Genomic DNA, 116,418 nt, shown 5'->3' on the forward strand with positions numbered 1-116,418 from the left:
GGCCCTACTGGTCTCTGAGCTCTCAGAGCCGTTTCTTCATTGTACTCATTTTAGCCTTTTTCTACACATACTCATGTGGTTCGTGCCTTATCTCCCTAATTAGGTTGTCTGATTCTAGAGGGTGGGAGCTTTTCCACAACTTTAGAGCTGGAAGGAATTGTAATGTTTATCCCTTAGTACATCCTCTCACTAACGCCTGTGTCACTTTATGACATCTCTGACAACTTCTGCTTTGGTCTCTTGAGGACCTCTGGTGCTGGGGCCTTCCTTACCTGAAGATGTCTGGCTCAGTGTAGGAATATAGGAAGGTGTTAAATACGGAGCACCTGGGGGGTTCTGTCAGAAGAGCCTGCAACTCTTGATCTCAGGGTTGTGAGTTCAAGCCCCACATTGAGTGTGGAGCCCACTTAAAATAAATAAATATACTTTTTAAAAAGAGATGTTAAATACAGTGTTGTTGAATTCAAGCTACTTCTCCCTTAAGGCTGAGTCAGACCTTGGCTGGGTGTGGGATGCAGAAGAGAGAGAACATTGAGGAATGAACAATGTTTTGGCTAAAAATGTTGGGGAATGTTTCCAACAATCTTATGTCCAGGCTATAATTCATGTGCTGTGATTCAGCTCTTGCCCAGTGTTATTTAGGGTAAGTGAATTATAAAACATCAACTCAAATACCTCTTTCTTTCTCCCTTAGGAGAGGCTCTGAGGGTAATTGTTCCGGATGACTTTCAACAAGGGGCTGGATGAGCATCTTATCCATACAGCTAGCACTTGTCAGGAGCTGGGCAGCTTACCAAGCCCTTTCCAAGACTTCAGCTCATTAGAAAAAAAAAATTTTTTTTTTAAGTTTTAAAAGTTTTATTTATTTAAGTTATCTCTACAACCAAAGTGGGGCTCGAACTCACGACCCCCAGATCAAGGGTCGCATAGCTCTTCTAATGAAGCCAGCCAGGTGCCCCTCAATAGAACTTTTGGATTGGGGCAGCATTACCCTAACTTTATAAAGGAGGAAACTGAGATCTGAATTCAGTTCTGAGGATGGCAGAGCCGGTGCTCAAACCCTAGTCTTCAAGGTCTGAAGTCCAGTGCTTTGTTTTCACTAAGGTAGACAGTCATTCATCTAAAAAACAAAACAAAACAAAAAAAAACCACTGACACTTTATTTATTTTAAAGATTTTATTTATTTATTCATGAGAGACACACAGAGAGGTAGAGACACAGGCAGAGGGAGAAGCAGGCTCCCTGTGGGGATCCTGATATAAGACTCGATCCCAGGGGGATCCCTGGGTGGCTCAGCGGTTTAGCGCCTGCCTTTGGCCCAGGGCGTGATCCTGGGGACCCGGGATCGAGTCCCACGTTGGGATCCTTGCATGGAGCCTGCTTCTCCCTCTGCCTGTGTCACTGCCTCTCTCTGTCTCTCATGAATGAATAAATAAAATCTTAAAAAAAAAAAAAAAAAAAAAAAACTCGATCCCAGGACTCCAGGACCATGCCCTGGGCCAGTGGCAGGTGCTAAACCACTGAGCCACCCAGGTGTCCCCCCAGTGACACTTTAAATAGAGTGGGGATCCTTGGGTGGATCAGCGGTTTAGCGCCTACCTTTGGCCCAGGGCGCGATCCTGGAGTTCTAGGATCGAGTCCCGCGTCGGGCTCCCGGCATGGAGCCTGCTTCTCCCTCTTCCTGTGTCTCTGCCTCTCTCTCTCTCTCTCTCTCTCTCTCTCTCTCTATGTCTATCATAAATAAATAAATTAATTAAAAAAAATAGAGTTCATTCTGTCTTACAAAGGCTGCATTTGGCCCTGGAGAAAGGATCAGGGTCAGCGACTAGGTATGGATGCAGATTCCTCCAATACCAGAAATCCCAGATAAATGGCAGGGGCCAGCCAAATACTTCTCTAGTCTTCCTGTCTCCAATCTCCCCCTCTGTCTACTTGAGAAGTAAGCAAATTCCTCAAATTCCGCCTGCCCCATTTCTGTGAAATGCTTACCTGTGTGCTAGGATTGGCCTATGTGTCCAATGGGGGCTGCTTTCCCAGGAGGCATGACTTCAGGGGCTCCTGGACACTGCTACTGGCTGCCTCCCCCATCGCACCCCACTCAACAGCTAGCTCAGCTGAAATGTCACTGCTAGAGCTTCTCTCCTTTTGCTTGAAGTGTGATCCCTGTTAAATTCAGAAACATGTTGGGAGTGGTGTCATTTTAACACCATTAGCAATCATGAATCTGGGTGAATGAATTTCAGAGTCTTTCCTAAGAGTACTAGGTTGTTTTTTTTTTCCCCCATGGAAAAATTAAACAAATCACACGAGTCATAAATATTAATTGCAGAAAAGGAAGCCTACCAGTAAGATCAGGAAAGAGTCCCTCCCAGGGCAGACCCACAACCTGAAAGGGTGGCAGCACCAACGTGCACAAAGACAGACTGGTGAGTGAATGGTACTGGGATCATCTGTAGCCCGTTTGGAAAGAAACACAATGGAGCTTATCTCACTACAGGAATACAAAAATCAATCCAGATATTAAGTACGAAAGCAAAACCTTTAAAACTCTCAGAAAAATATAGGATGATTGTTATGAGCTCAGGGTAAAAAGAAGGGTCTCTTTTTTTTTTTTTTAAAGATTTTATTTATTTATGAGAGAGTGAGCAGGAGCTGGGGGAGGGGTAGAGGGAGAAAAAGACTCCTGCTGAGTGGGGAGCCCAATAAGGGGCTTGATTCCAGGATCCCGGGATCATGAACCGAGATGCAGGCAGATGCTTAGCCAACTGAGCCACCCAGGTGCCTCATAATGATAGGTTTCTAAAGATTAAACAAATAAACATACAACAAGACACAGACCATAAAGGAAAGAATACATTAGCTCCATCAAAACTAATCAAAGGCTATCTTAAAACAGAGCATCTCAACTCTGGCTGCACGTAAGAATCAGCTGAGGAGCTTTTAAAAAATCCTAGTATCCCATCCCTTCTGGGAGTAGGCCCTAGATACAACCTCACCTCAAACATTTGCAAGGTCTAGAACAAGAGTACCAGTGTGTGAGGGGGCGCCTGGGTGTTCCAGTTGGTTGAGCATCTGCCTTCAGCTCAGGTGGTGATCTCAGGGTCCAGGGATAGAGGCCCACATCGGGCTCTCTGCTCAGGGAGGGGCCTGCTTCGCACTACTCTCCTCACTTGTGATCACACTCTCACATGCTCTGTCTCAAATAAATAAAATCTTAAAAACAACAACAATTTGGGTACCTGGAGCCAGGTGAAGGAATGAGACTATAGGCTTTGCAGGTGGGTGGGGGGCATATCCCTCTGGCTGTGTGGACTTGCTACTGAGCAGGGTCTTTTATTTTTTATTTTATTTTTTTTTAATTTTTATTTATTTATGATAGTCACACAGAGAGAGAGAGAGAGAGAGAGGCAGAGACACAGGCAGAGGGAGAAGCAGGCTCCATGCACTGGGAGCCCGACATGGGACTCGATCCCGGGTCTCCAGGATCGTGCCCTGGGCCAAAGGCAGGCGCCAAACTGCTGCACCACCCAGGGATCCCGAGCAGGGTCTTTTAAAGTAGAACCCAGGGCAGGGGTCCTTCCTACCTTGGTTTTAGGATGGAACTGCTTGAGCACCTGTACTCTTTTTTGTTAACTCTTTACTGATTTTTATTTCTTATTTTATTTATTCATTTTTTTCTTTACTGATGTTTAAATATACAGATACACATATAGAAAAGTACAAAAATCATAGGTATACAGCTTGATGAATTTTCACAAATATATTAATTAAGGATATATGTATTTATGTGCCCCTCCCATCACGGCGTTCACTCTTTCTCTCTGCACTTGCTCACTCTCTTTCTAAAATAAATAAATAAATCTTTTTAAAAAATCAATTCAATGTAAAGAGGTTAATGTCTTAACTATTAAAAAACTGGTTACAAATAAAATGCATTCAACATACAATTTGAGTGCTATATAAGTCCAAAGCACGAGAAGGGACAGCTCCCTAAAATGTCCCTCTGGGATGGGACACAACAGTGTGCTGTGTACTCTTCAACCTTTTCTATAGGTAGTAGTATGATTATGGATTTTTGCTAAAATGAGATTGTTCTAGATAAACCCTTCTGAACCTTGTTTTTTTTTTCCACCTAGCAATGATCTCTTAAATAGATTTTCCCCTCATAATGCCATGCTTCAGAGAGAAGAGCAGTTGGAGATGGAGAACACCTTCCCCTTTCCTCCCCACACACTCATCTCTGAAAATCCAGCCCACGTATCACCTCTGTGAATCCATAGGATGCCAGGGTTAGGGAGACCCCAGAGATTTGCCAATCTGTCCCTCCCCCCATGTTACGAATAGGGAAACTGAGCCTTGGGAAAGAGTTGCATTTGGCCCAAGGTTACTTGGCAGCAGCTGAGCGAGGACCGGAGCCCTGGAGCAGGGCTCTGCACTTCCTTCATACAAGCTGCTTCTCTGGGAACCATCATGCACTATTTCTTATCACGAAATCCCATTGTATATGCGTATGCACCTGCTGTCACATCCACGAGGATATCCTGTGTCTACTCATTGAACCAAAATGTATGGAGCACCTACCATGTGCCAGAAAGCAGTGACATGGACGGAGGAGGCTCCCATCTTGTGGCACTTAAATTCTAAAGGGGACAGTTGGCCAATAAAGAAACAAGGCGATTTCTGGCAGAGATAAATGTGGAGGAGAAAACAAAATAGGTGTGTGGTGTGAGAGAGAACGAGCAGACAGGATTGGGCCCCAACCATCGCACACTGTGGCTTGCAGTCCCAGGTCGGAGTGAGAGAAGACACCCACCAGCCAACCCTAAATTTGTGTCTGCTTACCACACAGCCTGCGATCTGCTGTGCACGAATATTTTTATAATTCCCATCACCGTCCAACTAGCATAATCGCATCGTGACTGGTGTGTGTCTTAAAAGGGTCAATTTGTTTAATGTAAACATTTAAAATGTATTGTGATTTTGGTAAAGCCACGTTAGCATTTCTTCATTTGGTAACGTATTGGGAGCACCCCTCACCCCTACCCCTGAATGGAAGGATTCCAGGGTTCTCTTGGGACCCTAACTTGGAGGTACATGTGCTTTCTGGACTTGTAATTGTACATTGTCAACTCCCTGCAGGCAGGAGGAAGTCTTAATGTTCTGCCCACAGCTGCATTAATATTTTTTTGGGGAAAAAAAAAATATTTGTTGGGGGAGATCATTATCAAAGAGAAGGTCAGGGATCCCTGGGTGGCGCAGTGGTTTAGCGCCTGCCTTTGGCCCAGGGCGCGATCCTAGAGACCCGGGATCGAATCCCACGTCGGGCTCCCGGTGCATGGAGCCTGCTTCTCCCTCTGCCTGTGTCTCTGCTTCTCTCTCTCACTGTGTGCCTATCATAAATAAATAAAATTTAAAAAAAAAAAAAAAAAGAGAAGGTCACCACTGTGCCCTGTAGCCTGTGTGGGATAAAGAGGCAGGTACATTACCCAACAGACACAGCTAGACTGGGGACTTCTTTCCCCAGAATGCTCAGAGAACATACCCAGCTGTCCCCCTGCAGGGGTTTTGTTTACTCTGTCCTGAGTGTACAGCCAGGACAGAGTGGGAGCCCACGAAGTCGGAGCCATGGAGAGAGACCCCAGTTTCCCAGAGACAAGCCTATAAGTTGAGAGGTGACAGGCTGATCGCGGGGACAAGCCCCTGGTATCGGCAGGGCTTCTCACTTGTTCCTAAGGAGACAGTATAGAGTCGAGGCATTTGGTTTCTGAAGCAGATTACCTATTTTCCACCGCTAGTCCCTGGTGTCAGACACTGTTTCCACTGTGCGTGTGGGAGAAGAAAATACGAAATAGGCTTGGCCAGGTGCAGTGGCACCTGGCCCGTGGGCCAGAGGGGGCCTGTGGCTGGCTGCTCTGTTACAAGCCAGCTAGCCCACACATCGCCCTCTTATTTGTTTTCTATTTTCAGTTTCTACGAATACATGTTTGTCTGAATCTGTCCAGGTTGCTGTAACAAAATACCATAGACTGGATCGCTTATAAGCAACAGAAATTTATTTTCTATGGTTCTGGACACTGGGTAGTCTAAGATCAAGGCACCAGCAGATTTGGTGTCTGCTGAGGACCTGCTTCCTAGTTCATAGACAAGTATTTTTTTTTTTAAAGATTTATTTATTTATTTATGATAGAGAGAGAGAGAGAGAAAGAGAGAGAGAGGCAGAGACACAGGAGGAGGGAGAAGCAGGCTCCATGCAGGGAGCCCGACGTGGGACTCGATCCCGGGACTTCAGGATTGCGCCCTGGGCCAAGGGCAGGCGCCAAACCGCTGAGCCACCCAGGGATCCCTAGACAAGTATTTTTTTTGCTATATCCTCACATGGAAGAAGGGGTGAGGAATCTCTCTGGGGCCTCTTCTTAAACGGGCACTCATCCCCTCATCCCATCAGCCTTTGTGATCTGATCACCTTTAAAATGCCCCATGTCCACACGCCATCACATTGGGGTTGGGATTTCAACACATACATTTGGTGGGGGTGGAGGGGGGGTCATGAACATTCAGTCCATTGCAATGTTCATTGTGAAAAATCAAAACAATATGTATTTTAAAGTAGGAAAATTATAATCTCTAATTTTTTGCTATGATAAATAATGCTGAAATAAATGTCCATATATATCTGTCCATCTGTATATACATAATAGGAGTCTGGATGATGTTTTTTTAAGTTTTTTGTTTGTTTTGTTTTAGAGAGAGGACCAGTGCAGGGGCATGTGGGGAAGGCAGAGGGAGAGGGAGAGGAAGAGCAAGAGAATCCCAAGAAGGCTCCAAGTTCAGCAGAGCCCAAAGTGGGGCTCAATTCCTTGACCTTGAGATCATGACCTGAGCAGAAACCAAAAGACATATGCTTAATCAAATGAGGCCCCCAGGTGCCCCAAGATTTTTTTTTATTTTTATGCAATCTCTACACCCAACATCGGACTTGAACCCACAACTCCAAGATTAAGAGTCCCATGCTCCATGAGCTGAGCCAGCCAGGTGCTCCCTGGATGATTATTCTTTTAAAAACACTTACTTTTGGGTGATGAACATTATTTATTTACTTATTTATAGATTTATTTTTATTTATTTATGATAGACATAGAGAGAGAGAGAGAGAGGCAGAGACACAGGCAAGGGAGAAGCAGGCTCCATGCCAGGAGCCCGATGTGGGACTCGATCCCAGGACCCCAGGATTGCGCCCTGGGCCAAAGGCAGGCGCGAAACCGCTGAGCCACCCAGGGATCCCCGAATTTATTTATTTTTAAAAGATTTTATTTATTTATTCATTAGAGTCATAGAGAGAGAAGCAGAGACACAGGCAGAGGGAGAAGCAGACTCTTCCACTTCAGACTCATTGGTTCAACATTTGCGTATTAACAAGATCTCCAGGATTTTGTAGGCACATTTTAGTCTGAGAAATGTTGAGAAGTGGAAGACTGAGGCACCTGGATGGCTCGGTCAGTAAAGTATCTGCCTTTGATTCAGGTCATGATCTCAGGGTCCTGGGATCGAGCCCTGCATGGGGCTCCCTGCTCAGTGGGGAGTCTGCTTCTCCCTCTCCCTGCTGCTCCCCTTGCTTGTACTCTCTCTCTCTGTGTCAATGAATGAATAAAAATATTTTTTAAAAAATTAAGTGGAAGATTAAGAGGCAGATAGAGTTATCTCTCTGCTCACCTCTCAGAGATTGGAGAGGGTGTGACCTAAAACATTCTTCTGGATTGAGTCTGGTCTTGTTGTCTAAACTATCAATTTTAGGATACTCATCCTCTTAGGGAGAGAACTCACAAGACCAGATCATTTCCCTCGTGTGTTTTTCTTTTTCTTTTTTTTTAAGATTTTATTTATTTATTCATGAGAGACACAGAGAGAGAGAGGCAGAGACACAGGCAGAGGGAGAAAGCAGGCTTCATTCAGGGAGCCTGATTCGGGAATATGATCCTGGGACTCCAGGATCACGCCCTGGGCAGAAAGCGGGTGCTAAACCACTGAGCACCCCAGGGATCCCCCTCCCTGGTGTGTTTTTCCAACCAGGTGTGGAAACCTAGGCTGCCTTAGGATCTTGAGCTGTCAGGGCTGGGAAAGGCCAGAGATGTCTTCAATCCAGCTCAGCTGCTGCCCTGCCCACCCTTGCCCCTCCCCCATATCACTGGTGAGGCCCTGAGAAGGATGATAATTTGCTTAGTTTCCTGCCCACGTACTGGTGGCCTTGGTTCTGACTCCCAGCCCATCATTCCCTGTTTCAAAGTTTGGGCCACTACCTTTTTTCTATAGATTCAGCTCATCTTTTCAGAAAAAATTATTATTATTTTTTAAATTATTTATTTATTTATGATAGTCACACAGAGACAGAGAGAGAGAGAGGCAGAGACACAGGCAGAGGGAGAAGCAGGCTCCATGCACCGGGAGCCCAACGTGGGATTCGATTCCGGGTCTCCAGGATCGCGCCCTGGGCCAAAGGCAGGCGCTAAACTGCTGCGCCACCCAGGGATCCCCAGAAAAAATTATTTTTAAAATATTGGTTTATTATAAACGAAGTATGTGCCTACTGGAAAGAATTCAAATGACATAAAAATTTCCCCAACAACTCTGTTCTAAGGTATCTATCCAAGAGAAAGGAAAACAGGTCACACGAAATACCTGTACGTGAATGTCCACAGCAGCACTATTTGTAAGAGCCAAAAATGGAAATAACCCAAGCGCCCACCAGCTGATGAATGAAGAAACAAAATGTTGTATTCATACAATGGAATATTTGACAATACAAAAGGACAAAGCACTGATATACGCTACCACATGTGTGTGCCTTGAACACATGCTGAGTGTAAGAGGCCAGTCCTAAAAGACCACGTATGATTCCACTTATAGAAATGACCAGATTAAGGCAAACCCAATGAAACAGAAAGTAGATTAGTGGTTGCCAGGGGCTGGTGGGTGGGGGAAATGGGAAGTGACTACTCGGGGGTGTGGGGTTTCCTTTTGAGGGGGGGTGTTGGGTTTCCTTTTGGGGTGATTAAGATGTTCTGAAATTAGACACTGGTCATAGCTGTACAACTCTGTGAATACACCAAAAACTACTTGTGAAAAAAACCCTTTAAAAGGGTGATTTTTTTGGGGGGGGGGAATAAAAGGGTGAATTTTATGGTTGGTCAGTAAAGCTATTCTTGGGCAGCCCCCGTGGCTCAGCGGTTTAGTGCTGCCTTCAGCCCAGGGCGTGATCCTGGAGACCTGGGATCGAGTTCCATGTCGGGCTCCTTGCATGGAGCCTGCTTCTCCCTCTCCCTGTGTCTCTGTCTCTGTGTCTCTGTCTCTGTCATGAATGAATAAATAAAATCTTTAAAAAAATGGGGATCCCTGGGTGGCTCAGTGGTTTAGCACCTGCCTTTGGCCCAGGGTGTGATCCTGGAGTCCTGGGATCGAGTCCCACATCAGGCTCCCTGTAGGGGAGCTTCTCCCTCTGCCTGTGTCTCTGCCCCTCCCCCCCCCCGTCTCTCATGAATAAATAAAATATTTTTTAAAAAAGCTATTCTTAAAAGAAAAAAAAAAACGGTAGAAGGAAGAAAGTAAAATAATCTTTAAGTCACCCTGCCCCAAGTTGCTAACTCATTCCTGCCATAAATAATCAGCCTGCGGGCTGAGGACTCAACATGAAACAAACCTTGTCCTAAGAGCAATGTCACCCCCGTATCCGGAGCCCCAGGGCCAGCGCCCACCGGCTGCAGAGTTTCCACCACTGATGCCAGAGCCCGTCCCCCCTCGCTCTCTGCCACCCCAGCGCCCGCCAGCCACTGCGCCCCCCTGGTGACAGCCACCTCCACCCCCACCTCCCCAGGCAGCTGCACGTGGCACGAGAAGGACCCGCCGCCTTGCCAGCAGGCTCGCCCTACATTCACGACACGAGGCCCCAGTGGCGCTTCGTGCTGCCGGGTGCCACCGTCATTCACTCCACATGAGTGTCGCACGGCCTCTGTAACACGGGGACAGCGATATTTCTGCCTCTCGGGTGTTGGCTCCCTGAGCACCAGGCAGCGGGCTCCGGTTGGGGGCGGCCCTCGGCTTAAGGTCTCTGGTCTGCAGTCTGAGGTCCCCGGGGACCTGGCCTCTGGGCAGCCACCGGGTCTTGGCGGCCACGGATCATCCTCCCGAGGCTGGAGGGGACGAGGCTCAGGGCAGGGAGCTGGGCCGTAGGAGAGGGAAGGTCACAACTTCCTGCAGCCAACGACGTCCCACGTGGTGCGTCAAGCCTGAGTCAGACCACGGAGCCCAAATGGAAACTTACCAGGGCCTCAGAGCGGGCGTGTGCCGAGTCGGGGTGCAGGCCGCGACACCCCAGCCTGGAGAGAGGAGGCCGGCTGCCCCAGGAATCCGGGCTGTGCCTCCCTCCAGGGAGCTGGATCGAAGCCCAGGGGAAGGAGGAAGTGTGAACACGGCTCCCCAGTGACTCACTTCGCCCATCTGGGGCAAGTCAACTCTCAGCCCTGCCGGAAGCCCGCTCGCCTCCCACCCAGGGGATCATCGCCCCGGGTCAGCGCATTCGAAACACTCCCCCCAGTCCACCTGCACCCTGCCGTCCTCCACCTGGGTGTGGGGGTGTTGAGATGCTTGCAGGTGCCTGCCCGGGCCTAGAAGTAGGTCTTAGCAGAGACAACAGAGGGGGTGGGAGCAGCGGGAAAAGCCCTGTTCTGGAAGTCAGGACACCTGGGGCTCTGCCCTGGGCCTGTGAGGTCTTACAGCCTCTCCGGGCTCCCATCTCCACTTCTTTGAGAATGAGAATGGGAAGCTGGACTCCATGTCCTACCGGCCCCATCGGCTCTGGAATCTGCCAGGGCTTGGGGTTCCTCTGTCTTCAAGGGAAAAAACCCACCCTCTCCCCCAGGGCGAGAGGCCCTTGCTGATTTGGTCCTGCCTCTAGGGACCTCCTCCTCCCTCCTCTCATACCCCCAGCAACATTCAGCTGTGCCTAGCTAAGAGAGCAAGCACCCAGAATGCCCTCAGCACAGCGCCTTCGCTGGCTGACACCAGCTCATCCCTTGGGCCCCCCCTCGGACGCTACTCTTTCTTCGGCCTTCCTCTCTAGGCCCTCCAGCCGCGGCATCCTCCAGCAGGGGCTGTTCTCTTCTCTCTCTTCCATTAAATTGACCTCCCTGTGAGGGTAAGGACCCACATAGAGAGGACTCAAAGAATATTTTATGAATGAATGAATGAATGAATGAACTAATGAATGAAGTGGAAGCTCCAGGCAAGTGGAGCTATGGTTTGCTTCCTCCACACGGGGCCTATGTGAGGCTACCCCAGAGCTCTTCCCTGCCAAGGAGGGGGTGCTGATTGGAGGGGGTGCAGATTTTCAAGGGAGGTTCCAGCTGGCTTCTGGCCATGCCACAGCCCCAGGCTGCCTGACCCATGACTCACGGGCCCCAGAGTTTTCTCAGCCCTCTCCAGCCTTCTTCTTTTCTTCTTCTTCTTCTTCTTTTTAAAGATTTTATTTATTTACTCATGAGACACACAGAGGCAGAGACACAGGCAGAGGGAGAAGCAGTCTCCCTGCAGGGAGCCCAAAGCGGGTTTCCATCCCAAGATCCTGGATCACGACCTGAGCCAAAGGGCCTAACCATCTGAACAACCCAGGTGCCCCCTAAGGAGAAACTTTTAACCTGGGAACAGTTTCAGATAAACAGAAATGCTCAAAGATCACACAGTTTCTTTACACCCTTCCCAGTTTCCCTTCTGTTAACGTCTTACACAACCACGGCACATTGGCTAAAGGGAGGAAACCAGCGCTGGTAAGATGCTACTCACTCAACTCAGACTTCATTCGATTTCACCATTTTTTCCACTAACGTCCTTTTTCCATCTCGGGATCCCATCCAGGGAGCCCCACTGCATGTAGTCACATGCTATTTAATCCCCTTAAATGTGATGATGAAAGTGGAGTTATCTTCATCCAACAGATGAAGGAAGAAGAGACTGGGGGGCGCCTGGGTGGCTCGGTCGGTTAATCATCCGACTCTTGATTTCAGCTCAGGCCATGATCTCAGGGTCATGGGATCAAGCCTTGCGTGGGGCTCTGCACTCAGCATGGAGTCTGCTTATCCCTTTCCCTCTGCTCCCCACCCTGCCCCCCTGAAATAAAATCTTAAAGCAAACAAAAACCCCAAATATACAACAAGGTATTGTTTAATAAAAGGAAGCGACTGGGGGAGGTGAGTGACCCGCCCAGTCACAGCCCGAAGGCCAGGGCAGGGGCAGACAGGGACTCAGAGCCAGAAGCCACCGGTAGTGCGGCCCACCCTGGCCCCTCGTCTGGAGGATGGGTAGTCAGTCACTTGGAGGCAAGAGCGAGGACGGAATGAGATCACGTCTGCAGGCGTCTTCCTGCCCACAAAACGGGAGCTGTTGTTATTATGACCGTCAGCACCATCATTACGGAGGGGCCCAGACCTCCTCAGGACTCCAGGTTCTTTGTTAAGGATTCTGTTTAGACGAGCCCCTGACAATCCTTGGGCGCTTTTCCTGGGGAAGAAGATAGGCCTTCCAGAACTCGCTTTTTTTTTTTTTTTTTTTTTTAATTCCTGAGAGACACAGAAAGGCAGAGGGAGAAGCAGGCTCCCTGTGGGGAGCACGATGCAGGACTCGATCCCAGGACCCCGGGATCACGACCTGAGCCAAAGGCAGATGCTCAACCGCTGAGCCCCCCAGGGGCCCCCCAGACTGTGCTTTGACTCGGCCCTTGAGATGAACAAAATCCTAGGGTGCAGTCCCACCGTGGCCACTGGCTGTGTGTCCTTGGGCAAATCATGGCATCCCCTGGGTCTCTGTTTCCTGGCCTGGCCTGCACGATGGGGACCGCAGAGACGTTGGGAGGACTCCGTGGGACAGTAGCCGGGAAGCTGGTCATCCGGGCAGACCTCTGGCCCCCGAGGGTGAGGGGCCGCCAGCCAGGCCGGCGTGGTTCTGGTTCTGGTCCACCCTGTGTGACCCTAGGCAGGCTACATGACCCTGCCAAGACCCAGCTTCTTGTCAGGGATAATCAATCATCCCCAACCTCCCCAGCCTCACCCCAAGCAGCCACTCAGGAAATCAGCTTCCACTCTGCCTCTTACCCTCCGGCCTAAAGAGGTCGTGTCTCAAGGTCAAGTAGCGATGAGAGGCTTAGGCAGGGAGAGAGGCTAGGTCTTATCCCATCCACCTGAGCACAGCCCTCCTCCCCGACTCACTTGGAGGCTCCTGGGCAGCCGCCAGCTGCTTGCTGCATCTGAACTTGCCAAAGAGATGCCCCGCCAGGGAGCCCCCCAGCCCCCCAACTTAACACACCATCTGGGAACACCCGACGAAGGAAGTGCTACAGATAATTTTCCAAAAATGGTAAAATCACGACTCCTATGAAGATATAAAATGAACACGGGTCAGATGTGGTAACTGGCTCCAAGAGGCAACAGACCATTCACGTTTATAGGCCAGAAAATGGAAATAAATGGGCACATGGAGGGAAAACCAGTTTTCCACAAGGGGAGGTGAAGGGGCCTTTACCAGACAAGACAAAATTGGTCAGTTACCTACAATTTACAGTTGTAAAATAATAATGCAAGGCCTGGCTGGCTCAGTTGGTAGAGCAAGCTCCTCTCAGGGTGTGAGTTCGAGCCCCCTGGTTGGGCGTGGAGCCTACTTCAAATTTAAAAAAAGAAAATAAAAGCAAGCAAGAAGCAAGAAAGGAAGGCTAGAATATGATACTCCGGAAGGGTGTGCTGGAGGCAGACATAGTTTTCCACTGAACTATGTGTTTTTTTTCCGCAGAAGGAAGGCCATGAACAGGGTGCACTCCGTGGTCTCTAATCTGATGATCATTCACCAGATGAGTATGACTCATGCACTGTGAATACAAGGTCCTTTCTTTATCTTTTTTTTTTTTTTTAGAAGGTCCTTTCTGAATGAGTTGGGGACATCACTTCTCACTTGCAAGCCAGAGGCCTACAGCCTAAAAGAGGAGTGGCCCAAGACGTTTACGGATTTTTTCAGCAGGATTTTTTCTTTTTTTTTTTCTTTTTAAAGTATAACTGATATACAATATTTCCGCTGGATTTTGGCATCTGTGTTACACAATGGGTTCTAGAACATTCTAGAATGTGGGTGTTTGTGATGTGGATCTGTGACCTGTAATTTACACTGGACCTGGTCTGGTACTGACTCTGCTACGCAGCCCTGGGCAGTTACACCATCTCTCTGATGTGCAGCTTCCTTGTCTTTGAACTGGGATTTTTAAAAAAAGATTTTATTTTATTTATTTTTTTTTTTTTAAATTTTTATTTATTTATGATAGTCACAGAGAGAGAGAGAGAGGCAGAGACACAGGCAGAGGGAGAAGCAGGCTCCATGCACCGGGAGCCTGACGTGGGATTCGATCCCGGGTCTCCAGGATCGCGCCCTGGGCCAAAGGCAGGCGCCAAACCGCTGCGCCACCCAGGGATCCCAAAAAAAGATTTTATATATTTATTCATGAGAGAGAGAGAGAGACAGAGACATAGGCAGAGGGAGAAGCAGGCTCCATGCAGGAAGCCCGATGTGGGACTCCATCCCAGGTCTCCAGGGTCATGCCCTGGGCTGAAGGCAGCGCTAAACCACTGAGCCACCTGGGCTGCCCTGAACCGGGATATTAACAGTACCTACTTCATAGATCATTAATTTTTAAAAAATATTTTATTTTTTTATTCATGAGAGACACAGAGAGAGACTGGTGCCCCGGGAACTGTATTTTAAATTATTTTTTTAAAGTGGACTCCATGCCCAAAGTGGGGCTTGAACTCAGGACCCTGAGATCAAGAGTCACATGCTCTACTGACTGGGCCAGCCAGGTATTCCTGAGAACTGTATTTTATTTTATTTTTTAAAAAGATGTACTGATCTATCCGAGAGAGAGAGAGAGAGAGAGAGAGAGAGAGCGAGAGAGCACACGCATGTGAGTGTGGGAGGGGCAGAGAGAACCTTCAAGCAGCCTCCCTGCTGAGTGAGGAGCCCAAAGAGGTGCTGGATCCCAACACGCTTATCACATGACCCTGAGCCAAACCAAGAGTCAGAAGGTTGGCCGACTGAGCCGCCCAGGTGCCCAGACAACTATATTTTAAGTTGATAAAACCATTCGCTGCCAACGTCCTGTGGTCACTGGGGTTCTTTCCCTAACAGCCCAGCCTTCTGTCTCCCGCATCCTGACCCCCTTCTCCTCTCCATTAACCCCTATTTCCACCATTTGTGCCCCTAGCAGAGTAAGGGGCAGCATTCAGCTGCCTGGAGGGGGCTGGGCACCCCTGGGCACCTCGCTATGGCCTTGGGCAAGGGCGACAGGCAGGAAGGCTCCGTGTTACTGCAGCGTCCTGCTCTCCTTTGTCCTCGCGATGTGCTTGCAGAGTCCAGGCTGCCGGCATCGGCTCGGGGGTGCAGCGTGAGCGCTCCGGGGTGGGAGCGTCCGCGCAGGTGGGAGCTGGGGCGCAGGAGGAGCTGTCTCCCAGCGCCGTCTCCCGCCAAGAGGGTGTGTGCCAGCTGCGCGCCACGCACCTCTCCACCTGTCCCATCCCGCGAGGGGCCGCAGGGATCCTTCCCATCTCGCGTGGGAGAAGCTGAGGACCCCACGGGGCGTGAGAACCTCGGTGCCCCGGGCTGAGCGCCCAGCTCGCTGGCCCATGCTGCCCCCTAGTGGCTGGGCACCGCACCTGCCTTCCCGAGGTCCCGGTCACCCAGGGACCCGCCTTCGGGCGCCGGGGCGCGGGGCGACCTCTAGGACTCCCACATCGCTTTAGCAGCCCCTCTCCCCGTCCCTGAGCATTAAATATGCTTATGCACATGCTTAACTGTAAAATATACATAACACGGGGCAGCCCGGGGGGCCCAGCGGTTTAGAGCCGCCTTCCGCCCAGGGCGTGACCCTGGGGTCCCGGGATCGAGTCCCACGTCCGGCATGGACCCTGCTTCTCCCTCTGCCTGTGTCTCTGCTTCTTTCTCTCTCTCTGTGTGTATGTCTCGTGAGTAGATAAATAAAATCTTTAAAAATATATGTACATAACACAAAATGAATCATAACCATTCGAAAGTGTGTCCAGTTTAGTGGCTTTTTTTTAAAGCACCATCGCACTGTGGTTGCACCACTTCCTCCAATGGTTTCCAGAACACTTTGTCCTGCAGACTGAACGTCCGTACTCCTCAAGCAGCTCCCCATCCCCGCCTTCCCCTAGCCCCTAACCAACCGCCCTTCTACTTTGTCTCTCCCAACTGGGCTCCACGGAGGACCTCTCAGAAATGGAATCATTCGGGGCAGCCCAGGTGGCTCAAGCCGTTTAGCACTGCCTTTGGCCCAGGGCCTGATCCTGGAGACCCAGGATCGAGTCCCAAGTCAGGCTCCTTGCATGGCGCCTGCTTCTTCCTCTGCCTGTGTCTCTGCTTCTCTCTCTCCTCTCTGTGTATTCTCAGAAATAAATAAATATTAAAAAAAAAAAAAAAAAAGAAATGGAATCATTCGGTAACGGTCTTTTTGTCACTGGCTCGTCTCACCTTGCAGAAAGCTCCCCAGAAGTGTCCCCGGATGGAATGATTTCTAAACCTGCTGCCTGGAAGACAAGAGCATCCCCAGAATTTCATGCAACACCAGCCCCCCAAACACAACCAGCCAGGATTAGGCCGGAACGCGAGGCATCATAGTGCAAGGTGACCTATCAATGATAGGAAAAACCCAAAACAAGCCGAACGTGGTGACTAAGAGGACAAAGTGGTCCCTGGCAGCCAGGAACCTGCCAGGCCAAGTGGCTCTGGGCCAACTGCAAAAACGGCCAGCACCTGCCCTGAGCCTCTGCCACCTGCCCACCAACCCCTGCTGTCGTGCCACCTCCTGGATATAAATGCATCAGACCTGCTTCTTGATGGCACACGGGGCAAATCCTCACCTCCCTAAATCCTCCCCCAAATCCCTCGGAGTCCCAGAGTCCCAGGAGTCCCTCTAACACTCGTGTCCTGAGAAGCCCGTTTCCCATGCCCTGTGGCCTCCAGTGCTGCAGCGGGCACGGGAACCCCGGCTCCGTCGCTGCGGGCATGTCCCCCCGGGTCTCCGACGTGCATTGCAGGACCAGCGAGGAACACTAAGGGCCGCCAGCCAGCCCTGGGCCAGAACCCTCACCACCCCCACTTCTTTCTTCCGGCCACAGCAAGCCTCTGTGACAGATGTCAGCATCGTTCCCATTTTACAAAGGGGAAGGTCAAGGCTCAGGACTGACCGCTTGTCCGCACGACGTAGCAGGGGCAGGTCTAGCACCGCCAAGGCCAGCGCTCCTTCCTGCCACCGCCCTCTCCGGAGCTGGCCAAGCAAGCCCGGGTGTCGGCGTCCTGTTCGCGCGCAGACAGCACATCCCGAGGGCGGGTGTTGACTCCCCGAAAGGGTCTAGTGGGCCCGGAGGGCCTCGCACTGCAGAGGCTTCCCCCGGGGCCCCGCGGCCCACCCAGCCTCGCTCCCGCGGCCTGTGGCCAGGGCCAGTGCCCGGCTCGCCTGGGGTCGGCCGCAGCAAGTCTTCATCGCTGGGCATGAGGAGGGACCCGAGTCCGTCCACCTGCTGAGCCGAGCCCCAGTTTGGGGGAAGGAGGTAGAGGCACCGTCTGGACACCGACATGCCACAGTGAGCGGACACCCAACAGAAATTTCCCCGCTACCGCCAAAGGCCAGCGCGCGCCTGGGTGAGATCTTAGTCGGAACAGATGGAGTTCTAGTGGGTATGCGTTTATTTTCACGTGTAATAGGAAAAAACATAACTAGCACATAAGACGTGGCTGCAGGATACATCATTCAGCATAACTAAAGTTCGAAATAAGTAAAAAGTATGTTGAGTCAAAGAAAATATGAAGGAATAAGCGAACAGGAGGTCCTCGGTTACGACAAATATTGTGGAGGTGCTTTGTGAATGCCTGGAGCTTGGGACTCACTGTCCAAGCTCTGCGCCAGAAACGGGGCTCAACAGGGAGACTCTCCCGGTGCTCAGAGCCCAGGGCCTCCCCACAGGGGTGCGTGGTGCATCCAGACCACCCTAGGGAGGAAGGCACATTTAATTTGTTTATGCCTTACAAAATGTCTTAGAAGTTACAAAGCAACAAAAGTGATTTTCCTTAAAAGGGAAGAAGAATCTTCTAGGTACAGCCTTGAGGGAGCAGTGGTCACAGGGTGGCCTGGGTTGGAGGGTCGAGGGAGACACAGGGGGATAAACAGGGAGGCTGAGGGGACACCCCAGCACTGTCCTGGAAGATGTTTGTGCATGTGTGGGGTTTGTGTGCACAGCCCCAGTCAAGGCTGTAGGAGGAACATGCACAGCTCCTGTACCCTGTTCCCCAGCATACAACTGGCACTTAATCAATGCTGAGTCACCGTCGCACCGGAGGAGCGCCAGATGGCAGAGCAGAGTGGGTCACTGATGTCCCTGGGTATCAGCATGTACCACCCTCTCCTCCTGCTCCTGTCTGTCGTTCAGGTGCATACCTCGGTCTGGTCCCCATGTCAGCATGACATGTCCTCCTGGACATGGGTGGGTGAGAAGTCCACGGCTGCCACCACGAGGTCACATTCTTGTACATTTATGAAACGTCCTATTAAGATCCCCACCTTGCCCCAAATCCAAAGAATATTGCTCATCATTTAAACCTCAAATTTTTAAAAAAGGCTTTTTAAGGGACCTTGGAGTTTTACTCAAACAGCTCGGTCCACAGGCCAGGGCTGGTCTTAGTATCCCCTAGGGGACAGCTAAAGTGTCATTGCTAGGGACACAGGGTGTCATCTAGAGAACTCACTCTAACTCACCCATGAAATGGGGGTCAGGGCCAGTGCTCAAGCGGGGCTGGAGCCTTGGAGATGGGAACCCTGGGCATGAGGCTGATGGTATGGAAGACTTCCGGACGTAGAGGCCAGCAGGAGGAGCGGCTACCAGCCACCCACCCGTGAGCTGGGAGGGGGCTGGGGTGGCTCAGCCCCTGCGTCCCAGACATAGTGGGCAGAGCTGCAGGCTGGTCCCCATCCTGGCTCAGAAGGAAAGTGTGCAAGAGTGGGTCAGAAAGGCAAACTGAATCAGGAAAGCTCCCCCCCACCCCCCTCGAGTCCAGGGCTAGTGGGCGGCTCACAGCCCCAGGGTCCGGAAGGCACCCTCAGCAGCACCCTGCAGCGCTCCGCTTCACGTGGCACGGCTTGCAGAAGAGACGGTTGTTCAGGGGGTAGCAGCCTTGGTCCGTGGGCTCCACAGACAGGAGGATCCTGCAGTCCTGCGGGAAACAGGGCACAAGTGGATGGACCCTAGGCCTGAGCACGGCAGCTTGGAGCCCACTGGGGCAGGGGGGACCCCAGCATTTGCTGATGAAATTCATCAAATAAATGTACTCCCGACGGGTGGGGAACGTGGCCCCCACTCCCATTCTCCCAACACACCTGGGCCAGGTCTCGGTCAGGGAAGACAAGACACGTGGGGGCTCTCATCCACACGGAGGTGTGAGTGATGAGGGCAGAGTCAGCCGAGGGGGACAGCTGAGGACGCTCAGAGGATCGTGGAAGGAGCTAGAAGGGCCTCACCAACCACTCAGCGGCCCTTTTAGAACGTGAGCTCTGCGAGGCGGTAACCCCATTTACCACTAGACCCCACCTAGACCAGGGACTGGTCCACCACGAGCAAACGATAAACATCTGCTTGGTGAATAACTGAATCTGGTCCAGTCCCTCCATTCCACCGATGGGGAAACTGAGGTCTGGGGAGACATGGGCTTGCCCCAGGCCATACAGCTGATTCCGGAGCTGGGACAGGACAGGTCTCCAGGGGTCTTTTCTGCAGCGGTTGAAGCTCCCCCATCTGCACAGCTTCGGCACTGGCACAAACTTTAATGTTTCCAATTTTTCCAATCACCCAAGGACTTCGGACCAAGGAGGACGGGGATTCGGGGCCCAAACTTTGCCCACACCCCATCAGGGCCTCACCTGGGCACACGCTGGACAGCAACGATGGGAACAATTAATGTCCAGGTCTGGACCTGGTACAGGGCGCGGCTGGCAGCCTCTGGAAGCCGCATGGATCAGACCAGAGGGGCTGCTCCCCACGGGGACAACTTTGGGGTCAGGCCGCCCTCTGGACCCGGCACAGCGGGGGAGAAGGGCGCCCTCGTGTGTCTGTTCCCTGCAACTGCACCCCAAGTCCCGCAGGGTGCCCGGATCCTAAAGGCCACTTGCGAGGCGTTCCCAGAGTATCAGGTGCCAAGCCTGAGATCCCAGAGGGGGACATGTGACCTCTCCAAAATTAGAATCGAGGGAGTAAACACCGCCACCATGACCGAGTCGCCGTCCGGAGGCAGCTGTGGGGGGGCCCAAAGCTGGCTAGCCCCGGGTCAGACCCACAAGGCTTAGAGCCACTTTTCTCGGGCTCAGCCTTTTCCCCTGTTCCTCATCTGAGATGGCAACCTCAAAGCCCATTTCCTTGTCCAGGGAAACAGCACCCCGAGTCAGTTCCAGGCCCCGGCTCAAGCCTTACCCTCTGAAATGTAACAGCTCGGGTCCTAAAAGCCCTGACCTATGGGAGCAGCGCGGGTGACGCTCACGGCCGCCTTGGCCGAGCCCACCAGGGGCAGGCAGGCAGGCAGGGTCTGTTGGCTCAGCAGCCGGCCTCAGGGAGAAGCTAGTCGCCACCAGCCTGGGGAAGTCGAGGTGGTGATAACAGCACTTGAAGGACATCATTGTTCTTTCAAGATGTGTTATCAGCTGGACCTCGAACCAGGAGCAACGCACCACGTCAACTTCTCCACCGAGCGCCCTGGTCACTGTGCAAACAGCCTCTTGGCTCCAGGCAGGTCTAAGTAAGTGCAAAGTAACATCGACGCTTGGAATTACTCACCGGCTGACTAAGAGATTTCCTCTGGACACCCCACTTCGGTGGCACCCCTAAAAGTTGCTACCTTTGTCACCATCACCAAGAAGACACATCAGCAACATGGGGTGTGACAGGGGAAGAGGATGGGCAGGACTCAGAGCCTTCGCAGCAGGACTGACTATAATTGCAGAGTCCGGGGCAAAGTGCAAAGTACAGCCTCTTGTTCAAAGAGGAAGGATTTCAAGGGCGGTGACAGCAGAGCTTGGAAGCAAGCATGGGACCCTGCTGAGCGGGGGCCCCTCTGCTGGGCATTTCTGGCTGGGGCTACTGCACCCAGTTAAGCGGCCTCCCCATCTCAGCCTCCCTCCACCCGGTAGCCTGAGGTCCAGACTCCTTGGCTTGGTACTAAGGCCCTCTCCTTCTCTCCGGCCTCATTGCTACCACACCCTTTGGCACACGACACTACAGACAAACCTAAAACTTCCCCTCTGATTCTCCAGGCTTGCTTGTGTCCCGGTGGGTTTTCAAAGGCCTGTGCCTCCGTCTGGACTTCCCTTCTTCCCCCGAATGCCTGGTAAGCTCCTGCTCACCTGCGGGACCCAGGTGAGGCACTGCCTCCTCCACCAGAGAGCCTTTGATGGCACCGCCCTGCTTGGACCTGATCACCGCCCCCTTTGTCCCAAAGCTGATTTATACACGCTCGTTCCCAGCACCTGGACAGGACGCCTGTGCTGCGGCTCTGCCCCACACCCCCTCTGCGCCAACGAGGGTTCAGCGTCCCTGACCCCGGGGGGTTGTCAATCAGAACTCCCAGGCAGTGACTGGCTCAGAATAGCCATGTGACCCAAGCTGGGTCAATCAGAAGCCTTCTTGAGCCTGAACCGGTCCCCAGATGGGGTTCCTCAGTGGGAAGGGTGACCATGCCCGTATCCCTCTCCTCACCCAGGATGCTAGCCCCCAGGAAGTGAAGACGAAGCCAGCACGCAAAACAGGGAGAACCAAGAGATGGAGGGAGACCTCACCGACCTCACCGACGGCCTTCCCATGAGATTCCCTTTCTTGAGAAAAGCAGGATGAGCTTGGTTTTTACCATTAACTCGGAGCTCGGGTCAATAGACCGTGTCTGTAACTGTCTCCATTCTTACGTGTCTGCTACTGGGCGGTGAGCACGTGGGAGCTGGGCCCCCACCCTGACTCGTCCCTGGGCCCCGGCGCCCAGCGTAGGCCTGGCACCTGCAGGGCTCTCCGCACGGCTCGGGGCGCCCCCACCAGCCCCCCCTGACACCCCCCCTGCAGCACGATCCTAGCTCCTCACCGCCCCACTCACCTCGCACCTGTAGCAATTCTCATGGAAGTTCCGCCCCATGCACTCGATTTTGAAGGCGTCCTTCCCGTCTCGAGGGATGATGGGGTTCTCACAGATGCTGCACACCGGGGCGAATTTCCTAGAGGGAAGGGAAGCCACGCTCGAGGCGCTGAGGCCAGGCCCGCAGAAATCAGCTGCGGGAGCCGGGGCGGCGCTGGTTGCCTCCCCCCACCCCCCACGGCCCCCACATCCCCCACCGCCCGGAGCTATTTCAGACGTGTTGCCGTGTGACTGCACCTGCAGCCACAGCCACAGCCGCCTCCTTCTTCCGGGCAGGAGCGGATGGAGAGACTGTGTAATCAGCGCCCGCTTCCCAGGGTATAATTAGCTCGAGGCAAGGAAGTGACCGGGCAACGTTTGAATTTGAGAAAGTGGGGAAATCTCCTGTGTGTTCCGTGGGGCTGACCCCCATTTCGTTTATCTTGTAATGTAGGTCACTGCTGCTGCTGCTTCTCTTCCTTTCGAACAGAGACATGTGTCTCCCCTTGGGCAGTGGGCAACCCAGGGCAGGGGCTGAGCCTGACCCCGAGCTTGGGGCTACTGCTTCCTAAGGCCCTAGCTCCACGGGGAGCTCCTGGGGTCTGGGGGTTTGCATGGTAACTTCCATACTTATCAGCCAGGCACTTGTCTGTTGCCTGCCTCAGTTTCCACATTTGGTAAAGCAGAATGCCTAACAGAACGTGCCTGACAGGCCAGTCTTGGGGATCAAAGGGCCCAACCCATGTGGGGTGGCTGGCACAGCGCAGGTACCCAGAGTTTCAGCTACAAGCAGGTGCGCAGTCAAATACAGGGTGTGTGGAATAGGTCAACTGGTTTCTGAGTGCGGGGAGTGCAGGAAAGCTCTGCTCCAGCCCCGGGAGCTGGGGCCGGGCACCTCGGTTGTGGCCGAGTCCCACCCAGTGCGCGGACCCCTCTCGCACCTATAGAAGTCGTCCAGGCAGTACACTTCATCCTGACTGTCCAAGGCAAAGCTCTCGTCCCCGATGCACCGGGCACAGGTAACGCACGTGAAGCAGGTGGGGTGGAAGGCCCGGCCCAGGGCCCTGATGATGTGCTCCTGGACCACCTTGCCGCATTTGCCGCACTTCTCCAGGGTGTCCTGGGACAGAGGGACATTGCTTCAGAGCCATCCCATGGTTTTGCCCACTCCAAGCCGAAAGGGGTTTCTGGCTGGCTACCCACATGGCTATGGGAGAAGGGCTCATATTCATGCAACCAGCCTGTAACCCCCCTGCCCCCCAAAACCTGCATCGTTGCTTAAAGTGAATCAAGCTTGGCATTGTATCCTTGGCCGACAGTTAGCAATCCTGCCAAGAAACTATTACTGCATTTTTTTGTCACTAGGACATGCTTAAGGCCAGTGGCCACTAGGGGCCCACAGGACAGATTAAGAGATTTCTCTTAAACCTCAGAGTCAGAAAAAGAAATTCCTGGAAGAACTGGTGTGCTTTTTATCTTGTAGACAATACACCTTGAAACTCTTTCCCTTTTCCATTTGGCCACTTGGAAGCCCAGAACCAAATTCCAGGTTCCACTTTTAGGACTGACTGTAGGGAGTCCTTTATTCATATATTTTGGGGTACGAACTTGCCCTCTGGTCTCATCTCACTTTCTACTTTGATTTTCCTCTCTTCTGATTTCTTGATCTATCTTTGAAGTTTCATTGTGGTAAGAACAGTTAGCATGAGATCTACACTCTTGACAACATTCTGAACACTCTTGACAAATATTGTTTACTATAGGTATTTGTACATTCTTATAAGCTGCCTCAAATCCCTTCTGGAATGAGAAGGATTAGAGGGGGTAGGGAAGAGGGAGAGGGAGAAAGATAGAGAGAGAGAGAGAGAGAGAGACGCAGGGTAAAGACCTTGCAGCCTGTCCACCTTCTCTTCTAGACAGTTCTCTCCCCTTCCTGGCTGTGCTCCTGTTCACCTACCTGACTTCATCGCTATGCTGGTCTCCACTGCCTGTATATCTGCTCCCATTTGGTGGGGACATTTCCCTCTCTCCTTGTCCGGGGGCAGCTCTTCTCTCCCTAGAACACCCCAAGTCTTCTTCCCGATGCTTCCAGCTGTCAGCCCTCCCTCGCCCCCACTTCCCCTCAGTGCCTCACCCCTGCCTGGCTTTAAGCTGAGGGAAGAGGATAAGGCTATCCCCTGCTGTCATCTGATGGGGTCAGAGGGATGGGGTGGGGACGGCCTGGCTCCTTGCTGTTCCCATGGTGCCTCACTGGCTGTGGTGATGTCTTGAGACTGTCATCAGATTGCTTGGCTTCTACCCGTTAGTCCTCCAAATCTAACCCTTCAAATCAGTAGTTTTGAAACTGGAGTGTGGATCAGAATCACCCGAGAAACTCGCTAAAAACGCAGATTCCTGGGTGCTACCAACTTACAAGGACGACGTGAGGCCTGTACACACCCGGGTGATGCGTCTGTGAGTGGTCAGTATACCACACGCCGTCAGAGGGTTAGCAATTCTTTTTTTTTTTTTAAGATTTTATTTATTTATTCATGAGAGACATAGAGAGAGAGGCAGAGACACAGGCAGAGGGAGAAGCAGGCTCCATGCAGGGAGCCTGACTTGGGACTCGATCCCGAGACCCCAGGGTCACACCCTGAGCTGAAGGCAGGTGCTCAACCCCTGAGCCACCAGGCGCCCCGAGGTTAGCAATTCTAACATCAATGCATCCAATCTGGCTCTCTCTCCCAGACTGCATTTGGCACTCAGAGGTGACACAGATTCCGTGAGACCTTGCATCGGAACGTGTGGCTTTAGGTGAGAGAGGTGAGAGCACAGGCAGGGTCTGGGGGGAATCCCAGCTCCACTCCCTTCCGGAGTGTGACTTGTGTGACAGGCCGGGTAAACGCCCCCAGGACATGCAGGGCCTAATCCCTGGAACCTTCCCTGGAAAGGGGCCTGCAGATATGATCGAGTGAAGTGTCCTGACATGGGGAGACGCTCCTGAGGGGGCCCTAAGTGCCATCCCAAGTGTCCCTGCAAGAGGGAGGCAGAGGGAGTTTTGACACAGAAGAAGTAGGACACTGCAGCAAGATGCCACCCTGCGAAGGAACCAAAGGATGCAAGGGGTGCAGGTTCGGGAGCCGGAAAAGTTAAGGAAACAGATTCTCCCCAAGAGCCCCTGGAGGGAGCGCAAACCTGCCCGTGGACTTCCGAGAATAAACGTGTGTTGTTGGAAGCCACCTTGTGTGTGGTACTTTGCTATAGCAGCCACATAAAACGAAAACACCGTGGCTGAGCTCCTTCCCCTCTCTGAGCCTCAACTTTCTCACCTGTGAAATGGCTCAAGAACGCCTGCCCCCCAGGGTTCCTGTGGGGAATGAAATAATGGGACAGCTTCCAAGTGCCCAGCCCAGTGCCTGGCGCCCGGAGGCCAGCCTCGGTGGGGTGGCGGTGGCGGTGGTTACCTGGTAGCAGGCTTCGCAGAGGGGCCGCCCATCCTTCTGGTAGAAGCTCTGCCCGGCCAGCTGGCGGCGACAGGTGCGGCACGTGAAACACTGGGCGTGGTACTGCCTCTTCATGGCTTCCACGGCCAGCTCTCGGGGGGACACGGTCTTGTGGCAGAAGCCGCAGACGTCTGTAGGAGAGGAGAGAGACATGGGTTGGAAGCCACTCGGCCTGGGAGTACTGCACCCAGGCACCCCCAGAACTCTAGAAGCCCAGAGTGCTGGGTCTCTGCCTCGAGCCCCGGGGGTTGTGTGTGTGGCCTCATTTCTGGAGGAGCAGTAACAAGGAATGTGAACAGCCTCCGAAAGCCTACATCAGGGCCGCCTGGCTGCCTTGCTCAGTGGAGCCTGTGACTCTTGACTCGGGGTCATGTTCGAGTCCCATGTTGGGTGTAGAGATTACTTAAAAAAATAAAATCTTAAGAAAAAAAAAAAGCCTAAATCAAAGGACACAGCATCAAAGGACTAAGCATAGGAACAAGTGGGTTGCCATGTGTAAAAATTTAAAGGAGGCTCCATTGTGACACCTTTATACCCAGATAATCCCAAATGTATCCAAGACCCAAGCGTGAAAAATGAAACCATAAGACTAGAAGACACCAGAGAATTAGATTATAACCTTGGAGTAGAGAGGGCTTGTGGTGCCTGCTAAGCACTTACTAGCTACTAAGTAAACGGATAACACACGGGGCTGGGGGAGCTGCGGGCAGTGGTGCCCTCAGACACTGCTGGTGGGGGTGCAGGTCCGGAGGAGCACAAAGGACAATATGGCAAAAAGATCAGAGTTAGAAATGCACCTACCCTTTGGCCACAGTATTTCCTCTTCTAGAAATTTCTCTCAGAAATTTGCACACAGGCAAAATGACCTACGTGCAAGGCAACCCGTCTCAGCCTTGTTATTACAGCAAGAAACCACCTACGTGCCCGTCCACAGGCGACTGGCTAAATGCATACGGCAGGGCCCGACAGGGAATACTATGCAGCCGTGAAAACAAAAGAGCCATTTATGCTCTGATGTGGGACGGGCTGTAAGATGATTGAAGGAAAGAAAGTAAAGTACAGAAGAGCACGGTTTGCTACAGTTTGTGAGCTGAGGGGGGTGTTGGGGGGAGGCACGTATTTGCATTTGCTTGCATATGGGTCAGATATCTCTGGAAGGGGGGCGCCTGGGGGGCTCAATGGCTGGGAGTCTGCCTTCAGCTCAGGTCGTGATTCCGGGGTCCTGGAATCGAGGCCCGCATCGGGCTCCCTGCGTGGAGCCTGCTTCTCCCTCTGCCTGTGTCTCTGCCTCTCTCTCTCCTCTCTGTGTCTCTCATGGATAAATAAATAAAACCTTAAGGAAAAAAAGATATCTCTGGAAGGATACGTTAACAACAGAGACATTAACAACAGAGGCTGCCCATCTGGCAGGAAAGCGGGGGACACAGGGATGCTGCAAAGGGGAGACTTTTCCCCGTATGCCTTTCCATCCTTTTTATCTTGTGTGCGTGAGAACATTGTGCGTTCAAAAAATTAAATAGTGAAAAGATTCAAGGCATCTTGCTATCATAGCACATTTTGCTGATCAATATTTAAATGGATTTCAGTTAGAGGCGCCCGGGAGGTGCCGTCAGCTGAGCACTTGACTCCTGATTTAGGCTCAGGTTGTGACCTCAGGGTCATGAGACCAAGCCTTGCATCAGGCTCCGCACCCAGCAAGGAGTTTGCTTAGGACTCTCTCTCCCTCTGCCCCTCCCCCACCCTCCCTTGCTGTCAAATAAAAAAAATCTTAAAAAAAAAAACAAAAACACCCCTAGCATCAAAAAATGGATTTCAGCTATAAAAGAAAAAGATGAAGGCAAGACACATAAAACTGATGTACGATTCTACAGCCCATCACGGAACAGTGAGTGAGGACAGAGGCTGGAGTCTCTGCTCTCCTAGTTCCCACCTGGAAGCTCATGCTTGTCCAGTGAGGGCCCCTGGGGAGCACCCAGAATCCTTCAGCCCCGAGCCCCTACCTGTGGATGCCTCTCTCTCGTGGAAACCAGCAGGCTCTTCTGGGGCAGGTGGCAGCTCCTCCTCCGTGGGCCTGGGAAGACTGGGCCGAGGCTGGAGTGGAGGCCCCTCCACCAGGGGCTGTGGGAGACACAGGGGGAGGGCAGGACAGGTGTCATCCAGTGGGGACCCCACAGCCCTTGGAGCTCCGCTCCTCCTTTGATGGCACCGGGCACAGTCAGCCCCACTGTACAGAGGAGGAAACCAAGGCATGGAGAAGCAGGTGACCTAAGGTCACTCGGCAGGATGGTTACAGCGGTGGCTGGGCCCAAAGCTGCTGCCTTCGACTCCTGGGGAATCTCCTGGAATCCTCCCGTGGCTGGAAATCCCTCCCGTTTCTACAATGGGCTCTGCTAAGGGCAGAGGATTAGAAACCTCTTCTCAGAGCTGAAGGGGGCACCTGAGGGGGAGGAGTTACGGCAGCCTTCCTCCAGGGACCTTGAAAACCATGACCACCTTTAACAGGCTTTGGGGTCTCCAAGAGGGACAGCCCCCAAGCAGAAGCAAGCTCCAGGCTTAAATCCCCGCAGGCCCTAGGGCTCCGTTGGGGGGACCAAGGGGCTAGCAGTACCTGTGGCGGAGGCGGGGGCGGGGGCAGGTGCAGCTGCTCGAAGTCTGAAATGAGCGATGCCCCCACAGAGGCAGGAGGCTCCTCATCGGGGGAGGGTGGCGGAGGTGGGAGGAGGTCCAGGTCGGGGAGCGCGTCCTCGCCATCCAGGGTAGGAGGAGGCGGAGAACATCCTGCAACCAGAAGGGGAGAGAGGGTTGGCCTGAGCCTCTGCAGGTGGACAGAAAAGGTGCCCACTTACCAGGAGGCCATATGGTGGGGGCGCCAGGAGCTCAGGTCCAGGGTCACCCACACCTGGTTCCATCTCAGGCTCCTTAGGTTCCTTAGGCAAGAGACTTAATCACTCTGGGTCTGTTTGCTCAGTTGAAAGGTGGGAATCAATCTTTCCAGGCCGTCGTGAGGATGGGACGGGCTGGACTCAGAAAACAGGCATCAGAGCCCTGCATCACAGCACGCCCTTCCTGGGTGCTCGAGGGCCCCGATTCCCTGCGAGAAGGCTCCCAACAAACTCAACCCCTAAGGCCGTGGCTCTCGGAGTGTGGCTCCTGGCTCTGCAGCAGCCAGCAGTGCCTGGGACTGGGTCAAAGATGCACCTTCTGGGTCTGCCCCAGATCTGGAGAATCAGAACCTGCAGCGGGGAGGCCCAGCCATATAGAGCATAAGCAGCCCTCCCAGGGACTGTCACCCAAGCATGGGAACCACCACCCTGGTTAAATAATCGATCTTGATATCAAGTGTTGAAAGCATCAAGCTAAAGGTTGATGTAGAACTTTCCAGAGGAGGGGTCAGGCTGTCACCATGTGAATGCACTGATTAACCCCAGCAGGCACCAGGGGTCTTCGGGCTCATGTTACTCTGTAGGCAGGTACAGGCACACCTAAGAGATGTTCTTCCAAAGCAAATCCCAAGACACAAACAAGAGCCAAACTCAATCTAATCAGGTCTCTAGAATTAACTCCACTTAGGATAAATTTGGAAAAGCAGGTGAGTTGAACGAGGCCTCAAGGAAGCAAAGGGAAAAATCAGAAACTGACCCTACTTTCTTCAAAAAGGCAATGGCATGCAAAAAAAAAAAAAAAAAGAATGGGGAATTAAAAGACTGGAATTAAAAGACTTTAGAGAAAAACAACCATACAGAGTTCATATATTTGTTCTAATAAAGCAGCCACCAATCCCATGTGGCTATTTATTAAGCACTTGGAATGTGGTTGGTCCACATCAAGATGTGCTGGAAGACCCAGGACTGAAAAAAAATATATAAGATATCTCATTGATAATTTTCATTACTGCTGATATGATCATTTTACTATCTCATATGGCATAATAGACATTATTAAAATTATTATTTTTTAAGATTTTATTTATTCGTTTATTCAGTCAACCCAGGCATCCAGACATTATTTTTTTTTTTTTTATTTTTATTTTTTTTTTTTAATTTTTTTTTTTTATTTATTTATGATAGTCACAGAGAGAGAGAGAGAGAGAGGCAGAGACATAGGCAGAGGGAGAAGCAGGCTCCATGCACCGGGAGCCTGATGTGGGATTCGATCCCGGGTCTCCAGGATCACGCCCTGGGCCAAAGGCAAGCGCCAAACCACTGCGCCACCCAGGGATCCCGACATTATTTTTTTTAAATATTTTATTTATTTATTCATGAGAGACACACAGAGAGAGGCAGAGGCACAGGCAGAGGGAGAAGCAGGCTCCATGCAGGGAGCGCGACGTGGGACTTGATCCCGGGTCTCCAAGATCACACCCTGGACCAAAGGCAGGCACTTAACCGCTGAGCCACCCAGGGATCCCCCTCCAGACATTATTAAGATTAATATCACTTGGGGAGCTGGGTGGCTCAGTCAGTTCAGTGTTTGCCTTTGGCTCGGGTCACAATCTTGGGGTCCTGGGATTGAGCCCCGAGTTGGGATCCCTGCTCAGCGGGCAGTCTGCCCCACTCCCATGCTCTTTCCCTTTCAAATAAATAAATAAAATCTTTAAAAAATTAGTATTACTTATTCCTTTTTACTTTTTTTCCCATGTGGTTACTGGAAATTTTTGTTTTATTTTTTTAAAGATTTATTTCTTTGAAGAGGAAGGGGCAGAGGGAGAAAGAGAGAGAGACTCTCAAGTAGACTCCTTACTGGGCACGGAGCCCGCCTTGAGGCTCGATCCCAGGACCCTGAGATCATGATCTGCACCAAAATCAAGAGTTGGATGCTTAACCAGCTGAGCCACTCAGGCGCCCCTAGAAAAATTTTAAATTCCATTCCATGGGACTTGCGTTGGTGACTCATTTTTTATTTTCATGGGCCAGCTGACATAGGCTTTTTTTTGGATGCTGATTCCAAGGATTGATCATCTCATGGATTCTCATTTTGTAGATGAGGAAGAGTGAAATATTCCACTGAGTTTACAAGAAATATGCAGGGAATACAATACGAACACAAGAAAAGACACTGCGAACCCTTCATTCTGCTACAATCCAACACTCGAAAGGCATTTTTACGGTACGTCAGGGGGAAGTAATTATGGAGGGAGAATTAGACAACCGTAAGGCAATCTTGTTAACTCTGTTAGGCGCTGTTTGGTGCTGTGGTTCTGCAAGAAGCTGGCCATCATTGGAGGTCTACCTTGAAGAAGCGGGGTGAAATGACCCGATTACTGGGGTTTCCCTTAAATTACTTCACAAGGGGATCCTTGGGTAGCTCAGCGGTTGGGCACCTGCCTTTGACCCAGGGTGTGATCCTGGAGTCCTGGGATCGAGTCCCACGTCGGGCTCCCTGCATGGAGCCTGCTTCTCCCTCTGCCTGTGCCTCTGCCTCTCTCTTTCTCTGTGTCTCTCATGAAAAAATAAATAAAATCTTTAAAAAAATAATAAATTACTTCACAAGGGGTGCCTGGCTGGTTCAGTCAAATGTCTGCTTCGGCTCAGGTCATGAACTCAGTGTCCTGGGATCCAGCCCCCTCGCTTCTTCCTCTCCCTCTGCCTCTCCCCTGGCTTGTGCACTTGCTCTCTTTTTCTCTCTCTCAAATTAATAAAATCTTTAAAAAATTTTTCACAAACGTAAACAGGAAAATAAAAGTGAAATAGGTGATACGGAAACAACAAATGTTGGCGAGGATGTGGGGAAGGGGGGACCCTCTTGCATGGGGTGGGAATGGGAACCGGTGCAGCCACTGGAGAACAGTGTGGAGGTTCCTCAAAGAGTCAAAAATAGAGCTGCCCTACGACCCAGCAATTGTACTGCCGGGGATTTACCCCAAAGATACAGATGCAGGGGACGCCGAGACACCTGCCCCCCAGTGTTCCCAGCAGCAGTGTCCGAAACAGCCAGACTGTGGGAGGAGCCTCGGGGTCCTTGACAGATGACGGATAGAGAAGCCGTGGCCTGTGTACAGGGGGTGTCCCTCAGCCGCCAGAAATGACGACCACCCAGCATTAGCTTCGACGTGGCTGGAGCTGGAGGGTGTGATGCTGCGTGGAGTCAGTCGGAGAAGGACAATGAGCATATGGTCTCGCTCACACGGGGAATATAAGACCTAGTGGAAGGGATCATAGGGGAGGGAGGGGAGCTGAGGGGGAAACAGAGGGGGAGACAAACCACGGGAGACTCCTGACTCTGGGGAGCGACCAAGGGGCAGTGGAAGGGGAGGCGGGCGGGGGTTGGGGTGCCTGGGTGACGGGCACTGAGGGGGGCACGTGACAGGATGGGCACTGGGTGTGATGCTGTATGTTGGCAAATCGAACTCCAATAAAAAAATACAAAAAAAAAAAAAGAAACAGGTGAAACAATGTGGCAAAATCAGCAGTCATGGGAACTAGATGCCAGGGAGGCTCTATTTCTGTGTATGTTTTAAAGATTCATTAAAGGGATCCCTGGGTGGCACAGGGGTTTGGCGCCTGCCTTTGGCCCAGGGCACGATCCTGGAGACCCGGGATTGAATCACACGTCAGGCTCCCGGTGCATGGAGCCTGCTTCTCCCTCTGCCTGTGTCTCTGCCTCTCTCTCTCTCTCTCTCTGTGTGAGTCATAAATAAATAAAAAATTTTTAAAAAATTTAAAAAAAAAGATTCGTTAAAAAAAAAAAAAAAAAGGACCAGGAGCGTATGGAAGGCTCAGCGGTTGAGAGTCTGCCTTTGGCTCAGTGTGTGATCCTGGGGTCCTGGGATCGAGTCCCTACAGGGAGCCCGCTTCTCCCTCGGCTGTTTCTCTGCCTCTCTCTCTCTCTCTCTGTGTGTGTGTCTCATGAATAAATAAAATCTTAAAAAAATAAAATAAAATTTAAAAAAAATTTAAAAAAGGACCACTCGGGGCGCCTGGGTAGCTCAGCCGGGTAAGGGTCTGACTTGATTTCGGCTCAGGTGGTGATCTCAGCATCGGGCTCTGCGCTGAGCCTGGGCACGGAGTCTGCTTAAGATTCTCTCCCTCTGCCCCTGCCCCTCCCCTGCTCTCTCTCTCTAAAAAACAAAATAAAATAATAAAATAAAATTTAAAAAAGAATCACCCAAAGCCAACACACGTACACACACAGGGAAAGGATCCTGGCATGGTATCAGCTTCACAGGTAGCGCAGGAGAGTCTAACCCCGGCTGGGAAGCGGGGTCCCCGGGGCCCCCGGGCTCCAGACCCGGGCTGGAGGGCGGCTGAGGTTGGCCCCCACCCCGGCTGCCCCGGCAAGGCCACCAGCTCCCCGGGAGGAGGACGTGGGGCTTCGGGGGAGAAGCCCGAGTGCGGCTGCGAACCTGCCCCGAAAACCCTATGGGGCAAGGCGTCCACGCCTGCCCTCCACTCGCCTCCCATCTCGGTCAGGCCACGCAGGGTCACACCGCTCAGACCCCCAGGAAAGCAGACGCCAGCGCCCCCGCCCTGAAGACCCCGCCTGGGCTCCCGCTCCCTGCGGATTCACTGGGGCGCCTCCCGGGCCTCACGTTTCCTGTCCATCTGCAAAGATGATGAGCCCCTTCCCGTTTCTCCCAAGGCCCGAGGGACTGTACAGATGGGAGGATTATTCTAGACCTGTGAGTAAGCCGCAGAATCATCTGGGGGCTTGCTCAAATGCCGACGGTGGGCCGCACCCCCAGAGCTTCTGACTCAGCGGCCTTGGGGGATGCGCCTGAGAATTCACATTTTTGATCAGTTCCCAGGTGGAGCGGCCCCTGCTGGTTCAAACCCTGCTGGCGTCAGGCCTTGAAGACCATAGTCCTCTACTCCCCAAGCTTCACTTGCTTGGTACCGCCCGTGGGCCAGAGCAACAGGTCCCCGAGTGTGCTCCCCAGGCTGGAGCATCAGCATTACCTGGAAAGGCGTCAGAAATGCAAATTCTCCGGCCCCACCGCGGACCTGCTGCGTCAGAAACACCCGGGGTGGGGCCCACACACCCAGGGCTGTGTTTGAACAAGCCCCTCCTGGTGCCGAGGCTGCTGGGCTGCGAGAGCCTCGCTCCAGATGGGCTGGGGTGAGTCAGGAACCGGATCCCCGGAGGGGCAGCGGGAGCGCTCGGGCCTCTCCCGGGACCGAAGGCAGGGGACAGGGTTCAAGACAGAGAGAGGCCTGAGGCCCCAGGCAGGGGTGCAGTGGGGCCCTGGCTCAACACGGCCAGGAGCAGACTTTGAAAGAGAAGCCAAGAGAAAAACGGACTCCTGAAGTTGGTGAGGCCGTGGGAGTCCGCGTGAGCATCGAGAGGGGGGCGTGGGGACCTCTATCAGGATGAAAGGGCTGAAGAAATGGGTGTGGATTCCCAGGGGACAAGCCCTAGCCGAGGTGTCAGATGTCGGCCTGCAGCAGAGATGGCTCTGAGCAGCTGGCAGGGCCCCAGGGCCCGCTCTGTGTTCTGCGGTCAGACCCGCGACCAAGCGGCTCCCCTAGAACCCGTCCCACTCAAGTGAGGCTCAACCCCGAGATTCCCTGAGCTGCCAAAATGGCAAATAGGATGGGTGACCAGCGCACGGCTGCTGGGCGCCCCCACCCAGGGGCGCTCTGCTCTCATTCCCTCCCTCCAGAAATCTTCTGACGGTGATTCCAACAACCCGTGACAACGGCCTGGAAATGATGGCATCTGGGCATCTAAACTATCAACTCTGGACTCCCCCTACTACCCAGAAGGGTCCCACTGGATCACACGTTGTGATGCGTGAATTCCGGTCATCGTGGTCCTGGTTGGACACGGAAGTACCCGGAGGAGGCCGTGTTCTTGGGGTGTGTGGTTGGCAAGGAAGATCAGTCTACAGGGTTGTGTCACACGAAGAGGCAGGTTACTCGAATGTTCACGTATTCCCACACGTGTACATGCGCGGCCCCTTCTCCGGCCTCCCGGCATGGGCAGTTCCTATTGGTCTTCAGGTGGTTTCTGCGGGGATGGACGCACAGGGCTACCCTAACTTTGCTCGGGGACAGCAGGACATCTGACTCGGCACCCAGGGACCTCAGGGGGCTCATCCTTGATGTCTCTGTGCCTCCTTATTCCACCTGGTGTCCTAGTAGGTGAGCCATCTCCCTGCCCCAGGCCCCTGGGTTGTCTTCCTTCCTTGCTTCTACCCAGCCAACAGCTAAGGCTCCACGGAGTAGAGTCTCCAAGGCTCTTCGTCACCACGCCAGCAGGCCCAGGCACAAGGTAAAGGAACAGCCATGTACGAAGTATATCCCTTCTATGACGGATGTACGACATACATGACCAGATTTCCCCTTCCCAGAGGACAAAACCAAGCGAACAAACAGCTGGCCTAAGACCACGCAGCAAGTGGATGGCAGAGCTTGAGAGAGAATAAGACCCCCTTTGAGGTCCTTCGAGATGTTCTATTCATTCCTGCCTCAGGGCCTTTGCAGTTGCTGTTCCACTGGCCATCTCTATCCTGTCATTCAGGTCTTAGCTGAGCTGAAATGTCAGCTCCTTGGAGAAGCCATCCTGACCATCCCATAAAAAGTTGGACCTCCCACCTCTTCACCGTGTTTTGTCCCTGTACAGCATTTGTGTCTCTCTCTCCAACATTATATATTTTTGTCATCTGTCTCCCTCACTAAGATTTGAGTTTCATGTAGTCCGAAAGCCCTGTCTTTTTTTCCAGGTCCCTAGTGTCTTACCCAGAAGAGTGACAACTGGTAACACATTTAACACTTTCTACATGACAGGCGCTGGCCCAAACTTATGCATTAACTCCTCCAATCCTCTGAGGAAGGTGCTATCATTACGCCTATTCCATAGGTTAGGAAACAGGAACAGAGAGGTTAGGTGGCTTGTCAACATCACACAGCCAAGTGGAAGAGCCAGGTTCAAACCCGCGCGGGTGGGTTTGAGGGTGCTGGCACGTAGCAGGTGCTCGATGACTGAGTGGCCTGCCCCTGCCCCAGCCTCCTGCCCAGTCCCCTGGCCCTCTTACCTCCGTTGGAGAGCTGGGGTGGTACAGCTGGCACCGCGGCGGCCGCCCTGGCAGGGGGGGTCCAAGGGCTGGGCCTCCCTGTCGCGCCAGCCCCGGGAGCCTTGACGGGAGCAGCAGGCGCCCAGGGGCGGCCCGGCCGGGCCTCACAGGCTGCCCGCCTCACCTCCTCAGCCACAGCCACGTTCCGACGCGGCGGGGCCAGCGTGATAAAGACAGACGAGGCGACCCTCTTCTCAGGCTTTGAGGCCATCGTCTCGGTTCCTGGTGGGGCTGGGGACAGAGGGGGGCTCAGGGTCGGTGGGGGGCTCAAGGCACAGGGATGTGTCCCACCTAGACAGACAGACAGACACACGTCCCCAGGGCGTGGGGCCTCCCTTCTCCTAACAAGACAGGAGCGGCTGGGCCCAGACGGAGAAGGGCTGGGGTGTCGTGTGGGGGAGGGCAGGTGTCACCTGGCCAACGGTGCTGCACACGGCCCCTCCCGCGACCGGCACAGGCACACCCGGGGAAGCAAAGGGCAGCCCTGCCCTGCTCGCCCGCAGATGACTGTTCCTCATCTGACAGCTGAGGAGGGTCCCCGCCTGCCACTGGGCCGCACCCTGGGATCCACTCCGGGGAGGTCGAAGCCCCGGGGGTCCCGGGGGGAGGACGTAGCCTGGACTGTCAGCGCCCCGGGGCCCAGCCCGGGAGGCAGAGGGCAGGGCACCAGGGCCCACCCCGGGCGCCGGCCCCCAGCACTTTCTGTCCACCCAGTCCCGAGTCCTGCCGGCCGCGGGGGGCAGTACCTTCCCGGCAGGTGGGGAGCCCAAGGCTCAGAGAGGCTCACTGGTTCAGGGTCACACAGCAGCGCGGCTGGGATTGGAGTCCAGGGCCCACGCTCCTGACCACGGGGCCCTGCTGCCCCCCCAGCCCAGCCCACAGCCAGCACCTTTTCTTTTCTGTATCAGCCTCTGCATCCAGTCAGGCCTGGATTCTAGAATCTTTCAGCCTGTCCCATCTCCAAAACCAGGCATGGTGGGGGGTGGCGGGGGGGCCCCGGTGGTCTCCAGTCCTGCTCCCGACCTGTCCCTGAGTGATCCTTCTAGAGCATCAATCTGTCTCTCCCCTCCTGAAAAGCCTTCCATGGCTTCCTGCTACCTTCCAAATGAAGTCCGAATTCCTCTGGCTTCAACTTGTTTTCTTTTTTTAAAAGATTTTGTTTTAAGGGGCATCTGGGTGGCTCAGTTGGTTAAGCATCCAACCCTTGCTTGGGGCTCAAGTCATGATCTCGGGTCATGTGATCGAGCCCACTCTCCCTGTCCCTCTCCGCTTCCCCCACCCTCTCTCCCTCACTCTTTAAAAAGAGGGGGGGAAAAGATTTTATTTTAAAGTCATCTCTACACCGAACATGGGGCTCAAACCCACAGCCCTGAGATCAAGAGTCACATTCTCTTTCGACTGACCCAGCCAGGCGCCCCTCTACTTCTTTTTTGACCACCCAGGACCATTCACCCTTTCTGGACGTTCCTCTTGCCCGCCTTGGAGAGTCCCTCCCACCCCCACCCCACCCCCGCAGGTTTTCCTCCCTTGCCCCCCACAGGGCGATTGTCAGCTTTTTCTTGGAGGCCCAGCTCCAACTCTCCTCTCCATGAAGCCTCCCCTGATTCCCGACCCCTCCTGGGGGCAGCTGTCTGCTTCCACAGGGCGATGACAGCCCATCACAGGACAGGTTGGCTTGCTGTCACCACGTCTGTCCCTACCTCCCCAAGTGACTGCATGTGACTTCAGCTGTGCCCGCAATCTTTGTGACCCAAGTCCCGTGTAGGCATCAGAGCCGGGATCCGGGAGCCGGGCAGCGGGCAGCACTCTCCTGACCAAGCAGCCCAACCACCGGCTCCCAGGTGGTGTCTGCAAACAGTAGGCAAACTGCCAAGGCCAAGGCTGAGGTGGGGCCACGCGGGTGGGGGGACGGCGAGTCGACCACATCCAGCCAGAGGTCCTCGCTGGGCGCCCAGGGCTGATGCCCAGGGTGACATCCCTCTAAGTCACTCTCCAGCTGAGCCACCCCGACGTGGCGCCGAAGCCCAGCGCACAGGTGTGTGCGGAGAAGAGTAAACAGGGACCTGGTGCGTGAATCTCAAGAAGCGGGGCTGGGTGGACGGGGTTGAGGGCTCTGAGGGACCCCATGGTGGGCTTGGAACCTACGTGGCCACTCACGGGGCCCCTCTATCTCAAAGTCCACTGGCCACCTTGGACTCTCTTGGTGATTGAAGGAATAATAGTAACAAACACAACAAATGTGCCTCAATTCCTCTTACATCGGTTTATATGTTTGGTTAAAACATACAGCACAGGGGCACCCGGGTGGCTCAGTGGTGGATCCTCTGCCTACGGCTCAGGGCATGATCCTGGGGTCCCGGGATCGAGTCCCTGCACCGGGCACTCTGCAGGGAGCCTGCTTCTCCCTCTGCCTGTGTCTCTGCCTCTCTCTATGTCTCTCTTGAATAAATGAATAAAATCTTTAAAAAAAATTAAATAAAATCTTTAAAAAAAAAAACCCCACATAGCTCACTCTGATATAAAATACGTCTTCTGAATAAGAAACCAACATATGAAGAGAGCTTTAAAAGTTCCCTCAAAAAAAAAAAAAAAAAAAAAAAAAAAGTTCTCTCAAAGGACTTTCCTTTTGTTTCTTGTTCCATAAGTGATGTTCGGAAGTATGTGTGCTTTCTTCTGTTGGCTGCCACGATCGTATGTCATGTAAAACCACGTGGTTTGATACTTTGGCTTTACACTTTGTTCAAAGTTTAAGACTCTATTTTCGTGAGCAGTTTTCAGAGATTCACATCCAAAAAACAACAGCAGTGGCACTAAGTGACCAAGCGCTTGCTGTGTGCCAGGCACTGTGGCACATGCTTTCTGAGCCTCACAATGCACCTAAATTGCTTCTCCCTCGGCCTGTGTCTCTGCCTCTCTCTCACTCTGTGTCTCATGAATAAATAAATAAAATCTTTGGGGGAAAAAAAAGGCACCTAATTTGCAACACAACCCGGTAAGTCCCTACTCTACAGGTGAGGCTGAGAGAGGTTAAGTGAATTCTCCAGGTCATCTTAGCAGAGTTAGCAGACCCGGATTCTAACTGAGCACCGTTTGCCCAGAGTCCCGGGGAGGGGGGGGTCCTTGGACCTGAGCTGGCATACTCTTCCCTCCCTGGATGGTGCAGGGCCTCCAAATCCTCAGGCCTGTTCTCACCCCGGAATGGCCCGATCCGGATAGATTTCCTTGTGGTCAGTGCATTCTGGGCTCATCCCCAGAGGCTGTGTGGACGCCCCCTCCACCTCCCTCCGACCTCGCTCTGACCCCCACTCCACCCCAGCCCACCCCTCCGGGAAGTCAGATCTGTGGATTTCTCGGAAAACATCCAAGGCAAACGTCCTAGCTCTGAGGCCAGATGTTCACAGCTGGGCAGCTCCACCCCCCACCCCCCCAGGCCATCCCTCCCTGCGGTTCCTGCAGGGACTTCAGGCCCCAGGGGAAGGGGCCCCGCTGGGGACTTTCAAAGCCTGTCAGTTGGACCCAGGGCTGCAGAGAGAGGGAGCCTCGGCCCCACTCAGGTCCCACTGCCCCCAGGTCACCCCGGAGTGCTCCCTGTGTGGCTACTGGCCAGCCGCACCCAGGGGACCCTCCCCCCCATCCTTCCTCTCGCAGAGGGAGGATCTGAGATCCAGTTGGGTAAGCGGAGAAAGTGGGAACAAAGGGAAAGAAAGTCATTTCCTGTCAAGAGGAAGGAAGGAGGCTGAGATCCAGCCAGCCAACCACCCAGCCCCGCTTCAGGCTGCAGCCCAGGGCAGGGGACAGGCTGGCTGAGCTGCAGGGCCTGCCGGTAGTGCCCCCCTTTCCCTTCCTTCCTACTCCTTCAACCCCCTCCAAAAACTTCTGGAACCACCTGTAAGCTTTGTTCTTTGATGCTGGGACAAAACAACCTATGCTTGGTTTGGAATGACTCTGCTGGAGGAGGGCATGAGACTGTGCCCGCCCCCAGCCCCCAGCCCCCCAGGCCCCCACCCCCAGCAGAGGACCCTGCAGCTTTAGGTAGGGGCTCCCCTTCCCTCTCCCCTTCCCTCTCTCCCACCTCAGGGAAGCCAAGGAAGCGGAGCTGGATTCACAGCAAGCCCCACCTCCTTCCTGCTGGGTGACCCGGGCAGGTCACTGACCCTCTCTGGGCCTCCCTTTTTTCCTAAACTGAGAATAAAAAAGTCTGTCCTGAAAGGTGCTTGGCTGGGGGAGCACGAGGAGGGCGCGCTCCGGATCTGGGGCCCCGGTAGGTGCAGAGAGGAGGCCAGCAGGTCCCCCAGCCCCCGACGGGGAGGAGCCCGGGGCGAGCGGCCTGGGGGGGCGCAGGGAGGACCCGGCTTGGCTTCCGTCCTCCAGGGCAGGAATCGGGCGCTGCCGGGCTCTTCCCGGGACCTCGGAGCAGGGCTGGGGAGGACCCCGCACACCCCTTGCCGGCCCCCCGCGGGGCTGCAGGCCCAGAGAGGGGCGGCCCGGGCCCCTCCTCCCGCTCCCCTGACCCCGGCTGGGCGGGGGGCCCGGGGCTCCGCGGAGCTCGAGCCGGCGCCCCCCCGCGAGCAGGGGTCACCGCGGGGCGCCGCGGGCTCTAACGCGGTCCAGGTGCGGGCGCGTCCCCTTTGTGCGGAGCTTCCGCCCGGCCCGCCTCGCCCCGCGCCCCGCGCCCCGCGCCCCGCGCCCCGCGCCCCGCACCCCGCGCCCCGCGCCCCGCGCCCCGCGCCCCCGCCGACCCCGCCGACCCCGCCGACCCCGCCGACCCCGTGGGGCGCCGGGGCTGGGGTCCCGGCCGGGGGCGCCGGGGGGCTGCGGCCCGCGCTGTCACCTGTGTGCGGCCGGGGCAGGGGCGCAAGGGCCGGGCCCCCCGCGCCCCGCTTACCTGCGCCGCCCGCGCCCCCAGCGGCTCCGCTCCGACGCCCGCGCCCGCCAGCCCCGCCGCCCGCGCCGCCGCCCTCCCCGCCCCTCGCTCCCTCCGCCCCGCCGCCCCGCCGCCCCGCCGCCTTACCATAAAAGGTGACGCTCGGGGGAGGGGGCCGGGATCCCCGCCGGCGGACGCGGCCCCTACCTGCCCCCACCTGCCCCCCCACCTGCCCGGCGCCCCCGCGCCGCCCCCGCCGCCGCCCTTTGTTCCCTCGACCGCTCCTCCCGCCCCTGCGCCCGGCCCGGGGGCCTCCCCCGCCCACCCCCGCCCACCCCCGCCTTTGTGCGCCCTGCGTGGTCCTTCCCCGCCTTCCCTAGGTCACCTGGGTCGGCGGCCCCACCTGCCCTGTCGGGGGTGTGTTGGGGGGTCGGTACCTACACCTGAGTCTGGCCTGAGATCTCCCAGGGTCCTAGGGGTCGGGGACCTGGGCTCCTCCAGGGTCCTGGGAGTGGGGGGGACCTGGGCTCCTCCAGGGTCCTGGGAGTGGGGGGGACCTGGGCTCCTCCAGGGTCCTGGGAGTGGGGGGGACCTGGGCTCCCCCAGGGTCCTGGGAGTGGGGGGGACCTGGGCTCCTCCAGGGTCCTGGGAGTGGGGGGGACCTGGGCTCCTCCAGGGTCCTGGGAGTGGGGGGGGACCTGGGCTCCTCCAGGGTCCTGGGAGTGGGGGGGACCTGGGCTCCTCCAGGGTCCTAGGGGTCGGGGGACCTGGGCTCCTCCAGGGTCCTGGGAGTGGGGGGGACCTGGGCTCCTCCAGGGTCCTAGGGGTCGGGGGACCTGGGCTCCTCCAGGGTGGGGACTGCTGGCTCCTCCAGGGTCCTGGGAGTGGGGGGGACCTGGGCTCCTCCAGGGTCCTGGGAGTGGGGGGGACCTGGGCTCCTCCAGGGTCCTGGGAGTGGGGGGGACCTGGGCTCCCTCAGGGTCCTAGGAGTGGGGGGACCTGGGCTCCCCCAGGGTCCTAGGAGTCAGGGGACCTGGGTTCCATGGCCATTCACTAACCCAGTGACCCTAGGCAGTTGCACCACCTCCCAGAGCCTCAGTTTCTTGTCTGTAAAATGGGGGTAGTGGCTGCTTACCTCTCGGGGTCAGCCTCAGGATAAAAGGTGGTAGTGACCGTGAGAACCACTCCGGCAGCCAATGGGTCAATATATTCTGGGCTTGGGGCTTTTTTAGGGGTGACCCTGGGTGGGGGTCTCAGAGGCTCATCGCAGCAAGTCATCTGAATTTGCTGTCCTGAGCAGCTATCGCCGCTTGTGTACACCCTCAAACCCTCTGCAGCGGGGTCCCGGTGTCACCCGGGGGCCCAGGCCCCTCCAGGAAGCCTGGTATGCAGCACCCAGGAGGCAATCAGGTCACCTGGTTTGCCACCCGGTTGCAGTGTCCACCTCCCTCCCACCTCCTGCAGTCCCCGGACCCAAGCCAGAGCAGAGCAGGGAGGAGGAAGCGGAGCCCAGGCCCCAGGACAGGAGATGGAGCCGGGATGGGGATGGGCCCGTCTGGGTCCCTGGAGGCCTCGGGAACATTGCTGGGAAAAGGAATCTGGGTCTGATTCAGAGGCAAACAGATTGTTCTTTTGATTAAACCCACAGCAGGCTGAGGCCAGAGGCTGGACCCAGCGCCATCTGGGGAGAGGCCAGGCAGGGTCTAGCTCGCCCCTGTGGCCAGACCTAGGGTCCCCCAGGCCAGATGGCTCTGGGGCGGCTCCTGAGGGATTCACACTTGGGGGGGGCGAGGGGGGCACCTGGGTAACCGGTCTCCTCCCCCCTCCCCTCCTCCTCCCAGCCTCTCTGAATCCCTCACCCACTTTTGAGCCTCTCAGCCTCCACCATAACGATACCAAAACGGTAACCACCGTGGCAGAGGCTTCCGATGTGCAGGCGCCTGACCTACAGCCCCCTCCATCGAATCTCCAGGACAGCCCCGGGCCGCAGGGCTGGTCATTCCTGCTTCACAGTTGAGGAAACTGAGGCCCGGAGAGGCGTGAGGCCGCAGGAGGGCCAAGTGGTGGCTCTGGATTCAAACCCAGAGGAACCGGTGCCCCTGGGTGCTGCTCTGCTGGTCCCGAGGCCCCTGCGTCTGCCACCAGCAGGGATGTGGAAGCGAGGTTTCTAGAACCCCGTGTGGCGGAGCAGACGCAGACTCCAGGCAGCCCGAACCCTTGGTCGGGCTCATTCCCGGGCCTGCAGCGCTGCTGGGAGCTGCTTGGAGCAGCTCCCGGAGCTTCCCCAGGGCCTTGGGAGGGGGGCGCTGCTGGCTGCCAGGGATGGGAAGGATCTTAAGGATGAAGGTGTGACCCGGGGTTTGCAGATACCATGGGCCTAGAACCCCCCTTTCAAGTGCTTTGTAAACCAGAAGCTTATTTAGAATAGACAAAAATGAAGCTGCCCTTCCTCACCTCCATGATCTCCCCTGAGCCACCTCACTGCACCCCCAGGTGAGACAATGAGGCACCCAAGGGTTGATCTGGGGCCCTCGTCCGTCCAGAGCCACACCGCCTCCTTCTAGGGCCCAGGCCTCCACACAGCTGCTCTAGGCTAAGCCTGGCTGGGGAAGGGGGAAGCCGAAGGGCGATGGGGGGGTCCAGCTGCCACCACTTACCTGCTGCTCAGCACCCCTGGCCGCGGGTTCTGCCTCCGTCGCTGCTCCTGGGTGCAGAGGAGCGTCCCGCTAAGGCGGTCCCGCACCAGCCCGGTTGGTGTCAGTGTCACCTTGGCAGGTGCCAAGCTTCCTGTAATGGAAACCCAGGAAGTGCACTGGATGGGAACACACGCCCTTTGTCTGCGAGCTCAGAGCGCCCCTGCTCCCCGCTCCCCTCCTCCTGTCCTGCCATCCCTGGGCCGGCCTCTGGCAAGCACCGAGCAAGGGGGCTCAATCTTTTATTAGGGCTGTGGCAGCTGAGACCCCCGGTGGGGCTGGCAGGGAAGGGGTAGGAGAGAGTTTGGGGGATAGACCCGGGGCAGTGTGGACGTTGGCCGCCGTCCAGTCTGAGGGGAGCGTGGCACCTACCGCCCGGGAAGAGGGCTTGGGGCAGCAGACGTCGGGCGGGCACCTACTCTATGATGAAGTTTTGGGATATAGGTGAGGCTTGGTGGGGTGAGGTCTGGAGCCGATGACCAAGAAAGAATTCTTGAGACGTCTGTGGTGCAAAATGGTGGTTTTATTAAAGTACAGGGACAGGCCCCGGGGGCAGGAAGAGCTGCTACCCCAGGGCCCGTGAGGGGTGGCTGATTGGGAGGGGTTTAGGGATACTGTCCTCTCTAAGGAATTTGGGAAGCAAGGTTTCCAGGACCTTGAGGGGGCTATTGTTGGGGAGAGGTCACTTATTACCGGCTAATAAAACCTGAGTCATGGGACCCTTCAGATGTGTATCGCTGGGTCATGTGCTGGGGGATGACCGCCAACATGGATCTTGGGGGGCTTAGAGATAAAGGAAATTTCTTTCTTTTTTTTTTTAATTTTTATTTATTTATGATAGAGAGAGAGAGGCAGAGACACAGGTAGAGGGAGAAGCAGGCTCCATGCACCGGGAGCCTGACGTGGGATTCGATCCCGGGTCTCCAGGATCGCGCCCTGGGCCAAAGGCAGGCACTAAACCGCTGCGCCACCCAGGGATCCCGATAAAGGAAATTTCTAAAGGAATTTTTATATGGTAAAGTAGACTCACAGGATCCTGGGGGTCGGGCTAAGGTTGCCTCTTGCCCTTAGCAAAGTCTGAACCTCAAGGCAGCTGAGTCCCTAGAGGAAGGTCCCTCTGCCTGTTTCAAGGATTTGTCAGTGTGCAGCCCCGGGCTCGACCTTTGTCCTCAGCTGGCCTCTGTTGCCCCGTCCCTACGTGCTGAAACGAGTCAAGGAGCCCAAGGGAATCCAGTCAGACACAATCCATCCTTGTCCTCAAGGAACTTCCGGGGCGGGGGTGGGGGGGAAGGAGCAACATGTAACACAGATTAACAGGACAGTTACTACCAGTGACCATACTACATGGGGACATGTGCCAGGAAGGAGTGTGTGGGTGAGCGCAGGGAAGGCCTCTCCGGGGGACGGGTGCCGTTCAAGCTGAGATGAGGAGGAGCCAGCCGTGAGAAGAACAGGGGAGGGCGGTCCAGGGACGGGAGGCCGTGGGAATACATGGGCTTGGGGGTCAGCCTTGGGCTTAATTCCCAGCATTCTGGTGCTGGCGGTGACCTCGGACAAGCTCCTTCCCTCTCTAAGGCTCTGTTTCCTCACCTGTAACAGAGGGGAGGGGTGCCAGGCTGGTTCAGTCAGTAGAGCAGGCAACTGTTGATCTCAGGGTCGTGGGTTCGAGCCCCACATTGCAGGTAGAGATTACTTAAAAAAAAAAACCTTTCAAAAAACAAAACAAAACGAAACAAAAACCCATAGGGGAGCTGGACCAGATACCCTCAAATGGGATCGTGAATGGTTCCCTGTGCAGAACTGTGGGGACGGAGGCACTAGAAGGCCACCCCAGGGCCGGGCCCATCGTCAGTGCCCACCGATGGCTGTTCTCACGTCAACCTTGCCTGGTCTCCAGAGCTCGCTGTTCACAGTCCACACGCTGGGCAGTGAGAGCCCGGAACAGGGTCAAGGTTTCCGGAGCCACAGCCCCCACCAGCCCAGAGGCCTTGAGGAAGGGAAGCATCTGCCAGGTCAGAACTGTCAGCCCCAGGGTGGGGGATGGGAGGCAGATGTACAGCTGCATGAAGTCACACATCCGGGTCGGGGCAGGGGGTCCACTTCTTGGCCAACAGCCCCAGAAGCCCCCCTGGGCCTCCCGGTCCTGGCTCTGCCCCTGTTCCTTCCTGCATCCCCTGCTCTGCCTGCTGGGAGTCAGATCAGTTCAGCACTTACTTCCTGAGCACCTACTGGGTGTGGGGCTGGGCAGGGGGTGTCGGGGTCCAGAGAGTGCCCCCCACCCCGCCCAAGCAGATATGAGTGAAACCAGCATCTGTGGGTGATTCCAGCTCCGCCACTTGTCAGCCAGTTACCTGGGGCCAATCACTTCTCTGTGGGCCTCGGTTTACTCTTATAACCTGGGGGTAGCCCAGGTGAAAACCATGGTTTCACTGTGAGGATCTGATGGATGAATGTGGGTAAATATGCCCGGTGCTGGCAGGTGGTCAGAGATGAGTTCCTTTCCTTTCCCTGGCGGTAGAGGACAGAGGTCCGCGGATATCACCGTGAGAGGAACAAAGTGCTTGGTTCTTCTTTTCTTCTTCTTCTTTTTTTTTTTTTTAAGATTTTATTTATTAATGAGAGACAGAGAGAGAGAGAGAGAGAGAGAGGCAGAGACACAGGCAGAGGGAGAAGCAGGCTCCATGCAGGGAGCCCAATGTGGGACTTGATCCCAGGACCCCAGGATCAGGCCCTGGGCTGAAGGCCGTGCTAAACTGCTGAGCCACCTGGGCCGCCCTAAAGTGCTTGGTTCTACCCGAGAATCCAAGGGACATCCTGGTTCCAGTCAGCCAGCATCACTTTCCCGGATTCTGTAACAGCATCCAATTTCTGTTTGAGGAACCCCACTCCCCACTCTCAGTGCCTGGCTGGAACCATTTAGAAAGAGACACCGTTTTGCCAGGCTGCCAGGATGCAAGCTTGGCACCATTTTTACAAGCACTTGGACCAACACAGAGGGCAGGGGAACAGAGATGAGAAAGAGGAGAGGTAACTGATCTCATCACTTGAGCTGCTGGATCCAGCCATGCCTGAAGTCTTCCCTCTGGAGCTAATGCATTCTCTTTTTTCTTGTCTTGTGTTCAACAGGTTAAAATGGTGTTTCTGTTGCTTAAAGCAGAGTCATGGTGAAGACTGGTGAGACCCCATGGGCCTGGATCATCTCCTCCTCCTGGCAAACTCTGCATCCCTGTCCCCACTTTTGAGAAGCCTGTCCTGATTCCTCCAGGCAGGCTTAGGGGTCATGTCCATCCCGTGGTTACATCCCAAGGCTGCTCAGTTGCACCACTACGCTTTCCCCATGAGACTGGGAGCAAGGCCGTGTCCCATCACTCTCTGGGTCTCCAGCATGCAGTTTAGCGCATCGTATGGACGCAGTAATTCCTACCAAATGCACCAGTTGGACTGGGGGGGGGGGGGGTTAAGTAGCTGCATATGCAAATCATGTGAGAGGGAGTGATGGGCAGTGAGCTGTAAAGGGCTTGGGCTTTGGAGTCAGACCTGCTCCAATTTGGATGTGAAATGCAGATGTGCTCAGATTTCTTTCTTTCTCAAGATTTTATTTATTCATGAGAGACACAGAGAGGGAGAGAGAGGGGCAGAGACACAGGCAGAGGGAGAAGCAGGCTCCATGCAGGGAGCCGGACGACGTGGGACTCGATCCCGGGACCCCAGGATCACGCCCTGGGCTGAAGGCGGCGCTAAACCGCTGAGCCCCCCGGATGCCCTGTGCTCAGCTGTCGATCCGGGATTAGTCAGGGGGCCTGATGGGGGAGGCCGGAGCCCTTCACTCCCCTCCTCCTCTAGGTGGTTCAGCATCGGCCTGAACTGGTGCCGCCTCCCATCCCTGGCCTTGGACGGGGTCGCCCACCCTTCACCTCAGAGGGCGCGGCTGAGGCCGAGTTCCCGTGGAGGGGTGGGGGGCCTGAGCCTCAGTGGGCCTCTGGGTGCCCTCCTGCCCGCCCTGTGCCGTCCGCAGACAGGGTGACTTGCTCAGGGTCACAAGGCTAGCACATGAGCTCCATTTAAACTCAGGCGGCCTGGGGATCCCTGGGTGGCGCAGCGGTTTGGCGCCTGCCTTTGGCCCGGGGCGCGATCCTGGAGACCCGGGATCGAATCCCACGTCGGGCGTCCGGTGCATGGAGCCTGCTTCTCCCTCTGCCTGTGTCTCTGCCTCTCTCTGTCTCTCTCTCTCTGTGTGACTATCATAATCATAAATAAATAAAAATTAAAAAAAACAAAAACCTCAGGCGGCCTGATCCAGGCAAACGTACCGACGGGCAGGTGTGTAGGGAGACAGTGGAAACCCAAGGGGGCAAACAAAACGAAAACCAAGGGGGCGGAACGTTGGGGGGCTCAGTGATTGAGCATCTGCCTTCAGCTCAGGGCATGATCCTGCCTGGGATCGAGTCCCACATCAGGCTCCCCGTGGGGAGCCTGCTTCTCCCTCTGCCTGGGTCTCTGCCTCTCTCTGTGTCTCTTCTGAATAAATCAATAAAATCTTTAAAAAAATAAAAAAAGAAATGAAAGGAAAAAAATCCACAAATAACAAGGGGGATGTGGTGCCTGGGTGGCTCAGTCGGTGAAGCATCTGCCTCTGGCTCAGGTCATGATCCCAGGGTCCTAGGATCGAGTCCCATATCCAGCCCCCTGCTCAGTGGCAAGTCTGCTTCTTCCTGTCCCTCCGATCTCTCGCTCTCTCGTTCGTGTGCTCAAATAAATAAAATCTTTTCTTTAAAAGGTTTTATTTATTTATTCATAAGAGACAGAGAGAGAGGCAGAGACATAGGCAGGAGAAGCAGGCTCCCTGTGGGGAGCCCAATGTGGGACTCGATCCTAGAACTCTGGGATCACGCCCTGACCTTTGGCTCTTTTTAAAAAATCTTTAAAAAAAAGAATAAGGGGAACCTGGGTGGCTCGGTAGTTGAGCGTCTGCCTTCCGCTCTGGTCATGATCCTGGAGTCCCGCGATCGAGTCCCACATCGGGCTCCCCGAAGGGAGCCTGCTTCTCCCTCTGCCTGTGTCTCTGCCTCTCTCTCTCCCTCTCTGTGTCTCTCATGAATAAATAAAATCTTTAAAAATAAAATAAAATAAAATGAAAATCAACAGGGAGCAGACTGGACCACATTATAGCCACATAAATTCCCCTCCTCTCAAGCCCCAAGCCTCTGTCCCTGGGGCCACACAGGGCCTAGCCTCCCAGACCTGGCTGTGACAACATTGTCTGGGTCTTAATCCCCTCCTGGTACTGGTGGAGGGTGCCCCCCCCCCCCCCGAGGGAACTGACACTGTCTGGGCTGGTTGGTTCCCACGGTTTGCCTGCACTTAGCCAAAAAGCACGGGCTCTGGAGTGAGGGGTGGGCATGGAGGGGGCTTGAGGCTCAGCGGGCTGGGAAGGCCCCTCCCTGACCCTGGCCTTGCAGGTCAGAGCCCTTTCTTGGGCAGAGAGGGGGAAATCCTGGTGTTGGTCCAGTCCCTGAGGTCCCTGAGGCTGCCCTAAGCCCTCGGCCACTTGCCAAGGCTGAGCCCCGGTTCAAACACCTCACTGATCCCATTCCTCCCACTTGAGCCCCCATCCCTGCCAGGGGCCCTCCACCCTTGGCTTCATCTGTCTCAGCACCCCCCATCCCTGAGACCCCCTCCTGACCCCCAGCTGGCCTCCCCACTCCTCTCTTAGCCAAGGTGGGTTTACTGTGAGTGTGTAGGCCTCTTACTCATAGGGGCACCCGTGAGGGTTGCTGGGGGGCAGCCGGGTCACACCCAGCAAGCATTCTCCATTAAATGCTCCTGGCACCCTGCCCAGGGAGACGTCAGAAGAAAGAACCCAAGTCTCGAGGCCTCCAGCAATTTATTATGCTTTTCTTATCGTTCGATCACTATTCACTTTATATATTTTTCTAAGATCTTATTTATTTGTTTGATAGAGAGAGAGCACAAGCAGGGGGAGCGGCAGGCAGAGGGAGAGGGCGACGCAGGCTCCGCGGGGAGCCTGACGCAGGGCTTGATCCCAGGACCCCGGGATCATGACCTGAGCCGAAGTCAGACGCTGAGCGACTGAGCCCCCAGCCGCCCCACTACTACTCACTTTGGTACAAATCGTGTATTGTTTCTCCTCTAAAGGGGCCCCTAAAATTGGACTGGCCCTGCTCTTACTCCTTGACCACGCATCTCCACTCTGATGGCCAGACCGTCTGGCGAGAGCAGGGCCCCCACCGAGCCCCTCCTGGCCCCAGACCGCATCACACGCCTCGTAACCCCGGGCCTTGCCTTCCCGTCGACGTTGACCGGCCCTGCGGGAGGCGGCCCTGCTCTGCCCACATGCTTCCCACCTCGTTCACCCGGTTCTTCCAGCCAAAAAGCTAATCCAGAGTCCCGGATTCTTCTCGTTCTCTCAAACCCACCTCTAACTGGTCAGGAAGCCCTAGGAGCTCTTCACGACGCGTCCATATCCCCGCATCCAATCCAGTCCAGCCACTTGGGGCTACTTCCTTGGCTACCGTCTTGGTCCAAGCCCTGGGTTACTATTCCCAAGTCATCATCATCTCATGGGGCTAATTCCAATGCTTCCAAGCTGGTTTTCTGTTTCTGCACTGTCTGTTCCACAAGCAGCAAGAAGAATCCTTTGAAAGCAGAAGTCACATTGTGCCGCTCCCTTGTGCGCACTCCGCTGGCTGCCGTCCTGACCCTCACCGGGGCCCTGGGCGATCTGGTCCCTGCCCACCTCCACAACCTCACTCCTTTTTTTTTTTTTTAAAGATTTTATTTATTTATTCATGAGAGACACAGAGAGAGACAGAGACACAGGCAGAGGGAGAAGCAGGCTCCACGCGGGGAGCCCGATGAGGGACTCGATCCCAGGACCCCGGGATCACACCCCGGGCTGAAGGCAGATGCTCAACTGCTGAGCCCCCCAGGCGTCCTGCAAACCTCATTCCTGCCACTCCATCCTCTCTGATGCTCCGGCCACGCTGCATTTCCTGCTGTTTCTACAATATTCTCAGCTCGTGGCCACCTCAGGGCCTTTGCCCGTGCTGTTCCCTCAGCCGGGGTATTCTTCCCTCAGCTTCGTGCTTGGCTTGTTCCCTCGGCCCATTCAGAGGAGGCCTCCGTGGGAGGCAGCTTCAAAGGTGGCCTCCAAGGCTCCTCACCTTGCGCCGTGTCTTGTGTAAGGCCCTTCCTCTCAAGGGTGGGCCGAGGCTCGGACGCCTGCTTCTAACCAACAGAGCGCAGCAAGAGCAACGGGTGCTGCGTTTAACACGCGGCTACAAGAGGCCTGTGGCTTCCGTCCTGCTGTCTTCTCTCTTCCTCTCTCCCTCACTGGCTGGCTCTGAGGGAGGCCAGCTGCCACGTCAGCCGTCCGCGGAGAGGCGCACGTGGCGAGGAGACCCCACAGCCCACAGGCAGAGACGACCCGAGGCTCTCGGTCCCAGTAGCCCACAAGGCACTGAATCCCGCCGACCACCATGTGAGTGAGCTCGGAGGCGGATCCTCCCCAGCCAAGCCTTAGGATGACCAGAGCCTTGGCCGGCGCCTTGTCTGTGTCTGTGAGGAGAACCTGAGCCAGAGGACCCTTCCAGGCTGTGGGACCCGACCCACGGAAAAAGACAGTGGGGACCCCTGCGACGTTCAGTCGGTTGAGCATCTGACTCTTGATTTCGGTTCCGGTGAATGATCTCAGGGTCATGAGATCAAGCCCGTGTTGGGCTCCAGCTGGATGTGGAGCCTGCTCGAGATTCTCTCTCTCCTGGGACGCCCAGGTGGCTCAGGGATTGAGCGTCGGCCTTTGGCTCAGGGCGTGACCCCGAGATCCTGGAATCGAGTCCTACGTCGAGCTCCCTGCATGGAGCCCACTTCTCCCTCTGCCTATGTCTCTGCCTCTCTCTCTCTCTCCTCTCTCATGAATAAATAAAATCTTAAAAAAAAATTCTCCCTCTCTGCCACCCTCCCTGCCCCCAACCTTCCCCCTACCCCCACTCAAGCACGCGCTCTCTCTCTCTCAAAAAAGAGTGAGATGATGAAGGTCTGTTGTTTAAGCTGCGAGCTTTGGGGGCCACCTGTTACGCAGCCGTGGCTGACACACACACTCTCCCCAGCCCACTCGCCCCAACCTCCTGCCACTCTGGCCTCTCACCCAGCTCTGTTTCTTTGCAGGACACTTGCTGCTTGTGCATCTTTTCCAGCCCAGAGCCCGGCCCCACGCAGATGATCAGTAGGTACGTGAACGAGCGGATAGGGGAAGGTATGCAGATGCCCGAAAGGACCATCCCATAGCTCAGAAGAGCCAGAAGTAGGGGGCTCAGGAGGGAGGAGGCTGCCCTGGAGGTTACCGTCCCCTCTTAGCTGACACTAGGGGCCCTGGGGTCCCGCCTCTTCACAAGGATGCTGGTCCAGGCCCAGGATTCAGGTTCTCACGGTCTCTGCGGAACAACAAGTCCTGGCTTCATACCCCCTTCCAGACCATACCTCCTGGATTTCCTCTGCTCTTTGGACTTCAGGCCTGTTTTTCTTTGTTTGGTGTGGAGGTTTGCTAAACGCCTCACTTAGAGTGATCTAATTTTCAGACCCTTGTCAGACTTCTCACAAAAATAACTTAATAGATAAGAAGAGAATCCTATTCCAACTCACATGGCCCCAATTTTTGTTTGGAAACAGTCCTTCTGTCCGTAAAAAGGAAAGGACCGCCAAATCCAATCCCCTCCCAGCCCTGTCCCCACCAGGTCCCAGACTGTACTGGGGGCCAGGGGGCCCGGGAACCTTCCAGCAAAAACATCAGGCCCGAGTCGGAACCCGGTGCCCAGTCTGGGTCTGGTAAGGGCTGGCTGTGTGCCCAATCACTGAGCCATTTCCTCCCAGGCTGGGGCAAGTTTCCTGCCCAGAGGGAGCTGAGCACATTCCCAGGCGGAGGGGGGCTGGTTTGGGGGAGGGGGCAGCCACAGGCATTTCCCCCACCTCAGCTACTTTGGAGCTGAGGGGCCCTCCTGGGGGTAGAGCCCGGAGAGCAAGGGCTCAGAGGCTGGGCTCCAGCTGTCAGTTGTGTGGCCCTTTGTGGAGGAATGAGCTGGAACCAGCCTGTCCCTGTGTGCCAGGTGTGCCCCAGGGTGGGGAGCAGAGAATCCCACACCAGACTGTCTGGAAGCAGTCGCTTTTGGGTGACCACGGTGGCCTTTGCTCAGAAGCAAGGCTCACCGGAACCTGGAATCCTCCAAGGGCCTTCTTGCCTCCCTTCCCCCTGGTGCATCCTCTGCCACTGCCGAACAACCTGACCCTGGCAACCCCCTGGAAGCCCCTGGCCGGGAGTCTTCTTTGCCTGTGGGGCCCCTCCTCGGAAAGGGCTCTCAATCCCTATGGGCTGGGTGCCAGGGCCAGGCAAACATGGCTGTGATGGAGCCTCTCATAAGGTGGCTGGAACCACATTCCAGAACCTTCCAGGAATGGACTCATCTTGTTGTTTTATGTGCACCTCTGCTGGCTTCCCTGGCCCCAGTGCTTAACAAGAAGAGGGTAGCAGGAAGCATGCAAAGCACTTGAGCTCTGGGGTTCAGCCCACCTGGATTCAAATCTTGACTTTGCCACTAACTAGCTCTGTGACCTTGAGCAAGTTCCATAACCTCTCTGAGCTTTTCTCTCTTCTTTCTTTCTTTCTTTCTTTCTTTCTTTCTCTCTCTCTTTCTTTCTCTCTTTCTTTCTTTCTCTTTTCTTTCTTTCTTCTTTCTTTCTTTCTTTCTTTCTTTCTTTCTTTCTTTCTTTCTTTCTTTCTTTCTTTCTTTCTTCTCTTTTTTTCTTTCTCTTTTCTTTCTTTCTTTCTCTTTTCTTTCTTTCTTTTTTCTTTTTCCTTCTTTCTTTCTTTCTTTCTTTCTTTCTTTTCTTTCTCTCTCTCTTTCTTTCTCTTTTCTCTCTTTCTTTCTCTTTTCTCTCTTTCTTTCTCTTTTCTTTTCTTTCTTTCTTTCTTCTTTCTTTTCTTTCTTTCTTTCTTTCTTCTTTCTTTTTCTTCCTTTTTTTTAAAGATTTCTAATTTATTTATTCATGAGAAACCCAGGGAGGGAGGCAGAGACACAGGCAGAAGGAGAAGCAGGTTCCCTGCAGGGAGCTCGATGCAGGATTCGATCCCAGGACCCTGGGGTCATGCCCTGAGCTGAAGGCAGACGTTCACCCACTGAGCCCCCCAGGGGCCCCTGAGCTTGTTTCTGAATCTGTAAAAAGGGATAACAGTATCTGTGTCTTGGGCTGATGTCAGAACAAAATGAGATCATAAAAGTGCTTGGTACGTGGTCAGCACCCTACACGTGGCAATATTCCTTTGGACTGGCTCAGAGAGTGGCAGCGACCCACCTAAGGGCACACAGCAAGTAGGCAGAGCTGGTACCCAGCCTCTTCCCAGATGCCCTGTGGCCTCCCAGAGGAGCGAGGCTGAGGTGGCAAGGATCCCCACGGTCTTAGCCTAGGATGGGATAGGACACAGACACCATCCACCCACAACTGAGTGGCTGCTCTATAGACCACGAGTCCACGCCGCTGCGTCCCTGTCGCTTCCTCAGCCACCTCAATACTGACCTACACCCCAGGGGACCCTGCCCCAGCCAGAAGGGCTGTGTGGCCCCAGGACGGCCTCTTTCCCTCTGTGTGTTCATGATTCTAAGCGCAGATTGAAAAAAATCATCTTTATTACTGTTTGTGGAGGGGGCGGTGAAGGGGGGCCATCCAGAGAACGCAATAGTCTCCCAGGGAAGGCGGGTCCGAGGGGGCTGAGAAACATAGGGCTTCACCCAGTGGCCTCCACCTGTCCCCCCTTTAGAGGGCCCAGCCCCAAACCCTCCCCTCCCTCCACGGAGCCCCCAGGTGGGGGCCAGTCTGCCCCCCTGCTTCGGGGCAGTGTCCTGGGGTCCAGGCCTCTGGATGAGCCCGGGTGGGCCTGAGACAGAATTTGAGTCTTTGCTACGGCAGGTCAGGAGGGGGCTGTCCCCCGGGGCTGGGCACGTGCTGAGGGCTGGGACTGAGGATGCCTTGGAGCTGACACCGAAGGCCTCTGGGATGGAGAATCCTGAGGGAAGGATGGAGGACACCTCTCAGTCTCCCCGTCCTCTGCTGGGGACTTCAGGCCTCCGGTTACCCAGACCCCTCCTCCCATGCAGGACCTCTGAGGGTCCAAGGTTAATGCCGGAGGGAGAGGGGATTTCAGCTCCTTCTGCCCCCACCCCTGCTCTTCTTAAACTCGGGCCTGTCGAGGCTCCTCGGGTGGCCTGGAGCCAGGGCTCAGTGTTTGGGGGACGCGCGGGATGGAGCGCCCACCTGTATCTGGCAGAGGTCCAGCAGAGTGTGGATGCTGGCCAGGCACCAGAGCTCGCCAAGCAGGGACAGGAGGATTCCCAGGAGGTCCAGCCAGCTGCCCACGGTCAGCAGCAGCACGAAGAGGCCACCCATGCGCACCAGCAAAGTCTGGACCTGGCCCTGCAGGCCAGACTGCTGCCTCTGCTCCTCTGGGGGGCGGGGTGCTTGTCACCACCTGCCTGCCATCATGCCTGGGGCCCCGGCCTGAGGTCCAGCTGGGTCAGGGCCTCAGGGCCTGGGCCGCCCAGCCCCCCCCCGCCCACCCTCCCCTCCCCTTGCACCGCCCCCTCCATCTCCACTCTCTGAGCACCTGCCTCCCTGGCGGCATGCTCACTCCCAGGCTGCCTGTGCTCTGCCTGCAGTGGGGGTGGGGGGGAGCACACCAGCTCCAAGTGGCAGGAGTCTCCCGACTGTGCTCCCACATCCGATCCATCAGGAAACCCTGGAGACTCTCTCCACCAAGTAGATCCCCATCTGAGCCCATGTCCCCACTCCCTGCCCAGTCCCAGCTCCTGGCTTCTGTTCTTGACCTTGTAGGTCACGAGTCTATTCCATGTCTACTCAGCAGCTGGTGACCTTCTAAACACATCAACGAGATGAAATCGTTCCTTTGCTTACATTCTTCCCAGGACTTTCCACTGCATTCGGAGTAAACTCCATAAACTCCTCACCTCGCCTGTGAGGTCCTGCCTGATGTGAACCATGCCCGCTCCAACCTCATCTCACCTCTGACTTGCTCCCGTTCCTTATTAACCCCCGGCCACCCAGGTTTTCTTCTTGTTCATCAAGCACGCCGAGCTCACTTCCACCTCAGGGCCTTGGCACCTGCTGCTCTCTGCCTGACTGCCCTTCCCTTTCCTGCCACTTCTATGCCATCTGCCCCCTGCAGCCAGGTGGCTCTTCCTACACCTCACATCTGACCAGGTCACCCTGCCCTGCTGAAAACCCTGTCGGGGCTTCTCATCCGACGGCCAGACTGGCTGATGAGGGCTCTCCATCAGGCCCCGTGAAGCTGGCCAGCCTCATCCCACACTCAACTTTTTTCAGTTGTTTGACGGTGCCATGCCTTCTCTCACCTCTGGGCTCCGGCATGTAGGGTTCTCTCTGCCAGGATCTCTTTTCCCCACAGACACACACTTCTCCCAGGGGGAGTCCTACTTATCCTTCAAAAACCCAGTTCAAGGGGCAGCCCGGGTGGCTCAGCAGTTTAGCGCCGCCATTAGCCCAGGGTGTGATCCTGGAGACCTGGGATCGAGTCCCACATCAGTCTCCCTGCATGGAGCCTGCTTCCCCTCTGCCTGTGGGTCTGCCTCTCTCTCTCTCTCTCCTCTCTGTGTATTCTCATGAATAAATAAATAAATAAATAAATCTTAAAAAACAAAAACCCAGTTCAAGCTCTATCTCCTCAGGGCTCCCACTGCACGCTACAGCCCCTCCGAGCTGCCCCGTGTCGCTTCCGTCACTAGACTGGGCCTTCGCTTGTTGGCCTCCCCAGAACCTAGCACGGCGCCGAGCCCGGGTCAGACGGCGGGATGCGAGCGCCAGGTGGGCCAGCTGCTGCCCGGCGCCCCCGTGGCCCTTACCCTGCATGTAGATGACCAGCAGGGCATAGCAGATGACCAGCGGCGTCCAGAAGCGCACGGCGTCCGAGGTGGTGGGGAAGTCCTGGTTGATGAGGGCCACGGCCGCCAGGTCACCCACAGCGAAGGCCACGGCCAGGGCGCGGGTCAGCAGCGGAGGGAGGCGGTGGGCGCCCGCCAGCAGACCCAGGCAGACCCCGCAGTAGTTCTGGCTGCTGTGCAGCTCGTAGAGCTGGTCCACGTGGCGGCAGAGGCGCCGGGCGCCTGAGCTAAGCAGTGCAGCCAGCCAGAGGCCCAGCAGCAGGTTTAGGGTGCGGTGGGGGGCGCCCTCCTGCAGGAAGCTCAGGCCGCAGCTCAGCGCACAGCCCAGCGAGTACTGGCACAGCAGGAACAGCTGCAGCCTCTCCTTCTCGGAGCCCTGGGCGGGAGGGAGCCCAAGGGGGGTCTCGGTGGTGGGCGCTCAGGCTGCCTCTCGCCCACCGGGGGACGGGGCGGGGCGGGGGCCACGAGGGAGCCGGGGAGGTACGCAGACCACTCTGTGGGGGCTGGAGGCGGCCGGAAGCTTGCAGTCATGCTCTAAGGACTGCCGCCTTCGGGTCAAGGCCTGCTGGGACCATCCTCCTGCTCACTTTCCACCCCGATGGGTACTTGGGCCCCGAGCGCTTGCTGAGAGTTGGTGGCTCAGAGCCTTCCCGCCCTGGGTTCAAAGCCTGACTCTACTTCTTGCCCGTTGTCCCGGGACAAGCCGCGCACCGTCCCTGAGCCTTAGTCTCCCCATCTGTGGAGATCACAGCAGAGCTTTACCCCCTAGGGCTGTGAGGATGCTCGAGGTGACACCCCCACAGTGTCTGGCACAGCGTGGTCCGTGGGAGGCCGGATAGCCAGGAGCTGCCACCACTGTCTTCTCGGCCGGGGGCTGCAGGCCCCCCAACCCCAGGGGGCAGCATGCACTCTGCAGGCTCCGGCTTACAGCGGGGGTGGCCAGGAGACGGGGTGCTCCAGCTGGGCCCCGCTTCCTGAGCTCCAGGGTGCAAACTAGGGCCCCGGCCGTGCAGTGGCTCACCTGCCCGCTCGGGGCCTCTTACCTTGCGCAGGGAGAGCAGCGTGGACACAGCCCGGAGGGAGAACTCGAGCACCACGAGGGCGGCCACCCGGGCCCCCAGGACCGTCAGGATCAGGGCCAGGCCGGCCAGGCGCACCGTGTCCAGCAAAGCCCACCGGGCCCGCAGCTGCTGCCTCTCCAGCCGCCGCCGGGGGTTGCTGTGGGGCACAGGGGCACAGGGGCGTGGGCGGGGGCAGGCCCACCCGCGGGCCGGGAAGCTCTGTGGGGCCCGAGGGCGGGGTGGGCAGACGCTCACCTGGCACAGCTCACAAAGAAGTAGACCCTCAGGAGGCTGTTGAGGACCGAGACTCCGCAGGCCCCGATGAGGCCTGAGGGGCAGGGGGGTGGCGAGGGGGCCGGGTTAGGGGTGCTGGGGGGCCCACGGCCGAGGGGGGGGCCCTGCCCGGAGCTGCCCGACGGGGCGGGGCGCGAGGGGCGGGAGGCGGCGCTCACCCTGCAGGATGGGGTCCAGGAGGCCGGAGCCCCACTGTGGGGAGGCGAGGCCGGGGAGCCAGGAGGGGAGGGAGGGCAGGGAGAACACGGCCATGGCGTGGATCAGCCCCAGCCTGCGGCGCTGGAGGCCTCTCGCTGGGGCAAAGGTGTCAGCGCGGAGGGGAGGGGCGAGGCGGGTCAGAAGTCCAGCGGGGAGGGGAGGCGGGGGCCGCGCCTTCCGGGGCTCAGCGTTCTGGGGGCTCCACATTTGGGCAGCATGAGGGGGGCCTCTGTCCCTGCTCATAGGGATGCCCTCCGGAAGCCCCCGCCGCAGCCCTGCAGCTGGGCTCTGCCCCGCAGCCTGAGGTCTGGAGGCCGGGCCCTCTCCGCCGCCTGCCTGCGGTGGGACCCAGCTGGGCCTCCTCCCCCTCCCCCGGCTGCGGCCTTGCCATCCTCTGTCCTCCAGGTGGCGCCGCCGGGTGTGGCGCTGGCCCACGTCCCTGCAGTCCTCCCCCCCCTGCCCCCCCCCACCGAGGAGAGAGGGCCCAGGGGCCCAGCGCTGCAGTTCCGGGGTGAGGGAGCCTGACGCTGCCCACAGAAGGGAGTCGTGAAGTGAACAAAATAGAAAACTTTATTGGTTTGGAGTGTGTGGCAGGGGCGCCCCTTGGAACAGCGGTGGGCGGGCTGCTGACCCCGGACCCGCCCCATCCCCTCCAGGGACTCGGTGTCCCGAAGCCCAAGGTCGGCGGCCTGGGCCTCTCAACATGCTCCCTGGGGGGAGTGTGGCTGCAGCTGGGGGAAAGGACCCGGGCTGAGGACACCCGGCTCTGCCACTGACCGGAGGCAGGTCATTTCCCGGGCCCCAGGCCTCAGCCTCCTCATCTGAAGAATGGGCACAGCAAGGGCTCCCTTTCAGAACTGGCCTGAGGATCTGTGCAAGTGCCCGCAGTGCAGGGCGTCTAGGGGGCCCGCAGGAGCAGCTGATGTTACAGGCCGAATGATGTCCCCCCCTACCCACACCCCCCTTCCCCGGCCCGCATTCGGATGTTCTAACCCCCAGGGTGTGACTGTACTTGGAGGTGAGGTCTCAGAAGAGGTGATTAGGTTAAGATGAGGATATTAGGGTGGGTGCTAACCCAACGTGACTGCTGTCCTATTAGGACATGGACGGGCACAGCAGGAAGACCCCGCGAGGACCCAGGGAGAAGAGGACAGGAGAAGCCAACCCTGCTGACCCCTCGACCTTGGACTTGCGGCCTCTCGGCTGTGAGACCGCGGCTGTTGTGTGAGCCTCCTGGTCTGGGGCGCTTCTCATGGCAGCCCGAGCTCGCTAACGCAGATGTGACACGATGGCCTCCCGGTGCATCCTAGGGCCTCCCCACCTGTACAGTGACCCTCGGGGGCGCTCCGGCCCCCACGGTCCTGGCTCTGGCCAGGGGCACCAGTCCGGGCTGGGCAGAGCTAAGTTCCAGTCCTGGTTCCGCCACTTCCAAGCGGTGTGGCTTTGGTCAAAGCGCTTCACTTTGCTGAGCCTCGGGTAGAAGAGGATTTCACAGTCTCAGAGGACTAAGCAAGCTGATGCATGTGGGTGACCCACTCGTGGTGGTGGCCATGCCCTGGAGCAGTTATTATGATAATGGGTAAGGCTCTGGGATAAGCTAACCTAGTACAGACAAGGAAGAGAACTTGCTGGAGAACAGAGTGGCTGGTGAGCCAGAGCAGATGCCCTGGCCCTGGGTGGGCCATGGGTCTCGGTTGACCTTGGACCCGTGGTCTGCTCTGAGACGGCCATTCCCAGCTGGTGTGGGCCGTGGCTTCCTGCCAGGCCCCGGGCTGTGTCAGGACAGGGACATGAGGGATGCGGCCTAGGTGCCCTGGTGCTGGCCCCGCATAGCCAGTTTCCGGAGCTCGTCCCAGAAGAGCATGCTGAGGATGGTGTGGGGGCCCAGGCGCAGGTAGGCCGGGCCCAGACCCTTGTAGAGCGCCAGGGGGCCCTCCTGCCGCCAGATCTTCACCAGGCAGTCGGCAAGGCCACTGTACAGCTGGCCCTGTGGACAGACACAGGGTGGAGGTCACCACAGGGGTCACAGCTGGGGGTGTCTGTGTGCAGGGGATTCTGTGGCACATCAGCAGAGACACTCTCCCCAAACTGAGCAAATTACAGAAAGGTGGCCCTTAAGGCTGTGAAATTTAAGAAGGGACTTCCTCCTCCAGGCCGCGGCCCCATGCCCGGGGTGGGGCCCCGAGCTTGGCTAGTGGCACACGGGTGGGTTTCGTCCCTGACTCAGCCTTTGGAGGGCGCCTTTGTGTTGAGCCCAACCTGCCCTGGTGTACATGATGGCCTGTGTGTCTGTGAGGCCGTGGGGTCAGGCCTGGATCCCCACTCGGGCTCCTGTGCTTATCAGCCAGGTGACCTCAGGCACGGCACCGGGTCTCTCTGACGTCACTTCAGTTTCCTCATCAGGAAAATGAAGGTGGTTGTGAGGAGAGAAAGAAATCCAGCTGGGAAAATGCTTATTAGCCCATGTGTGGGACACAGGTGCCCAGCAAACAAGCCAGGTCAGTGTGTTTGCATGTGTGTCACATGTCCGTGTGTCTCTGGCTGTGTGTGTGTGTGTGTGTGTGCACATGCATGCGGGGAGGTGCCCTCCAGCTCCCCATGCCACTCCCCATCCCCGCCGTACCTTCCTCTGCTCGCTCTGCCCCTGCCCTGGGGGTGCCCTCCAGCTCCCCACGTCCCCGCAGCCCCCACTGTACCACCCCTGCTCACTCTGCTCCTGCCCTGAGGTGCCCTCCAGCTCCCCACACTCCCACCCCTCCCACTGCACCCCCTCTGCTTGCTCTGCCTCTGCCCGGGGGTGCCCTCCAGCTCCCCATGCCCCCACCTCCCACTGCACCCCCCCTGCTCACCCTGCCGGTTCCATCCACAGGCTGATTGTAGAGCCTTGTGCTGACCACGTCAAAGGGGGTCATGACTGCAGCCACAGCGACGCTGCTGATCATGCCTCCAGCCAAGGCTACCAGCCAGCTGTCTTCCGGGAGCCACTGCGGGGATGGTGCAGGCTCTGACCCCTGCAGCTGTCCTCCCGGCACCCTCCCAGCACTTGGGGGCCCGGAGAGCTGGGGAAAGGGAGCAGGCCAGGTGCCTCCAGCCATTCGCCCACCCCAGCTCCTTCGCAGCGTTAGGGCTCACTGCTAGCCCCACACACCCGCTGGGCACGAGGGCAGAGCCAGGGTCCTCGGCTTTCTTCAGGGGCCCTGGCTGTCACCTCCCCCTGGGCTTCCCTAGGTGGGGGTCCAGCTGGGGAGATGCCAGGGCGTGACAAGGGCCCAGACAGGGAGAAAGCAGGCAGATGGTCCTCCTCACCTGTTGCTCCTGCACCCAGGCCTTGGCAGAGGCAAAGGTGGCCAGCTGGGCGGCTGAGCCGACCATGACTCTGGGCACAGCTCCCCCCACGCCCCGCCACAGCCCTGCCAGGCCCTGCTGCCGCCAGATGGTCTCCAAGGCACCCAGAACACTCTGTGGGGAGAAGGCACTGGGTCACCAGGCAGCCCCTGCCCCCTCAGGGCCCATCCAGCCCAGGGAGCTCTGCAGGCCCCGGTTCCTACCTGGTGATGATGTTGGTGGCCCACGGCCATCGCGGCCACGGTCTGGGCCTGCAGCTGTGTTTTGATCTGTAAGACCAGATGTGACAGGGGGACTGGATGAGCTGTGCCTCGACATCCAGACCCCCACGAGCCCACACCCACAGCTTAGGGAGCGTGTGGAATAGGGCTGGGGTGAGGCTCGGGGTCTGCGTCTCCGTGTAACCTGGGGCAAGTCACCAAACCTTCTCCCAGCCCGTCTGCTCCGCTCGACAAGCTGTTCTCTGGACTAAGTGGGATAAGGACTATTCAGCATCCAGCATGCAGCCTTGGACGCGGGGGCCTCGCTTATTCTTAACCTGCTAGGCCACACGGGGAGACAAGTGACCACGCTGGGTTTGAGCCAGCGCGAGTCCCGCCACCCTCTGCGCCCTCCCGTGGCTCAGGCCCGAGCGGGGCAGGGACCCAGGAGAACGAGCATCCAGGCAAGACTCTGGTGCTTTGGGCCAAGGGGCAGATTCCAACCACGGAGCAGGGCTGTCCTGGGAGCAGCCCCGTCCAGCCTGGCCCACTCCACCCGGCACCAGGGCTAGTCTGGAAGGCTCCAGAGCCGCCGGCCGAAGGAGCTGGGTCACGGGGCGGTGGAGGATGGAGACAAGGCACTCACCAAGTAAGCAGGGCTCCCCACGAAGGCTCCCAGTGCCCCAGCCACGGCGCCCGCGACCACGGTGCCACCAGGCTGCTGGGTGAGGCCAGCCTGGCATGCCAGGCTGTAGCAGTAGAAGCGGACACCGTTCATGAGGCCCTGGTAGAGGAGGCCGGCGGCCAGCCCCTTCTGCAGGCCACACAGCCCATCGGCGCGGACCACAGCCACCACCGAGGTCACAAAGCCCCTGTAGGGCCGTGGGTACGTGCCGCGGGCCTGTAGCTCCCCCTGCAGCTGCAGCCTCGTCTTCACCACCTCTAGGGGGTTGGTGAAGACGCAGGCCAGGCAACAGGCGGAGGCGCCCAGCACCAGGTCCACAGCTGGGGCGACCGTCTCCCTGGCCTCTCTTCCCGAGGCCGGCTGTGCCTGGGTCAGGGACATGGGCACAGCCCTGGGGTGGTGGCGCTCAGGCTGCCTGCACCCCTGCACGGTCACAGGGGCTGGGGATCTAGGGGGCCTGGGGCCATGTCTGGAGGGCGGAGGTCCCAGGCGGATCGTCGTTGGTGGCCCCGGTCTGTCTCAGGAGTCCCCCCTCTCTGCTGAGCCACTAGGGTTGGCAGAGCCTGGGACACGCCCCTGCTGGCTCGGACCAACCCCAGCTGTCCGAGTTGTCCACACCTCCCAGCAGGGCTGTGCCTGGATCCTGGGATCTGGGGAAAAGGTCACCTGGAGCAGGAGGGAGATTGGGGGCAGGGAGAAGGTGCCAATCAGCTGAGACACCTCCTGCTGTTGTGCCCTCCAGACCTCCCTCTGGCCTTGGGGCAAAGGGCTGGTGGCCCTGCCCCACCTCTGTTTGGGCGGATCCTGCTGCAGCTCAGCGCCCAGGCCACGCGGCAACTGCCCACAACCACCCCGCACCGTCCCCGTGGCTCCCCGTGGCCAGCCTCCGTCTTCCAGTCTGGCTCCCACGCCTATGGTCCCGCTGTCAGGAAGAGCAGAGGTGGCAAAGGGCTTCTCGACCCTGTGGAGCTGATTCTGAATGTGACCCTGGGCGAGTCACTTCCTCTCTCTTAGCTTCAGTCTATTTGTAATATAAGGATCTTAATACCTACTTCGAGGTGTTTTGGAGGATTAGGGATGTGGGCAGAGCGTGCCTAGCACAGGGCTTCACCCACTAAAAAGTGGCCCACGGCCCCTGCCCCCCACCCCCACATCTGGCTCCTTTCTCCCAGATCTGCCTCCCAAGTCTTCAGGGCCCCTGGGCCATGTGTCTCAAGGAGTGGTCTGCGGCTTTGGTCACTCGCCCCATGAGCACCTGCCCCTCCTCCTGGTGGGGGCCCCTTCTGGGCTGTTCCTGGAGGAGAGGCCGGGGTATGGGAGTGGCTCTTTGCCAGAAGGGTCCAGGCTGCTCAGGCTGAGGGCCAGCACCACCCTGCCCACCTTGGCCTCTGTCCCCAGGGCATCTCTCCCCTGCCATGCACACCCTGGGTCATTCCCGCTCCAGTGAGAACCCGAGGCAGAGCCACCCTGCCGGGAACCCCAACTCTACAGCCTCCACACCCACCCTCCCAGGTGTGAGGGCCTGGCGGTGGCAGTGCAGAGTGCCAGAGGGCCTCCCAGCAACCCCCTCCCCAACCTGGGCCTGGTAAGCTTGGCACCCTCCGGCGGGCCCCCAGGGCAGCAGCTCAACAAGAGGTCTGGGGACAGTGTGGACTCTCTTGGGTTTCTCCCAAATGCCCGGCACCCACCCCGAGAGCTGGCGAGGCTGGCCACGGACACTTGCCCTGGGACTAGAGGGGTAGCTTCCCCTCACTGGCCACGGCAGGAAGTAGGAAGGAGAGCAAAGGTCAGGTCAGGCCAAGAAGCCTCATGGCCTGAGCTCCAGAGAGCGGCACGGGGGCAGTGGATGACTGGGCCTCCCATGGCGGCAGAGCAGCGGCTGGAAGAAAATCATGGCATGAATGGCCGAGGGGCTTTAGAGGGGGGCCGGGCATCCCCCACCTCCGTGCTGGTCACAAAGGGCCAGTGACAAGTCTTGGCAATATAACATGTCTATTTTATTTTAAAAAACAAAACCCAGACCATCTGACCCCTTCCCCCAGAGGGCCCGGCTCCAGCCAAGCAAGGGGGTGGTCAGGAGGCACGCACGGGGACCCCGGGCCGCTGGGCTCTGCTCCTCTCCAAGCCCCCCACCCTCCCTTCTCTCCCAGCAGAAGCAGCCTGACTCCTGGGTCCTCAAGGGTCCTCCTGGCACTGCGGTTTGGGGAGAGGCAGGGGCCGTGGACATGCAGGGCCTCTGGGCAGCCAGGGAGGGGCCGCCTGGCCCTGAACCCCCCCAGCTGTAGGCCCTGGCCGGGCAGGCGGCAGTGTGCCTGGGGATAGTTAGTGAGGAGGGGACATGCACTGACAGCCTAGTGTCCGGCTTCCCTGCACAGCCAGCTGAGTGTTCCAGCGTGAACAAGGGTGGCCGGGCCTCGGCCCAGACCCCTGACCCAGGAGAGGAAGAGGGACTCCTGCCCCCCGGTCCTTCTGCTCCCCTCAGAGTGGATGTTACTCCGCTGCCATCCCGAAGAGATGCACATGCATCTGTATATGCCGCGCGTATGCAGAGCCCATAGGGCTCAGACCCTCTGCCCCAGCGCTCTCCAGTCACCACTGGCCGGGCGGGACGCCCAAGAGTGTGGAGCACCCATCCTGCATCCCTGGAAGGAGAGGGACCCTGTCTCAAGCCCCGGTTGGTGGTTCTGTCCCCCAGGGCGGGAACGGGCTATGGAACAGGGGTGGAAGCCTGGCCCCGAGCGGCACGATGACAGACCATGACGGCGGGTGCTGCTCGGCCTGCGTTTCTTGGCCACGGACACCAGCCAGCGCCACCTCAGCACCAGGGGTCCCGGGAGGCCCTGCCGCGGCAGAGGCTGTCGCTCTGCTGCCAGGCGCTGTGGATGAGGCTCAAGGCGTCCTCGAACTTCTTGTTGGAGGTTTCCTGGATGGGCTTGTGGGGGAGGTCCACCTGGGGGACATGGAGGGGGCCCGTGAGGGCTGCCGTGGGGACCCCGGAGGCCCTCCGCACCAGGGACCAAGGGCAGGACCGGCGTTTCCTAGGTTCTACTATCAGCTGTGGCCTCAGATGCCCTGGTCGGGGGAGGGGGAGTCTTGCTTTTTTTTTTTTTTTTTAAGATCTTATTTATGTGAGGGAGAGAAAGCAGGAGAGCACACGCAGGGGGAAGGGCAGAGGGAGAAGCAGACTCCCTGCTGAGCACAGAGCCCCATGCAGGGCTCGATCCCAGGACCCCGGGGTCATGACCTGAGCTGAAGGCAGATGCTCAATGACTGAGCCCCCCAGGCACCCCGAGTGTTGCCCTTTCTGTCCTACAAGTTGGAGTCTGTCCTGGAGCTGTTGGTACAGTGCTGTCCCTAGGCCCCAAGTCCTCCTCTGTCCCAGCAGGGTTCCTTTCCCGGGGAGTGGCCCCACTCACTCCTCAGGGCGCTGGGCAGCTAGGTACCTGGTAGATGGTTTTCCACCCAGAGCCCAGCGCAGACAGGAACCGGTCCAGTTCAGATGTGCAGCTCAAGTAGATGACCCAGGGTAGGAGAGGCTGCTGGCTGTCCTGGGAAAAGTCCTGGGGAGAGCGGGTCCCCAGGTGAGCAGGGGCCGCCCTCCTCCTGCAGGGCCTGCTTCCATCGCCCCCGCCCAGCTCACCAAGACACAGTACTCCTTGCCAGGGCCGGTGGAGACGGCGCTGATGTCGGCCAGCTTGGCTGTGCCCAAGGAGCGGAAGAAGCTAGTCTGGCAGTCCTCGTGGCACGTGAAGAGGCGGTCATCGGTGATCACTAGGCAGCAGGGGATGCAGGGGCTGGGAGTTACCCCCTGGGGGATGACCTGGAGGGCATTGGCAGAGGGGAGGGGAGAGGCGAGCTGGAGCTCTCCCGGGCTGGCCGGAACCAGAACTCCCCACTCCGGGGGCCCAGCCCGCCCCTTGGCCCCTCCCTCCAGAGGTCAGCTGGGCTCCGTCCACCTCAGAAGTGGAGGTGGGGTTGGGGGGTGCCCGAGCGTCCAGGCCACAGGTGGCCCTGAGCTCTCGGGTCCACTCGCAGGCTGCCCCTGAGCTTGTGGGTTTAGGGAAGGGACCCCGGGGATCCTGATCGGGTCGGGAGGCCGGAAACGGTGCAGGCCGGAGGCGCTCACCCCTTTGGACACAGCCTGGCACAGGTGCTGCATCCAGTCGGCCATGTCAGCCTCGCTCTCGGCGCTCAGCTCCAGGCACGGCCGGTCGGCGAGGATGACCTGGAAGGCGTGGGGCCGATCCGTGGTGTTGGCCCTCCGACAGCCACCGCACTGCTCCCCCCTGGGCCAGAGGACAAGGGGTGAAAGGGAAGCAAGGGGGGGTGGCTTGAGGCATGCGACACGAGCGTCCTGCACCCGCGGCCCCGGGGGGGGGGGCACAGACCCCTTGGGCTCTCGGGAGAGGCTTGGAGCTGCCGGCCAGACCCGCCCTTGCTGCGTAACAACATCTGTCTACAGAACTGCCAGATCCTTCTAGCTATCCCAGCATGGCCAGGAGAGGGCTGAGGTGGGCTCTTAGCTCCGGACCTCTCAGAATCGGGGCGCGTTCATCCAAGTTCCCTCTATGGGCCTGGGGTTTTCCTCCAAACGTGAATCTTCCAGCAGGTCAGGAGCTGCCAGGGCAGCAACCGCCGCCCCTGCCGGGCCAGATCCTTTCCCGGCAAGGAGTTCCTCTTGCTTCCCTGACAGGAAGCTGCCCCTGCTCCCCTGGCTTGGGGTCCTGTGGCCCTGAGAGCTCCGCAGACCCCTGGGTACCAGTCAGGGCTGCTGGATGGGGTGCGGCTGAGTGGGGCAGGATGACAAGAGGCCCTTGGCAGCTCAAGCCAGGGGGACAGGAGCCCTGGGCTCCAGGCTCAGCCGGAGTCCCCACACCGCCCAGCCCCCATTGCCAGGACACTCACCCCATGTTCACCGAGAGCAGAGGGGTGACATCGGTGCGGTCAGGATACTGGTAGAGGATCCCATTGCTGCAGGAGCACAACACAGCAGGGGTGAGGCCTGTCCCAAGAACCAAGGGCCAGGTGGAGCCCACATCCTGGGGGCCCCCTGCAAGCTGGGGCCTTAAGCCCCCCAGGGACCAAGGGGCCTGTCTTCTATGGAAGGGACGGTGAAGAAGGAACCAGAGGCACAGGAGGGCACGCTACCCCCTCAGGCCGACCTGGGGCAGTGAACGGCTTGGAGCAGCCGACTGGGCCCCGAAGATGGCTGGCTTTACCCAGGAGCTCTAATATCCCGAGGTGTGTCTACCCTAAAAGCCTTGCGGGGCTGGAAGGAGGCCCCCTTGGGCTGCTCTCCTCAGTGGCCTGCCCACAGAGATCCCTGCTGAGGGCCTGACTGCCCAACGAGCTCCAGGCCACGCCCGAGGCCAGAGCTGCGGGGACTCCCACCTGAGTACCACGAAGCAAGTCTTCCAGTGCTCTTTGCCCAAGTAGGAGGTGCCTGCCTTGTAATGCAGCATGCCTTCTTTGGTGATGGCGCCCTCGGGGGGTGAGCAGTGGCAGGGGACGGGACCCAGGGACTCATCCATGGGGTCCTCCCAGTGTACAAGCCCATAGAAGCGCACGGTGACAGCAGTGGCCTGGGGGGTTGGGCAGCAGACAGAGCGGTGAGGTCTGGGCCAGGCTCACCAGCGGCCCAGCCCCAGGAATGGCCATGGAGGAAGCAAGGACACGCCCCAGGTGGGGTGGGGGACAGGACCCAGGGGCAGGAGAGCTCCTCCCCAGTGGGTGACGGAGAAGCTAAAGACCTCTACTTGCACGGCCTGACCTCACACCAGAGGCGGCCTCTCAGGGACGACAGTTTCCCTCCACTCCTGGTGCTTACCTCACACTTGGACTCCTGGGCCACAAATTTGGCCAGTGCCAGCTTCTCCATGGTGGCATCAGTCAGGATGCTGGGGTAAGGTGGTTCCCGGCAGCCTTTGATCATGGCGGACTTCAAAGAAGCCAAGAAGAACCTACACAGGGAGTGGGGTTTGCTGTCATAGGCCCCGGGGGGGGCAGCGGGGAGGCCTGCCTCTCAACTGGACAGGATTCTGGCCTGGGGGCACAGAAACTTCAGGGAGGTTGCTGGCTGGAGCCAGAGCTCAGGGCAGCAGCTGGGGCAGTGATGCCCAGTGATCACTGGCCTCAAACGATGACCTGGAAAGGCCATTCCCAGTGGCCAGGGGCCCGGGCGCTGCCGGGGAGGGAGGACCAGCCCCGGTGGTGCAGCGGAACCGGTGTGGGTGGGACCCAAGTCAGTACAACGACACGATCTCACTACCAGTAATTTCTGTATGAAGGCATGGGGGGGGGCGCCCATGGCCCCGTGGCCCAGCAGCCAGACTCGTGTTCCTGCTGATAACTCACGTCAGCCCTCAGGCCAGTCCTCTCTGGAGGCTACACAGGGTCTGAGGTCACCTGAGCTGATGACGTGGGTCCGTCAGTGTGCTTGCACGCTTCCAGCAGGTGCCAGAGGGAACACACCTGATCTCCACTTCTCTGTTTCCTACCTTGCACCCTCCATCCCTAGGGGCGGGGGCTACAGGCCAGGGGAGGTGGGGGGGCCAGGGGCATGTCACTCACTCGGCCAGGGCCACGTCGGCCGTGTCCAGCAGAAACTGCTTCCTGCGGTTGGTGCACACCAGCTTCACCGTCTGCTGGTCGAGGCCCACCTGCCGGAAACAACAGCTTCACATGCGCACGGGGCTTGGCTGCTGCGGAAGAGGCAGCCCGGCCAGGTGAGGGCTGCTGGGGAGGGAGGAAGTACGCCCTGGAGTGGCCGCAGGGAGAGCCCCAGGGGCCTGGGACCCTGGCGAGAGCTGGGGAGGGATGGTCAGAAATATGGTGGATGAAGAGGCATCTCAGACTCGGTTCTTATCCCCCGCATCACCTGTAGAAGCTGCTCGAGAGATAAGCTGACGCCCCACCCCGGGGGGCGCTGGGGCCAAGGCAGGACACGCCTCCTCTGCAGCTCCGACGGTGGGTGGCCGGGTGGGTGGCCCGAGGGGCCCTGTCCTACAGCATATGGCAACTGCAGAGCCTGCACTCACCGACACATAGTCAAGTTCATTGTAAGAAACAGCCTCTTCCACCAGGTATGGCTTCTCCGCGGCCCCTGAGAGAGGAGACCCCGATGCCTATAACTCGCAGTGGCCTCTTTTCCCTCCCCCTGCCCCATGTCTAAGACCTGGCCTCTCTGAGAGAGGACCCGTCCCTGCCCTGCGATCTGACACGGTGGAGGAGGTGGAGGGCGCGGGGCTCGTGGCAGGCAGGCCCCGGCTCCCACGGGGCTGCCGGGACGGCCGGTGGCACTCGCTGGGGTGTTTCGGTCACCACCAGGCGGCCGAGAGCCGGGGTGGGGGGCACAGAGAAAGGGAGGGAGTCAGTCTCATCCTCTGCCTCTGGCCGGGCCCGGGGCGGCAGGCACCTTTCCGAAGCAGGTAGACGTAGCAGTCCGTGAGCAGCACGTAGAGCAGCTGCAGGTTGCCCTCCATGTGCCCGGTACTCATCCGGATCATCTGCGGGGCCGACACAGAGCGGGCTCAGGCACCCGGCCCCGCCGCCCCGGCCGGCCCGCAGGCCTTCCCGCCCCGTCCTTGAGCTCCCGGGACTTACTTTGAAGAGCTGCTCTTCGTTTTCTCGAAACACGTGGATCATCAGCAGGAGTAAGTGATTGTTGTCCACCCTGAGAGACGGACACGCGTGGGGAGGGTGTCAGGCTAGGCCAGGGGCAGGCGGAGCCGACGTGGGGGTGCCGGGGACACTCACAGCCCACCCCGCCCCCCGCCCAGGCTGGGGCGCCCGCGGCTGCGCTCGGGGTACCCGGAGGGCAGATGCCCACCGTCCCGGGCTGCGGGGCGCCGGGAGCGAGCGTCAGGCCGGCCGCCCGAGGGCCCCGCTCACCTGAACTCCGCCGAGTGGGTCGTGTCCGACGGGCTCCCCTGCCCCTCGTCCACCCCCGAGTCCTCAGCGCTGCTCACGCACGGGCTGGGCCGGTCTCGCTTGAGCTGGCAAAGAGCCTCGCGGGTCCCCGGCTCCGGTTCAGGCACGGGCCGCTCCCGGGCCAGGGGCGACTCAGGGGCCAGTTCCCGGGGCTCCCTCGGGGCGCGCTCTAGGGGCCCGGGCGTCTGTGCCCCTCTTGCTCCTCCTCCCTCTTCTTGGCCAGCAGTCTCAGGGCTACCAGGAACATGCAGCGGTTGGCCAGGCCCTGCAGGGTCATGGTGGCTGCCACCTGATGTAAGAGCGCTTGGACTCTCGACGGTAAAGCGGTAGAAGTCCATGGGGGCTGGAAGCCCCTCACTAAAGTCGCAAAATGGCGGCTTCTCCGGGGCGTCCCCGGGAGAGCCGGTCCGAAAGGACTGGTCTGGGGACCGGGCGTGGGAGCGCCAGGTGCTGGGGTCCAGCTGCCCGTGGAGCTGGTCGATCACCTTGCTCAGGGGCTGCCCCAAGCGCTCCATGGACGTGTCCTTCATCTCGGGGATAAGCAGGCCCACCTGGCCGGGCTCCGAGAGCTCGCTGCTCTCGGCCGCGCTGCTGGGCCCCTCTCCCTCCTCCTGGGGGGCAGTGAAGGTGGCGTCCGGGGACGCCCGCCCCAGGCCCGGGCTGCCGACAAGGCTGTCACCATCGCCCCCGCGCCGGGCACAGCCGTCCTGGGTGGAGGAGGGGTGGAGGGGGCTGGCCTCCTCATCCGACCTCGCCTTCTTCTTCTTGCCGGTCTTCTTCTTCTTCGTGACCCTGGGACGGGAGCGATGGGGCAGGCTTACGGCCTGAGCGCCGCAGTACCGGGCGATCAGGTGGGCTGGGTCGAGAGAGGGGATCTGGGCATGTGACCTCTGAGGGCACAGCCAGAGCTTCAGAGGTCCTGGGTGGGAGGCCCCAGGCCAGGGGGCCGCAGCAGCTCAGGCCCTGAGGTACGCCCCGTTGCTGGAGGAGGCGGGGACCCGAGGAACCCCTGAGCCCGTCCCACGAGTTCTAGCTGAGGACGCAGCTGTGCCAGCTGTGGCTCTCGGGAGCAAACAGGCCCTGGTCGGTCAGAACGATGGCACCTCCACTTGGCCCTCCCCTTGGGATGTGGCCAACGGACCCTGAGCTGACCTCACTTCCCAGCAGGTTATCACCAGGGATGGCTCAACCAGAAGTGCACTCGAAGTCTTCTGGGCTCACACTTCTTTGGTTGCAGGGTGGCTGGAATGGGTCTGGCAAGGCGACCCCAGGTCGGAGCCACTTAAGCTGCTCAGGCCTTGAACCGGCCCGCAGAGCGGGACCCCGACCCCCGCCTCGGGCCAGCAAGCCTCGGAGGGTACGACACGCACAGCATCTTACTCAGCGTGGAGAGTCTCAGGGGCAGGAGTGGGGGAGGTCAGGGAGCCCAGGAGGCTCCGGGCCCAGAGCGTCCCAATCTGCCCCGCGCCTCCTCCTTCCCTTCCCTGTAGGTCCCTGTCTACTGATGGAGACACTTCCCCTTCAGGGAGCCACACGGAGCCAGAATGAGCACAGATCGCAGAAACGGTACATCAACGTTCCAAGAAGCCCCCCGGGGAGAAGGTGACCTTCCGGCCCTGGAGACCTGGGCCACAGCGTCCCGGCGTGCGTGGACTGAAACGTGATGCGAGGGGTGGACGGGCCGGACACGGGGATGCTCACCCCACTTCTCCCGGGGCCCCTCCCCACTGACCTAATGACTTCGAGCTCTGTGCAGGCGTCCGGCAGGTCGAGAGTGTGGGGTTCCCCCTTCTCCTGAGAGGTGGTGTGCACAGGGGTGGTGTCGGAGGAGGACACCGTCTCTGCTGGGTCCTCACTGAAGGGGTTGTGGCGCTGGGTGGGACTCTTGGTGGAAGCCTTGCTGCTGGTCAGGTCGGAAGCAGTGGAGCGGGGGCCGCTGACCGTGTCTGTGAGGTCTCCATCTGGGAGGACGGGAAACAAGAGGCAGCCCGTGAGACGCCGCCTGGGGCCCCCGGACCCCAGAGCTTGCCTTATCTCACGACGGAGGCAGCTGAGCTCCTCCTCCTCCCGGGGAAATCTGGTCGGGGTGGCCCTGACTGAGGAGTAGAGGCCCGGACCAACAGGACACGGGATCTGTGCTTTAAGAGTGACCTGGAGCGACACCATCGCCCCGGCACCGAGAACCCGCGAGAGCTCCCAGCGACTTGGCCGAGCCCCGAGGTTAAGCAGCTCCGGGCTGAGGCCCCTCAGGGACGGTGACCTTGATGCCTCAAGAAGTTAACCTTAGAGCCCTCCGTCAGAGGGAGCCAGAGGGGTCCCCGGCAGCCCCTTCAGTGCCACCGGCCACGGCAGGGCTGACACACCCAAAGTCCCCTGGAGGGTCCCCGCTCTGCCCACCAGAGGCAGATAAAAAGCAAAAAAGGGAGAGAAAAAAGAAGGAGACAGCGGGGATCAGAGAAGCTGCAGGGAGGGGCTGAGAGGCAGGAGAGGGAGTCCAGGGGGCGAGGAGCAAGGTGGAAAGGCGGAAGGGCCCAGAGCACAGTAGGGAGGATGAGGCCGGGGCGCCAAGGAGATGCAAAGGGAAGGGAGGTGTGGCGAGTGGGTGCCCCCAAGGCTGTTCTCTCCCTGACATGGTCACACCCCCACAGCGGGGGGCAGGACCAGGCACCCCGTTAGGGCGAGAGCTGGGAACTCCATCTCGCTCAAGTCTCTGCCTTCCTGCGGGTCCTTTCTGAGTCCCCCTCACCCTTGGCTCCACCGGGGGGAGAAGGGGGGCGGGGGATGCTTCCTCTCCAGAGAGGGGCGGGTTTAACTGCCCCCCCACCCCCATGCCCCCACCCAGCCAGCCCAGAAACAGGAGCACGGAGAGCACACGGGGCATTATCTGGTGGCAGATGGAGCCGCCGCGGCAGGGAACGCAGGCCCAGCTGTCAGAGAGGTCGGCTGAGAGCTAATGGCACAGGACACGGGATGGTCACGCCTCACTGGCCAGCTTACACACATCTTGTTGGCCATGATCTGCCCACAGGAGACGTGGCAAACGTGCTTCCCATCCTCAGCCTCATCTGGAACCGCCCAACCTGCTGTCCACTTCCTAGTGGGTCTTGGAAACCACTGGGCAGCTGTCTGCTGATGCAGCACATCATCCATTTTTTTAAAAGTACATTGTCTTTTAATATAAGGACAAAGGTGGGGGCCAGAAGCCATTGCCAGCCCAGCCAGAAAATCACGAGTGACATACGAGACTTCCTGCAGATGCCCTGGGCCCCCACAGCCTCAGTGCTCACATGGGGAAAACCTTGCCCTTAGGTCTCAAAAAAGGGTCCTGTGAGGCCCTACATTGTTGTCCCAGGTCCCGTGAGGCCCTACATTGTTGTCCTGGGTCCCATGAGGCCCTACATTGCTGTCCCGGGTCCCATGAGGCCCTACATTGTCGTCCCGGATCCCGTGAGGCCCTACATTGTCATCCCGGGTCCCGTGACGCCCTACATTGTTGTCCCGGGTCCAGTGAGGCCCTACATTGTCGTCCTGGGTCCTGTGAGGCCCTACATTGTTGTCCCGGGTCCCGTGAGGCCCTACATTGTCGTCCTGGGTCCTGTGAGGCCCTACATTGTTGCCCCAGGTCCCGTGAGGCCCTACATTGTTGTCCCGGTTCCCGTGAGGCCCTACGTTGCCGTCCCAGCCCCTAGGGGTCTGCAGTTGCTTGTGGGAGGAGTCCCGCCCAGTGAGTGAGCAGGCCACGGGACGTGGTGGGTGTCAGGGCTGGGTTACCCACCAGCTCCGTAAACAAGCCAAAGACCACAGAAGGCCGCCCCCACCCCTGCCCCTGGGCCCAGAGTTTGGAGCTGCCCCCAAATCCTGCTTTCCTCCAGGTGGAAGGAGAAGACAAAGCCTCCCCAGGTGAGCTGCTGGAGCAGACCTGGGGACTCAGGAAAGCAGGAGACCATGGTGGGGACAAAGCTCACCCCGCCCTGGAGCCCAGCCCGGCCCAGCCTGAGCAAGCAGTGCAACCCAGATTGTTAGTTCTCAGGCCACCGGGAGCTCTGGAGGGCTGCGGAGGAAGGTCGGGCCCTGCTTGTCAGGTGACTGCAAAGGGCGGCAAGGAGCTGGGTCAGGAGGGGGTTAGTGGTTAGAATCAGAGGGGGAGAAACCAATGCCCAGCATGTGCACTGCAGAAGAGAGGCTGAGCCGATAAACGATGTTACGATGGAATTCTGGATTTCATCTTAACTAACCCGTGGCACTCTCCAGTGCTACTCTCTTGGCCAGATGATATAATTAATTTTCCCCAAGGCCATATCTTATTTCCCTACAAACTAAGCTATTTCATACATTCCTCGGAAAAAGATCATCTGTCATCTGTTACTCAGAGATCACGGCGCTGGTAACAAGGGGCCAGCTCTGGAGCAGTGGAAAGAGGCACCTTCGCCTCCTGCCCCTCCTGCCCCTCCTGCCCCGGGAGCAGTCAGCAGCCAGCAGCCGCTCCCCCCGGGGCTGGCCCTGGGCAGCAGCAGCCCACAGGGCAGCAGGCTCTGCCTCCCGGGGGGTGGGGGTTCTGGCCTCAGATCTAAGGAGGAAGCATTAACCCCTCAGAAACGAGCCTTGTGCTTTCAGTAATCATGGGAGCGTGCGTAGAGCCGCCTGGTTTCCAGAAGCCCAGCCGGGGAGCCCGAGCGCTGCCGCCGCCTAGTGGGCAGGTGGGAGGCCCACAGCCTGGATTTTAATCTGCCTTAAAACCTCTCAGAGAATCTCCCTGTAGGAAGTTTTGGCTGTGCCTGGGCAATCTCGCCCATCGGGATCCTCAGTCTCTCAACACCACCGGGGAGGAAGCCACCCACACCGGAGCAGGGGGGTCGAGCCCTCTGCCTCCACTTCTTGAGGCTTCTGACCCAGAAGCACATCTGACCTAAAGGAGTTTACAATCTGCAGGTTCAACCCACGCTTTCCAGAACAAGTCTCAGCTCACCGCTGGTCAGGCCACTGGCGCCCCAGGAGCTGGCAATTCCCTACACGTACCCGGTGCTTCCACGAGCATCAGAAAGGGGGAGGGTGATCTCTGGGGACCTGCAACACAGTCACCTGGTGACGCCACGAGGCCACCGCGTAAAGGCAGGAGCCCTGCACCAGGAGAAGGGGTTTGCCTAGAATTGGGGTCAAGTTCTCCTACTGCAGAATTCCATCTATTTGAACACCAAACTTGGCTTTATTAGGATCATTGACATTATTATAAACAACGAGCTGATTTCGAATCATGCAGCAAGCTTGGCACAGAAACGCAGCAAAACAGGAAAAGAGGGTAACAGCGGACTCTGGCCCACCTTCCCAGTCTGTGCTGGGTACAGACGGCACTGCTGGAAACACATCTCCAAAATCATAATCTATAAAAACGGGGGACAAAACTGAAGATTAGAAACAGGTAGTGGAGGGACAGGGAGGGTGGGGGTGGTGGGCGGGAGGCATGGGGAGAAAACGAGAGAGGAAAAAGGTGAACTTTCTGCATTTTCTCTAATGGCTTCAGGGAGCTCACGTTGCTTCTCAGCTGGGTTGCTGGGAAGACCCTGGGGACAATCCTTGCCAGCCCCAGGACCTGGTTCTGGCTGAGAAGAGCGTGGGCTCCCATCCCCTGCCTTCCTTTCCTCTGAACCCAGCATCGGGGGTGAGGTGGGGTCAGGGGGACACCTCCACTGTGGACGGCCCGACTACCCCTTCAGGGCCCAGCCGCTGCCTTCTGGGAGGCGGCCCATGAGCCCAATCCGAGGAGACTGAGCCACTGCCCTCTGCTCATACAAGGAGCAATGCAAGCCTTGCTAACAAGGCTGGAAGTAACCGGCCTCATGGACCTTGGGCCCATTGCACAAGCTTTCATGAAGAAAGAAGGCCAAGGTCGCAAGGCCAAAGCACTTCCAGGGAGCCCTGAGGGCTGAACTCGTGCTTGGGGTCTCCTTCCCTGGAGGTGAGGCAGGTGCAGTAAATGAAGAGCTCTCGTTTCCCACGTGGGGGTGAAGGTGGAGAAACCGCCAGTTTTTCAAATGAACGCAGAAGCCTAAGGTTTGAAAGAAACCAGGCTGCTCCAATCAGTCATTGGATCAAGACGACAAGATGACCTACAGACTTGACAACTTTTTCCCACTTTGATGCAGTGGATGCCGTTGGCGCTAACACCCTAGCAGGTGCAGGAGGGCCTCAGAAATCAGGTGGGCTCAGGAGACAGGGACAAGTCTCCACTACACCCCGGACCCATCTGGCTCTCTCCTCCCTGCAGGGGCTGCTCAGCCTCTTTCTGCCACTTTCTGCCTAGGACCAGAGTCTGACCGCCCCGGGCAGGCAGCACTCACCCCTGCAATGGCAGGGAGCTTCCGGGCACACAGTCAATCCTTCCTCACTTAGAACACCGCCCACCCCGCGCCCTCTCCCCGGCCCCAGGCCTGCGGCCCTAGCCTTCTGGATTCACACGGTCTCATCTTGGCCTTTCGTCCCCAGAACCAGTGTTCCACTGACCACGGAGATGCTGAGGAAACGAATGAAGGCCTGGAAAATGCTCGGCCCCGTTGAACTTCCAGTCTCCCCCAGAGACCCGTCACCCAGCCAAGTGTAAGTGGCTCCAGCACCAGTGCCACAGCACAGCGTGGCTGCCTTCTGCCCGAGGCGCTTACCCTCACTGGACGGGGCGATGGCACTGTCATCCCACTCCAGGTTGGTGGAGGTGACGGAGTTGAAGGAGTTGAGGGACAGGCTGTCCGAGCCCTGCACCGAGCTGGGGAGGCGGTCTTCGAAGTCCAGCAGGTACTGGGGTTTGTAGTAGTCAGGCATGTAGGGGGCCAAGTCTAAGTACGGAGCGTCCTGAGAGGAGAACGCAGGGAGCAGGCTTGGCTGCGGAGGCCTCGGTGGCCTGGGCAGACCTGCCGCCGTCCTACCTCCCATGCTTGCTCTCCTCTGGGAAATCAGGGGGCTTACGGCGCTACAATCCGAAATAAGTCGCTAAGGGAGTAATGCAAGGGACGCCTGGGTGGCCCAATGGTTGAGTATCTGCCTCTGGCTCAGGGCGTGACCCTGGGGTCCTGGGAGTAAGTCCCACATGGGGTCCCTGTAGGGAGCCTGCTTCCCCCTCTACAAGTGTCTCTGCCTCTCTCTCTGTGTCTCTCAGGAATAAATAAATAAAATCATTTTTAAAAAAACCCACAAAAACAACACTCACATCCTAAACAACAAGGAGGGTACATTAATGCTAAATTTTCCAGGGATCCCTGGGTGGCGCAGCGGTTTGGCGCCTGCCTTTGGCCCAGGGCGCGATCCTGGAGACCTGGGATAGAGTCCCACGTCGGGCTCCCGGTGCATGGAGCCTGCTTCTCCCTCTGCCTGTGTCTCTGCCTCTCTCTCTCTCTCTCTCTCTGTGTGACTATCATAAATAAATAAAAATTTAAAAAAAATGCTAAATTTTCCAGGCAGTGTATCTTTTCTCCAAGTCTAGAAGAGAGGCAGGAGGGAGTCCCCTGAACTAGGATTCTGGCTTAGAGAAGCCAAGAGAGAATCACCCCCTTCCATTCAGTTCCACTGTTCTGACCCTGAACAAACGGGGCGGGGGGGGGGGGGGTGGCTCAGGCTCAGTCACACCCACAGGCTCCCTGAGAGGGACCAGGGAAGTGAAACCGCACGTCTGCCCCTAGAGGCAGCAAGAGCCCGGGCGTCTCACCAGATCCAGGTCGAATCGAATGAACTCCAGCCCAGACACCAAGGTCAGGAAGAGAGTCAGGTGATCGTGGCTGCAGACCAGGGCATTCCTGTGAGACACGAGGAGGGACGATGGTTACCAGCTTGGCCCCAACCTCGCTGGCGAGCCGGCTGTGTTGAAATTTGACATGTGACATCCCCACTGCCTGGAGGGCACCCAGCTTGGGGCAGCCTCCACCCACTCCGTTGGAGCACCTCCTCCTGGGTTTGGAGCCCCACGGCACGGTCGGCATGGTCTTCAGATCCGGGGCCTGCATAGGGTTCATCTGGCTCTTAGCAGATGACATAAATGCTTTGTTCTGGCAGCAGCCGAGCAAAGGCTGAGCATTCTAGTAAGGTCTGAGGGCTGGGCGGGGGCGGAGCGTTTGGAACCGTACTCCTGGCAGAGCCATGAGAGGCAGGGTGCTGAGGCTCTTCGGCCATCTCTGACGGGCTCTCGGCATGCCACGCCGGGCTGGGCCTCCAACGCGGCACACCGTGATGTGTGCAAGTGACAAGAGTGTTTGGGACGAGGTTCAACGGGAGCTCCGGGGCTGTGTGAGACAAACTGTTCCAGACACTCACTTGACGTAGTATTTATGCAGCAGACCCAGGTTCTCCTGAAACAGCCGCAGGTAGCTTTCCAGGGAGTTCTCGTTGAGCGCCAGGTACAGCCAGGCCCTGCCTGCAAATGAAGGGCAGGAGTGACCAGAGGGAAGGTCTGTCAGGGGCTGGCTCTCTCGGCCAAGCGAGGGCAGGAAGGGCAGCAAGGGCAGCCGAGGGGCTCAAGCACTCTGACAGCCTCCTCTCTTGTGGGGGGTGCCGTCACCCCTGAAATCTGTGTTCCCTAGTCAGACCCTCGCTGGTGGCAGGCCAGTGAACTCTGACCGGGAGCGCAGGGTACAAACTCCAGGTGGGTCGAGAAGCCTAAGGACTGTGCACCGGTCCTGCGTGCACCGATCCTGCCGGCTAACACTGATCCTCGCTCAGGGAGAGGGGCCAGGCTCCCCGTTCCGGGATCGGACTCTGGGATTCCATAGGAGTCGGGTTCTCCTTAGCACCTCACTCTCCTTCCACCCACCCCCTTAATTGTTACGTGCAGGGCACCAGCAGCTGCCCGCCCCCGGCCCTCAGCCTCGCCGGGGCTGACCCCCAGGCCCCCGGAGCCCCCGGCTGCCCGCAGCGTCGTGCTGGTGCTACTCACTGCGCCCCAGGTTGGTGGCCACGTGCTGCAGCACCTCGATCTGTTTGATGGCCTCTCTCCGGGTGAAATGCACCACAAGCACCCAGTAGCCAGATGAGAGGTCTTGCAGGCTGAGGAAGTAGGACAGGAGCTGCCGTGACCCGAGGGAGGCCACCCTGGGAAGCTGCAGCCGGCCCGGCCCGGTCCCCTTCATGTGGGTGCCGAGCTCCAGGCTGAAGGGACGGGCTCCCGGCGGCGCCCACGGGCAACCACCGCACCTTCCCACCTTCCCGCCTTCCCGCCGCGGCTCATCTGCTGCTACGGCTTGTCCGGCCGCTCCCGCCTGCTCAGAGACGCTGACCGGGCAACCACAGACAGCCTGCGGCCACCGAGCGAGGCGAGTCTCCTTCGGCCCCCGGGAGGCGGGATGAGAGGCAGACCCTGCGCGGGACGTCCCCCGGGGGCTCCTCGGCAGGGAGCACCTCCAGCTCACCCGTACAGCAGGGCGTGGTCCAGGTGCTCGCACAGACGTTGCAGGACCTTGTCGTGGTTCCGGATGGCGGGGGTCTCATCTTCACAGGCGGCGAAGTAGCTCTGCAACTGAAAGGAGAAGAAATCCACCCAAAATGAGACAGAGAGATGAAGAGGAGGGCTGAGGCAGATATAGCTAAGACAAGCAGTGGGTGGAGCGCGTGACGCTTGATCTCGGGGTTGGAGGTTCCAGCCCCACGCTGGGTGTAGTCATTACTTAAAATATTAGGGCAGGGATCCCTGGGTGGTGCAGTGGTTTGGCGCCGGCCTTTGGCCCAGGGCGCAATCCTGGAGACCCGGGATCGAATCCCATGTCAGGCTCCCGGTGCATGGAGCCTGCTTCTCCCTCTGCCTATGTCTCTGCCTCTCTCTCTCTCTGTATGACTACATAAATAAATAATAAAAAAAATTAAAAAAAAAATTAGGGCAGCCCCAGTGGCTCAGCGCCACCTTCAGTCCAGGTCGTGATCCTGGAGTCCTGGGATCGAGTCCCAAGGCTCCCTGCATGGAGCCTGCTCTTCCCTCTGCTTCTCTCTCTCTCTGTGTCTCGAATGAATGAATGAATGAATGAATGAATGAATAAATAAATAAATAATCTTTAAAAAAATAAAATATTAAAACAAAAATAAAAGAAAGAAAACCAGTTAAATGATATCCATGGTGACCAACAGAGAAGTGCACCTCGACCCTGTCGCACCAGCCGCTGACCCCTACAGGCTCCAGAGGGCAGTATCCTCAGAGCCCAGTCCCCAAGAGGCACCCAGTTAGTGCCCTGCGCAATGACAGCTTGATGCTGGGAGGGATCCAGGATCCTCGGTCTGAGTGTAGGTCCCAGGTGGTCCCAGGCTTCGAGCCAGGGCCGCGGCGCCACACCTCCCCGGGGCCCACATGTGGTATTATCTGTATAAATGCCCCCTGCTCCCGGAGCTGCACCCCACAGCAGCCCTGCTCAGAGCTGCTCCTCTGCACAAACGAAGGGCCGGCAGACCAGGGCACCTGCTCCGGAGGCTGACGTGGGACCCGGGATTTGCCCGTGGAAACAGACGAGGCTGGACACGGGTCGAGGTGTGTGCCAGGCTCATGTCAGGGTCTACACCCAGAAGGATGCTTGTTTCCTGGCTGGCGGGATAAAAGGTTGAGGACAGGAGGCGAGATGAACGGCAGCACTGAGCAAAGGCCGACGAAGGTGAGGGCAGCTCTGTGGGGTTAGTTAGGGCTAAGAAAGCAGGGGTCCTTTTCAAGTAAAGCCGTAGGACACAGGGCTTCCAAGTTCGTTTTAGCCACATGCTGGTCTGCTGTTGCCCTTCTAGCGGCCAGACGTGGGACGGACACCCAAGAAGAACACGCATCTCAGGTTTAAGCTCTTGGCACGGGACAATCGTGTTCTCGAGGGCTGTCTGGGTGGGTGGTAGAGACGGCAGCAGCAAGCTACAGCAACCAGGCCGACAAGCCCGCCTCCTGGCCAGAGGCCAACCCCTCAGCCCCACAACAAAAATAGCCTCTCTTCCCTGTGGCCCAGGGTAAGCCCAGCAGCCCTGCTGGCCGGGGACAGGCCCCAGGCCTGGGGCACAGGCCCCAATCCCGTGGGGTTGCCCTCCCTCCCGAGAGGCGGGTGAAGCAGGCCGGGGAGGAAGGTTCCCAGAACCGAAAGAAAGCAATGAGCTCATGCAAACCATCCCACCCTCCCAGCCACGGCCCCACACGGTCTTGCCCACTTCAGTGCTGAGAACCACCATGCCGGTGTCCACCCTTTCTTTCTTCTTCTTTTTGCCCCCAAACCCGAGCAGATCTGACATCAGGGAGGCTTAGAGCTGGCGGGATCTTTTGAGATCTGGTGGGCTCCGTTATTAAGAAAGCAAACCGGGCATTTACTCATTTTCTTGATTATAAAAGTAGCCACGCTTACTAGAACACTCAAGAGACGTGGAAAAGCTTTTTTTTAAAATGTTGTTTTTGTTTCAACAGAGGAGGTGGCTAAAACCAGTGGAGGTTAAGTTCTTTTCTAGGAGTGTCAGCTCAGTGAGAGAGCCAGAGCTGGAACTCAGACTCCTTTCTTGGGTCAAGAGGCCTTTAAAACAATTATTCCGAAAACATTTGCTCACCATAAAAATTCAAGCAACCTGGAAGTGTGTATAAAGTACAAAGATGGGCAGCCCGGGTGGCTCAGCGGTTTAGCGCTGCCTTCAGTCCAGGGCCTGATCCTGGCGACCCAGGATCGAGTCCCATATGGGGCTCCCTGCATGGAGCCTGCTTCTCCCTCTGCCTGTGTCTCTGCCCCTCTCTCTCTCTCTCTCTCTCTCTCTCTCTGTGTCTCTCATGAATAAATAAATAAAACCTTTTTAAAAAAATAAATAAAGTACAAAGACCTCCTGGCCCCCCTCCCCGGCCAACGGCTTGTGTGTCCTCCCAACCCGCTTCCTGCACAGGCAGACTTAAAAACAATTTTTTAAAAAGTGAAACCAGGTCATGCTATACTCATTGTTCCCAAATGTGCTTTTTCTTAACAGCGTATGAAGCGTCTATTTCCGTATCATTACAGACAGAGCGACCACATTTTTTCAGAGCCGCGCTGCGTGCTAAAATAGGACGCCTTAGCTAATGGCTGCTGTCTCCCCTCCTCGATGCCCCACGATCGGCGAGCACCCGTGGATCCCCGTGTGAGTACTTTGCACGGTGAGAGAACCTGCAGGCCTTTTAAAGCGCTGGATCGATTTGCACTCTCACTGTGCCAGCTAACCCTGGATATAATTAGTCGAATTCCTGACAGTCCAACTGGTGGAAAACAGTACCTAATTGTTTGGGGGGTTTTTTTGTGTTTTTTTTTTTTTTTGTGTGTGTGTGTGTGTGTGTGTTTTTTAAGATTTTATTTTAAGTACTCTCTATGCCTAACGTGGGGCTGAGAACTTACAACCCCGGGATCAAGAGTCGCGTGCTCCTCTGATGGAGCCAGTCAGGCGCCCCAGGACCTGATCTAAATTGGATTTCTCTCATCACTAGTGCAGCTGAACATTCTTATCAGCCATTCCTACCATTTCTATTTCTTTTCCTGTGAACTCCCTCTTCAATCTGCTCCATCTTCCATCTGCTTGCCTTTTTCTCGATGGTCTGTTGTAGCTCTTTGTTGATGGAGGATTCAATCCTGTATGTTGCTTTGAATTGTTATTTTTGCCCAGTGTCAACTGACCTTTAAATTTTGCTTAAGGTGGGTTTTTTTTTATCCTATTGAGAAACGTCTACGTTTTATGGAGTCAAATCTGTCAACCTTTCCCTTCACGGTTTCCAATTTCCCCCAGTCTAATATAAAAGTACTTCTATTCTTCTATAGCTTTCAGACTTTTTTGGTTTCTTTTTTTACATTTAGATCCCTACTTTATATGTGGCATGAGGTAAGGATTGAGCCTTATTACTTTATGGATAGGTAATCCATTTCCACATTTATTAAGGGTCCCATACTGATTTGTGATTTCACATGCCACCTGTCTAGATTATTTTAACCAGCCCATTGCCTGTTCCTGTGCCAGTCTCTGATTTTTTTTTATTATTTTCACTTTTATTCCTCATTTTGATACGAGCAGAACAAGTCCACCCCATCTCACAACTATTCTTTTTCAAAATTGTTTTGACTATTCTAGCACAATCTTTTAGAATCAAATTTCAATGCAGTTCCTTTTTTGGATTTGGAAAAGAATCATACTGAGTCCAGAGATTATTCGGGGAGGAAAAGTGGTATCGTTGCCAGGCTAGGTCTTCCCACACAGGAACATTTATGCAGGTCTTCTTTTCTATTGTTTGGCAAATTTCACAGCTTTCTTAGGTAGGTCTCACACATTGCCTGCAAGGTGGATTGCATACACACACATATATTATGATTTAGGGAACAGTCTGCCAACCAGGAAACCACTTCTGCAGAAACTACAACAGAAAGAGTATGTAACATGGTGGTGAAGAGTGGGGGCTGTGGGCAGGAAGCAAGGGTCCAAACCTTGGCTCTGCTACTATGGAGTGGAATACCTTTGCCAAACTGCTCAACTGTCTCAACTTTCATTTTTTTCTCATTTGTAAAATGGGAGAGACTTGAGCTGTCCAGTATAGCAGCCACTAGCTTCATAGAACTAATTACATTTATTTTATTTTTTTTAAAGATTTAATTTATTTATTCATGAGAGACACAGAGAAAGGCAGAGACATGGGCAGAGGGAGAAGCCTGATGCAGGACTTGATCCCAGGACCCCAAGATCACGACCTGGGCCGAAGGCAGATGCTCAACCACTGAGCCACCCAGGTGCCCCGACTAGTTACATTTAAATTAATTAAAATTAGACACAATTAACAATTCAGTTCTTTGGTGGCACTACCCACATTTTAAATGTTCAATAGCCCCAGGTGGTGAGTGGCTACTGAACTGGACAGTGCAGATACAGACTATTTCTGTCCTTGGGGAAGTTCGATCAGATGGTGCTAGTTTGGGGGATGGAAGGATATAAAGCATGCAAAAGGCTTACCATATAAGCAGCAAGCACTCAATAAATATTAGCCAAGCTTCTTAAGAATATTAAACCCATATCCTTTTTTTAAAAGATTTATTTTAAATAGAGAGTGAGCATGAGTGGAGGGAGGGGCAGAAGGAGAAAGAATCTCAAGCAGATTCCCCATGAAGTCTGACATGGGGCTCTACCTCACGACCCTGAGATCATGACTGAGCTGAAACCAAGAATCTGACGCTCAACTGACTGAGCCTTGGGTCCAAGCCACCCAGACTCCTCAAACCCGTGTTCTTAGTCAAACCAAAATACAGCACTTGGTTAACCCTAACAGTAGGTGCAAATAAGACACAACGTAGGGCTCTGCTCTCAAGAACTACCATACTGATCACTGGTTTGCTGGCAGGGAGTTTCCAAAGCCTACTCTTTAACCGCTCTTTTTACAGCAACTTAATCAAGGTTTTCCATGATCTCAAGGGACAAGGTGTTCTGGTATCAATGCTGCAGCCCAGAATGGTTCTTGAGAGGAAGAGGAAGAAGAAAGGGAATGCCTATGAACCAACGACAGGAGAACCTTAGGAGTCGTGTCCACAGCTTGAGCTCATACTTGGAGAGCTGGGTCAGCAACTCTCCAGTGTAAACAGCGTCTCCTTTCACCGAGGAGAGGCCACAGCCAGTAGCCACTCACCGCGCCAGTGAGGTCAGCAGGCTCTGAAAGGCCTGGGTAGTGGGGGGGAAGCACACATCACATAGACAAGGGCTCTGGGGCAACAGAATTTAGGGAATGAGGATAATGAACATCACTCAGCCTGGAAGCACAGTTACCAACCTGTATTCCCAGGGACTCTTCAGTTACATCCGACACCTGCTGCTGCAGCTAGCGCCAGCTAGGTTTAGCACCATCCTTTATTGAGTGCTTATTACAGGTACCAGGAAGTCGCAGGGTGGATAAGAGTAGGCATTCTGGAGTCAGACAACTTGGATTTGAATGTGGGCTCTGCTGCTCACTCACTGTGTGCCATTGGACGAGTGACTTCGCCATTTCACCTCTCTAACCTCAGCGTCCGCATCTCTGAAATGGGTTTAGTAATGGTATCCTCCCTACGGGCTGCTATAAGGTTCAGATAATATTTACACTGTCTTTATCAAAGTGACAAGGACACATTTTACAAACACTGTTTAATTTAATCACCACAGCAACTACATAAAGTAGGTCACAGAGCTAGTAAGTGGCAGAGCCAAACTCTTAATCCAGGTCTTTCCATCTGGGCTCAAGATCTTTGAATGAATAATGTATATGAAATGTTATGCTCTATCTAACGTGCTGTAGGAGAACCCAAGAAAGGGAAGTGCAGTCCCTCTTTTTCAAGCCACAGAACTAAACTTTTTCCATCACGGGGTAGAAATGAGCTCAGTGTCTCCTGCAGCACCTCTTCTTGGAAGATGGACAAGGAAAAATGCCAGTGCAGCTTTTTTTTAAAGAAGAAAGCTTGCCTCTTACTCTCACCATCCTTTTGCCCCACACTGGCATCTTCCCAGTAGTGAGGAAGTATACTGTTTGGGTAACACAAGCCGCAGTTGCTCCAGATTTTCCCACTCTGGGAAGAAATTCATCCTGCTGATCAGATTGCCAAGTAGTTTTGGGTATTTCTTTCTATGTGGATTTGGGGAAAAGGTGGACAATTTCAGAGCAGGGGCCAGCAAACCATGGCCAGGGGGGTCAGCCTCCTATTCTATTTTTATAAATAAAGTTTTATTGGAATGCAGCTATGTCCAAGTGTTTTTGTATTATCTACAGCTATCTTTTTTTTATTATTATTTTAAGTAGTCTCTACACCCAATGTAGGGCTTGAACTCATGTATCTGAGAGATCAAGAGTCACAGACTCTTCCAACTGAGCCAGCCTGGCCTCCCCTTCAGTTCCTTTTATACTATGATAGCAGCAGTGTGTAAATGCAAGATAAACTGTATGGCCCATGGAACCTAAAATATTATCTGGCCCTCTACAAAAAAAAAGTTTGCTGACTTTTGGTCTAGAGCTTTGAAGCTTTGAGTAGAGGCAGCAAGGAGTGCATACCTAACCTGTGACAGGTTGGGTTGAGAGGTGTCTCTTGCCCAAACCTCAGTTCAGCAGTGGTCAGAGGGGAGGTTCAATATTTGTTATTTCAAGAAATATTTACTGAACAACTACTGTGTGTATATCAGGTACTAATTTTATACAGAAGTTCTTGCCCTTGTAAAACTTATATTCTGGTGGCAAATGGAGATAACTATGCATATACATTATACCATGTTCAAGAGTAAAAATGTTATATAAAAAAGAAAATGTAGGATACAGGGAATCTGTTATCAATCTGAGAAGATCTTGCTGAGGAAATGACTGTTGAGGTATCTAGGGAAGAGTATTCTTGTTAGAGGAACAGTAGGTGCAAAGGTCCTGAGGCAGGGGCAACAGTAAGGAGATGAGTATGACTGGAACTCAGGAAGTGATGATGTGAGTGATATGAGGTCAGAAGGCAGCCAAGGGCCACATCACACATGTCATATAGGCCATAATAAGGGCTTCATAGTTCATTGCCAGTTTGACAGCAAGTTATTGGGAAGTTGAGAACAGGGAATTACCATACTCCCAAAAATACATTACGAGGCTGCTATAGCTTCTGTCCCGTGTATACACAGACTGTGGGAAGCCACGGTAGAGGCAGGGAGACTGGTTGGGAGGCTATATCACTGGTGTGGATGGATAGTGGAAGCTTAGAGCTGGCTGTAGTGGTGGAAGTGGGAAAGGTTAGGTTCAAGATCCATTGTGATGGTGGTGCCCCCGGGGATTTATTTATGGATTAGATGTGGGATATGAGAGCAAGGAAGGTGCCAGGATGATTCTAAGGTTTTTGGTCTGAGCAACTGAATGGGGGTGCCAGGTGAAATTCTGTCCTGCACACGGTAAATTCAAAATACCTACCAGATATCTAAGTGGAGATGTCAAGCAGACGGTTGTATAAATGGGTCTGGAGCTCAGGGAGAGGTATTTAAAGCTGAGGAATTGGATGAGGTCACCCTGTGAGTGCAGGAAGCACTGAGTACTGAGCCAGGGCACTCCAATGTGAGACCAGGGGTCCTCACTCAATCTGCACAACAGAACCCCCTGGGAACGGAAGGAAAATAATAATGCCCAGGCACCTTCCCAGATCGATTAAAGCAGAAACTCTGGAAGTGGAGCCCGGGGACCAGCATTCTTAAAAGTGCTCACCAGGTAAATCTGATGCCTTGCCTAGGCTGAGGATCACTGCTTTGGACTGAGAAGACACAGCCAAAGAGGCAGGTAGAAAATCTGGACAGTGTGTGCTCCAGAAGCCAAGTGAAGAAAGTTTCCAAAGGGAGGGAATAACTCCCGCCCACTTTTTAATTTAAACATATATTTTTGGGATCCCTGGGTGGCGCAGCAGTTTGGCGCCTGCCTTTGGCCCAGGGCGCGATCCTGGAGACTCGGGATCGAATCCCACGTCAGGCTCCCGGTGCATGGAGCCTGCTTCTCCCTCTGCCTATGTCTCTGCCTCTCTCTCTCTCACTGTGTGCCTATCATAAATAAATAAAATTAAATTAAAAAAAAAATAAACATATATTTTTTTAGTCTTAAGTTTTTTGTTTGTTTTTTTTTTAGTCTTAAGTAATCTCTACACCCAGCATGGGTCTCGAACTCACAACCCCAAGATCAAGAGTTGCATGCTACTCCAACTGATCCAGCCAGGCATCCCAGGAATGATCCCTTCATGGGGATTATATTCCCACAGAAATGTAAGTGCTGGGAACCCCAATAAAGGCAATGTGAGTGAGGCACCTGGGTGGCTCAGTAGGTTGAGCGTCTGACTCTTGGTTTTGGCTGAGGTCATGGTCTCAGGGTCATGACAGGTCATCGAGAGCCCTGCATTCAGGGCAGATTCTGCTCGGGATTCTTTCCCCTTCCCTCTTCCTCCTCATGGGCTCCTTCCACTGCTTGCATGTGCATGCTCTTTCGCTGTCTCTCTAAAGTAAAACAAATTTTTAAAAAATTTTAAGGTGTGATAGTTGGTATTAGGTTACATGAGAAAAGAATCCTCGTCTTTGAGCAATGTTTATGGGAAAATGTACAGATGTCTGGGATCTGCTTCAAAAATAACAAAGGGGGATGCCGAGCAAATGGCTCAGCGGTTGAGCATCTGCCTTTGGCCCAGGAGTGATCCTGGAGACCCAGGATTGAGTCCTGCATCCGGCTCCCTGCATGGAGCCTGCTTCTCCCTCTGCCTGTGTCTCTGTCCCACCCCCCCCCCCTCTCTCATGATTAAATAAATAAAATCTTTAAAAAAACAAAAAACAAAAATAACAAAGGGGTACAGTTGACACAAAAACAGTCCCCGATGTAAGAGCTTTACAAGGCACTTCAGCACACCTGTCTACTTTTGGTTGGAAGAAGGAGAGAGGGGAAGAGGATGAGAAATGAGAGAGGGACAGAGGAGAGGAGACAGCAATACAGAAAACTCCTTTGACCAGTTTTGTCAAGAGTGGCAAGAAAATGGGAGTGGAGTAAAGGAGTCAAGTCCTTGAACAGGAAATACAGGGTGGCACCCATTGCCCCAGGCGGCGTGGACACAGGTGGGCTGGTGTGCTCTAACAGGGCAGGATGAAGTGTTCCCATCAGAAGGAAATTTTAAAACAAGCAAGGTCCTTAACGATAGAGAACAAACTGAGGTTTGACGGAGGCAGGTGGGTGGGGGAGGGGCGAGACGGTTGAAGGGCACTGGGGAGGGCACTTGTGATGAGCACTGGGTGTTGTATGTAAGTGGTGAGTCACTGAATCCTATTCCTGAAACCAATCTCGCAGTGTATGCTAACTAAAATTTAAATTAAAAAAAAATAAAAATAAGCAAGGTCAGCTGACAATAAAGAGAGGGATTAAGATTTAAAGCAATTTTTTAAAAAGCCACAGTCTCCCTCAAGTCCTCTAAGTCAGGCATATTCCCAGACCACACCCCGATCGATGGGCTAAGCTGCTCCTGACTCTTGGGGTGCACTCGGGCCCCAGCGCCGGGGAGTGCTGGCCCAGCCCGCCCACGCGCTCAAAGCCAGGAGGCCAGCAGGCAGGCAGGCAGGCAGGCAGGCAGGCAGGCCGAGCACCCTGGGAAGACTGGCCATGGCCATCACGAGGCGAGGCCGAGGCCGCGTCAGACCCCGTGACTGCTGGGAACTGTGGGTGGCACGCTCCGCTCCGCTCCGCTCCGGCAAGCCAAGAAAAGCCTGACTCAGGACATTTTAATTAAGGTTGGGCCCACTCTCGGCTCCAAGAGCCGCTGGCCCTCTTTGTCTTCTCTTCCCCTTACTGACACAACCAAGGAACAGTTTCTAGTTCTGTGGTTGGTACCAAGAAATCCTTCCAGAATTGGTCCCTACAGGTTAACTTAAAGGTGGCCATGAAAGATTATAAAGGGCCAAAGGAAAATAAGAAGTCACAGAGGCCCTTCCTTCTCTCTTCCTGGGGGTCAACACCAAGGGCGCGGTGATGCTGCCTGGCAAACAGCAGGGACATCTGGGATCTGTCACTTGCTCATAGGCTGTACTGGGGGGGGGGGGGGGGGGCACGTCCCTGTATTTACGGAGCAGGATAAATCATCCCTGCACCAGCTATAGCGAGAGGGTCCACAAGGCAGGGGGGCACAGAGAACTGCCTGTCGCCGCCTGGCCCGCGGGGCTCCCTCCTGGACCCGCTCCCTCCCTGCTGAGCACGGGAGCCGCGGACCCACCAGGCGGAGGAACTGGCTGCTCTCTGCTCCCCAGGCAGCGGCAGCCGCCCCACTGGCTCCATGGAGACCAGGTATATTTAGACCACAGAATGTTTAGAACAGCCTCCCACTCCAGGCCCAGGAGGTAGAAATCCAAAAGCAGGAAAACCCCCCGGGACAAAGGGTGGACGCCATCTGACCTCCAATCACCTCTTTTAAAAATTAAAGCCATGACAGCCCTGGAGATAGGAGCTCAACTCAAACTCAGAGACGTCCTGAGCTGCAGGACCCTGCACGGCCACCGAGTCCCCAGTCCCCGAGCTGCCTCTCACCTGATGCTGCTGCAGGTGTGCTCTGGGGGAGGGATGAGCCTTGTGGAAAACGAGGAGGGGCACTGCCTGCCCTGCCTTTGGAATTCTATTCACACTGGGACTATGTGGGGTTGCACTGGCCCTGAGGTCCTCACGTCATGACATTCACTCTTCTCCCCAAGGGAGGGACTCAGAGGAGAGGCAGAGGTCCAGCCATGTGCTACCATTTATCACCTGCATTGGGGGCTGGGATGTCCCTAAACCTTGATGCCTGAACTCTCCTGGGGGGGGGACCCCACCATGGCTCATCCATAGCAGAGGTCACTGGAGAAGAGTTGGTGTGCTCAGAACTACCCATGTCCCCTCAGGGAGTCCACCGAAAGAGTGGCCCCCACCCTGATCTCGCACCAGGATTTTGCATTGGCTTCAGGCACAGATTTGAGAGGCCGGTGCTCAGCACTCATCCCCTCCAAAATAAACAAGTAAACAAACAAACAAGGCAGGCAAGTGGAGCCTTTTAAGTCTTAGCAAAACTTCTTAAGAATAATGATGCCTCCCTTTCACCAAGAAGGAAGCCCCTGCCCCTCCCAAAGCCGAAGCCAAAGCAAAGGCTTTGAAAGCTAAGAAAGCGGTGCTGAAAGGCGTGCACAGTCACAAAAAAAGATCTGCACGTCACCTACATTCCGAGACCCAGACCCTGCGTCTCCGAAGGCAGCCCAAATATCCTCGAAAGGGCGCCCCCAGGAGCAACAAGCTTGATCACTATGCCATCAAGTTCCCCCTAACTATGGAGTCAGCCATGAAGAAAATAGAAGACAACAACACACTTGTGTTCATTGCGGATGTCAAGGCCAATAAGCACCAGATCAAACAGGCTGTGAAGAAGCTCTATGACACTGATGTGGCCAAGGTCAACACCTTGATCAGGCCTGATGGAGAGGAGAAAGCATATGTTCGACTGGTTCCTGGCTATGATGCTTTGGATGTTGCCAACAAAATTGGGATCATCTAAACTGAGTCCAGCCGGCTATAAATCTAATTCTTTTTCACCATAAAAAAAAAAAAAAAGAATAATGATGCCTGGTCTGAGGAACAGAAGACCCGGGCCAGCAGCAGCTCTGTAGAGAAGCTCCACTGGAATCTAAGAGAAGACTGGGACTGGCCAGGTTGAAGAATTTCAGAATCTAAGAGCAGAAGGAGCCTTAGAAATCACCTGCTTACAAAGTGGAGTTTCCTCCACAAAATGGGGCCTCCTCCATTGTTGGGGGGCGGGGGGAGTGTCAGAATGAGGCCATCAGTGAAGCAAGTTTGAATAAAGAAAAAGAAAACAAAAAAAAAGTCTGACTACTGACTGCGCCGAAGATCTCTTAGCCGGAATCCTGGCTTTCCGGCAGGAGACTGGGGCCCCAGGGAGGCGAAGGCCCTTCCTGGCCCTCCTGGCTTCGTCCGGTGGTCCTTGCGCCTTTCGGCACAGTCCTGGCCGGTGTGCTCAGACGCCGCGGAGTGGCTGTTCCTGGACACCTTCTGTTTCCATCCACCCCGATGATTAAAGCACAGTCAGGGGTACCTGCTGTAACCAGCTGGGCAGCACGCATCCCCATCTCTCACTGAGGGCCTTGGGCCCTTCCCAAGGCTCGCAGAATGGGAGCTGGGCTTTGGGACAAAGTCAGGAGTGTCCTAGTTGCCTCCTTCGTGGACAACATTAGCCTCAACAGAGGCTCTGGCCTGCTGGGTGTCTGCTGCTCCTCCAACCCCAGGCAACTGCAGTGTTTCTGACTTACTCTTCTAGTTTTATTTTATTATTATTCTTTTTTAAGTAGGTTCTACACACAGTGTGGAGCCCACCACAGGGTTTGACCTCACAATCCTGAGATCAAGACCTGAGCTGAGGTCAAGAGTCTCGGATGCTCAACCAACTGAGCCACCCAGGCGCCCCATGACTTATTCACCTAATTTTAAAATCCCTGAGATCCCACCTCACCTTAGCCTGAAAAATACTTCATTCCCGATGACAATCAATGACTGAAGATTACAGGACCAGAGATCATCGCTTCGTAAGAATCAGAGATCCTGTAGCTCAGAAATGATCAGCCTGGTTTCTTGGTGGGCATGAAAAACGCTGTCCAGGGGCACCTGGGTGGCTCAGTTGGTTGAGCACCTGCCTTCGGCTCAGGTCATGATCCCAGGGTCCTGGGACTGAGTCCCACATCGGACTCCCTGCTCAGCGGGAAGTCTGCTTCTCCCTCTTCCTCTTCCCTGGCTTGTGCTCTAATAAATAAATAAAACCTTTAAAAGAGAGAGAGAGAGAGAGAGAAAAGAAAGAAAAACACTGTCCATCTTCCAATGCCCCTGCCCGGGAATGCCCGGGAAAGGCTTGTGCCCAGGCTGGGTGGCAGCCTGGGTCTGGCTGGCCCAGTACGGAGAGTCACCATGAAGGGTGTGCTGTTTGTTTCCCATGAGCCTGCATTGCTTCTTAAGCAAGATGAGTGAAATCAATGCTTCTTAACCATTTATTTGCTACTAAATACACCCAATTATATGGTTTTCTTTCCCACTGCCCAAATCGCTACTCATTAGCCCCTTTACTGGAGAGTTGGCAAGCTCTCTGCTTTTTTGGCAGCTCTGTGGAAAGACATGCAGGAGGAAAAAGCTAAAAAAAGCAGGTACTTGAATTATCCACGGATTTCATTTTTTTTGTGCTTTCTTTGGAGTGTTAGAACAGTGACAGCAGAAGGGGACAGGCCTCGTTGGGCGCAGATCTTTTGGGAAATTTGATGGCATATGGTTTTCAGAAGCAGTTACATGCCTCTTTCCTGGAGGAGGAGTGTCCCGGCCCCAAGGTACTGCGATTGTCCTGCCTCCGGACACGGCACAGGGCTTGACCTCTCCTGGTGGGACTGAGGACTCCTTTCACAGTGATGACACAAACCACAAGAGTCTCCGCTAGGAGGTCACTGGGCAGGAGGACGGCCCTAGAAGCCAAACACTGGCCTGAAAGAACATGTAGCACACACGACTCCATGCCACGATTTTACCCCTGGGACGGAGGCAGGCCCTGCTTTCGGAGTGCCCCGTGTTCAGTGGTGTGTGTGGCACTGGCAGGAAGAAGGAGGGTCTTTCAAAGCCTGGGAGCCTCACTGGTTCTGCATTCTGCTTTCACTTCCCCTCCCCTCGGCTGTACCTGCAACATGACCTGGTGAAGGCACCCCTCACCCGACGACCATTTTGTGGCTACAGAAAATGTCATCGAGTCACTGTCTACATCAAAATGTTAGGTTTTGGGGGACACTGGGGGACCCCTGCTTCCACCCCCTGGTCATGCAATACAGTCAGACTGACGCTAAAAATGTAAATGCACGGTCAGGAGGCACGACGGCAACTCTGTGGATCAAGAACTCAGGCTGGCTGCTAATGGACATGGGGGGACAGCTGAGTGTACACCCAATCCACTGTGGTCTGGTGACCGTCTTCTCTTCCAGAGTGCCAGCCCCAGGGCTAGGGGCTTGGTGGGTTCTGTTCGCTGCCGATTCCTGGTGACTGGAAGAAAAGCTCATCACCGTCCAGCTCATCACCGTCACTCAGCAGATATTTGTTCCATGAACACGTGGTTTTAAGGAGGCCTGGCCCACAAGACTGACTTGAGAGGATGGGTTATCTATTGTGATTTCAAGACAAACATCACGGTGATGGGAAAGGCCCGGAGAATTGGAAAGAGCCAACAGCCAGAATCATGGTGCAAGTCCAGGTCTGCCCCTTATGAGCATCAGAATCCCGGGATCCCTGGGTGGCGCAGCGGTTTAGCGCCTGCCTTTGCCCCAGGGCGCGATCCTGGAGACCCAGGATCGAATCCCACGTCGGGCTCCGATCCTGGAGACCCAGGATCGAATCCCACGTCGGGCTCCCAGTACATGGAGCCTGCTTCTCCCTCTGCCTATGTCTCTGCCTCTCTCTCTCTCTCTGTGACTATCATAAATAAATAAAAATTAAAAAAAAAAAAAAAAAGAATCCCGCGCAAGTTCCTTCTCCAGACCTCATTCCACTCAGGTATTAGACCGGGCTCCCGGCCTGCCCTGCAAATTTGTTATGAGCCTGACGCAGGAAATGTGTGTGACCAGCAGGTGCTAAAGAAACTCGATGGAGGGACTCCTCTGGTGTTACTACCCTGCTACCTCTTGTGTACTCGGCCACCTCATGCCTCGGTAGCCTGCAACACCCAAAAAAGAGAACCTAGGGAGAAAGTGTGAACAGAGGTTGACTACTTACTAAAATAAAGTTTGGAGATTTTTGTGGACTTAAAGTTTACACCAGTAGCCTTTCTTGTTTTCATATATGACTGAGTTTCTTAGAATCTGTTGGTCTCAACTCTTAAGCACAGTTATCCAGGGAGGAGAGGTGATTCTAGGAAAACTAACACTTCCTTCCCTTTTTTAAAGTTTTCTAAAAAAATAATAATAATAAAAAAAAATAAAGTTTTCTTTATTTAAGCAATCATACACAGTACATGGGGCTCAAACTCATGACCTCAAGATCAAGAGTTGTGTGCCCCTGTGACTGAGCCAGCCAGGTACCCCTACCCCTAATATTTCCTTTTTTTTTTAGAGAGAGAGAGAGAGATAGCGTGCACATGTGTGCACATGAGTGTGGGGGAAGCGCAAAGGGCGAGGGAGAGTCTCAAGTAGATTCCACACCCAGTGCCCAAGGCGGGGCTCCATCCCACGACCCTGAGATCACACCCTGAGCCAAAATCAACAGTCAGATGCTTAACCAACTGATCCAGCCAGGTGGTCCTTTCCTTATATATTTCTATAAAGTTTAAAAGCATTCAAGAAAAGGGGGAAATGATAAATTACAAATACATAAAACAGGAGAATGGTTGCGTGGCAGGGCCAGCTGATTTGCTAGCAAGATGCACGAGGCCCTCTTGGGACCCCGGATGGTCACAATAACCAACAGACCAAACCCGAACTTTCAGCTCCAGCCAAAGGGACTCTCCCAGAGACTGGCCTTACTCTCCTGCCTCAAAGAAAAGTTCTAGGATGTTCCCACCTTAAGCAAGCAGCAATAAGGACAGGGCTGGAAAGGAAAGTTCACCTGAACCAACCAGCCCTGCTGCCTCATTCAGCCTCCCTCGGAGCAGACACCTGGGAGAAGAGCCCCACTGCGTTCCCTGGACCTAAGGGCACCACCAGCTTCAGTGGCATCATACCCTTGCCAGGGTGGTGAATCCTGATGCCTCATCCCCAAGGTGAGCACTAAAGACTCAAGTTGAGAAATCGACCACCTGAGAGCCCCACAGTACCTACAAACGCCAACCTTCTTCCTGCAACACTCATGCTCCAAATACTGCTCCTTTCTTTCCACATTCAAACCTGGCTTGACCACTCCACGTTAGCTTTCAGCCCAGTTTTGGCAGCTAGCAGCCCACAATGGGCTCTGGCTGGATGAGCTCTGAGGGGGACCCGCGGGATGGCCGCTGCTCCGTCGGAACTCCAGACCAACTAGGGAGACAGCTATGGCCCACCCGGTGGCACGCGGGCCTGCGGCCACCAGAGTACCACCTGCTCCATCCAACCCCAGGTGCGGGTGAGTTTCTACCGGCGTCCAGTCGTCAAATGGGGCTTTTGGTCTGGACAAGCTTCATGCTAGAAGCAAGCCACGGAGAAAGAGAGGGCCTAGGGTGCTCTGTGATGGGACAGAGGGACCCATAGTGTCACAAGGCTTCAAACAGAAACCTAATGTTAGAGAAGCATTGTGTAAAAGGAAAGCCTATGTCCTAAGGCTGAATGGGCAGGGCTCAGAAAAGGCAGTTCCCGCTTCTCCCTTAGTATCTGATGCTGGGCCTGGTGGGATCACTCATAGGGTCGGGTGGTTCCCAGCTGGGGGCCTTCAGGTCCCCAGTGTCCCTCACTGGGAAGCCTCTGTTCTGTGAGAGAGGGAAGGAGCACAGAATAGTTACTGCAGGGGGAGAAGAAGCAAGGAGAAACAACCCTGACCGTCAGCACCTCGGTTTATAGAATGTGTGAGTAGGTATTATTTTATTTAGAGCTCTGCCCAGTGACTCAGGTCATTGGGGATTTTCAGAACTCTTAAGACTTTTAGACTCTTAAGAGTTTTTCCATGAAGCCAGAGAGCACAACACTATTGATTGAAACCCAATGGTCATTATATTTCCCACATATATATAAATACAAGGACCTCTCTAGAAATCAGCTGCCCTAGCTAATTTTTAATGAGCTGGCTGACCTAACCTTTCTGGGGGGGATGGGGACACGGGGCCAAGGGGAGCCCACCACCCTCGCCAGCCTCTTCAGCCGCCCCGACAAGCTAGGTGAACCTCACAGCTGCAGCTCCTTCGCCAGGGTGAGCAGATCCCCGCCAAGAGACCCCGACTGAGACCGCTGCTCGGTGCCTGGCCAGTGTCCCTTACTGGAGGCAGCATCGCCTCCTGAGGCCAGTCTTCTCTGGTCACCTCCTCTATACAGCACACTCCTCTGCCAAGGTCTGTCACAGTATCCGGTCTCGTGCCTCCGTAACACTAATCGTGATCTGAAATCATCTTTGTACTGGCTTGTCACTAATCCATCACTTGTCTCTCTCCCTGAAATATCTGCTCCATGAGGGCAGGGATCTGATCTGCCTTGCTCGCTACTCCCCTGCTAGGGCCTAGGACAGCAGGGACATATGGACATACGGTGGCGGGGGAGGGGGGGCAGGACGAGGCATTCAGTAAATATTTTTGAAACACTAAGCACATGGACACGTGATAGGATTTACCAATGTCCATATTCATTCCACAAGCCTGAGATAACACACAAAATCACAGCTGCAATAGAGACTTGATTAACTACAGGACCGGGCACACCAATTTCTCTGAAGGCAACCCCCTACCCTGATGAGGACTTTTTTTTTTTTTTTTAAGATTTTATTTATTTATTCATGAGGGGGGGGTGGGCAGAGACACAGGCAGAGGGAGAAGCAGGCTCCATGCAGGGAGCCCGAAGTGGGACTCGATCCCGAGACTCCAGGATCACACCCTGGGCTGAAGGCAGGTGCTAAACCCCTGAGCCACCCAGGGATCCCTGATGAGGACTTTTTAGGTGTGCACGCAGGCACATATCCCAAGTAGGGCCCACAAAACAGTCTGCATTTGTAAATAAAGGTTTTTTGGAGCACAGCTGCCCTCCTACACGGATGGATTCTCTGTGCTTCCTTCTTCAGCTACAAGGGCAGCACTGAGTAGTTGCAAAGAGACCATATGGGCTGAAAACTACCTGGCATTTTATGAAAAAGTTTGACAGGGGCGCCCGGTTGGCTCAGTCAGTTAAATGTCTGCCTTCAGCTCAGGTCAGGATCCTGGGGACCTGGGATCGAGCCCCACATTGGGCTCCCTGCTCAGGGGGGAGTCTGCTTCTCATGCTCTCTCTGAAATAAATAACATATTTTGTTAAGTAAATACATAAACAATCAAACAAATAAATAAATAGAAAAAGTCTGGCAAAGCACGAGCTTGAAGAAACAGAGAAGAGCCGCCTGAGGCTCTGAGCGGGAGCGCACGAGAGCAGCTGCAGAGTTGACATGAGCGGTAACGGTGGCGCGTGTCTCACTTAGGCCTGCGTACGGTGCTAAGTGCCTTGAAGTGTATCCTGTCCTGGGACCTCATTCTCATGACAATACTGTAAGTTCCGACGGCTGCTGCGGCTGATGGAGGCCCAGGAATTTGCCAGAGTCCAAAAGGTCAGTGACAAAGCCAGAATTCAAACCCAGCCTCGGGCCTGTGCGCCCCTGAAACCTGCACTTGTGCCCACTGCGCTCTACGGCTTCCACGCAAAGCCCTTTCTAGCTACATCTAGCGGACGCCTGGGCACGCTGAGGTCTGGTCCATCTCCCAGAAGACGGCCTGGGTGTCCCCACGTCCTCGGGGACGTTTCGGCTGTTCCTTCCACCCACAAGCTCCTTCTCCTTCTCGGAGTTCTACCAGTCTGTGAAGACTCAGCTAAGCCCTCCTTCTCTGGGGGCCTCTCCTCAGCTACTGACTTTAAATTCTCCCTCCAACCATCACACAAACCATTGGGGGACGGAGGCTGCTTCCTCCTCATACTGTGCGTGTGTGCACCACACAGGCTCCTCAAAAACAAAACAGAACTCTCGGGAAAACCACTGCCTTCCCTCCCCCCGGAGAAGATGCTCTTTAGTAGAACCACATGCCAGTTCAAAATGCCAACACTGTCTCTGACTTGGACATCTCTCTTTAACTATGAACAAATCACCAACCGCAGGCTTTATCTGCCCCTGGGATGTTTCTGCCTTCTCTCCCTTTCTAGAACATATGGAACTTGCTTCTCATTTACCTGTGCTATTGAGTTCTCAATTCACCCTAACCCTCCCAACCCTGCCTTCCTATCAAAACACAGGGGCCCCTGGGGCCAGGCGGGATAACAGCTAATGTCACCTCTCAGGGGTTACAGCACATGCTCGTCATCACAAAACCTGTGAAAATGGCTCAGCTCGACAATACTCCTTGGGGAGAGTGGCTGTGTTTGGGGATGTAGTTTCTGGGGCGGGGACACAGGGGTCTCCTGGAGGCCGGTTATGTTCTGTTTCTCCATCCAGGTGCTGGATGCGTGGATACGTTCACTTTGCGAGAACTCATTCAGCTGTACACTTAGGAGTACAGGTATATTCTGTTTTCTGTAGGCATGTTTTATTTTAGTAAAAAGTTCTAAAATACCCTTTGTAGGGGCACCTGGGTGGCCCGGTCAGTTAAGTGTCCGACTCTTGGTTTTGGCTCAGGTCATGATCTCAGGGCGGTGGGATGGAGCCCCACATGCAGCTCCACGCAAGGCCTGCGGCCTCCTTGAGATTCTCTCCCTCGTCTCTCTACCCCTCTCCCTGCACCTCTCTCTCTCTCTCTCTCTAAAAATAGATACATCTTTCAAATACCCTTTGCAAACACAGTAATACACAATGGATCAGATCTTTTTTTGCAGAAATACACGTCTCATTTTCTTCAGGCAACATCCTTAAAAGGGATCAGCAAGACCATTTCACTAGCAGCAGGATGAATGAAAGAAAAAAAAGGCAAAGCAACTTTCAAGGAGCTAAATAACAAATTTAGGTGAGATTGGTGTTCAAGGACAAATGTGACCCCAAGCCTGGTAGCCCTCAACGCCTGTGGCTGTAGCTGATCCGATTCCAGTTAGGAGCAGATACTCTGATTCAGAAAACCAAATGCACTTCATGATTCGGGAATATAAAACAGCTCCCTGAAACACAGCCTACAAAGAAAGCGGGTAACAAGTCCAAATGATGTTGTATAACAAGCCTTAGGTGGTGAGGCACTTAGCCATCTTCAGAACCTTGTAGAAGTGAGGAACTGGCTCTCCCACAAACAAAAAGCTAACCACTTGTGCTATAGACTAAATTTCTGTGTCCCTCCCGTAAATTTATGGGCTGAAATCTTAACCCGTCCTGATGGCATTTGGAGGTGGGGCCTTTGGGAGGTGCTGAGGTCATGAGGGTGGAGCCCTCAGCTAGGGATTAATGCCCTAATAAAAGAGATCCAGGAGAGCTCCCTTCTGCTTCGCCCTCGTGAGGACCCAGGGGAAGTAAGCAGTCTGCCACGGGAAGAGGGCCCCGCATCAGAACCCAACCACGCTGGCACCCTATTTTCAGACTTCCAGCATTCAGAACGGTGACAAGTAAATATCTGCTGTTTATAAGCCATCCAGTTTATGGTAGTTTGTAATAGCAGCCTGGACAGATGAAGAACAACTTCTAAGACGGGGTCAAGCACCCTGCTCAACATTCTATATATGCTCCTGTTAAATTTTCACAACCCTAATTTTACCCCTGCTTTTACAGATGAGAAAAATGAGGCATGGGGAGCTTAAGGCACCTACCTAAGATTAGAGGGTTACTAATTGGCAGGGCAGGCGGCCACGCTCCAGAATCCATATCCTTAACCATGCTGCTCGTCATGCCTTTGGCTGTGATGCACCCAGGGATGGGTTTCCAGTTGCTAGTGTGGGACTTCTGTCTTCCGGGGAGCATTACAGCTCAATAAAATGTGCTTGTCCAACGCATATGATTAGAAGAATCTTGACAAGCACATCCGACTCCTTCATAAACGGCAGCCTGATTCTCAGAATGAATCTCTGTCTTCAAAAGATTCATGCTTACACGAATGACAGCATCCATGTCTAGCCCCTTTCTACCGGAACTTTCCATTTATTTGTTGGAACTGCAGGGACAAAGCGCTTGGCCTACCTGAAGCCAACATCGGCCCAGATTAGATGAGAAGGGTCAGCTGTCTTCCTTTCTCTCCCATTATGAAAGATCTATTATTGCTTTTTTGACAAAGTATTTGCTTAATCCTGGACTCCTTGAGTAAGCAAAAACCATGCCTCAATTGCATTAGGAAAGCTCAGGAAAAGTAAATAAACAAAACTTTTGTCCCATGTCTGCAATGTTACCTTCAGTTGTGCTTTTAGGAGGACATTTCAGTAAGATCCTTTACGGATCTACTTTTCTTTTAAGCCACATTGATATCAATGAAAGGTAAAATTGCTAGCCTATGCTACTTTTGAGGAATTTAAGTGTCTGTGTGTGTGTGGGGGGGGCTATTTAAGTATAACAGTTGATTGGTTTGGTTTATTGAATTAAAATAATCTGATGACTGCTTTTTCCCCCTCTAAATCATTCCCCATTTCTGAGACGATCAGGTGAGCCAGGATCTCAAATTAGGGAGAAAAAAAAAAAAAATCCAACCATGTTCCTCAAATGATTTTTCAATTCTGGTTTGGTTTTAAGAGAATAGGACCCGGGAGGCCTCGGGGGGCTCGGTGAGCCTCTGCCTTCTGCTCAGATCCCGGGGTCCTGGGACAGAGTCCCCTTTGGGCTCCCTGCATGGAGCCTGCTTCTCCCTCTGCCTGTGTCTCTGCCTCTCTGTCTCTCATGAATAAATAAATAAAATCTTTTAAAAAGAGAGAAAATAGGGATCCCTGGGTGGCGCAGCGGTTTAGTGCCTGCCTTTGGCCCAGGGCGCGATCCTGGAGACCTGGGATCGAATCCCACGTCGGGCTCCCGGTGCATGGAGCCTGCTTCTCCCTCTGCCTATGTCTCTGCCTCTCTCTCTCTCTCTCTCTCTCTGTGACTATCATAAATAAATAAAAATTAAAAAAAAAAAAAAAGAGAGAAAATAGGATCCTTTTCCAGATAACGCTGACTTTCTCACGACAGTGACATACCCTTAATAGGTAGTTTTTCTACCCGGAATTGGGCCGGGGATGCCTCCTGCAAGGAGCCCCACGCAGCGGGCGTCTGTGTGCCACCAAGTCCCCTGGGTCGGCAGCCCTCGGCACCTGGGGCTCTGGGTCAAAGCGCCCGAACGCAGCCATCCCAGCGCCGTCCCTGAGCAGCAGGACTATGCCGGGAACCTTCCGGGGCCAGAGGCGGCGTCACCCCGAACCGGCAGGCGCCCCAAGGTGCCGGCCCCGGGAGGCGGTTGGGGGGCGAGGGTCGGGGCCCCGCGGGGTGACGCCCCAGGGCGCTCCGGGGATGCTCACCTGGACCTCGGGCTTCACTAGCAGTGCGGAGGCCACGCGCTCTCCTGGGCCGCCCCGCTGCCCGCATCGCCCCGGGGCCGCCAGGGGAGGGCGGGGTGTCCCCTCCCCCAGCCCTGGGGACCCCCGGGGGGGGGGCGGGGTGTCCCGAGCCCCGGGGCCGCCGAGGGGCAGGGCGGGGTGTCCCGAGCCCCGGGGATCCCGGGGGGCGCCCCCCAGCTCCGGGACGCCGGGACGCCGGGGCCGCGGCCGCGCTCACCTTCTTCACCGACAGCGAGATGTTCTCCAGGATGCGGTCCTTCACCTCCCGCGGCTCCATGGCGCCGCCGCCGCCGCCCCGCCGCCGCCGCTTCCCGCGCCGGGGCCCCGGGGCCGCCGCCAACCGCTGCCGCCGGCCGTGCGGGGGCTCCGTCGTGCCGGCCGCGGGGCCCGGCGCCCGCCGCCCGGCCCTCGCCTCGCCCGGCCCCTCGCTCCGCCGCGGCCCGGCGGCTCCCGAGCGCGGCGGGCGGGGAGGAGGCCGCGGGCTGCGCGGCGGCGGCGGCGGCGGCAGGAACTGATGTCAGGCGGGGCGGCGCCGAGGCGGGCGGGCGGGGGGGGCGCCCCGGGACGGCCCAGCCCCCTCCCCCCCCGGGACGGCCCAGCCCCTCCCCCGCCCCCCCCCCAGACGGCCCAGCCCCTCCCCCGCCCCCCCCCCGGCACGGCCCAGCCCCCTCCCCCTCCGATGGCCCAGCCCCTCCCCCCCCAGGACGGCCCAGCCCCCTCGCCCCCGGACGGCCCAGCCCCCTCCTCCCCCCGCCCGCCCCGGACGGCCCAGCCCCCTCCCCCCCGGGACGGTCCAGCCCCTCCCCCGCCCCCCCCCCGGCACGGCCCAGCCCCTCCCCCGCCCCCCCCCGGCACGGCCCAGCCCCCTCCCCCCACCCGGGACGGCCCAGCCCCTCCCCCGCCCCCCCCGGCACGGCCCAGCCCCTCCCCCGCCCCCCCCCGGCACGGCCCAGCCCCCTCCCCCCCACCCGGGACGGCCCAGCCCCTCCCCCCCGGACGGCCCAGCCCCCTCCTCCCCCCGCCCGCCCCGGACGGCCCAGCCCCCTCCCCCCCGGGACGGTCCAGCCCCTCCCCCACCCCCCCCCCGGACGGCCCAGCCCCTCCTCCCCCGGACGGCCCAGCCCCTCCCCCCCGCCCACCCCCCGCCCCAGGGACCCCCAGGGACCGGGCGCCCGACCCACCCACCCAGACCCCCCAGCCCTGCGGCCTCCCCACCCAGGGAAGCCGGCCCTCCCCGCCCCAGTCCTAAACTTTCAGGCCATTTCCCTGGGGCTCCTCCCCGCCCCCCACACACCCTCTGCGCTTCCTAACGTCGCAGCACCCGCCCTGGTTGGTGCCCACGTCCCAGCCGCTCGGTGCGACCACTCCGGGGGGCCCCAACTTGCCCAGCCCTGAACCCCACGTGCACCCCTCTCCGAATTCCCCGAGAGCCACCTGTGTGGGAACAGTTTTCAGTCTCCTGCCTGGCTCACTTAGCTAATTTGGTCCCCAAATAAATAGATCCTAATGCATCTGCTAGTCCCTCTTCTTTTTTTTTTTTTAATATTTATTTATGATAGACATAGACAGAGAGAGGCAGAGACACAGGCAGAGGGAGAAGCAGGCTCCATGCACCCGGAGCCCAATGTGGGACTCAATCCCAGGACTCCAGGATCGTGCCCTGGGCCAAAGGCAGGCATGAAACCCCTGAGCCACCCAGGGATCACCTACACTTATTTTTTATTTTATTTTATTTTATTTTATTTTATTTTATTTTATTTTATTTTATTTTATTTTATTTTATTTTATTTTTTTATTTTATTTATTTTATATTTATTTTATTTATTTTATTTTATTTTATTTTTTTATTTACGATAGTCACAGATAGAGAGAGAGAGAGAGGCAGAGACATAGGCAGAGGGAGAAGCAGGCTCCATGCACCCGGAGCCCGATGTGGGACTCAATCCCAGGACTCCAGGATCGTGCCCTGGGCCAAAGGCAGGCATGAAACCCCTGAGCCACCCAGGGATCACCTACACTTTTTTTTTTAAGTCAGTATAGATTCATTTTTTTCACATTATGAAATGGAGATACAATTGACAGATAACGTTAGTTTCAGGGGCACAGCATGATGATCTGATATTTGTATATATTGAGAAATGATCAGTACTCTTTTTTTTTCTTAAGACGCCCCACTTCTCAACTTCAGCTCCCTATTTTCCCTCCTCTCTGCTCAACTACCCATCCCTCAGCCTCCCAGACCTGGTCATCTCAGCACCGTAATGAAACGCTGATCCTACAGCCTATCCTAGACAGCCCCCACCCCATAGACAACCAAAAGATTCCCCTCCATCCCTCAGTTTCCCCAGGAGAGACCCAAGATGGTGGTAGTTATTTATTTGCTTACGGTTTTATTTTTAAATAAAATACACCCCCCCCCAACATGGGTTCCCAACTTAAAACCCCAAGATCAAGAGTTGCATACTCCACCAACTGAGCCAGCCGGGCACCCATTGTTTTGTTTTTATGCGGCTGGATAAGGGGGACCAAATTATGTGTCAAGAAGAAGAAGGAGGACAACCTGAGAAACCGCATTCTACCGCCACTTCAGGATCTAGGTCAAGAATTCTCACCACTAACGATGATGATGGTGGTAAGTGCTGAGTACTGACTATGTGCCATGCGCTGAACTCAGCGCTTTACATACATTTGTGTCATATATTGTCACACGACAGGTCCTGTACAGATGATAGAAGCCATTTGTAACCTGAGTCAAAGATCCCTCTACATTTCTTCGTACTGTTGTAGCAGGTGACTCCACAGGGGCTTTGACCTAACTAACCCTTTAGGAAAAGAAGCAAAGTCTCTAAACTGAGAGCATTTCTTATTAGTACGGAATTCAGGAAAATAAGAGAGAACAGCCTCGTGGAGCCGGGCTAGGGTAGGTGACAGGTGGGGAAGAGGCTGCAGTCGCTGGGCAGGTAGGGGGAAGGCTGAGAACAGAGGACGGGTTACTTCGAATGAGGAAAGAAATAGTCACGTGTCCAAAGGTGTTTGTGGCAAGGCAGAGGAAAGATGCTTGAACGACCAGTCTGATAGCTCCGCGGCACCTGCTTCCCCTTGCACCTGGACCAGGGTGCCTACAGGCCCTGGCCTGTCACATGCAACTCTGGCTCATGAGAATCCATTCAGCCCAGAGTGGAACCCACAAGCTTTGTGATTCTTCTTTGCTGTCAAACAGTAAGACATCTTCTGGGCGGCGTCTTCTGCTGGGTGCCACCTTCCCATAAATGACTACTCATGGCTTGGGCACCTGACGGCTTCAACTGACGTATCATTGCTTGGCTACATACCTGTGATGTAAGGTGGTGGCATGCCTGCCATACTGTTCTCTTTCTTTCTTTCTTTCTTTTTTTTTTTTTTTTAAGATTTAGTTATTTATTCATGAGAGACACACAGAGAGAGGCAGAGACACAGGAAAGGGAGAAGCAGGCTCCATGCAGGGAGCCCGACGGGGGACTCGATCCCGGGACTCCAGGATCACGCCCTGGGCCGAAGGCTGAGCCACCCAGGGATCCCCTGCCTACTGTTTTCATCTTCACATGTCGGGGGATGATGGTCCCATTCAACTTTTACAACATTCAGGAGGAACACAGGGTCTGCCTGCCTACCGAATTCCTCAGGTTTGCCTGGGTAAGTGGGGGGGGGGGGGGGGGGAGTGAGGCACATTTTAGTCCCGTAAGACTTCTTGCAGGTAACAGGAGGGGGCCGAGTGTGTGTTCACGTGCAGATAATTGCCCCACGCCCAGAGCTCAAATGTGGAATTCATCCTTGCCTGTCAAAACCAAGGCAACCCAGGGAGCACCTGGCTGGCACAGTCAGGAGAGCACGTGACTGTAGACTGAGGTGGTGAGTTCGACTCCCAGGTTGAGTGTAGAGATTACTTAAGGAAAAAAGAAAAAGAAAGGGAACGCAGAAAGAAACAAAATTAAAAAGCCCCAGGATGCCTATCGGGCCTGTTACAGGGAGCCACTGAAGTTCATCCGTTTATTGCACAAGCCTGCTGATCATGTGGAAAGTGCATGAGACTCTGAGGCATCGGGAGTCAAAAGCTTCAGTTGACTCATGCTAAGGCCTCGGGCAAATCACTGTCTTAGTTTCCAAATCAGTGCCACAGGAAAAATGACTTTTTCTTCCTTTTTTTTTTTTTTAAAGATTTTATTTATTCATGAGAGACACACAGAGAGGGAAAGAGAGAGGCAGAGACACAGGCAGACAGAGAAGCAGGCTCCATGCAGGGAACCTGGTGTGGGACTCGATCCCGGGACTCCAGGGTCATGCCCTGGGCCAAAGGCAGGCACCAAACTGCTGAGCCACCCAGGGATCCCCTCTTCCTTTAAATATGGTCCCAACCTCCGTCTCCCACTGCCCAACTCCCATTGGGCAAGGGTTGAGTTGGGTAGGAAGGCACATCCTAGAGAGTCCACAGACCTGGCCACCGGGTCTTCTTTACTCTTCTTTCCAAAGTTGTGTGCTGCCTCAGAGAGGAAAAGGGTAGGGGAAAAGTCTGGCAGCCTTACCCTGCCATATGCTTAAAAGGTCATCGGACCCGGTCATTTATTTTTATTTTTTTAAAGATTTTATTTATTTATTCATGAGAGACACAGAGAGAGAGAGAGAGAGAGAGAGAGAGAGAGAGAGAGGCAGAGACAGGCAGAGGGAGAAGCAGGCTCCATGCAGGGAGCCCAACTTGGGACTCGACCCTGGGTCCCCAGGATCAGACCCTGGACTGAAGGCAGCACAAAACCGCTGAGCCACCCGGGCTGCCCCTGGACCGAGTCATTTAAAAAACAGGGGCACCTGGATGGCTCAGTAGTTGATGGCTGCCTTCGGCCCAGGTAGTGATCCCAGGGTCCTGGGATCGAGTCCTGCACTGGGCTCCTCGCAGGGAGCCTCCTTCTCCCTCTGCCTGTGTCTCTGCCTCTTTCTGTGTGTCTCTCATGAATAAATAAATAAAATCCTTAACAACAACAAAAAAAGGAGCTGGTTGTACATCAATTATTATTTTTTAAAGATTTTATTTATTTATCTGAGAGAGAGAGTGAGCGAAAAAGAGAACATGAGCAGGGGATGGAGAGGGAGAAGCAGACTCCCCCCACTGGGCAGGGAGCCTGAGCTGGGGCCCGATCCCAGGACCCCTGGATCATGACCTGCATCAAAGGTAGATGCTCAACTGACTGAGCCACCCAGGTGCCCTTTTTATTATTAGTTAAAACATTTTTTTGGTAATCTCCACATCCAAGGTGGGGCTTGAACTCACAACTCCAAGATCAAGAGTCTCACACTCCACTGATGAAACCAGCCAGCTGTGCCTAAGCGATTTCATTTTAAGGGATCCCTGGGTGGCGCAGCGGTTTGGCGCCTGCCTTTGGCCCAGGGTGCGATCCTGGAGTCCCGGGATCGAATCCCACGTTGGGCTCCCGGTGCATGGAGCCTGCTTCTCCCTCTGCCTATGTCTCTGCCTCTCTCTCTCTCTCTGTGTGACTATCATAAATCAATAGAAGTTATTTTAAAAAATAAATAAATAAAATGTTGAACATCCAGGGGCACCTGGACTGGCTCAGTCAGAAGAGTGTGTGACTCTTGATCACATGGTTGTGAGTTCGAGCCCCACACTGGGTATAGAGATTACTTTAAAAACATAATTTAAAAAATGTAAAAAAATGTGTTGAACATCCAGTTCCTTCCTCATGACTGTCCAGTCAGCAAGATGGGTTGGTGAAAATTGGGAAGTTGTTCAGCCTCTGAGTTTAAAAGCCTCTGACACGTCACAGCATCTGGATGACATCCAGACTCTTCTCTGGCCTCCGAGGCCTTAGCTGATCTGATCCAGCCTTTCTCCCTGACTCCTCTCCTAGTCCCGGTGTGTGCCAGCCCCTGCCAACCTTCCATTTCTCAAACACGCTGGCGTGGTCACATCTGAGGGCCTTTGCTAGGACACTCTCCCCTCGTGTGGCAAAGGCCCTAGTGTGGCGGCAGCTGTTCACCAACATCTGCCCTCCTCACAGTGACAGCATTATAGCCGGGCACAGCGCTAGATGACATCTCCCGGCCTCCTTTGTGGTAGGCCTGGGTATATCAGCAAGTTCCCTCTAACGGAACGTAAATAGAAATAAAGTGACCCACTTCTGGGCTGGGCTCCTGAGCAAGTGGGTACTCCTTCTCCACGCTGTTTCTTCTTCCACCAGGTATGACGAAGCAAAGGGGATGTCTGAGTTACAAGATGTGAAGAGCGTGGCTTCCCGCATCACTGCAGAGAGGAGAGCCGCCCATCGACCAGGAACCCTTGTCTTGGGCTGTAACATAATCAAGATAAAAAACTTGTTTTGTAGCGGCGCCCGGGTGGCTCGGGTGGTTAAGCATCTGCCTTTGGCTCGGGTCATGATCCCAGGGCCCTGGAATAGAGCCCCGCATGGAGCCCCACATCGGGCTTCTTGCTCAGCAGAGGGCCTGCTTCTCCCTCTGCCTGCTTGTGTTCTCTCTCTGTCAAATAAATAAAATCTTAAAAAAAAAAAAAAGTTCGTTTGTAACAAATTATTGAAAAATTTGGCCTCTTTTCCCCTCCATCTAGCCTAACATAATATAACCCAAATCCTCACCTGGGAGGCCCCTTCTTGTCAATTAGGTCTTGATTTATTTATTTATCTTTTAATTTTTATTTATTTATGATAGTCACAGAGAGAGAGAGAGAGAGAGAGAGAGGGAAGGAGGGAGAGAGGCAGAGACACAGGCTCCATGCACTGGGAGCCCGACGTGGGATTCGATCCCGGGTCTCCAGGATCGCACCCTGGGCCAAAGGCAGGCACCAAACCGCTGCACCACCCAGGGATCCCCTAGGTCTTGATTTAAATGTTAGCTTCTCAGAAGAACTTTCTCCTTGCTTGCTCAACATTAAGTAGCCTCTAGTCCTTTCCAATGTGCAAATCTACTAAATTTTTGTTTTGAATTTATTACTACCTGTCATGCTGTTTGTTGTCACTCTTCAAAGAGACTGCTATAGGGTAAGCTCCCTGGGAATATGCTCAGTTCATGGAATGTCTTCGCAGCACCAATTCAGTGTCTGGCACATGATTTTTCAATGTTTGTTGAATCCATATCTTCTGATTAATTTTTAATCCAATTGGGATGCAGAAAATCTTTATAGCTGGCCGTAGAAGTAAAAGGATGGGAGAGAACTAGGACCCAATAGAAGCTGCCTCTCTTTACATCCGATTTGGGCTTTTCCATTCTAGAAGGTAAAGGATGAGGAAGTATAGTCAAAGCCCATACAACCATTAGCTGAGGGATGCTGTTTGCCAATATCCCAAATTAGTGGCATATGTGCATATAATAGAAAGTACTACTTCGCGTGGAAGCCGCAAACTTACTAACCCCAGAATGTCATCTGTATTTTATTTTATTTTATTTTATTTTATTTTATTTTATTTTATTTTATTTTATTTTATTTTATTTTATTTTATTTTATTTTATTTTATTTATTTTTTTGTCATCTGTATTTTAAAATCTACTTTAGGGATCCCTGGGTGGCACAGCGGTTTGGCGCCTGCCTTTGGCCTAGGGCGCGATCCTGGAGACCCGGGATCGAATCCCAGGCTCCCGGGGCATGGAGCCTGCTTCTCCCTCTGCCTGTGTCTCTGCCTCTCTCTCTATCTCTCTCTCTGTGACTATCATAAATAAATAATAAAATAAAATAAAATAAAATAAAATAAAATAAAATAAAATAAAATAAAATAAAATAAAATAAAATAAAATCTACTTTAACCTCGGGACACCTGGGTGGCTCAGTGGTTGAATGTTTGCCTTCAGCTCAGGGCGGGATCCCGGGGTCCCAGGATCGAGCCTTACATCAGGATCCCCGCAGGGAGCCTACTTCTCCCTCTGCCTGTGTCTCTGCCTCTCTCTCTGGGTCTCTCATGAATCTTTGTAAAAAAAAATCTACTTTAAAAAAAAAGATTTTATTTATTTATTCATGAGAGACCCAGAGAGAGAGAGAGAGGCAGAGACATAGGCAGAGGGAGAAGCAGGCTCCATGCAGGGAGCCAGATGTGGGACTCGATCCTGGGACCATGGGATCACGCCCTGGGCCAAAGGCAGATGCTCAACTGCTGAGCCACCCAGGTGTCCCTAGAAAAAACCGACTTTAAACTCAGACTCAGCAGTCATCCTAGGCCAGAATCCCTAAACCTGCAAGCTGACCTCAGTGGCCTCACTGGGCCTCAGACACGGTTCTGCTATGTCCCTCCACTTACAGTACAAGCCGTGGAGCCCTTTGAGATGAGAAACCGAAGCAGCATAACGGTGCTCGTGGATTTATTGACTCAGCGCAGCGACTACTACGCACCAGCACAGTTCTAGGCACCCGGTGTAGAGCAGCAGGAGGGACAGGCACAGGCCCCCCGCCCCCCACAGGGCTTGCATTCTAAAGGGAGGGGAAGACAGTCAGCAGAAGTGAAATGCAGGTAGGCTGGGCAGTGGTTAGCGTGTGGAGAGGAATGAATGGAAGTGACTGGAAGAGGGCGGCAGCTCGAATTTCAGATCAAGACGCCAGGGAAGGCCTTTGCGGAGGTGCTATCTGCGTGAAGACCCGAAGGAAGGGAGACAAAGGCACGAAGGCGTGGGAGGAAGGGGCTTCCCGAGAAAGGAAATAAGCATTCAAAGGGCCTGGAGTGGGAGGGAGCAGGTGAGCCTGGGAGGGAGGGAGGGCGGCCCAAGAGGAGCAGGAGGGGAAGGCAGCCAGGTGAGCAGGGCGTCGCACGCCCCCGAGAGGACTTCTGCTTTTACGCCAAGAGGGATGGGGACCCACTGAAGGGTTCTAAGGAGACGTGTGCTCCGCTTTAACAGAATCATGCTGGCTGCTGTGCTAAGGAACAGAACGCGGGCAGGGGCGCCCGGTGGCTCAGTGGGTTGAGTGGCTGACGCTTGATTTCGGCTCTTAGGGTCCTGGGACTGAGCCCTGATGGACTCCGCACTCAGCGGGGAATCTACTTGAGGATTCCCTCTCTCCCTCTGCCCCTTCCCTCCTCAAATAAACAAATAAATCTACTTTTTAAAAGATTTTATTGGGACGGCTGGGTGGCCCAGTGGTTGAGCATCTGCCTTCGGCCCAGGATGGAGTCCCAGGTCGGGCTCCCTGCATGGAGCCTGCTTCTCTCTCTGTGTCTCTCATGAATAAATAAAATCTTTTTTAAAATTTATTTGAGAGAGAGAGAACACGAGTCGGGGGAGCAGCAGAGGGAGAGGGAGAAGCAGACTCCCCGCTGAGCAGAGGACCCCCAGGATCATGACCTGAGCTGAAAGCAGACACTTAACAGACTTAGCCCCCCAGGCACCCCTGTATTTCTACTTTTAAATGAATATCCTGCTCTTTCCTTATATTTTCCTCCTCCAAGCCATAGATTCCTGTCATAAACCCCCAATGCATTTACTTCCCTGACACCTTTTTTTAAGTGATCTCTATACCCAACGTGGGACTTGAACCCACAACCCCAAGATCAAGAGCCATAGGCTCTTCCAACTGAGCCACCCAGGCGTCCCCACTTTTTTTTTTTTTTAAGATTTTATTTATTTTTGAGAGAGAGAAAGAGAGAGAGGATGCAAGCAGAGGGAGGGGTGGAGGGAGAGGGTAACAGACTTGATGCTGGGTATGGAGCCCAACATGGGGCTTGATCCCACCACCCAGAGATCATGAGCTGAAACCCAGAGTCTTAACTGATTGAGCCACTCAGGAGCCCCTGTTCTCATCACTCTTTTTAGATAGGCAAGGAACCCTAACAGAACAAGGGGGGATATGTCTAAGCAACTCCCCATATACACCAGCTTCCCAGGTATGTTCCAGGTACACTGAAATCTTCTCAGGTGAAGGCCCCACAATACAAATCGCTCACATAGCAATGATTCCACGTTGGCCAACACCTAAGGTGTTTCCAAGTTACTCATTAATTTCAAAATGGTTGATTGTAAGTCACAATTTTTTTTCAAGACGTATTTATTTTAGAGAGAGACAGAGACAGTGTGCTCGGAGGGGCAGAGGGAGGGGGAGGAGAGAAGCGGACTTCCTGCTGAACACAGAGCCCAACACGGGGCTCCAAGCCCACCACCCATGAGATCATGACCTGAGCAGAAGTTGAGAGTCAGACACTTAACAGACTGAGCCACCCAGGTGGCCAAGTCACTTAAATAAAAAAAAATTAAAAAAAAATTAAACACACAACATTTCCAAGCTTTAGGATAGACAAGAGATTGTCCTGATACCGTCAGCAAGAAATTGATTCTCAGTAGTTCAGAATGAGGGGGTCTCAATCTGTGACTATATAACTGGGAGTCAAGACAAGGCTCCTGTGTCCCCACCAGACATTAGAAAGTGGATATTCGGGCAGCCCAGGTGGCTCAGCGGTTTAGCACTGCCTTCAGCCCAGGGTGTGATCCTGGAGAACCCAGATCAAGTCCCACCCCGGATGGAGTCCCACATCGGGCTCCCTGCATGGAGCCTGCTTCTCTCTCTGCCAGTGTCTCTGCCTCTCTCTCCTGTGTCCCTCATGAATAAATAAAATCTTAAAAAAAAAAAAAGAGGGGATCCCTGGGTGCCTCAGCGGTTTAGTGCCTGCCTTTGGCCCAGGGCGCAATCCTGGAGTCCCGGGATGGAGTCTCACGTCGGGCTCCCAGCATGGAGCCTGCTTCTCTCTCTGCCTATGTCTCTGCCTCTCTCTCTCTCTCTCTATGTCTATCATAAATAAATCTTAAAAAAAAAGTGGATATTCTTTTTGAGACAAAAGCTGGGTTAGTTGACGTCTTCTTACTGGGCACAGAGCTGGTCTACATTTCTCAGCCTCTCTTTCAGCTGAGGTGTGGCCAGTTACTGTGGTTTTCGTTGATTTTGTGTGGGAAGCGATATGTTCCATTTCTGGTCCCACCTATAAAAACCACTTGAGCTTGATCCTCTCTTCCATTATTTTCCAGTTGAATGTTTAAGGCCGGGGCAAACTCTGGAAGCCAGGTGAAAAGGGCCGAGCTGCTCGAAGCCAGTTTCCTGAATGATAGTGTTGAGTCTTCCTACCTCCAAGGACTTGAACTCAGTGTGGGCTGTCAAGGAGAAATGAGGTTCTGTTGTGTTAAGCTACTGGTATTTGAGTTGGGTACCTTCCAGCAGTTAGCCTCTCTCCATACCAAAATTGGTACTACTTTTATTCTCCATAAAACCTTAAAAGAGGCCCTGTCTTGATAGTCAAGGAGGATATGGATATAGGGAGGCTAGAAAAATGGAGGTGCTTATTGTTCAGAGGGTGAAACATCTGGTAAACCTCTTTGGTGGCACCTCGGATGGTTGACCCATTACGTACAGACCCTGAAGCTCAGGTCTCCAAAGGAGGGTTGGAAAAGGTCTGGTGGGTGTGTTGACTTTTACGTGGTGAGAAAGAACCAAGTTTATGAAAGAACTGGCTTGTTGCAAGCAGAATGGAAAAGGAATGGTGCCAAGACATTTGGGGTCTTGAATTTAGGGTTGTTCCAGTAAATTTCCTTGTTCTGGGCTTCAGATAGTAAGAGCTAAGTTTGAAATAGGCTTTGAATACCAAGGCCCAGCAAGACTCAGCCCTGTGGCAAAAAAAAAAAAAGAATATTAAGTTTTTCTCATTCAAATCTATTTCAGATTAACTCTCAATGCCACGGAGAACAGACTGGCAGTGAGAAAGCAAAGCAGTGAATCATGCTTGGGGATTGTGTACATGAGAGAACTCGAGTGTGGTCCCTGGCAGTGCAGGATTGACTGGAGCAAATAATCAGAAGCCCCTTAAGTGTTACTGAGTAAATTGTTTTGCCAAAGAAACTACAGATCCAGAGTTCAAAAACCAGGGACTTTTCTGAGGCTTTAGACAACCCCAGTCCCAGGCCTGGGCCAGCGGCAAGCGGAGAGCTGCCTAACCCCTTAGGAAGGCCGACCGAGCCTGCTTCAGGTGGGGCCGTGGACAATAGATAGGGGAGTCCCTGCCACAGGAGGTCATTAGAAGCAGAGGAACTTCCCCAACCCCTTGGCGGGTGGTTGCATTTCCCTCTTCTTTTCTGAATGGGATTTGCTATCGTGGTTATTCTGTCCCTGAGTCAACACTGTGTTCGGGGCGGGAGCACAGAACTTCTCTTGAGTTCAGTTTCCTAGACCATAAGGAGCCACAATCCAGGCCTGAAGGAAGACGGGGCATCACGGGGGACTCTGGACTGGGGTCGGCTGAGTGCCAGAACGGGACACAGGGCCACCTCCTCGTAGGGGCCGGGGTCTGTGTAAGGGGAGGTTGAAGCACCGCCAGGGGACACCTGTGCACCTCTCACCTGGGCACCAGGGTAGCTTAGGTGCACAGCCTCCCTGCACGCCGCACCCCACCAGGGACAGACACAGCGCCTCCAGGCCTGGGAGAAAAGCTTCCGTGAACAGCCCTCAACAGCCCTCGTTCCCTCCTCCTGGAGGTCAGCGGGATGCTGGTGGCCAAGGCTACCTTGGAAGCCACATGTTGAAGCGGAGCCCTGGCAGCCCAGGCCCTGAGTGGGCGGAGCCCATCGGACTGTTGGGACTGTTGGGATCGGCCAACTTCTAGAAACTGCATTCAGCACTCTCCGATCCTTTATGTGACACAATGACACATTGTGGCTTGTGTCTAATGAGCACTTAGTATGGTGCCAGGTGCTGTGCTAAGCACTTCACCTGTATTAACTTGTTTAATCCCTACAACCATCCAGATGGTCCTCGTTTTTGTAGATGAGGAGATGGAGACACAAATAGGGTAGGAAACTCCCCCAAGGTCACATGGCCAGTAAGTGACAAAGTGACCTGGCTCCAGAGGCCGGTCTAACCACGACACCCTGTCACAATGTTTATGTCTGTTACTGTGCATCGGCTGCCCACGCGGTCGGACCCATGTCTCGGTCACGGGCACGTAGCCGTGCCCCTCAGGGCTCACCTGGAAGCCAACTGTCATGGCTTGGACATGTCCATTTCTTGGGAGGTCCCGGCGGATGGCTACACATCACGGCGTCCGGGTACCAGTCATTTAGAGGGGCGGCGGGGGGTGGGGGGTGGACAAGGACAAAGTAACCATCTCAACTTGAAAGAAATCGATCAAACAAGAGTCTTATGATAAAAACTTTATTGTCTTAAATATCAAATGTTTTACACATCACTTTTTCTTCAGAAAGTTCCTATTAAAAAAAGAAAAATAAAGTGTTTCGATTATTTAGGGCTGACTTAACATTTCAGTATGTGACAAAAACTCAAACCCAAATGCATCTAGTTCACTCAGCTGCAGACAGGTCCTATGTCCAGCCCCTGAACCAAGGGCACAGTGCAGCCAACTGTGGGATTCCTGAGTTTGGTTCTCTTAAGTTCTCAGAGTTTTCCCAACTCTCAAAACCAAAGCACTATGGGAGTGACTAAGCTATCGGCAAGCCTAGTTTGCCAATCTGCCTAGTGTCTTAAAAGATGCAGTAGTCTCAAAGCTTAAAGAAAAGTCAGAAAAGCAACACAGGAGCAATTGCAAGAACAAATAAGGGAGGGGGGAGGGAGAAGGGTTTCTATTTGCTAAGATTTGCCAAATATGGCTACAAAACTGGTAAACAAACCTTACTCGAGAGCGAAGGCCATTAGCCCAACTTGCCATGAAGACGAGATTTCGAATAAAAACACGCAAATCCATTTCCGTTGTAGGTGCACAGTGGAAAAAAAAAAAGCAATGTAATATGTTGAACTGCTCTGAGTGCCTCACTATTTTGAAAGGATGATCGAGAGAACAGACAATGGAGTATAATCATTCGGAGAGAAAGGTGTCGGGACACATCAACTCAGAAAGCTACGGGGCCTTCAGGGAAAGAAAAAGGCGGCTGGTCAGCGTCAGGTCATCTCAGGCTCAAGCGATCTGGACACGGACTGGCTGATCTGACTGCCTCGGCAGGAGGCGGCCCCAGCTCTCCTTCCTTCAAGCCACAGAGGCCTTCATTCAAGGTCGTGTGTAAAGCAAACTCTTGGTCAAGTCTTTTCCTATCAGACATGGATTTTGCCGGGGAACAATATCCAGCATGCCCCTTCCCCAAGTCAGCTAAACGAGAACCTTCTACGTATTTAAAGAAATACGGTTCTGCAAAAATTCTCATTTTGTGTCCTACGCCCCCACCCCAGGTCTTCTGTCAGCTGCCTAACTTTTTTAGGTAAAAGAAACATTCTCTAACTCCTACAGCCTTGAACCGTTTTTCTCCGATTTCATTCCTTAAGATTGTGCCCTGAAGCTTACCAGCTATGTCCTCTCGCCTCTTACAGCCCCCAGAGGGTCTAGATCACCAGTCACCAATACGTAAACGACAAATCTGTGGGTTTTTCCCGACTGGAAGCCTCAGAAGTCGCTGGGAGTCACGCCCAGAAACTACCTGCAAGCCTCAGGATTACAACATACATGGTGACATTTTAAATAATGGGTTGAAGAATGTCCTTTTAATGGAGCTATCCTGCCCAAGATTTGGGAGAACCTTGAAGCCTCTTGTAATAATTCTGCCCCCCACCTGGCTCCATCGCTTGCTACGTTTTCTGCTCTAGATTCCCATTTCCACATCTTGGGCTCAGCTGCTTTAAAACGGCAAATACCGTAGGGTCCTCTGCTAAGTCCTGTTGGCCCAGATGGTCAGTATTCCAGAGCGGCCATGCTCAGATGGGGAGTGGGGGGATCCCACAGCACACCCCGCATTTCTACCCCCCCCAACTCCCCCCAAGGATGTCCCAGTGGGCGGAAAAGCTGTCACTGGTGCACATTTGGGATCATCTCCCATTTACTTGTGCTTCTATTCCATCTGCTTCCCC

The 116,418-nt window shown here is 55.3% G+C and overlaps 4 protein-coding genes and 1 long non-coding RNA gene across 8 annotated transcripts; all 5 read right to left on the minus strand.

Moving 5' to 3' along the window:
* Positions 1-834: 834 nt before the first annotated feature.
* Positions 835-10,606, minus strand: LOC121498201. Its single transcript, XR_005989635.1, has 3 exons — positions 10,314-10,606; positions 1,991-2,164; positions 835-1,120 (listed from the first exon to the last, which is right to left on the minus strand). It is a non-coding gene; the product is annotated as an uncharacterized LOC121498201 (long non-coding RNA).
* Positions 10,607-17,764: 7,158 nt separating this feature from the next.
* On the minus strand, positions 17,765-43,471 carry FBLIM1 (filamin binding LIM protein 1). 3 transcript variants are annotated; one of them, XM_041766982.1, is made up of 9 exons: positions 43,253-43,471; positions 35,693-35,962; positions 28,328-28,497; positions 27,720-27,837; positions 25,681-25,850; positions 23,176-23,354; positions 22,217-22,334; positions 19,166-19,303; positions 17,765-19,063 (listed from the first exon to the last, which is right to left on the minus strand). In XM_041766982.1, the coding sequence occupies exons 2-8, from the start codon at positions 35,940-35,942 to the stop codon at positions 19,190-19,192; spliced, it is 1,119 nt and encodes a 372-aa protein (XP_041622916.1). In that variant the 5' UTR covers positions 35,943-35,962; positions 43,253-43,471; the 3' UTR covers positions 17,765-19,063; positions 19,166-19,189. The 3 variants fall into 3 exon arrangements, with proteins under 3 accessions (XP_041622916.1, XP_041622915.1, XP_041622914.1); XM_041766981.1 differs by lacking the exon at positions 43,253-43,471 and adding an exon at positions 40,743-40,829 and having other exon boundaries at positions 17,765-19,303; XM_041766980.1 differs by lacking the exon at positions 43,253-43,471 and adding an exon at positions 40,617-40,673 and having other exon boundaries at positions 17,765-19,303.
* Positions 43,472-44,300: 829 nt separating this feature from the next.
* Positions 44,301-58,264, minus strand: TMEM82 (transmembrane protein 82). 2 transcript variants are annotated; one of them, XM_041766978.1, is made up of 6 exons: positions 57,785-58,264; positions 57,588-57,660; positions 57,315-57,489; positions 56,233-56,647; positions 54,611-54,798; positions 44,301-44,878 (listed from the first exon to the last, which is right to left on the minus strand). In XM_041766978.1, the coding sequence occupies exons 1-6, from the start codon at positions 58,065-58,067 to the stop codon at positions 44,546-44,548; spliced, it is 1,467 nt and encodes a 488-aa protein (XP_041622912.1). In that variant the 5' UTR covers positions 58,068-58,264; the 3' UTR covers positions 44,301-44,545. The 2 variants fall into 2 exon arrangements, with proteins under 2 accessions (XP_041622912.1, XP_041622913.1); XM_041766979.1 differs by lacking the exon at positions 44,301-44,878 and adding an exon at positions 53,968-54,362 and having other exon boundaries at positions 57,785-58,262.
* A 112-nt stretch (positions 58,265-58,376) lies between these two features.
* SLC25A34 (solute carrier family 25 member 34) lies at positions 58,377-63,883 on the minus strand. Its single transcript, XM_041766983.1, has 5 exons — positions 62,016-63,883; positions 61,373-61,438; positions 61,131-61,283; positions 60,674-60,808; positions 58,377-59,811 (listed from the first exon to the last, which is right to left on the minus strand). Exons 1-5 carry the CDS (start codon positions 62,433-62,435, stop codon positions 59,629-59,631), a joined length of 957 nt encoding a protein of 318 aa, XP_041622917.1. The 5' UTR covers positions 62,436-63,883; the 3' UTR covers positions 58,377-59,628.
* Positions 63,884-64,029: 146 nt separating this feature from the next.
* Positions 64,030-101,966, minus strand: PLEKHM2 (pleckstrin homology and RUN domain containing M2). The gene is made up of 20 exons (XM_041766977.1): positions 101,770-101,966; positions 79,367-79,473; positions 78,895-79,004; positions 78,276-78,375; positions 77,674-77,761; positions 76,637-76,823; positions 75,302-75,361; positions 71,716-71,944; positions 69,945-70,775; positions 69,657-69,726; positions 69,469-69,559; positions 69,092-69,156; positions 68,625-68,713; positions 67,882-68,014; positions 67,446-67,636; positions 66,960-67,025; positions 66,181-66,340; positions 65,695-65,874; positions 65,498-65,614; positions 64,030-65,004 (listed from the first exon to the last, which is right to left on the minus strand). Exons 1-20 carry the CDS (start codon positions 101,827-101,829, stop codon positions 64,870-64,872), a joined length of 3,069 nt encoding a protein of 1,022 aa, XP_041622911.1. The 5' UTR covers positions 101,830-101,966; the 3' UTR covers positions 64,030-64,869.
* Positions 101,967-116,418: the final 14,452 nt, after the last annotated feature.

The sequence above is a fragment of the Vulpes lagopus genome, chromosome 8 (assembly GCF_018345385.1).
Source record: "Vulpes lagopus strain Blue_001 chromosome 8, ASM1834538v1, whole genome shotgun sequence".
NCBI classification, from domain to species: Eukaryota; Metazoa; Chordata; class Mammalia; order Carnivora; family Canidae; genus Vulpes; species Vulpes lagopus.

What these genes read in the sequence shown, in the direction of transcription:
- PLEKHM2 (XM_041766977.1), bottom strand. Translation starts at nt 101,829, where the DNA reads ATGGAGCCGCGGGAGGTGAAGGACCGCATCCTGGAGAACATCTCGCTG. An exon ending in ACAGAGCTCGAAGTCATTAG is followed by an intron (nt 70,776 to 71,715) that starts GTCAGTGGGGAG and finishes CTCCCGTCCCAG; the next exon opens with GGTCACGAAGAAGAAGAAGA. An exon ending in ATGAACTTGACTATGTGTCG is followed by an intron (nt 68,714 to 69,091) that starts GTGAGTGCAGGC and finishes TGTTTCCGGCAG; the next exon opens with GTGGGCCTCGACCAGCAGAC.
- FBLIM1 (XM_041766982.1), bottom strand. Translation starts at nt 35,942, where the DNA reads ATGGCCTCAAAGCCTGAGAAGAGGGTCGCCTCGTCTGTCTTTATCACG. An exon ending in CGAGAGAGAGGCATCCACAG is followed by an intron (nt 25,851 to 27,719) that starts GTAGGGGCTCGG and finishes CCTCTCCTACAG; the next exon opens with ACGTCTGCGGCTTCTGCCAC. An exon ending in AGAATTGCTACAGGTGCGAG is followed by an intron (nt 19,304 to 22,216) that starts GTGAGTGGGGCG and finishes TGTTTCCCGCAG; the next exon opens with GACTGCAGGATCCTCCTGTC.
- TMEM82 (XM_041766978.1), bottom strand. Translation starts at nt 58,067, where the DNA reads ATGAGCAGGGACAGAGGCCCCCCTCATGCTGCCCAAATGTGGAGCCCC. An exon ending in CCTGGACCCCATCCTGCAGG is followed by an intron (nt 57,661 to 57,784) that starts GTGAGCGCCGCC and finishes CCTGCCCCTCAG; the next exon opens with GCCTCATCGGGGCCTGCGGA. An exon ending in TTCTTTGTGAGCTGTGCCAG is followed by an intron (nt 57,490 to 57,587) that starts GTGAGCGTCTGC and finishes TGTGCCCCACAG; the next exon opens with CAACCCCCGGCGGCGGCTGG.
- SLC25A34 (XM_041766983.1), bottom strand. Translation starts at nt 62,435, where the DNA reads ATGTCCCTGACCCAGGCACAGCCGGCCTCGGGAAGAGAGGCCAGGGAG. An exon ending in GCCACCAACATCATCACCAG is followed by an intron (nt 61,284 to 61,372) that starts GTAGGAACCGGG and finishes TTCTCCCCACAG; the next exon opens with AGTGTTCTGGGTGCCTTGGA. An exon ending in CCTGGGTGCAGGAGCAACAG is followed by an intron (nt 60,809 to 61,130) that starts GTGAGGAGGACC and finishes CCATCCCCGCAG; the next exon opens with TGGCTCCCGGAAGACAGCTG.